The sequence below is a fragment of the Stegodyphus dumicola genome, chromosome 11 (genome assembly GCF_044657685.1).
Source record: "Stegodyphus dumicola isolate Sdum_Otavi_A_Nest chromosome 11, ASM4465768v1".
NCBI classification, from domain to species: Eukaryota; Metazoa; Arthropoda; class Arachnida; order Araneae; family Eresidae; genus Stegodyphus; species Stegodyphus dumicola.
In genome coordinates this window covers 121,268,429-121,379,162 of record NC_140778.1, presented here as the reverse complement: position 1 = coordinate 121,379,162, position 110,734 = coordinate 121,268,429, and the positions used below count along the sequence as shown (strand labels likewise).

The following is a 110,734-nucleotide window of genomic DNA, read 5'->3' as shown; positions in this document are numbered from 1 at the left end:
AAACGCAAAATATCTATATTAAAAATTACGAAGTAAATCTGAAACGCTTATTTCCTCGAAAAAATTCCAGAAAGGGTTAAGCATGATTTAAATAATAACTGAAGGCGTTATCTTTGTTGTTGCGAAGCTAAGTTTCTCTAGATTGGCAACAAATCCACTAGTCTCCTGTTTCAAATGTAAACATCAATGGCCGCGATTAAAAAAGGCTTAGCGGCAATTAAACAACTTTAAAATTGCTGATAATTCTAAAAATATTGCACACAGATTTACTAAAGGCATAAAATCCTTAACCGGAAGATAAAAACAACGTAATTCAATCATTTTTAAAGGAAAAAATGTACAATTTACCAACATATAAGAGTATAGAAACTGTGATCACTGAGCCGGGTAACAGAGTGGATATATATATAAATATATTTATATACGTTTGGTGCGGCCGATTGCAACCAAAATACGAGGTGCACATCTACATGTTATAGCAGTCCTATATACAAAATTGCAACGTTCTGAGGCTACTCGTTTTTGAGTTATGCGAGATACGTACGTACGCACGCACGTACGTACATACGTTCGTACAGACGCCACGAAAAATTCTCTTCAGAATTAATTTTAAAGCAGTTTTATAATTTTTTTGAAGGAAAAGAGTATTTTATTCTGTCCTTACGTACAGATATCAAGGAAAAACATCGTTAAATTGCATTCGATAGCGGTCAAAATGGATATTTTCGTTGAAATATGCTTCCTGAAACTTTTCGCGATTATAATACTTCCTTTTTACTTCGTACAAGGAAGTAAAAAAGCAAATAACGTAAATGAGAACAAGGAGCTGGGTGCACCTACCCACATTCTAATAACGGAAAAAAGCAAAGAAAAGAAAAAGAAAAAGAAAAGAAATTCCTAACGAAATAAACAAAAACGCCTGTGCCCTTTAATTCACAGGCGCACTTATAAAGAGCCGTGATTCCCAGTTTTTTTATACCAATATATCTATCAAAACCAAAATCACAAAACAGAAACTAATGCCAGTACATGAAGGTCAAATGCCGTATGAATCAACCCATGTGAAAACATTTGCCATTACTCCATCTACTGGCTTTTAAAAATTCAAATAAATCGTTCCGTTCAGTGGCGTATCTAGGGTGGGGCAAATGGGGACATCTGCCCCCGGGCGCAGCATCCAAGTGGCGCCAAATCGATGCTACGAAATTTTTTAATGAAATATTTCCCATTCTTATCACTCAGAAAGGGGCGCAAATTCTTCAGTTGTCTCCGAGCGCTGGAAACTCTAGCTACGCCCCTGGTTCCGTTTGAAAGTTATGTATACGCGACGCTGGGCTAGTAGGAGTAGAATCTTTGCGTCGCGTATATGGGACGCTGGGATGGTAGGAGTGGAATCGTTTCGCCTCGTATACGGGACGCTGGTCCTGAACGGGTTACGGTAAAGATGGATTCCATCTTCCATTGGTGAACTGGATTTTCTAGAAGCATTTCACATTCAAAAAATCTTTCTGTTCTAGTTAACGACCCTAATTCCAATCCATCTTTGCCTTCAGCCTTTAAAGAATTTATGTTTTAGTTCCGGTTTTCATCAAAAAGATGGCGCCAGTAAGTTATCTCCTGACCAGGCTTTCTTATCTTATCTAATCATTATATCTTATCTCGTTCATTTGCGTTTTTGCAGCTGAGGATAATGGTTTGGTAAAACCATCGAAACTAGTCTTGTGAAAATTTGAAAATATAACGCTGACTTTGGATGTTTGACTTCTAAATTAATATTTGTTAGGCATGTTAGTGTATCTTAATCACGGTTAACTAATTTTCATAGAGCACTTCACAAGCTAGAAACACTAAATATCAGTAATTATAATACTCGCTAGACCTATTTTGGCATTACACTTCTTAGTTCTCCGTCTATGCTACTACTTAGCAGACTTGGATCCTTTACCTAGCCGTTTTCCTAACATGCTTCGCTATGTTAAACTTTAATAACTACTTTAAAATATTACATGCTCGGGATAACTGAAATTTAAACCATAATTTAAAACCTAAGTCTTAATTCTAAAGTTTAAATAATTTATATCTATTAAATTAATCACCAATTTATTAACCCACTCTATATTCTCTACTTTAAAGTAACTATTAACCTTTCAGTTTTACTTAACGAATTTTCACAAATGACAAGCTATAGGATTTTAAATTAATTAGCTTAAATTAATTAAATCTTACTTTATTTGTCAAATGAGTAAGTAGCAAACTAACAACTGAACTTAAGAGCGACTGCAATCTCAGTTCCTCATGTGAATTTTACCTCTTAGTTTCCCTTTTCGTTCAACTGAATTTTAAAACCAATTTGGAGCCGTGTGAAATGTTTCCATAGTTACTCACCTCGTTCCAAGTACATATTCTGAAGTTCACTCCCTCGTCCTCCTCACCCGTCTTCTCCCTTCCCCGGTTGTTTCCATGGCTACACCCCAAGCTTTCCCGCGCCTCAGTAAACCTTCTTGCCCAGTGTCGCTCGCCAGCTGTCGCAGGAATCCTTAACCTTTCCTGAAGGGCAAGACAATAAATTATCCTACCATCAGCCACTATTAGCTATAAGTATGTATACGTATTCAGTTCCTTTTTAGCTCCCGATGATCTTTTCCAAATTCTTCAGCCAATGTTTATTATTAATTATACCATTTCTGTATTGCAGTGGCATGGAGATTATTGTGAGATTATTATTATAAAAAAGAAAAATATCCGAAATGTTTCATATTTTAAATTACGTCCAAAGGGGCGTTTTTTTAACGTATTGTGTGTTACCTTTATTTATTAAATATCACGTTCTTTGCATTTAAACCATAAAATTTAGTTCAATAGCAATGTCGCAAAATAATTTTAAAATGAGCATATCTTTAGAATTTCCGATACACAGTTGGACGCGATGGAGATAAAAAGGTTTCCCCCTTCCGTAGAGTGTTGCCATTGCTCGCTTTTAAATCGTTGAGTTATCTACTCAAAAATTAGTTAAAGTTTTACAAAATATGAAATCGATAATAAAACAAATTCCAAATTTCAAATTTGGGATTACAGATGCCCATATTCGCAGTAAGATTACGTCATTCAAAATTGAATGGCTCTAGATACCATTGTTTTATCATAATGCGAGAAATATACATACATTTATGCAGATTTTTCATTATTTAATTTCTTCAAATATAATGCAGGACTCTAACATTTTGTGGCAACAGTTTGAAAAGTGAACCGAGATTTATAGGAGTCCGACGCAAAATACCAAAACGAAAGTAATAGTCCTTTGGACTAAAAATATTCTGAAAGCCAGGGCTGAATTTCTAAAATTAGAAGTGCCGAAGTCCTATTTCCGTCAGGAAAAAGCACATAGAATAAATAAATAAAGTGACTAATAAAATCGTCAATAATTTAAAAATTAAATAATTAATTGTTAAAATAATTAAATAATAAATTTTTAAAGTACCTTAATTTCCGGAAGAAACGCCGCGGCGTTTACGTGTTTAAAACTTAAATTTTCAGCGGGTGCGGCGTTTCTACCCATGCGGCGTTTAGTTTTTACTAAAAATAAAATATTTCCTATGATGGTCATTGTACATTGTTTGGATGGCCTTGTCATTGTGCATAGACTGGTTCTGTTCTCACACAAAAGACCACTCAGTTGCTTTTTGCGAACGTTATTTTGTTTACATTCTTTCCCTTGAACGGACCTACATGCCTTATTCACCCTAAACGAGATCTCAGAACAATAACATTCTTCCCCCTTTCAAATCAACATTCTCATCAGTTTGAATGAAATACACCCATATGCGGTCAAGTCGTAAATTTAGAACCCCTTTTTTCCTGGGGGGGCTGAAAAGTAGGGGATAATCCTGCTCCTGCTCTTGACAAAATGTGGGGGTCGTTTAAACATCTAACTTCTCTACATTCGGTTTTATACAGAGGAAAATACAAATTGAATTCTTCGAATGAATGCAATTTTGTACAATGAAAATGTATTACTTAACGATAAACTGTAAGATAAATAACATTTTTTTTTAAAGCCATAGGTGTAGAAAGACAGATATTTGTTACACGAATGAATTTGTAGTAAATATTGAGTTTTTCATTTCGAATGCTATGTTCCATGTATGCGAAGTAGCTGAGTATGTGAGATAATAGTCATAACCGAATGGCTTTCAACCTTTTCACGGCTAAGGACTGTTTCTCAATTACATTGTGGTCGCTGCTTTTTGGTTAATTTTCTAATGACATATAAAGAATAACTGTTTTTATTTGAGACTTATGAATAAAATAACGCAAACTAGACTGCAGAAAATTCTTAAGATTGAAGTTAAATAATACTGAAAAATTTTGTGTTTTATGTGTAGTAGTATTAACTACTACTATAATCCTTAAATGGAATCCTTAAATTATATATATCTATGTATAGGTATATATAAATGGAATCAAATATAGAACAAGGTATAAAATATCTTTATTATACAATGTTTATTACCATACGTATATTTACGTAATATCAATATAAAGAGTAGTTAGGTTTCGTACATATATAATTTATATTTATATTTGTATTTTTTGTATTAGATTCAGTATTGTATAGGTATCTGAAGTTTAACTTGTTCTCTTTTTGGGTTACGACTTTAAGTGAGAAAGAATTGTTAGGGCCTTCATAGGGATTACATTATATACAATCAGTTAGGATCCGACTTTTCCTTTCTTTTAATCATTATATATATTGAAATACTACTTGATAAGTATACATAAAATATAGCAGTTTTTTAAGCTACTTATTTATATATCTATTGTTTGGTCTGGTTTGTTTGATTATAGCAAAGCATTCGACAGTTATTTGCCTAAGGGTAAGGGTGCCTCGTAGAGAACTTTCTAAGCAAAACTGACTCTTATACACGTTACACGTGGGGAAAACCTCGAAAACGCCAATACAGCCGATCCGGATTCGAACCCCGTATCGACCTGCCAGAGTTCAACGACTTTACAGCTCAGCCGCTAGTGAGCCCCCCCACACACATCCACACATATACATTAAATAGTATTTACATGTCGTTTATAAAGTATAATTGAGTGCAATTTAATCATAAAGAGTTAAAAAATATTCTACGGAATTACTTCACTTCGTAGAATTTTTTTTAAGCTTCACCATATTTCTTAAAGAGAATCTCAATGCTAGTTCCATTTCCAAGCTGTTTATGTACCTTATTTTTCATGCTTTGAATTATATTTAGAAAATTATTTCACTTGGTTATAGCTGAAAATGCAGTTTTTTTATTGAAGAATTTAAGGGTAAGAAGAGAATTATGTCCTTTTCTAATTATTCTTGAAGCATTTAAATTTTTTTTAAAAAAAGCGCACATTAATACGGATCACTGAACTAAAGTGCTCGATACAGGACAGATTAATTAGCTACTAAATTTTGATTTTCGTTGAGTAAAAATGAATTCATCTGCATTCTATAAGAAAGTAAATATTCAAAAAATGTTTTTTTTTTTCTATTCTCGCAGTCATAATATTATTCTTAAATATTCAGCTAATTCATATTCAAATATTCCAATCCATTACAATAAGTAATAAATCGATACAGTAAATAAATAATTAAAATCAATTAAATGGAATTTTAATTGATTTTAATTGCCATTTTCCCTCTGATAAACCCCTCTTTAGAGTTCAATAACAGTCGATCAGCTTTTGTTAGGGGTTCATTTTTCTTTATGGTATGCTTACGTTATATATGTATGTATTATGCATTGCTCATACTTGTCAATTGCAGCTTTTAATATCTTTTGGAAAAAAATCAATATGAGAATCCAGAAAATGATTCTTAGCGACGCTAAAACTATTATTACTAGGCACTCTCATGCCACAGTGTTTAAAAAAAAATCCCATTGTTTAAAGGTAGATTCTATGCTCATATTTTAGTCTAAAATTAAAAGCTACGAGTCAAAATTAAGGGGATTGCTCTTAGAAAGCCTCAATTAGAAGTAGTTATACGAAATGTTAATCAATACTTATAATCTTACGGATTAAACACTTATTCCCTATTTGATCACGTATATGGCAAACAGATATTCGTCATTCATAAAGAAAACAAAGGTGAATCAAAATGAGTTTTCAAGGCCTTTTGCATACATTAGCAATACTTATTCTCGTAATAACAGATACGTATGTGTTATTCTCTTCGTAATTTTCAGTACATATATTTATATTTATAATTAAGAAATCTTTTGAAAGCAGCGTCAAACAGCTGTCAAAATTATATTTTAAAATTGTTATTTAGAAATGCGCTTATAATGGTTTTCATATTTACGAAAGATACTTCCCGTTTACTCAGGCTCACTGTATTCAAGTCGATAGGACCAATTGAATGGAAAGATCGATTTCTTAATTTATTTCCAAGTTTCAAATTGGATGAATGGACTCGCGAATAAAATGGCACATTAAAATACGGTCACTGAACTACAGTGAGCTATGAAAATTTTAACAAAGGTTTCGTACTTTATCTTATGAAAACAAAATATCAGAATCTAATTAAATGTTTCACTTATTAGAAAAATAGAAAATAGAAATATTTGTGAATAAAAAGAAATTATTATCTTTAAAAAAATAAAATTTAAATGAAAAAAAATAAAAGAATTACAAAATATTGCAGAAATTACATAAAATAGCGAATAAACTTATTCGGCACAAGCTCGCTAAACATAAAACAGATTGTACAGTCAGAAAGCTCGCCTTGTCCCAGAAATATATTGTTCATCGGGTTTAAAGGTTATTCAGACTAACGTGCGAAGTTCAGTGAGTAACTTGTATTTTCCTTTGAATGTATAAACTAGCCAAAAAAATTGAGCACTTGACAATTAGATGCAAATTTAACAGATGGGAGCACTTGACAATTAGATGCAAATTTAACAGATGGATTGAAGGAACCCTACTGCAACGTACCACTTTGTGTAAGCATTTTCGTGGATTTCCTTAAGGTATATAAATATGAGCCCATTTTCCTTAGAAATTCTCCATGAAATCATACCTAGCCAACCCTCATATGTTTTGCCATATTCAACACAAAATCATTCTTAAGATGATTAATTAATTTTATGTTAGATGATACGAAGCTTTTCAAAAACTAGGATGCTTTCCGTAAACAATTAGTATTAATAAGGGCTGTTCAACTGGAATTGAGTTGGATTATTTGTTTATAGCAGTGCTTTTCAGTAGACTTACATGTACTTGTATGTATTGCTCAGAGGGGGGTGGAAGGAAATTCCTGAACGAAAACAATGTAATAATGAAATGTTAATAAACAAATAAATATAACTTTTCGTATCTTATGTAATTTGTCTCCATTCTGATACCATGTGCATCATTTATTTCTGATATACTGATACTGAATGAGACCTAAAAACAATTTTTGTTTTAAATATATCTCCCCTTATGATCCCTGACACTTTCCCCTTCCGTAATTAACGTCAGTCTCCTGCTCTTGACCGCATTTGCCATGCCACCGTTTGAATAGTCTCTCTCCTCTGCCATTCCACGAATCTTCCAGGACCCATCCTCTCCCACCCCTGCCTTTTCTGCAATTTTTTTTCAAAGGCGGACACGACTCCACCTGCCTCGCAATAACGAACTCTGACGTATTTCCCCTTCAGCATGAATGGATTTTTCTTGGCATTCTGCCAAATACAGATCCCATCAGTTTGAGTACAAGTACTTGTTGGATAGTTTTTAATTAGGGAGCGGAAAATTTTTGAAAATGTCTCTAAACGGCACAGAAGCTATACATTTCTTACCTTTAATTTATTTTTCAGTTATGGTTTTATTTCATGCATTTTTCTTAACTGGTATGTCATATATCAGGACTTAGGTTGAGTTTTTGCATTTATACGGCCCACGACGATGTCACGCGCAATTTAATCTATTGCGGCGTTTCTGTGTAATTTTAAATTTTTTTCCGCCATTTTTCTCGAGTGCGGCGTTTACTCTGATGCGGCCTTTCTTCCGGAAATTACGGTAATTAAATAAGTTAAATTAAAATTTAATAAAATATAAAATTTAATTAGTGATTTTTAATATAATTAGCACAGAAGGGCTATTAAAGGCATTTTACGCTGAATCACTTTAAATGTCTGAATCACTTTTCAAATTGTTTGCCACCAAATATTATATTTAAAGAAACTAAATTATGAAGAATCTACATTAATGTATGTAGGTTTCTTGTTTTCGTTTTCTTTTGTTTGTGAAAAAAACAACGGTACCTAGAATCATCAAATTTTGAATAACACAGTCCTCCACTCGAACATGGGCACTTGGAAGCCCAAATTTGGAATTTATTTTACTGTCTATTTCACAGTTTATAAAACTTTAACGAATTTTTAATTAAAAAGAACTCAACAATTGAAAAGCTAGCAGTGGCAACACAGTAGGGAATAAAACATTTATATATCCAGCGCGCGAGATTGTTTATCGGAAATTCTAAAGATATGCTGTTTTTAAATATTTTTAATACAATGTGACGTTAGCCCAAATGTTCTCGAAACGTGTATGTGTCTGTAAATTAATAAAAAATCCATTTGGAAGTAATAGGAAATCTGAAAGCTTTCAGATTTTTTTTAATTACTAAAAATAAAATTTTCGAGGTTGAATTTCTACTGAAATTTGTGTTAATTTACATAAAAAAAGTGCCGGACCCTACTTATTTAGGGCTTCGGTGCGCCCCGACTGGAATTATCATTTATTCCCAAAACTAAGAAGTATCGGAGCCGGCCTCCGGCGCAATTTAAGCTCTGCTGAAAACATAATGCCTTGTTCTGTTCTCCATGCAGGGCCATCTTAACCAATAGGTTCCCTGAGCATTTGTTGGGGGAGGGGGGTCTCATGAACTTAGAAACTCCATACCAATCCATTTACATTTCATTTCTATGAGTGGTTCTAGTATGGCTCCCAGCATTCTGATTTGACCGGCGGCACATAAATTAAACTTAAAACAAATTTCTTACACTGAAGAGCTTCAAAATATTTAAATAATTATATTAAGTAAAACTATTGTAACATTTGTTTCATTAGCTGATTAATATGAATCACTTACTTTAAATATTTCTGCATTTCCTAAATGCATTCTGCTGTTCCTTTAACAGTAAAATTTAAATGTAATACAGTTTACACAGTTTGACGTGCAAAAGCATAACAAATGTGCATGAATTAATAATTCCAGTTCATAAAACAATTATCGTTACTAAAGCTGAATTAATGAGAAATCAGTGTTCCTCGCTTCTGGGAATATAAGCTGTACTATAACCTTCATAGTAATGCTTAAATGCACTAGCTCCTACGATAAACTGAATAAAACTTAGCTGTTTGTACGACAAACTTCATATATTCTATATTTTAATCAACATATACGGGGAATGAATACTTATTGTAGACTGACGTGAATGATAGCAGTAATAATTAAAACGAAATTTGAAACTTATTATTAAGGATACGTTAAGAATGAAAGGGTTAGCTTAAGAAAAGTACCGGAGATGCATGTATTCTGTAGAAGTGCTAAAAAAATCAAGGAAGATGCAGGAATAAGAATTTAAAACGCAGTAAAATATTTAGGAGAAGCAATTATGAGATTAGTTTCAGATATTAAATCAGAAGGAATGGCTTTTATGCTGTGCAAGTGGACTTCCTTTAAAGTACTCATTTGATTTTCTTTGTTAAAATCAGAAATGGTTTCAAAGTGAGAAGCCCAGGTACTCAACGGATGCCACCATGACGTAATAGAACAATAAATGACGCAACGGGGCGCCTTTGATGTGCCGCCGCCATCTTGGATCGGTTGTACTCCAACTGCGCTAATGAAAATCCCCCTCGGGTCGAGCTATAGTCCAACTGCGCCAATCAAAATTTCTTCCCCCTGCTGCCTACAGGGTTACAATTTAACTTTTCGAAGCCAATTATAGCCAAGAGGAAAATAAAAATAAATAAATAGAATTATATATCACAAGAGCAAGTAAAAAATATCTAACAAGCAGGCTAATTACTTGAATAACAGTAATAAATGTGGGAGCTAACAAAGAAAATAAAAGGTATTGGTAAACATACATATTAGCATTACAAACATATTTCATTTATTATAATAATATCATAAATTAAATAATTATAAAGCATTCCATATCAAAGTGTGTTAAAGTGTGCTAAAAATATTTTTTGTTAATTAAAGTAATCATGTAAATGTTTGCAGAAATTAAATTTAGTTAAATTAAAAAAAAGCTTAGCATGAAATCTATTATAACAACATTACTATGCACTTGGAACACTGACGTATAAATTGTAAATAAATTTAAATTATTATGCTAAGAAGTTTTTCTAAAATTTATCTAGAAGAAAGGAATTAGATAAACAATACTGCAAATTAATATAATCAATCAGGCCTCTCAATAAATAAAAGTTTATTTTTTCAACCAAAAATTAAAAATTGGGATGCAAAAGTTTGAGTAATTTACTTGGAAATATCTGAACATATAATTAATTAGAAAAGTATAATTAAATTAATAACAAGCTAATTAACAGTAACGTTAAGCTTAATTTCATTCAATTTAAAACAAACAATCGATCAGAAGCTCCGCATAACTAAAGTTTTAATGCTATTTTACGTAGATTTGAGTATAAAATAAAAGTTGCACTTGTGAAACAAATGAATACTGTACTGATAGTCAACAGGAATTAAAATACAATGGTTAAAAATATAACTACTTGTCAGAAGGTATGCAAAGTTGCCATAGCTAGAGAAATTGAATGATTATAGAAAACTCATAAAGCGCTACAGTGTGAAAAGAAAATTCTGGAATAAACATGTTAAGAAAATTAGATGGAGAAATAATCCTTAATTTATTGATATCCATATAAATTCTATGCTTTTGGAAAAATGTTACATATAACTTGCACCGAGGTATCAATCATCGAAACCGAGTTAATTTTTTTCCTTATTTTTCCTTATTAGAGGGTTGTAAAAAGATATGCTAAGGTAAAGGTGAAAAATTTTGCAATATTTTTAAAGAATAAATTAAAAAATATTTTTACTTCACTAAATTTCAAGTAATTAATTTTACAAATAATTCAGCCTGAAACTAGGTTGGAAAATAAGCTACATGCTGAAGATTAAGCTTTGCCAAGGTGTTAGAAACATCTTCTGTTAACTACAGTTGTGATCCAAGAATTTGTAAAAATTATCATTTAAACATAAATTGGCATAAATACAATACAAAGTATATAAATTCTACATACATGAAAACTTGAGTGCAGTGCAACAATATGTGAAAAAGGAGGATTAAAAGACAACTGAAAATCCCAGGATATGAATATAAGGGAATTTGATTTTTTTTTTTTTTTTTTTTTTGTTTGTTAGTTATGATAATTCTGCTGACGCTCATAATTATTAATTTATTAATTAAATGTGTATTAGAAATTAAATGTATGCCAAAGTACATCAGGTGGAAAACAGAATAAATATTTAAACGTTTCTAGTATTAAAACATGGAATTTGTTACAAAATAACCTTAAAATAACTTCATTGATTAAAAATGGAAAGCTTAATACGGGAATATATTGCAATAATATTAGTGTGAATTTAGAACGACTTGAGAAGTCCAATTTTTATATTTAATAAAGAGAACTTTTTAAATTAAATTAGAACTGTTTACCTAAAATGATAAATTTAAAAGTTAGAATCATTCTGCTATCTAAGAAGATTTGTTAATATTTATCTAGACAAGAAACTTATTTAAGGTGACCTACAAATCCGATATTTGATACGTTGATTATGTATCAGTTTTGTGTATGTCATTAATCTATCAATTTTACTATTCAAAAGTGATATATATTTTAATTAAAGATTTTAATCGCTGATTTATATATATATATAAATCAGCGATTAAAATCTACAACTTGGAAAGTTTTTAATTCTTACTGAGAATAAAAGAGATCTGGCTCATCATTCCTTTAAGCATCATAAAACTTTAAAATGAGTGTAAAAGAAATTTATCTTTACTTACACGCCAGACTTTAAATTAATATTTGTTTTGCATGCACAATTTTTACAATATTGATAAACGAAAATGAAGGCTTGCAATGTCAATAGAATGTCCCATTAATGGCGATAAATGACTTTTTGTAGCACCCAATCTTCTTGAAATAGGGGACAGGAAACGTCGCGCAGTTCGTGGAATAGAAAACAGGGGGACGAGGATCTTTGATCAAATTTGGCGCAGTTCGTACCCTACCCTTGGATCACATGACAACCGTAAAAGACTTCGATGGATTGGATGACATAGTCGTGTTTTGAATGACGACATGCATAATTTGTTTTTATTGAGTGGCAGCGATTTTATGCTTTCAAGTTTTTATTTTTTATGGCAACTTCAATTTTTTTCTGTTTACTGTGGCAACGATTACATGAACCACATGCTTGAGATCACATCAATTTTAATTTATTATTTTCATTTATTTAATATGTAATTATTTTCCCTTATTATTTTAAATAATACTTTATTATTTTTTATTAGTATTTTAATTATTTTTAATTATTACCATAATTTATTTTTAACGAATTTAATACTATTTTCCCTGAATTAAAAAAAAAAAACCCACGGACGGGATTCGAACATTCCATCTCCTGCATAGGAGCCTGAGGTTTTAGCCACAAGGCTATGTTTTATATCTTGAATCCTGTTATTTGACACCCTCTTTGTCCATTTGATTTTGTGCAGAGGAAACCGGCATGATGGCACTAGGCTGAAGGATTGCGCATGCGCAAACCTTCTTTGAGATGAAAATCGCGTTACACATTTGTGTTTCACGACGCAGAACAAATACAATCTTGATGACCAATCAGATTCTTGCTAATAATATCCTTTTTGTAACCACCAATGAGCATGTTTGTTTCTTGTGACGGACTAGGATTTCTTTTGGTTTTCTAAATCATTACTCTGTTCTTTGCTGTTTAAAATGTAAGATTTTTCCCACAGTTTAATTTTTTTTGTTACGATATTTTTAATTGTTTTCTTTTTTCTTCTCATTCTTACTAAAGTTAATTTATTAATTTTTCATTCCCTTCTTTTTTTTCTTCCTTTTCCAAACATAAATTTTATTTTTATTTTTTTCAAATTGATGTTTATTTCTACAAAAGTGAATTTACACTTTCTTTTCAGTTGTTTATTTTGAAAAAGTTTTTTTTTCCCTAAATTTATTCTTTTTCGTATTTTTAATTTAATTTTTTTTACATTTAACATTTTTTTGGTTTTACAAAAATAATATTAATTTTTACAAATTTAATTTCCCTTTTTATTTTAATAAAGTTGTTAAAACATTTTTAACTTTATTTATTTTATAAAAATAATTATTCATAAGTTTAATTTTTTTCTTATATTTTCATAAGTTTAGTTTTTTTCAGCTTTATCTTTTCACATTTTTCTTTTTTATAAATGTAAATTTTTGTATTCTTTAAAATTTTTTCTTGTTACATTTTTATTTTACTCTTAAATTCTTTCCCTAGTTTTAAATATATATTGATGTTACATCTCCATTTCCCTCTGGAGGCTTTCATGGATAATATTTTCCGGAACTTTGAATCAATACGTACAGTGTCATTCTATACAGCTTAATTGGAAACTACTACTCAGAACTTTCTCTTCTAATGTATTGTACTAACTATAAATGACTGTAAAGATGTTTTTGGAAAACTATAATAAACATTACAAATTCGCTTTTACACATTTTACTTTTATTCAAAAGATTCATCAAACTGTGCCCGACAAATGTAAATTTTACACTTTCCATTTACACATTTCTCCTTATATTTAGCTTTTATCTTGCTTTTGAAACATATTCATGCTCCATTTCTAATTCATTTTCCACAAAACAAATACACACTTACACATGTTTTTTTACTGTAAGAACTACTACTGACTTTGAACAAATCTTATAAGGGAGTAATAAATTTTTATTTCATAAAGTTCATTCAAACCAATACATGGGTCTTTTCTACCCAGTTAAGTTAAGATACGTACCAACAGTACTTCATTTCTTCTTATTTTACTCTACAGACATTTATACATATATATTCAGAACACTCCCTTTTATTCAGTAAGATTCATTTATACTACTGACACAAATTTTGCTAACTCTTTGAAATATTTTACAAAAATATCTTGTACATTCTTGCACACATCCTACTTAAATCACCAAACATACACTGAACCTTGATTTTCCTTCATGTGAAAACGTCGCTCGGATTCTTAATATGATTCCACCATTTACCGCAGAACTTCATAAAAACTACTCTATTTGAACTTATCGCACCGTTACTCTCTTAACAAGGCGCAGGAGATCGAATTATTTTTAACTACAGAGAAGAATATCCCCATTGTAACGTATTATTTTTAATTTGAATTATAGTCACATTTGTGAAGGAGAACACAATGTCTATAATACATATGAAATTAATATTCGGGCATGAAAATGAAACTTTCTCGCCCTTTTCCCAATTTCGAATATAAAAATTGGTCAACTTGGAATATTTTTTTCAACCACTAAGTATGATCATTATTTTTTGCTGAGTCTCATAGCTTTTTAACGTATTCATTGCAACTTAACTGAAAGATACCCATATTTCACATTGATTATCCATATTTTATTTAGCACTGAACTCTTACAGCCTTTTGAGAACGAACTTTAATTTATCATACTTGACAAATAACTCCTACTTAGATATGATACATTACATGAAATATTGAGTAGAGTTCAAAATAATGCTCCTACATAGTAATTAACTTCAAAGATCTAACATAGACATTTTAAGAAAGAAATTTCAAATTGACATTGCTTAATAATGAACTCTTACAGTTTTTTTTTACTTTTAACTTCTCATAGATAGTAAATAATATTACACACAAATAAATATACATAATAGGTAATAATGACAAAAACTCCATATAATGATCTAACACAGTCAGCAACTTTAAAATTTTAACGCATTTTAGTATGACTTATCATAAGACCACACTGTCAAATACGCATTACACAATCCTGCGCACATGTATAACATTTTTATTTATAATGAGTATTCACATAATCAGTAAATAAAATATATTTCACAAAGTACGAAACACATTTCTTTTTTAACCGGCTGTATTCTTATGAAAAGATACAGTATGGAATGCTCAGAGCCACTCGATGCCACAGTTACTCATTTCTCCATGCATTGATCAAAAGAGATGTACTTTAAAATCCGTTAAACAAATTCAAATGCAGGTATTCAAATAGGAATACTTCACAAATTAGATAAAAGATAGGTACACAAGGAACTTGAGTGATAAATACAAAAAAGCATGTAAGGCCCACGGAAGAAATATATTCGGGGAGAACATTTTAAGATAAACTTGCTCTATTTTTGCGCATGGGCTGCATATTTTCGTTTCAGATAAAGCAAACATTCCTGTATAACTAATTAATTTATTCACACTAGTTGGTAATGTAATTTGTTAGAACAGTCGCAGACATATAAGAGAGGTATGCCATATCCATTAAAACATTTTTTTGCCAAGCTAAGCCGTAATAGTGAAATGTAAAATGGAACGAGAAAATGTCACATTTCCAACAAAATTAGTATTTGAGTATGCAAAACAGGAACAAGTAACGAATATTTTTTCTGAAAATATTTCGAATGTGATAAGTCAGGAATAAGAACCTTCACTAGTTTCATGAACAGTCCATGAAAAATAATTAAGTATTTTTAATTTTATTTTGTCTGTAGTACATTTATTTATACTAAAATCTTCCGTTTTGATGGCTGTATTCTACATTTAGGAACAAGTTGATGAATCAGAATGATTTTTTGTTTTAAAGCTACAAATTCAGAAATAATACAACTCAAAATCAAAAAGATTAGAACGATGAGTGAATATACCGTAAGCAAGCGAACATGATAAATGACTTTTTATCGCTGATTTTCCTAAATTCATATATTGGTAGAAAAGTTTTAATGCACTGTATATGAACCATCACTTTTTGAAATTTATTACGATCACTGTTTTCCATCTAAATAGACTTTAAGAAAACATTTCTTGTTAATTTACCGGAAATTTATCTACGTATTTACTTAATTTTTGAATTTTGTTTATAATTATAATACCGAAAGAATATAAGAGAACATTTTTTTTTCTTGAAAATGTCCATATTTTTTTCCAGACGTTATTTCTTTAATGTCTTTTAATTAACTTATTAAACACTAGATAATTTAGTAATAGTTTAGTAGATAATTTAACTAATATTTTATTGAGTACGCAGAACTTCTTACTGTGCTTTTGACGAAAATTGGCCGAATTTAGTTGTTCATTACTAATCTGGGAGCCTTTAACTATTCCTATTCGAAACAAACGCACTCAGAAATTATCATCAAGATATTCCAAGCAGATATATTTTTCTACTTTTCATGCCATTACATTTCCAATAAAATTCGATTCTTTGCCATATAGTTAAATGTTTGTTATTTTTTCACATTCGAATGCATTTCGTGTCTCACATATGCTCATTGCATATGATTTAACTAAATTACAAACAAGTTAGAAGTTAAGTTAATATTTCCTGAAATACTGTACATTTCATTTCGGAACGTTTACACGAGTATATTCATTTTGAATCCTTTAATGTTTCTTTTTCTTCATTCCAAGTAAATTTTTTAGAGTAAAATTTTCAGTTTTGACGGAAGTTTTTTGCGGATGGCTGTGATGTTATCGTGCTTTCATAAACCGTTTTTGTGAAGTACCTTATCGATAACCTTTTGAAAACTTTTGAATATAAACACTTTTTTAAACACATGTAATTACTGCCACTGTAAATCATTGAATTTTAAAATATTTTCCTATTTATCTTTCACAACGCCTTGTAAAGACTTGGAAACACATTTTTACTAAATAGTTATATTTTTTTATTTAATTATTCTGTTACACGTTTGGAAGATTTAATTTCAACAATGCTACCACGCTGAACCAAAAATTTAAGAAAAGAAATGGAATATTTATCTTAGCTTATTTATCTTATCTTTAATCTATGCCTTATACTATAGGGATAGATTAATTTTCTCTGGCTTTGATGTATTCGCATGTAGATGATGGAGAATTTTAGATATTTTCTCTAAGCCACCACGATCACTGACTTGCATTATCATAGATTTTCTCGTGAAGTCTATTTCTTTCTTAAAAGAAGTATGTAAACTTAAAAGAAGTTTATATACTAATTTCATTAGTATGTAATCATGTCTAGAAACATATCTAAAAAAATCTCATCTTCATAAGAAATATCAACGCTTTGATTTAAATTACTAGGAAAATAAGAACCATTGTTTTGTAAACATGGTTTCTCTCTGACTCAAAAATTTCTTATTTATCGTATTCGAAATGAGTAAGTAACCGTACGTACCTAATATATTGCATTGATGAACCAGGGTTATATTTTAACTAATTGTATTACATATCAACTGAATATATGAAGAGAGTCATGTTTTCCCCTAATTGCTCATTTTTCAAGTCGAATTTTACTAACGCACACATGTGTTTATATGCAATTTTTAATAAAATCTGAAAGACTGAAATGAGTGTTTCATTGCCAAATTTGTACTTTCTGACTTTATTCTACTGAAGCGAAAACATTCATAACTTATTACGAAGGAAAATTTGTTACATGTTATACTTTTGTTACACTTTTTGATTAAATTTCATACCACATGATTATCTTTGAAAATTTGTTTCTAGTCCAGTGCTAATGTTATATTACTACTTTTCTTTTTCAATGCATTTCGTATGTGACAAACAAAAAAAACAAAAAACAAAAAAACAAAAAAAAAAAAAAAAAAACTCAGTTTAGAACATTTAACTTACTTAACACCTTGCATTGCATTGCTGAACCGGGGTCATGCTTTCATTTTTATTACATATCATGCGAATATTTTTAAAAAGGTATACTTTTCCCTTCTGTTGGCAGAATTTTAACTCCTATTTTACTATTACAGAGACTTCTTTAGTGAAAACATAAAGGTTAAACTGAACGTGTCGTTACTAATTTTGAAGATTCTGGATATATTTTACTCAAATGTTCATAACTGATTAGAAAAATAATTTATATATGTACTTTGTTGCACGTTTGCTTAATTTAAATTGTTGTTCATCTATAACACTTGATTTCTAATGAAGTATCGAAATGATTATTAACTTTCTGCATTTCCAAAGAATTTCGTAGCCGCATATGTTCAGTATAGAAAATTTTCCTTACTTACCAATTCGGAATCATAATAGCCTTTGACACCTTAATGTGTTTTTCAGCGGACGCGTCGGGAAAAAGAGACAGAGCAGTGGAGCTACTAAAAAGGACTTATTCCAAAAGAATTTTTTCGGAAATAGTAATATACTTTTGTATAAAGTTTTTTTTCCCATTAACAAGAGCTTCAATGGTCTGTTTCGGCGAAACGCGTAATGGTCTTTAGCCTATTTCGTAGATCAGTTTTTTTCCCTTGAAAAGCCAACTGAGAGTGCGAGTGGGCTAATATACCATTTTTCCGCTATTTAATTATTGTTTTTGTAGCTAGTTTTTGATGCTTTTTGTGTCTTTTTATTATTTTTTTAATTTTGATTTTAATTTTTATGTATTGGCACATTATATATTGGCAATTTTAATTAATTTTTTTTTTTGTATGGGCATTATATATATTGATATTTATAATCCATGTTTTTGTAACTTCCTGATATATATATATATATTTTTCCGTCCATCTTTTTTTCATGTGAGTTAACTTTTCACATTACACAACGGTCAGATTAATTAATTATTTTCGTGCAATAGCAAGTCTTCCAGCACTAAAATTTGGCAATTTTATCGCGCTTATACAGTTTTTCCAGTTTTACCAGGCAAATTTCTTATTGTCTATGTAGTACTATGTTACAACATTTCGTGGAGCTACAGCTCCTGGTAACTTTTTAGCAAGGTTGCTGCAATGTTCCTACCTACTACTATTCTTTCAAATCTTTTTGCAGCATTATGCGCAAAAGTTTTTGAGACCAGATAGGTCTTTTGTCTAATTACCAGTTCGCTTTACATTTTCTTTTTTAATTATTATCAAAATATTTATATATTTGTTTCGTTACAAACATGTACATGAATACCCACATTAAATTATTTAATGTATATTTTCCTATAATAGAACGAAAATTTCCAGCGAAAATTTTTAAATAATGTCATGTTTCACAAAATTTGTGTATTTGTGATGTTGTTGCTTTTTCGTATACGTTTTGAGAGTACTCTCTCTGTAGTCCTTCAGACACTTCGAAACTGTTTTCTCCTTGCTATTGGTACAAGGTACATGGTTCTGGCGAAGAAAACATGCCACCAGTCTCCTGAGAACCTGATCTTTGCTCTTACAAAATTTTAATAGAACTGTAAATTCTACATAAGAACGAAGATCAAATGCCCACTTAGGATTTCAGAAATGGTTCTGGTGGCATGTTTCCTTCGCCAGAACCACGTACCGTGTACCAATAGCAAAGTAAAAACAGTAATTTAAATCAAAGCGTTGATATTTCTTATGAAGATGAGATACGTTTTTAGATATGTTTCTTATGAAATTAGTATATAAACTTCTTTTAAGAAAGAAATAGACTTCACGAGAAAAGTCTATGACAGTGCAAGTCAGTGATTCTTAGTGACTTCGAGAAAATATTCCAAGCCTGTATGAGCTGGGTTAAAAGTCTCTCTTATCTACATACGAATATGTCAATGTCGAGAAAATTAATCTATCTCTATAGAATACTAAGATAAAATATCCATTTCTTTTCTTAATTTCTGATTCAGCGTGGTAGTGTTGTTGAAGTTAAATCTTCCAAACATGTAATAAAATTACTAAATCAAATAATATAACTATTTAGTAAAAAACTGTTTCCAAGTCTTTACAACGCATTGTAAAAAATAAATAGGAAAATATTTTTAAATTCAATAATTTACAGTGGCAGTAATGTAGAAAAGTGGTAATATTCAAAAGTTTCCAAAAGGTTATCCATAAGGTACTTCACAAAAACGGTTTATGAAAACACGATAATATTACAGTTATCCACAAATAACTTCCGTCAAAACTCAACATTTTACTCTCAAAATTTACTTGGAATATAGAAAAAGAAACATTAAAGGATTCAAAATGAATATGCTCATGCAAACTTTCTGAAATGAAATTTACAGTATTTCAGGAAATATTAACTTAACTTCTAACTTGTTTGTAATTTGGTTAAATCATATGCAATGAGCATATGTGAGACACGAAATGCATTCGAATGCTAAAAAATAACAAACGTTTAACTATATAGCAATGAATCAAATTTTATTGGAAATGTAATGGCGTGAAAAGTAGAAAATATATCTGTTTGGAATATCTTGATGATAATTTCTGAGTGCGTTTGTTTCGAACAGAAATAGTTAAAGGCTCCTAGATTAGTAATGAACAACTAAATTCTGTCAATTTTCATCAAAAGCGCAGTAAGAAGTTCTGCGTACTGATAAAATATTACTTAAATTCTCTACACTTGTCACTTCCCTCAGGCATCGGCAATACTAACGGTTATCTGACCAAAACAAGATAACTATGTGTTTAATAGGTTACTTCAAAGATATTAAAGAAACAACGTCTGGGAAAAAATATGGACATTTTTAAGAAAAAAATGTTCTCTTATAATCTTTCGGTATTATAATTATAAACAAAATGCAAAAATTTAGTAAATACGTAGATAAATCTCAGAAAAACGGTAAATTAACACGAAAAGTTTTCTTAAAGTCTTTGTAAATCGAAAACAGTGATCGTAATAAAATTGGAAAAAGTCATCGTTCATATATAGTGCATTAAAATTTTTCTACCGAAATTATGAAATATGAAAATATGAATTTATGAAAATCAGCGATAAAATTTCATTTATTACGTTACTTACTTACGGTATATTTATTCGTTGTCCTAATCTTTTTGCTTTTAAGTTGTATTATTTCTGCATGTGTAGGTTTAAAACACAAAGTCCTTCTGATTCATCAACTTGTGTCTAAATGTAGAATACAGCCATCAAAACGCAAGATTTTAGTATAAGAAAATGTACTACAGGCAAAATAAAGTTAAAAATACTTAATTATTTTTCATGGCCTGTTCATGAAACTAGTTAAGGTTCTGATTCCTGACTTATTACACTCGGAATATTTTCAGAAAAAATATTCATTTCTTGTTCATGTTTTTCATACTTAAATACTAATTTTGTTGGAAATGTGACATGTTCTTATTCCATTTTAGATTTTACGATTACGTCTTAGCTCGGGGAAAAAAAAAAAAAAAAAAAAAAAAAAAAATTTAATGGATATGGCATACCTCTCTTATATGTCTGCGACTGTTCTAACAAATTACATTACCAACTAGTGTGAATAAATTAATTAGTTATACAGGAATGTTTGCTTTATCTGAAACGAAAATATGCAGCCCATGCGCAAAAATAGAGCAAGTTTATCTTAAAATGTTCTCCCCGAATATATTTCTTCCGTGGGCCTTACATGCTTTTTTGTATTTATCACTCAAGTTCCTTGTGTACCTATCTTTTATCTAATTTGTCGAGTATTCCTATTTGAATACGTGCATTTGAATTTGTTTAACTGATTTTAAAGTACATCTATTTTAATCAATGCATGAGGAAATGAGTAACTGGGGCACAGAGTGGCTCTGAGCATTCCATGCTGCATCTTTTGTTAAGAATACAGCCTGTTAAAAGAGAAATGTGTTTCGTACTTTGTGAAATATATTTTATTTACTGATTATGTGTAACGCTCATGATAAATAAAAATGTTATACATGTGCTCAGTATTGTGCAATTTTTTTTTTGTAGTCTTATGATAAGTCATACTAAAATGCGTTAAATTTTTTAAAGTTCCTGACTGTGTTAGATCGTTATATGGAGTTTCTGTCATTATTTTGATAAACAATAAAACGTAGCACAATTTAAGATTTTCAGACTTCATTAACAAGCTGGGTGCTTACGAACTGAACTTCGAAGATGCAGAGAGGAGACTTAAAGTTTCTCAACTTTAAGTGTAATGAAGAGAGTTCATAAGCAATTTTATCAACAGGACAATTGATTACTATTTTCATAGGCCTGTTATATTTGTGTTTAACAATGTGGTGTCAAACGAGTTGCAATTTAGGTAACTGCATAATAATCATCTATTGTTCCAGGCAGTGGTCTGAAACTGTCGGCCCACGGGATACATGCAGCTTCCGAAGCTATTTTATTTGACTGGGGAAGACATTTGAATTATGTATTTTTTGCAAAAATGCTGTTGCAAAATTTCAAGATTTTAGTTACTTGAAGTTTGAGTTTGTATTATTTTCATTTCCATTAAAAACAAATATGAATAATGTACCAGAAAATCTCTAAATGAAACTAATTAATTTACAGTGTGATAAAAATGTTATTCAAAGATTTAAAGATGCAGATTTTATTAACTTTCTCTACATACCTGTAAACATTAAATAAACTAATTTATGAATATTCGCATGAAGAATTGTTCATAAATGCAAATGTTATCAAAGGTGAACACCTTTTTTCACAGTTAAAAATTAATAAGGAGTTTTCTAGTAATTTTTCTCCAAGAGTATGAGCTTTATCAGAATCAAAACACCACCTAGTGTCGAGCTATAGTACGTTTATTGTTATTTACATACGAACATATGTGTTTTTTTTATTTAAGTATTTATCACTTTAAGAAGAATTTAATAAATAACAGAAAAGTTGGTATTATAATATATTCTCAGGTTTTGTCGTGCTTTTACTCAGAAAACTTAGGTGTTTTCATGGTTTTCCCCATGTATAACGGGTATACGAACCAGTTTCCCTTAGAAAGTCCTCCACGAAGGCATCCCTCCCCTTAGGCAGATAGCCCACGAGGCTTTGCCATAATCACACACACACCTCAGAAAACTCAGGAAGTTTTCATAATTTCTTTATTCTTAGTTTAAACTAAAGCAAGTTGTTTGATGATTAGTTAAACATGTAGAATTACTTGAAAGAAATGTCAGCCCGAGAATTTAATTTATTTAGCTGTTAATATATTTTAGTAACAAAGTGTAACCAATGAAAATGCTTTATAGTTACCAAACTTTTAGATTTGAAATAGAAAATAAATTTGAGTATTTTTCTTTCGTAATATTATTATTATTGTTTATGCATGTTTCGGTAAATATATAGCTAAGGAAATTTTAAATTACTTAATTTTTTAAAATTATTAATTTAATTAACTATTGAATTATTAATTTAGTTTATTGTGTGATAAATTTTTCTTTTTGTTAAAAAAATTATGGAAACTTTTTTTAATTTTGTGGGAAAAAAATGTGGACCGTTAGCATATAAGCAAAATGTACACTGCTAGGACAACAGCTTAAGTTTGGCCAATGACAATCCAGATAAGGGTCACCATTAACTCCGCCTACATGAGTGATGTCACATTTCTGACGTTTGTTTACATTCTGTTATTCGGCGTTACGAAGTGCGTTGTTTGAATGAAAAACATTTTTACTTTGCAACGTAAATTTGTTCTAGTGACACTATTTTTAAAATTTTGGTAAAAGCGCAGAATAGGCTGCATCAACAAAGTTCAGTATGAGAAGCTGCGTGACGTCATTAAATGGGTGGGACTAAGCTTATGACGTCACAATGTAGTCTCGCATTTACACTACGTGTACTTTCTATTTTCTCTTAAAAATAACAATAATAAATTGTTTATTATTGTAAATTAATATCAAATTCTTTACTTTTAATTTACATTTATAACATTTAAGTTTAGGCGTTACTGATAATAAGTATAATAAATCGTTTATAAAATTACCATGATACAGTGAGCGAATTCTACCAATTATTAAAACGATAAAAAACGTCGCAGTCTTTAATAGTTGTAGAGCTTCAATATTAAATTATTATTTTTTTTTATTAATTTTTTTTATTTATACAAATAAACTATTTTTTTTAATTTAAATTCATATTATGGAACATTTCAATTTTATCATTTTTACAAATTACCTTCTTTCTACGTAACGACATAATTCCTTACATACCAATAATTAGACAATTTTCATTATTTCTAAAAATTTTAAACTTTACGTTAATAAAAAAAGAATATTTTTTATTGCATATGAACATCATTACACAGCTTTCATATCAGTTTCTAAAATTCCTAAATCACGCTATATTCTGTGCAGGCATGCTAGAATTCTACGCATTAATAAATAAAAAAATCTAATTTCTCAGAATGAAAGAAAATAATATAATAAAATAAATACTACAAACTTGGAACGCTAAGCAATGCTTCACATACGCACACACATATTATTTGCAATTACGATACCAAACACTACGTATTAAAATATGAGGTAAACGTTACTTCAAGGGTTAAAGTTTACAGTTTTGCTACTGTTGAGTTGATCGTCGGACTATCCATATATATCGTAAATCGGAAAGCGTTATAAACATATCAAAAAACAAAAAATTAAAATTACAATTTAAATGAAAAATTATGTCTTAAATATAATTCACAACTAAAACAACAATACAAATTTAAAATACACAAACGATATGTTAAACATTGCACATAAATAAAGTCACATTACTCCTCGACATCACGCACAACCTCGTTTTCCCTTTTACACAAAGATCAGTATTCGCTCGAAAAACATTAAAGAATTCCAAAAACTCGGTGTCCTTGTGCTCATTTATCTATTTTCACTTAAAGAAAAATCAGACAATTGCTCAAACTCGGCATTGCGCACCACATTGGCTTTGCCCATGTGCACATCGATCTATTTTCACTTAAAAAAACATCCCAGAGTTGCACAAACTCGGCATTGCGCACCACATTGGCTTTTCCCATGTGCACATCGATCTATTTTCACTTAAAAAAAATCCCAGAGTTGCACAAACTCGGCTTTGCGCACCACATTGGCTTTGCCCATGTGCACATCGATCTATTTTCACTTAAAAAACATCCCAGAGTTGCACAAACTCGGCATTGCGCACCACATTGGATTTGCCCATGTACAAATCGACCTATTTTCACTTAAAAAAACATCCTAGAATTGCACAAATCGGCATCGCGCACCACATTGGCTTTGCCCATGTGCACATCGATCTATTTTCACTTAAAAAAACATCCCTGAATTGCACAAACTCGGCATTGGGCACCACATTGGCTTCTCCCATGTGCACATCGATCTACTTTCACTTAAAAAAACATCCCAGAATTGCACAAACTCGGCATCGCGCACAAACTCCGCATTGCGCACCACATTGGCTTTTCCCATGTGCACATCGATCTATTTTCACTTAAAAAAAATCCCACAGTTGCACAAACTCGGCATTGCGGACCACATTGGATTTGCCCATGTGCACATAGACCTATTTTCACTTAAAAAACAACCCAGAATTGCACAAACTCGGCATCGCACACCACATTCGCTCTGCCCATGTGCACATCGATCTATTTTCACTTAAAAAAACCTCCCAGAATTGCACAAACTCGGCATTGCGCACCACATTGGCTTTTCCCATGTGCACATTGATCTATTTTCACTTAAAAAAACATCCCAGAGTTGCACAAACTCGGCATTGCGCACCACATTGGATTTGCCCATGTGCACATCGACCTATTTTCACTTAAAAAAATCCTAGAATTGCACAAACTCGGCATCGCGCACCACATTGGCTTTGACAATGTGCACATCGATCTATTTTCACTTAAAAAAACATCCCAGAATTGCACAAACTCGGCATCGAGCACAAACTCGGCATTGCGCACCACATTGGCTTTTCCCATGTGCACATCGATCTATTTTCACTTAAAAAAACATCCCACAGTTGCACAAACTCGGCTTTGCGCACCACATTGGATTTGCACATGTGCACATCGACCTATTTTCACTTAAAAAACATCCCAGAATTGCACAAACTCGGCATTGCGCACCACATTGGCTTTGCCCATGTGCACATCGATCTATTTTCACTTAAAAAAACATCCCAGAGTTGCACAAACTCTGCATTGCGCACCACATGGCTTTGCCCATGTGCACATCGATCTATTTTCACTTAAAAAAACATCCCAGAATTGCACAAACTCGGCATAGCGCACCACATTGGCTTTGCCCATGTGCACATCAACCTATTTTCACTTAAAAAAACATCCCAGAATTGCACAAACTCGGCATTGCGCACCACATTTCTGGATCTTTAAAACTCAAGCTATGATTGACTTTCAGGTGCGCATACCCTTCGAACTCGAGACAGTCGTACGCTTTCCAACAATCGGATATAATAATCGATCCTGGTAGAACGTTCTCTTTAATGATTTCTAGCAATGTTTCGGACGCAAGACGCATTTATCTGTTCCTCTCTCAACCAAACCAAAAACCCATTTTCCTTCGACTCTTTTCCCTCTATGATACTTTTGCTTGCCAAACTTGCTTTCGTCGATTTCGACAATGACACCTTCCCCACCCAACTTGACATTCTCCTTCAAACATAACTCCATGCATACTTCTCTACAAAAACTTTTCCAATCTGTCACCGTATTTTTAGCAATACGTAATTCCGTTCGTATAAAATCATTCCCGCACTTACCCAACCACATATAGGTAACTCGCAAATCATCACACATGCTCAATTTACTCTTCGCAAACCAGGAGTTCTTTCGAATTGATCTTGAATTTCGATGCCTACATTCGCCTCCAGTAACTCTGCACATCCACTCAAAACCGTCTATACGGTTTTTTCGCTCTACTAGTTTCATATTTGTTCCACAAATCGGGCATTTATACGATATTGCAATCAAACCTTTCTCCATACACCACTCAATAACACATTTTTTATCTCTTCGCTCCAACTGATAAAAGAAATCCAGATTCAAATACTCATCCATTCTGCAGTAAGTACCGAATTAAACACACTCATGAATAATCAAAACATTCTTTAAGCAAAAGAATTCTTTTCTGTATTTTCAGAAGTTACGGTTATAATTTTTAATTCATGCATTCAATATTTTCAATCGTTTGCTAATGATCGTTTTCAAGCGTTTGGTATCTTAATAATACATTTGTGAGAGATAATTCGTTGCGTTAAATGCTAACAATACCACACAACACACAAAAGTAGATTTACAATTTAAAAAATCTCGCACAGAACATTATAAACCTACTATTTCAACTCAGTTAAAATATAATATAAGTTTTCTTTAAATACGAAGCTATAGCATACTTATAACTTGTTTTGAAGAAGAGGCGTAACCAATATTACGTCATAAAAAGGCGTGTCCAAGCATAAGAGAAGTAAACACAGCATCGACTAATGCAGCCTATTCTGCGATTTAGCCAAAATTTTCTTTAAAGTATTATTTCCTTACTGTTCCAGAAAGAATATAAATTTATGTCTCAAACATTACAAAATTTCTCACTATATGCGTGAGTGTGTATACACACGCATGCTCACATACATATATTTTCAATATATAATTAATCATATGTGAATTATATCTATCAATATGTGTGTGTTTTATGCATATAAATATGAGTGAGTGTGTGTGTATGCGTGTATTCATTTTTCAGAATGTCAGATTTCCTAGCAAATAGTCTACAAAGCTCTTTTCTCTTAATTTTTCCCATCTTCACATTCAGTTTTTTCTAAATAATTAAGATTAATGTATTCATATTTAATATTTCTGCACAACTTGATTTATCAATTAAAAATGAATTTATTTAATTTTCGATAAAGTGAGATGTTAATTCCAGTAGTATATGATTTTTAATAGTAGAATAATTTCTCTAAAGAAGCTTTTGTTTGTTTTTATTTTTTAATTCCTTTATAAGAAAATTACTTAATAATATTAGAAATAATTAATCTGTTACTCCTTACACATGTCTGATATATGTTAACAGAAAATTTTCATTCAATAGCTTTATAAATTTATTTTAAGCAGTATTTTAATTTATTTAATTTTCGATAAAGTGAGATGTTAATTCCAGTAGTATATGATTTTTAATAGTAGAATAATTTCTCTAAAGAAGCTTTTGTTTGTTTTTATTTTTTAATTCCTTTATAAGAAAATTACTTAATAATATTAGAAATAATTAATCTGTTACTCCTTACACATGTCTGATATATGTTAACAGAAAATTTTCATTCAATAGCTTTATAAATTTATTTTAAGCAGTATTTTAATTTAATAAGAACTACTGTTGATAAATGAATTTCCATTGCTTTCTTTATACATTTAGTTTAAAATTCAGTTTTCAGTGCATGTAATTATTTTCCTTCATGGCCCTCGAGCCCAACAGCGCGAGCGGTAAAGTCGCTGAAAATTGGTAATTCGGTCCGAGGTTTGAATCCCGTGAGTGGGCTGGCAGCATGGGCGTTTTTGTGGTTTTCCCCATGTGTAACATGTATACGAGCCAGTTTCCCTTAGAAAGTCCTCCACGAAGGCATCCCTCCCCTTTGGCAGTTAGCCTTCGAGGCTTTCCCGTAATTAAATAACCTAACCTTCATGGCCCTCCCCACACAGCCCAACAGCGGCTGAGTGGTAAAGTGACTGGAACGCTGATAGTTTGATCTGAGTTTGATTTCAGTTGGACAGGCTGGCTACATGAGCACTTACCTGGTTTTCCTATGCGTAACATGGATATGAGAGTTTTCCCTTAGAAAAATCCTCCACAAAGACATCCCTCCCACATAGACCTTGTATGCTTTCCATAATCAAACAAACTAAACCAACCCTCCAAGAAAAACAGCTCCTCAAAAGAAATTCTTCATATCTGTCAAGCAAATGACATTCGTTAATGTAATAAACTGTAATCATACATACTAAATTAAACTCGGAAGTTGTTATTAATTATGCTTACAAAGTACTTAATACCAGATTTTGTTGATTAATTTGCATTTTTAGAAATAGTTGAATAAATTTCTGACCTTTAAGAAATACAGTGAACCCTCTCTACGATGACCACCAGCAGTTCTACATGATTTTAATTTTGTGTAAATCTTGTCATTTCAAAAAGATGTTCAGTACCAGAATTTGTATATTGAGGAGAAGTAGTGTTTCAGAAGTGATCACAAAGAAAAAGTTTATTGTGTTAAAATGATAATCTGTTAATTAAGACACAATAATTGCACATTAAACACATTTTGTTAATAAACACATTTTGTTTTCCAAAATAAATATTACAAGCAAACTGAGGGATTAGCCATGGGAAGCCCCCTCAGTCCCATCCTGGCTGATATCTACATGCATTATTATGAATCAAAATTGTTTGAAACTTTAAACTTCCCGGCATGGTTTCGCTACGTAGACGATACTTTTACCCTGTTTGAAGGTAATAAAGATGATTTAAATAGAGTTCTTTCAACAATGAATTCTATTGATCCTGCTATTCAGTTCACTTTTGAACTTGAGACTCGCAATTCTCTTCCGTTTCTCGACATTCTGGTCACACGTAACACATCCAACTTCAGTACTACAGTTTACCGTAAACCTTCATCGGTTTGCCTTCCACCACACTTTAAATCATGTCATCCGACTAAACAAAAGTTAGCTTCATTTTATTCCTATGTTTTCCGTGCTCTTCAAGTTTGCTCCTCCAAACTAGCCCTTGACGAAGAACTAAATTATTTAAAAGCAATAGCTATTGACAGGGGCTTTTCACCCAACATTATTAATCAAGCAGTTAAAAAATTCTCATCTCAACACACTAAAAGCCACACTCTTATTTTAGGAGATTATAAAAATTCTGTTGTCATTCCCTTCTTTCCATCAATTAGCTATAAAGTTGCACATATTTTGCAGAAATTTAACTTTCGGGTTGTTTACTCTCCCATCAATAAAATTCCAACTTCTATACTCAAGGACCCCATTCCGGATATGAATTCCTGGGGTATTTATAGGATTCCTTGCCAGTGCAGTTTAATTTACATTGGCCAAACTAAGAGAGCCTTAAAATTTCGCGTCAAAGAACATGAGGCATATGTTAGAAAAAAGGAAACACAGAAGTCTTCTGTTGCTCAACATTGTTGGTCCGAAAATCACACTTTTAATTTTTCTGCTGCCAAAATTATTCAAAAAACATCTTCCATTGGAGAACTGGATTTTCTAGAGGCATTTCACATTCATAAAAATCTTTCTGTTCTAGTTAACGATCCTAATTCCAATCCAAATTTGCCTTCGGCTTTTAGAGAAATTATGTTTTAGTTCTGGTTTCGCCAACAGATGGCGCCACTTGCTTATTCTTGTCCAGGCTTTCGTATCTTATCTAAACATTATTTCCTATCTTGTTCATTTGCGGTTTTGCAGCTGAAGATGATGGTTCGGTAAAACCATCGAAACTAGTCCTGTGAAAATTTTGTAAATTAACGCTGATTTTTGTTGTTTGACTTCTGAATTGATAATCTGTTCCTAACTTTTTTCAGGGTTTGATTTGGTTTATGTGATTTATAGCAATTTATAGCTTGAGGGCTATCTGCCTAAGCAGAGGGATGCCTTCATGAAGGACTTTCTAAGGGAAACTGGCTTGTATACATGGGGAAAACCATGAAAACATCCATGCAGCCAGCCTGTTCGCGGGATTCGAACCTCAAACCGAACTACCAGTGTTCAGCGACTTAACCGCTTCACGCTGGTGGGCCCCATTTTCTGTAGGGAAGGAAGTGTAGGACATAACATATCTAAATAGTCCATGTTAAGATTTAATCGAGGAAATGAATAATGTTGAAGCTGAAATTAAAATTATATAAATTTGAATATCATGTAGTGTTAATTTCAAATTTCGTTTCCTGTGATGTGATTTTTTTTTAATGTAAAGATCAGGCTCTGGTTTATTGATATATATATATAAACTTTAAATATAGTATGAAGTCTTATATTTGAGTATAATACTGAAAAAGGTTCGACATATGAGAAAATAAATATATGTTTTCTTCACATGTTATGGAATATTCATCCTTGACTTAAGGGAACATGAAGTTACACAGTTTTAAATTAAAGTTTACAGAAAAATGTATGATAGTCACAAGTTTGACAAAAGATCCTTTGCTCAAATGATAAAAGGCTTTGGGAAACATAGATGCTAATTAGAAATGTGTGCTAAATATGAGGCAATTGGCATCCACAAAATTGCAGTGTATTAATTTTAATACTGTTTTAGGTTCTTACATTATCCCTTTGACCGGCCAAGTAGCATGATTTAGTGCCCTTGATTTAGTGATTTTTTTGCCCTCGGTTTAGTTTGGTTTATTTAATTATGCAAAGCACTCGAGTGCTATCTGCTTTTAACAGGAGGGATGCTTGTATGGAAGACTTTCAAAGGGAAACTGGCTCTTAAACACATTACACTTGAGGAAAACCATGAAAGCACCCATGCATTCGGCAAAATTGGAACCCTGAGCTAAATATCTAGTATTCAGTGACTTTACCACTCAGGTGCTGGTGGTCTGGCCTTGGTTCTATTAAACTAAAATTCATCTATATTTATAAACGGCTTATCAAAAAAATGCACACACTTTAATAATAAAAGAAAATTCGGTTAATCTTCGGATTATGGTAACTTGGTGAAAATTTGGTGACCAACTCTGCTACAGCAACCTGCTAGTTTTTTTTCGGGGGGGGACGCCATTTTGTTTTCAGAAAGTAAATGCTTTTTTTTTTTTTTTTTTTTTTTAAACTCAACATTTTTTTCCAACAATCTGCTAGCCGAATTACGCTTATGCTAGAACTTTTATGGAACAAAAGTGCTTAATCATGACGAAGATTAGGTGCGAAATTGGGAAAAAGTGCAGAATCGCTTGCCGCGTTTTTAAGAATTGCACATACACGGTGCCCATGTACACGTCGACCTATTTTCACTTAAAAAAACATCCCAGAATTACACAAAAATGGCATTGACTTTATCCATGTACACTGCTAAAGTCCTAGCTAGTAACATTTATCACCTTACCAAAATGTCGCCAAACTACTTGTTACCATATTCCAAAGATTAGCCAAAAATTCTTGTGCTTTAGTATTGAACTTAATTATAATTAAATCATACATATCAGAGGCTATGCTAGGTTTAATAAAAATATTTATGAATATGTACCTGTACAGTTACTTAGATTGCTCAGTCACAGCGGTAGCCATTAACAGCTAGAGTTATAGCACAATACTGAGCAGCTATTTGAACAATGTTTAGTCGATGTGCCTGAGGCGACTGCTGCACATTCTGCCATAATTTTCTGATGAAGGACCTCTAGCCTAACCGATTTCTTGTACTACACAACATCCCTCAGAGTCGTCCAAATCCATTTTGATTCACTGTCATGTATTACATATATGCGAGAGTACGAACACGTTAAGGAAATATCATACTACATATTATAAAGATAATTGAACTTAGAAACCAATATATAGATATCATCTATTAAAGTTTCTATTTATTTTTCTGACAGATCCTGTATGTGAAGTTGTACGTTTCATTAGTTTCACCTATTAATTAACTTAGGTATTTATTGTACGGAATATCTATGAAACTGAACTGATAAATTTTCATATCTGTTCATTTGTTTGCTTTTCATATATTTTTTAATAGTTTTATTTTTTATGTTGCTTTACATGACGTCAATTTAAACATAAGAAAGCAGAGAAGAAAAGAAATTCACACTGAAACTAAATTTAAAATTAGTCTGAAGATTACTGATGTAAAATGAATAGTGTCTAATTTATCAAAATTACATAAGAGGGCAAATAAATAATTAGCATATTCAGATATTTATTATAAGCAAAAATTTTATATTCTTAACAGTAAAAATGCACATATTACAATGCAATTAATTTATTACTTGCAACGACCTCAGTAGAACTCGTCAAATTTTTAAAATGTGCCAAACTCTAGCAACCATGCTCATAACAATCCTTTAATAGAACAATGTTGCCATTTTTGTATACATTCTTTGTGTTGTATTTCAAGTTTCAACATTTTTTATGAACAAATTGTGATATTTTTTGCCTTAATTTTAAAATATGCTCTTTGGAATTTATCAACAATGGAAAAAACTACAGTGGAAACTCTACAGGAATACAAAATTTCTAAAAGAAAGAAAAAGGAAATGCATTTGGTAGATAGCCGATGCTGCTGAAGTTTGTGTAATGCCGAGTCTCAGAAATTATTTAATTTCTGAGACTCGGCAATTTTTCCAAGCAAAAACAAACCGCTTGGGGAAAAGAATAGGGCAAACCAATTACAGAAAGATTTGGAGATGAACATGCTTTATTTCCTAATTTAATAATTAAAATTTATATTTCAAATTCTAAAGTATGTTTTCTTTTCATAATTTGATAATCTTAGCCAACTTATGATAAATATCAATAATTTGGGTATCTATTTAAGAAAAGTTGTGAAAACCATCAACTTGAACCCAATGAATAATTTTTACATTTTCATGTGTTAAATCCAAATTGAGCTAAGGTGGTTGTGTTAATCTGTAAGTATCATTAATTTTACAGGCAATACACTGTATTCTTTTATATACTGTAATATTTAGTTCGTGCTGAAATTATGTAGTGGCAATAATTTTACTTAAGAGAGAAATTTTTCAATATTACAAGTTTACATTTTGGTTAATTTTTTTATGTGATAAAAAGCAGCATGTTAAAAGTTGGAGTTCTTAAATTTTGTAATAGTACTAAGTATTATATTTTAAATTACTCGATGACTAATCCAGAAATAAATAATTTAATTCTGTATACTCAAAGAAAATCATTTCTGACTGGCATAAAAATCAGAATTTTGAAACAGTAGTAGAAAAATCATTAAAAATACTTAGTTTTAAAACTCGAATGCAATAAAAACAGGTTAGCATGAAATGTCTGAATAAAAGATAACTTGTTATCATTATGTATATGTTACCGTGAAATACCGAAATTGGAGAATGTCAACATTCACCAAATGCGTTGGTGAAAGATCAAATATTGCACTACATTCTTGTACTTTCAGACCCTCACCGGTGTGTGTCGACAATCACAGATATGCTCTGGTGTAGGTCAAAAAGAGAGGAGTATATGTACATGCTGTCATTGCAAAAGAAAGTGTTCCATAAATAAATGCAGTTGTAAAAGCAAGGACCTCTTGTGCAATTCAAAGGGTAATAATAGTTTATGTTGTTGCAATAAATAAGATTGGAATCACATAATTTATAAAGTTTTTAACTTCTATTATTTTCCTTTCTCATTTTGAATGTACTGTGTGTTTTAAGTTCTTATTTTAAGTCTCAAGTGCGTTTTTTCGAGACTGAATTACGGAAGAAAATATAATATTCTTATATGTTCAACATTCACCATTGGCACATGGTGAATGTCGACATTTACTGGTGTAAGTCAGAAATAAGAGTATTTGCAAAATATTTCGGACATACACCAAGCGACTATGTGAATGTTGACATTCTCCAGATTTCGGTGTTTCACCGTAACATATATACAGTCATTCTTATGTAAAATAAATGTTACACAATTTCTTAGACCCCTGCTTTTCAAACTTTATCTATTAATCTGAGAATTTGATTATTTCAGTGTAGTAAATAAATAAGTTTTAATAACTATGTTATAGATGTCAATATGTTTGTTTTTTGTAACATATACTTTGAACATTTTAATTAAATAATTTTTCATCAATAATGTGTGCATATATTTTACTTATGATGAAGAGAAATTAACATTTAAAAAAGGAATTATAGACTGAAAGTATTTTGTAAAAGAAAATATTGGAAAAGGAAATTATTGCAATTCATAGAACTTGTAAATGAATAAATGTAATAATTAGTATCATATTGTTCTTATTTATTAAGAATGGATATTAAATTATTGATAATAGAATGGAGTTATAAATGTGAAGCATTTATGCAAACAATAATACTAATTCATAACATTCTGATCTTGATTTCAGTACTTAATGTAAAGCATTATTGACAGCTTAGTGGAACTCATATTAAATAGTTACAGTGCAATCTTAAGTCCAATGTATTTATTACAAGATAATGAAATTATAGTCTGGATTTTAATTCAAAACTCTTTTCACAATCTTTAAAAGCCCAATTTTAACCGGTACTTTTCTGTTATCGGGACAGGATTCAGACATGTAATGTATGTATCCATGAGTGGTTTGGGTTTCATTTTAGTTTAGTATGGCAAAATACACTAGGTCTATCTGCCTGTGGGAAGGGATGCCTTTGTGGAGGACTTTCTAAAGGAAACTGGCTGGTATACACTTTACAAATGGAGAAAACCACGAAAACGCGCATGAAGCCAAAGAATTTGCCTGGATTTGAATTCAGCGTTCAAAGATTTTACCACTCTGCCACTGGTGAGCCTATGCACGTGTGTATAAGTGTGTGTGCATACACACACGTAACATGAATACATCCATCCATCCATACAAAATCTGGTTCCGAAAATAAAATAGTACCTTTTAACCATATATCTTACAGTTTTAATTAATTTTATGTACTGTCATCAATAATACATCTTATTAGATACATCAATGCATCTTATTATCATTAATTTCTTACTAGCAATTCAATTTCAATTGCCATGAGTTAATGCATGACTCATACATATATAATATATAAGTTGTTTCAATATCAAGATCACAATATAAGTTACATAGCATATTTACAATAATTATTTATTACTCATATATGTAATGTATAAAATCAGGCAATAAATTGTAAAAAAATACTTTTAATGAAATTGGAAATAAATGAAAATATAATAATTTGCATGTCATTACAATTTTTAAATGCACAAACTTCACAGTTAAAAATACATACTAATATAAGAAAATCAATATTAAATGCTTTTTCTCAAAAGAAAAAAAAAAAAATTTTGCCTGTTCAAGACATATTTTATCAAGTCCAACCATCAGTGGAAACCCAGGTAATCAGTCTTTAATATGACAAAATGTAAAATTTGAAATACAACTTTAAGTTATTTTTTTTAATCCATTCAGTTTTGGCTTATGTAAGTTTCACTGTATTTAACTAGATGTAAAGAACTGTAAACACACATTCACACAATTCACTTGAAGGTATGTTTCCAGGAAATAAAAGTATACTTATTGGAATCAATTCAACATTACACCTTAGAACACGTAATGATACCTCATTGTTAGGCATTTTCGATACTCTTGAAATAGCATAACATATCTTTCTAAATTCAGTTCTTGTTAAATTATGATCAGCATTATTTAGCATTTGCAGTTTTATAACTAAATTAGATTTCAGTAGGTCTATTACACTAAGCACTTACAGTTATTCACTATTATTTTCTTAACATTTCAACAAAACAATGAACTTCCTTTCTAAGAATGCATACTGAACAATGAAAATTCCAAATATTATATATGCTTTATCAGAACTATAATGTCAGTTAATAGTGATTTTTTTAAATTGAATTTGATTAATTCAAGCAATTCACTTGAAGGTATGTTTCCTGGAAATAAAAGTATACTTATTCAATTCAGCGTTACAACTTAGAACAGGTAATGATACCTCATTGTTAGGCATTTTCGATAGTCTTGAAATATCATTACTGGTAGTATATCTTACTAAATTTTGTTCAGCATCATTTAGCATTTGCAGTTTTATAGCTAAATTAGATTTCAGTAGGTCTATTACACTAAGCACTTACAGTTATTCAGTATTATTTTCTTTACATTTCAGAAAAACAATGAACTTCCTTTCTACGATTCCAAATATGATATATGCTTTACCAGAACCATAATTTGTCAGTTAATAGTGATTTAATCTTCATAGATAAGCATATCCAACAGTCTTGAAATATCAGAGCTGGTAGCATATCTTAAATATATTCAGTTCTTATTAAATAACATGTTCATCATTTAACTTCAGTAGTTTCACAGTTAAATTACATTCCAATATGTTCATTAGAGTGGACACACTTTTTCATCTTTTATACTCTCAACATTCTAATAATGAAATGAAGTTTATTTCTAAGAAAGCATATTGAATCCTGTAAAGCATATTGATTTCTTAATCAAAGCACAATTAATGTTGTAAATATTCAGATAGATATATGTGAAATGTATTTTAAGGATTTCTTGACCCACACTATGTCAATTCATTGCAATAGTTACTGGTGGCATTTTGATTCAAAATATTTACTGCATTAATTACTGACACAAAATAGCACTTGGATTCACTAACTTAACATTAACTTCACTTGGTTTAATTCCCGCAGGTACATTTTATATAGTAGATGATTTAAGTCATTATCACTTAAAAGTTTCTGATTATCAATATGCAGAATAATTTGTAAACCACACTTTACATGCATCTTCCAGCCATCAGTAACTTCTATCTGACTAGACCTAATTTTGTATTGGAACAGTAGAATAATCCGAACAAACATTAAATCGGTTATATACAAATATATACGCATATATATACACTTTTATTCCGAAAAACTAAATGTACATTAAAAACGCACTTCGTAACTCTGAACAGTAGAATGTAAACAAACGTCAGAAATATGACGTCACTCATGTGGGCGGAGTTAATGAAAACTTCATCTGGACTGTCATTGGCCAAATTCAAGCCGTTGTCCTAGCAGTGTACATTTTGCTTATATGCGGACCGTTACCTGTTTTTAGATTGTGGATTCGGCCTGCATGCAGTTTGAATTTGAGACCATTGGTTTCAGCGATAACCCTTAAAACATCTGAGTAAAATTTGCCAATAAATTTAGCTTTAGTATTTTTGCCAATTCGGGAGAGAATAATATCATGATAATAAAGTTGGGTTTTGGTAAGAATATTTAAGGTTTGGTATGCTTGCAGAATACTACAAAAATTTGCAGATAGAATTAGTCCATTAGATAATGTAATCTTCTCGGGAATAATCCCATCTCCAGTATTAGAAATACAGAGCATTTACAGTATGGCAGAGGCTCTTGTCTTAGTTTTCACGAATTAAGTCTATTAGGGGGTTTCTGGGCCGTGCCCATGAGTGAAATTATAGAAATTTTTGTTTGGGACAGCACACACAAGCGAAAGGCCAAATCTGGAGATTTTAATTTCGCTCTTAGTTTCAATGAAATAAAAATGAGACTGGGCCAAAAATACGAAACCCAAAGTTAAACGAATCAATGTTAAATAATTAAAAAAGATGTCCATTAAGTGTTAAAACGTAATATGTATGAATTAAAAACCATTTACACATATTAAAATTTTAATAATAATACTGAAAAAGCTTATAATAACTAAAGGTCATTAGGAAATTAAAGAAAAGTGCTTTGAAAGTAAAAAGAAACTGAAAATATTAACGTATGTTTCCCTGCAGCAACCAATTACGGAAAGTCAAATGTATATTTACTACAACAATAAAAAGGCTCAAAGAGGGCGCCACAGCAGTATGGAAAGTTGTCAAATGCATTTATCAATATGATCAGAAAAGCGAGAACAAAAAAGTTCTTGTACGCCAATATAAAGATTTTAAAATATGAAAATAAAGTTGAGTATCGTGCACTAAGAAACAAACGGCAGTATTTTAAACGTAGATAAAAGATAAATTTTAGAAATTTAAAATACATCCGACCGTAATAATATTAAACATTTTCCAGCATTCTTAGCGGGTGCAAAACAAGACATCTGTCTACTATCTGTCTGTCTGTCTAAACGTAATAACTGTAACTGCCGAAATTTTGTAAATATCATTTCTACCGCGCGATTTCAAACGCTAAAACAGTTGTGTTCGATTGTAATTATCTTACTTGAGTGTTATGCAACTTGGGTGTAACTTGCGTTCTACAGTTTGTAACTCGGATATTTGATAAAAATGAAACCAGTGTAAGTCAGTTTTTTCGTTTTGTTTAAAATAAGATGCAAGATAACTTTTGATATTTGTTCTGTATGTAAGGAGAGTTTTTAATAGCTACCAGCCCCCCAAATAATGCATTTTAGAAACAAATTACGTCATTTGTTCTCCTTAAAATATTTTACTGTAATGCCATATATATTTAATCAAACTTTTTTTTATTATTTAAGAATTAATATAAAATTTAATCAAATCGTAAATTATACGTTATATGAAGTAACTTTGCATTTAATAGGAGGACGGGACGTAAATTTTACCTTTCATATTGCTTTACAAAATTTTTAAAGGACAACTAAATTCAAAGTTTAAAACTGTTATGAAATTTTATTGTGATACAGTTTTCCATGTTTTAAGCAATTTACAGTATGGCTGAAAAGAAAGGGTACTATGCTGGTGAAGTAAACTCGTAATAAACTTTTTTTTTGCATTTGTGAACTAAATTTCAAGAAATATTTAATAGATTGCCCATTACTCCCAAAATATAACGTATGTGTATTTTCTGGTTGTATATAATAATATGTTTCAAAATACTAAGGAATGATTAAAATGAATTATGAGATTTTTGAGTTTTAATTTTTCTTTCTCTATTTTCTTTTCTTTTTCTGCCCCTCCCTTTTTTTAAAAAAGGAGATTGATTGTACACCATTGTTGCATGTATTATCTTAAAATACCTTGATGTGTATATTTTGGTCCTCTTCTGTTATTGGGACCGTAATCAGTAATGTATGTATGGATTGATGTGTTCATGTATGCATGTATATACATATGTGCATACATATTTGTGTGTATATACACACACACATATGCACATACATGCATACACACATCATACATACATTTCTGAATCCAGTCCCCCGATAACAGAAAAGTACCAATTTTTCTTTTTAAAATTTATCAACAGTTAGCAGTTTTCTTTTTTATTTTAAACAAAATAACAGAAATTGATGAAGTCTAAATTGTTTTTTATTGTAAGAAATGCAAAAGTACCTTCATTGTGTGTAGATAGAGTACTTATCCATTACTTTTATACACTTCCTATTCAGATATTGATATGAGATTTAATCCTAGTATATGGTACACACGGGATTTGGCAATATAATGAGCAGTAAACGAGTCATTTTTGTGTTGGCTTCAATTTTCAAAATTGTGCGAAGGCCGTACTGTATATTAGGATTTTATCTGATGTGATAGATCAATTTCATATTTTTAATAAAAATATCCCAGTATTTAAAATTTCAGTACTATTTCGTTTTGAGGACCTAAAAAAAACTGCAGCGAAAATGTATGCGCAAAAGCACCAAATCTAGCAAATGCGCCCATTTAACAGCACGCCAAATCTAGCGCACACACTGATTTGAAAGCGTGTAAGTTTAGATAGTTCTATATTTCTTAAGACACCATTGAAATACTAGTTTAATTTTTAAATCCTTGGAATATGGTAACAGGTGGTTTGGCGACATTTTGGTAAGGCAATAAAGGTTACTAGCTAGGACTTTAGCAGTGTACATGGATAAAGTCAAGAGTGTGCACAATGTCATTTTTGTGCAATTCTGGGATGTTTTTTTAAGTGAAAATAGGTTGACGTGTACATGGTTACCGTGTATGTGCAATTCTTAAAAACGCGGCAAGCAGTTTGCGATTCTGCACTTTCTCCCAATTTCATACCTAATTAGTCATGTTTAAGCACTTTTGTTCCATAAAAGTTCTAGCATAAGTGTAATTCAGCTAGCAGATTGTTGGAAAAAAATGTTGGGGGGGGGGGAAACCATGCCTTTACTTCATGAAAACAAAATTGAGTGCAAACAAAAACTGGCAGGTTGTTGTAGCAGTGTTGGTCGCCAAATTTTCGCCAAAAAATCGCAAAGTTACCATAATCCAAAGATGAACCAAATCCTTTTTTTGATATCCTATGGATTTAACAATTTGGGAATTCTCCATTACGAAAAGTCTGCAATAGAAGGATTTTAAAGAAAAGGCATCATTCATTATATAAAATTATGTTTGAACAACCAACGAGATTAAATTATGCTTTAGCAATAACTGGGTAGCGAAATAGCGATGCGGGAATCCATTCAGTTCTGTTTAGCCTTTTTTTTTTTTTTTTATATAAATTATAATAATGATCTGAAATAGTTATTTACTGTTATGCTTCCATTCAGTTATGTTCAGCCTTTTTTATTTAAATTATAATAATAAAAAGTATTATATAAAATTAACCTTTCATCTAAATTAAAACAATAATATTAGATAATTATTTACTATTGTACATCCTTTCTTGTGTTAGGGTTGCCGGAATTATTTATGGTAGCACTGGCATCAACAATAGTTTGGCAATTTTTTATGGTCCTCAAAATAGAATAGTACCAAAATTTCTCTATTAAAATTATAAATAGGAAATCTAACTTTCATGTAACTGAAAATTCTTTGCTTATTTGCAACTTGCAACCATCAATCTGTAGTTTTCAAAATTTAGCGAAGTATCAAAAGAAAAGAGAATGAAAATATGTCAGATTAAAAAAAAAAAAAAAAAAAGGCTAAGTTAATTATACTGTCTACCTTACGAGAAAGAAATTATTAAAATTTTGTTAAGTGATTTTGAACAATTTTTGTTTCATCTGTATACAGTGTACTGTTGATTATCCAGGTTATGGATAATTGAAAAACGTATATAATCCAAACTATCAATTTTCATGCTTATGGTACATTCTTATTTCTTAAAAAAAAAAAAAAAAAAAAAAAAAAAAAAAGTAATCTTTTATAAGAACATTTAAATATTTGTTGAATTTCATTGATGAATTTTCGAAGTGATGTTTGATCACGGTATTTGAAACTCTGTTGGTGAAGAAGTCCAGTTGAGTTTGAACATAAATCTTTATATTATCTTTTACTGGACTAATGCAATTCTCGGTATTTTCTTTGTTTGTACTTTCAAAACCACTCTGCCTCTTCTGTTCTTGTGACATATGAAACGATTAGTATTTGTTAATGTGATCTTTATTCCTTTTTAGCTCTAAAATGTTGATTCTATTTTTAAAATAATAAGAAGAGAATATGCATGAATATGTATATGAAACAAAACAATCCCAGTGATAAATTCAAACAATGCCTTTATGTATATGCAGAATGAACAGTACAAGGTAATCATTGAAACTGAACATAAAGGTATAATTCACTGGTTTTTAGAGCGTGCTCGGAATTACATGTGTTTGATTTTTTAGACTCTCTTGCATAGCTTTGAGTGTGTATGCGTGGGCACCGACAGGCTATGCTACAAACCGAATAATCCACACCTATATAATAAAAAATTACCACTATTAGAACTAAACCTGAATGTCATGAGAAAGTTGCAAATCCCGTGTGCATCGTATACTAGTATTAAGCCTTGGTAAGACTTTGACAATGTGTATTTAATATGTGATATTAGTTATCTTGTGGATCATTTTTTTTAAAGGAGTGTAGATGACATATTTAAGAATATTGTTTTTTAAATCTTCCAGACGTCCCAAGACTCCAAGAAAACCACTGACAAAGTTAAAATCTTCTGCAAAAGATCCTATAGAAGTGTATTGTAGAATCAGACCCTTAGACAATGAATATGATCAAATCTGTGTTCGAGCAAAAGATGAGAAAACTGTTGTTTTATTCCCACCTGATCTTTCTCAAACGTCTAGAATATTTAAAGAAGTAAGCATATGTTTGTAATTACTTGTGTTATTTTATTTAAAAAAAAAAAAAAAAAAAAAAAAAAAAAAAAAAAAAAAAAAAACTGTTGAATTTAAATTATTTAATTTTGGGATGTTTTAACCTGCTGAGGGGCACAGGATTTTAGATCTGTCATGAAGACTGGTATTTAAACAGCATTTATTGATTGAATTTGTTTAATTATTTATTTTAGTCTCTGTTTTCATAAACTTACATTCATTAAGATGATATTTATATTATTAAAGAAAGCAGAATATCTCAAATTATAAGCTAATATATGCCAAGTAAAACAACAAACATTTAACAAATGTAAAACATTATTAAAAATAAACATGATATTAATTTCAGACTTATTTGTCTTTTTCTCTGTTACACTTTAACACATTCAATGATAATTTGAGCCAATCAACAATTTGTCGAATTTTTTCATTTTTATCACTCATTTCTAAAACCATTAACCTTGTCGACTGCTACAGAGTAGTCAAGAAAATGGGAAAACTATTTTCTCATTTTTATATGTTTTAATATGATTGAAAAGTTGCTCTAAACATAATGAAGTAGAGCTTCATATAATGTTTTGATATCGTACGATTCAGAAATGAAACAGAGCCACTGGAAAATCAAATCTTCAGATCAAAAAAACAATACCAACCAGATTAACTTAATTGCCTCAAACTAATTTTAATTTTGAACACTTCCATCAAACTAAGAACCAGTCATTTTTATCACTGTCCAACAGTTGATGGCAACAATGCTGCGTTAAAATCATGTGCCTTCAGTTTTATGATCATTCTAGGCAATAACCGTTTGCAGCATGGATAATTATAAATAAAAAATTTCATGCTAGAATTGGGTAAAAGTATATTTTAGGGTACTCCTTGGCGATTTTTGGCGGTACATGGATACCGAGTTTGTGCAATGCTTTGACTTGTTATTTTGGCCTGTGTATCGGCGATTTTGGCGCTAAAAATTGCCGTTACACAAGCCAAAATAACAAGTCAAGGAATTGCACAAACTCAGTATCCATGTACACATCAACCTATTTTCACTTAAAAAAAAAATCCCCGAATTGCAAAAAAATAGCATTGTGTACTCCCTTGACTTTATCCATGTACACATCGACCTATTTTCACTTAAAAAAAAAAAAAAATCCCTGACTTGCACAAACTATGCTTTACGCATTCCCTTGAGTTTGTCCATGTACACATCAATATATTTTCACTTAAAAAGTCAAAGGAGCATCCAATTCTACAGTAGAGGCGAACAAAAAATACATAATCTCAATGAGCTACATTTTAAACCAAACAATAAAATAAAAAAAAAAAAAAAAAAAAGAAAACCTGTTATGTAATTTAGCACTACACAAAGCAAAATCCCCTTACCTTATTTAGAAATTCGTTCGTCTTCAGTCTGTGGCACACAAAATTTCTTAACAGCATCCAAAAACTTCCTAAAATTATCTGAACTACAATCTGTATATCAGCATTGCCACAGAAATTCACAAAAATAAAAGTCAGAAATATACTACGTAGTTCCGGACTATGGCTACTAAGTAAACCTTCATTTACACAATTAATTCACTTAATTAATGCACTTTTCCCCTTTCATTCCAAATCATACAGAAACTTCAAATTAATTTTACTACATTCAGCCATTGTACCGTCTAAACAATGAAACAAGCAATGTACTTCCTAAGCAACACACACCACAAAAGCCTTTGCAAAACATCCCATAATTCAAAATTTCCCAGAATAATGCAAATGATTATGTCATAATAAGGTTTCCATGATGTTCAACTACTCAGCATAAATGATACAACAACTTGGCGAAAAACAAAACAAAAACTTGGCGATAAATGAAACAACAACTTCGCGATAATACAAGGGGTACCTTAAAGTCAACTCTACCCTAGAACTAACTTGCTTCATATATCCTACATTGTTCGCTAATGATATACACATCATTCTTTGAAATAAAAAAAGTCAAATTAAATATAACTCATTTACTGCAAAACTGCCATATTTCTGATTCATTGGGTAATTTTCTGTACAATTACTCTTAAACTGCCTTTATAACTATTAGTAGTGAATGGAAAGGCCACTTATCTTTTTTCATTGTCAGTTTGTCAACATATGTGCTTATTAATAGTAAATCTTTATTTCTATGATTTAATCATTCATACAGTCTTGCTTTGGTATGCAAATTCAGGGTATAAATTTAGTTTAGATTAATAGTACTAATTATTAATAATAGACTGGTATTTATTTGTGCTATATATTTTCATATTTAATTATTATTTTACTGCAAAATATATGTACACTCCGATAATAAACATAAATCTGATGTATTTTAATTATTTTATGAAATGGAGTATGGAAATGGAGTATTGTTAATTCATATTATTGTAATCTTAAGCCATTGGCTTAAGTAATATACAATATTAGGTATTTGTTTTCTACAATAGACCTAGCGAGACTGTTGATTTGATGCATTTCTGCATTGGTGAGAAACAAACGGTTACCGATTCGGGTAAGTACCAAAAAAAAAAAAAAAAAAGGGGGGGTGTTAATGATTTGATTTTTTTTACCATTGACCATGATGATTAGGCACTAGGCAATTAGCCACTGTGGCATTTAACTCATAGTTGGCAGGTGCTCTAAAGCAATTTTGTAATAAGCACTGATTAGTGCCATCACAATGGCAAAAAAATTGTTGCTGTTTGAGCTGGTAAGAAATGGTGCAGTAATATGCAGAACTGAGAAAGTTGTTTTTCTATGTTCCGATCTAGTGACAAATGTAGACTTGAAATGATGAATAGTAATGAAATGGAAATTTAAAAATTAGCATAGGGAAATTTAAAAAATATAGTATGGTTCTTTTCCATACCTTGCCATTTCCGTTTCTCCATCGTAAATCTCGCCAAGCAGACTTTATTGCCAACAACATACAGTATACACATAAAAATTTTTAACAAATGTTAGTTCTAAAAATTTGTTTTATTTTGCAGGCATAAATATTTTAATATCGTTTAAAATTTTTTCGAATGAGTCCTATGTGTCTTTTCGCCACATAAATTCGGTGAGGTAACTTTCCAGATGATGACGTGCCGTTCCTCTATGTTTCTTATTCCGTCATTTGGCGCTACCCCATAGTCTTTCTATTTTTTGCGTGTACTTCTGCAAAATTATATGCGGATTATGTGCGGATCTGCAAAATTATATTTATGGTTCACTTTGAAATGTTTGAAACTTTCCTCTTCCAGTTTTTCAGTGAAGTATGATTTGCATGAATGGGAATACATCGTAGTTCCTTTTTCGATATTTTCCTTTATTGCCTCTAATATAATAGTCATGGACCGGTTTGGCATCTTCACACGAAAACATTCGTTTGCTTCATGACAAACTCCACCAAAGATCCACTGTTATGGTAAAATCCGTCCCGCTTTGTTTTTGCGCTTCGTGAATATACTTTCATCCACTTCAACGAGCATACCAGGTCCTCCTATTCTGTGTCGTTGACGTTTAAGTAAAGAATCCACACAAACCTCTCGCATGTAGTTATTCCAGTCTACAACTGTTCTGTGACTGATTTCCAACTGCTTTTTACACCATTTAACTGAAGTTAATTCTTAATTCCAACCATAAATAAATCTTACACACTTCAAAAAACTCAATCTCAATGATTCAAACCGTGTGCCTTTCCGTATGCTTCTTTTACTGCGGCAAGTTGAAAGGTTGCAGCTTCAAAATATAATTTCATTTCATGATTATTATCACAAAAAGCAATGTTAGGCAAAACACCTTTCGCTTGAAAGAATCTGACAGATTCTTTCTCTGTCCTGAGCAAATCCCAAATTTTCATTGGTTTTCATCCATTTTTAACATATTTGTAAAAAGACATTAATTTAAGAATTTACTATGCTTTCATGGACATCTCGATTCGCCGGTTCATATCATGTGATCCCAAATGATACCATCTCATGTAAACTAAGCTACAAATATCTAATTCTCTCAGAAATTATCTACATTAATTTCAAGTTAAATCTTAGTATGGAATTCGAGTTTTAATGCAAGAATTATTTAAATTTTATAATTAAAAAAATTCTATGTAACTGTATGCCAATATTGAAAGAAACGATCAATCTGATAAGAAATAGCAGCGACTTTTTGAAAAAGTGGCTGAAAGGTTATCAGCGAGGATATTCGGTTTGGCATTGGTTGTACCACTTTCGGCGACTTTATCGCTTGTGCCGGCCAAACGGAAAAGTACCAAACTTTGTTAGTTGAAATGTATTATTTTTAGAATATATGTAGCTATTTACATTATGTACATGAGCTAGTAAGCTGCATTGTGAAAAATCGTCCTTAGCCGCTTGTAGGATTGCAAAATCCGATGTGACAATGGATGATATCCAGGTGAAATGATGGGTGAAATATTACATAGCATGTTTTTAAGCATGGAATGCTATGCAGATTTTAGAAATCTTTGTGAAATTAGTCACTTTGATTTAAAAGAAAAAAAAAAAAAAAAAAAAAACTACTTCTTTGACTAAGTGCAAGGACAATAGATTTAAAAGCACTGTGGTATATGCTCAAAATTAACATAGTATTAAACGTTGAACTTGTATCCAAAGAAGAAAACATATTCTATTATGAATAATTCAATAGTCTCAGAAAAGCTGTCTGAGAAAATTCTTCAGTGATATAACAGTTTGAGCAGTTCAGGGTGTTAAATGTCCTATGGCCATTCTTTTATATTTTAAAAAATGAGTTAAGAGTTGATTAGTGGAAAAGGGAAAAACTTTATAGCTTGTTTTAATATAAATGATAACTGAAGGGAAAATAATCAACCTATCTAATAATACAGTCAAAAATCTTTAATCCGGACTCGTCGGGACTTCGGCGATTCCGGATTATAGATCATCAATTTAAATCTGGTAAGACGGCATGCAGAAATTATAAAATTAAAAATATAAAACCATAATTTATGAAATAAGGAGCAGTTATGATCTAAAAGGTATCAAAGTTTACCCCCCCCCCCCAAAAAAAAAAAAAAAAAAAACTTAATATTTATTTGTTTACTTTATTAAGCATTTCATTCAACATGCGCATGCGTAAAGCATACATTACGCACAGTCGAAATTAGAAAATTGCAACCAGAAAACTATTTGATGTGTATTCGTGATATATATAATGATGAGGAATTTGATTTAAAACATATCAAAGACTGAGTACATCGAGATGAAATATTACATTTAGTAAAGAATTATAAGCCGAATAAAATAAAAACATCTGCCCTGAAGATAAGGATAGTGCTGACAGAGAGCAGCGTGATGTTGATAAACAAATTTTGGAATGGTTAGAGAAACAAAGGATATGCCTTTATCCCTTTTTTGCAACAATTCCACTTTTTGTTTGATGGACATCGAAATATGCTTTCGCTTTGTAGATCCTTTGGCAGCTCCAGAATTGGAAATTCTTTTTGTCATAATCGAAAGTTCAAGCTTACTTTTATGAAATTGCTCTAACAGTCTGCAAAAAATAATAAGCCGGATCCAATTCGAAGATTAAGGAACAACGCAATCTGCAACATTAACTGAAATAGATAATTAGATAATTTTAGCTTAGCTTATACCATCCGTTATACGTTAAACATGCATGCATAAACGCATATTCGCATGAGTAAAGGTATTATGCACATGCGTAAACGCATTATGCGTTAACGCATGCGCAGAAAGTTTGTAGCTTTGAGATCTGGGTTATAGATAATTCCGGATTATGGACATCCGGATTAAAGACTTTTGACTGTAATATTAAAGAGAATCCCAGAAAAATTTTACAGCTTATAGAATTTCAATTCTGGAGTGGTCAACACCCCCGAAAATGAAAAATTTGGAACCAACATCCATATATAATCTTAATAATGTACTTATCTTAACATAATGGCCACTACAAATTTTTTGGCAATTATGATAGGCAAGTAGCATTTGTCATAAATTACAAATGTTAAAAATATTTCTTTCTAAATAAGTAAATAAAACTTTTCGAATTTCAATCTTAAACTATCAGTTGTTAGAGCATTTTTACCATCATCACGTGGGTAAATCTGCAGGACATAATTTTAACATCTTTAAGTAGTCTAAGAAGTTAATATGATACTAGCAATATTTATCAATTTGCATAGTTGTATGCTAAGATAAAATTATACAGTAGTTGAAAAATTGCCAAAACTCTGTGTTGAAATTGGGGAAAAAAAAAAAAGTATTACATTGTAATAATTTATCAGGCTTCTGTATAGGAATATTGGATGCAGATTTTTAGATTGCACGAGTTCTGCAGGCTGTATTCAAGTTAGACAATGATTTTTTCTTTAGACTGCTTTCGTGGGTAAATTTTAGTTCCTTGTTGTATCAATCATTCAATCAAACTGTTTTATTATTAGTATTAATTACTTGGGAATATAACTAATAATTTTATAAGAAAAGATGGAACACTCTTGCTTGGATGGGGGTTTATTTTGGGTAACTGTGTGTTTTGCATAGAGATGTGTTATGTTTTTACTAAGATTAAAATTTTTTTGCAGTAAGCTTTCTTGGTTTAATGTGGGCCAAATTCTGTCTAACGGCTTGGTTCTGTCTGAATAATTGTCTGATATTTTTTTTTTTTTTACTAACAGAAGAGTGAAAATAGTTACTCTACAGCAATTTTCTATGTAATTATATTGTCATAAAATAACATAATTTTTGAAAATTAGCAAGAATGCTGTGGAATGTATGAGAGACTAAAAAGTTTGTTATGAATTTTTTCATATAGTTATTCTGAGCAGTAATTTTTAGAGTTGAGAGAAAATATTTATACCATATTTAAAATTTTTGCTTTGATGTAACTATTATAAACTACTGTTTCAAATTTGTCTGTTGTTTTTAGAAAATGTATATATTAGAAATAAACCAATGTAATAATACTGAAATTTTTGTAGGTGCATTATTCATTTCAACGAGTATTTAATGAGAGAACAACACAAAAAGAATTGTTTGATCACGTGGCTTTGCCTTTAGTCAGTGATCTTCTGCAAGGTAACAATGGTAAGTAATTCTACTTTGAAACACATTTTCATTTTATAAGTTCAGTCATTTTTTATTTTAAGTATCATCTAGTCTAGTATACATTTTTAATCACTGTTGATCAGCGGAAATTAGAAATTATTTAATTTGAAATTGTAGTAATGTAAATTAAAATCTCAGTAATGTCTCCAAGTTTAAAATCTGTACATACTAAAGTATTTTAAATCTTGATAAATTTTTACTGCTGTTCTTATAGGAGAGAGTACACTTTTTACTAATTTTTATTGTCAAGATAGCTTAAAAAGCAATCTGACAATAGTGAGAAATTGAGGGAAAAAGTGCTGTCAGTGAATCGCAGGAGTTACCATAATTATAACATTTTGATTTTGTTTGTAACTTCAAATACATATAAATTTGACAGTTTTAGCATGCTTTATTAAGTTATTATTTTAGAAGTGCTTTTATATCCATAATTTTTTATCAGGAATATATTAGCTGGTTTTATGTAAAACTAAAAAAGCAAGTGTTTTTATGCCTGTCCAGGTTTGCTTCTGAATTTCATTTTCAATTAAAGCACCTCCTGGAAATTTTAAAAGCAGCATTTTGTGCAAAACTGATCTTTTTTTTATTAAAAAATATTAATATATTTTTAGTGTCTTTTTTGCTTGCTTAGGATTTAATTTCTGTAGCCAAATGTACTTATTAAAACCTTTTTTCTTTAGGTTTATTATTTACATATGGAATAACATCATCAGGTAAGACACACACTATGACTGGAAATCCTCAGGATGGGGGATTATTACCCAGAAGTCTTGATGTTGTATTTAACAGCATAAAAGATTTTCAAGCCACAAAATTTGTAAGTAATTTTTAATTATTAGTAATAATCACTGCTAGTAGAAATGATGGTACTTACAGAAAATCCCATCGACCACAAGAGACGGCACCACTCGTGCCAAAGAAAAGAGGGGGGAAAAAAAAAAAAAATTACTAAATACAAGAAAAAATGTTCTATTTTTATTTTCCTTTCAAATTTATTATTTTTCATTAAAAATTTCCATTATTTTTTATTAAGGAGATATGCTGTAAAAGCAATTATTTCTGCTAGGTTTTATTACCTAGGTTATTTCGCTAGGTTTAGCAATTATTTTTGCATTTGTTTTTTTTTTTTTTAAATCCGTGATACAGCAAAAAAAGGAGGCTTTACTCAAGAATAATAACTGACACGTGTAATCGAGGTTACACCAAACCCAGCGTGTTTGAAAACTTTTCCATTTTTGGCGAAAAATAGCATAGTTTGGCGTCTTTTCTTTAATAGGCTAAAATGGTCAACAAAATTTTACGTAAGTACTAAAATGAATATTTAATATTATTAGTTATTTTGGTTTTCCCATTAGGAGCACCTTTTCCGAAAAATATTTCTACCATTCCAAAGTAGAAATCTTGAAATGCTTCATTGAACGTTTGCAATAAAATCTATGATTGTATGATTTTGTTTTTTCTTTGGTATGGTGAACAATTTGAGCACATAATACTTGATTATATGTATTAATAATTTTATGCATAAGATTGATAACAGCTTAATTAGTGCTATCTGATTGCTGAAATAAATGCTGTTCAGACACTCCAATTAGATCAGTATAGTATGGACAAGTTTGAATATTAAGCTAATAATTTAATGAATGCAGCATTCATTCAGTAATAAAGATTGTGTGCTTTAAAAATGCAGAACATGATTTAAATACAGAGTGTTATATTTCTTATATTTTATTTTTTACTGAGATATAAACAAGTCTTAGTGTCAAGGAAGCTACATAAACAACTGCTATCGAACAAGTTATTGACACATTTTGGTGCCTTTGGGGCAAGATGTTATTAATAGAAAAACATTATCATAGTATTAATGGGATTAAACAATATTTACTAGAAAAATTGCATTACGTTATGTATGTATATATGTAATAAAAGCAGTGTGCTTAGAAGTCATGATGTTATAGAAATATTGACGTTGTAAGAATATTGCTTTTCATTGATGCTGAAGATGGTGATCCGTAATCAAAAGGAAACTGGGCAACCGAGGCGAATTAAATATTCATCTTTATTTCAGTAAACATGTTGCAGCAATAAACAGTTTGGCACTCTGAATCATCATCAATCTGTTTCAAAACATTTGTAATTTTCATAGCTTTTCAGTAAGGAGAGAAGCAGCAAGTAGCAATTGAGCGAGGCCAAAGTATAAAAAGCAAACAAATTATGTTCAGGATGAAATCTTAAATTGAAATGATATAGTTTTAGTTCTTGATGCATTTGATTGAATAATTAATATTGCAGTAAAATGATTATTGGCTGAGTTTTAGTTACATTTTATCACTAGCATTATGAGAAACGTATTACTATTTTTAGAATAATGAGGGAAAATATTCATTAAAGTTCATTAAAAGACTTTTGCCAATTTAAATTAAAAATTTTTTTTCTTGCATATACACATATATATATATTTTTTAGGTATTTAAACCTGATAGACTTAATGGTTTTGATATACAATCTACAGCTGAAGCTCTATTAGATCAGCAAAAAGAACTTGGCATTTTTAACAGAACTCCAAAACTCAAAAGGTATTTCTTATGCGAAAAATTTTTCTATAAACTTATTTTTACATGCCTCTGAAAATGAAATATTGTATATATCAAAAGTCTTAAGAATTTTCGGAAATATATTCATATATTTTAAAGTGATTCAGATAACTAACAATACATATTATATAAAATAATGTATGTTATTTATATTTTAAAAGTTAATTTTAAAAATAAGTATGATTTTAATAGTGTTAATTATTTCATCAATCTTGTAGTTCTGAAAAGATTGAAATAACCTTTTGCATTTTTTAACTTTAAACCATCCAAAAACAGTTTTATGACACTGTATGTATCGAATTTTATTTATATATTTTTTAATTACCATCAATAATTTCATGTTAAATTTAAAAGATATGACTAGAATAAAATTTTTAGTAATCAGTAAAAATTAATGTTTGTTATTCTAATATTTTTAATTATGAATTTTATTTATTATTAAATTCTTTTATTGATGAATAAAAGTTCATCCTGGTTCGTTATAGCAATGATCAATAAAATATAGTTTTTATCATTAATTGCTGTAAATGAAAATAGAATGAACTGTATGCATGATTTATTTTTCACATTTCAGTATTTAAAAAATTGTTAATAAACTTTAATTTTCAAATTTTGCATTTAGTTTTTTACTCTCTGATGTAGCCTGAAAATGCTATTTTATGTGCATTACTTAAATAAATTCAATGGCTGGTTGTTGCAGGAAAGAAACTATTGGAGATTGGTGTAACAGAGTTCCAGATCCAACAGTAGTAACTGAAATTTTGCCAGATATGAATTACGCAGTATTTGTATCCTATGTTGAAATATACAACAATTATATCTATGATCTATTAGAAGAATCTCCTATTGATGCTAAGAGAATTAAGTAAGTTATTTTGTGTCCAATACGTTGGTATTTTCAATCAATAGATGGAATTATTCATATCTGGTTTCACTGTATGAAATTAAATAATTTAATAATCAGAATGCAGAAAATCCTGTCATAGTAACCACCCTTATCATGATGACCATCACTAAAAGTAACCAATATTTTATGACAACATAATCAAATACCTATACAAATAATTATAATCTTCTTTTCTAAGGAGGTTATTTTTTTACCTAGCTGAGATCATCAGATAAATATATTCACAACTACCAAGATAACTGAATTTCAGTATCAGCCTAAAGTGGTTTGAGATATTATACAAATTAAGGAATTTATCTTTGACAGAAAACTTTTCTTTGAAATAAATTGATTTTTTAAAATACATTTCTGGAACATATGGCACTTTCTAAAATATTCTAGTTACTTGAGCTTTCTGGATTGTTGTGCTTTTATTTTATATATTTTATACTCTATTATTCTTTGTGATTCATGTGTAATTTATTTATATGGTTCGAGATCCGGACTTGTCGGGACTTTGGGATTTTTCTGGATATTAGATCATCAGTTTTAAATCTACTAAGATGGCATGTAGAAACTGTGAAATTAAAAATATGAAATCGTGATTTATGAAATAATGAAGCATTTATGATCTGAAGGGTATCAGAATTCCCCCCCCAAAAACTTAATATTTATTTGTTTACTTTATTTAAAATTTCTTTCAATGTAAGTTGTTTAAGTTGCTTTTTTTTTTTTTTTTTTTTTTTTGTGTGTGTGCTAATACTTTCTCTTTAATTCTATAGATAGATCTAATTTCTTGTTCATTTATAAAGTTCCATTGTTCAAATCTTTGTAATTGCTGTGGTGAGAATTTCAACTAACTTGTCAATAAAAATTTTTTCGTTTTCAATAATCTTTCTTCTTAATTTTCTTCACTGTCGGCAGCGGTATTTTCCAGATTTAGAACCATACTGCAGATTTTGCTGTTCGTTGATTGATGATAGAGGCATTGTCATCTCAGTGCAAAACTTCTGTTATATCATCTTCATTTATTACCACTTCTCCACATTTCTTTACAAAATCCATTCATTGGAAAATTTTGCTTTTAGTTTGTGATATCCCAAAACCTTCCAATTCATGGCTATCATCTTCATCAGCCTCACTATGTTAGCTGGCCATAAATTATACCGAGCATTTTTAAAAGTATCTGGTGACACATTCTCCCATGACCTTGCAATGCTCCATACATCAGATTTCATGCTAAAATATTTTAGAAATTCGTGAATAGTCTTGCCATTATTCAAGAAATTTAACATGGGCTTTAAATGCTACTTTATATTTGTATTTCAGCTCGTGATCTATTCCGATATCTATAGGCTGAATCATGGACATACAGTTTGGAGGAAAGAATAATGCAGATACATTATCTTTCATTAAAACTTTATGTGAAGTTTGAGTTGTACAGTTGTCCACAATCAGGGTAATTTTTGCATCATCAGGTAAACCAACTGAATTCAAATGTTGCCAAGCCTCAGGTATGAAATGATTTTCAAACCAATCATTCGTTAACGTTTCTGTCTCCCATGCTTTTTTATTTGCATGATATATAATGGGGAAAATATTCTTTAAATTCTTGATGTTGTGTATTTTTTTTCGATTACAAAAAGTTGGCACTTATGCATTTCTGCAGCATTTGCGCAATCTTATTATTAGTCTTGTTTTGGAATCTTTGACACTAGTTAGAACCTTTTCTGTAGAGTTTGCCAAGGTATTTTGTGGTACACATTGCCAGAAAAGACCAGTTTCATCAATGTTGTAAATTTGTAGAGATAACTTTTCATTGTTTGTGAGCTCCATAAATTCATCTGCAAATAGTTCAGCAGCTTTAATATTAACTATCATAAGATTGGCAACAAATGACAAGTTGTTTCGCTAAATTTTCACTTGCTTCTATTGTGCATTGGGACAATTAAGGCTGAATTGCATTATTATAGTTATTTATTATTCTTACATCTATTTCTTGCATATGCTTAAGGTTTATCTGTGTCGTGAATAAATAAAGGCTTATCGAGAGCCGGCGCTAGATATCTTACCACCTCTGTGCGTCCTAAATTCTGCTAACAATCACCTATGTTCTAAATTTTTGCTGCCCCTAAATTTTGCATTCCAGTGCTTTCCCTAAATTAAAAGATTTTGTCATCCCTTTATTTTGTTGCTCGGTGCTTCTGTAAATTTCAAAAATTTTAGCTTCCCTAAATTCCGCCGCCCAGTGCGTCCATATGAACTCTGGCGGCAGTTCTGGGTTTATGTGAATAATAAATCAGTTATTCTTAATTAAAATAGCACTGGCCTATGCGTATCATTAACAAAATCTATTTTTAGCATATGGAAAGAAATTTTTGTTAAATTTTCTCTCATCAACATTTTTTAGCACATTTAACTTTAAATCTGTAATCACCTGGCATTAATTAAAATACCTCGTTATTGAAGAAAAAATCATTTTAGCATAAATTTGTGTGATCAATAATTTATGCTAAAATGATTGTTTCTTCAATAACGAGGACATTACCCTTTCATTTCGCCAAGCGTAATGTCAACAGAAAAGTTTACCATGCTTTTTATTATTCAATTACTAATATATATATATATATATATATATAATGTTTAGGCATAACTTCATGAGTCATTACGCAAATTGTCATGTGCTGATACACATGCGGTGATGAAAGCCTAATATAATAAAAATAATGATTTGCTGGGTTGGCATCAGGGATATAAAATATTAGTTGGTGTAAAATCAACAATGTTTCTTTGTAGAATGTTTCAGTTGAGACGTATGCCAAGCAGATACACAGCTACGGAGTCAAATTATTGATCACACAAATTTATGCTAAAATGATTGTTTCTTCAATAACGAGGTATTTTAATTAATGCCAAAGTAAAATTAAGAATCGGGACTCTCCGCATGTTTTATTATGGGGGAAAAATAGCAAATGCCCATGCATAAAGCATACAAAAATACAAAAAAAAAAAAAAAAAAAAAAAAGAAAAGATTGGTGGTGGCTTTGAGATCATCCCAGATATTTTATAAAGCATTTCTCCCGCCTTCCTAGCGTGCCTTCGTGGTGTAGTGGTTCTGCATGCTGGGCCGGTATTCCAGAGGTCTGTGGTTCGATTCCCGCCGAAGGCGTTTGCTAATTTTTCATCTTGCCTGCTTCCAAAAAAATACCTAATGTCTCTACAGTTTGACATCCGGATCTCAGACTTTGTACTGTGTAACATTTTTAATAAGCCAATATGCCTTTTTCACTGTTTTCTTGAATGGACTCCAAGATCTTTCAATAGGCTAAATACATTATGCGAATTTTTAGTCATTATCACCTATACTCTTCATCTCTGAGATGACCATCTTCATAAAAGACTGAAACTCTCTAAAATATAGGTAATTATTTTAGACTGTCTCAATTATTCTATTTGGGGGCTATCCATGCATGGCAGTTCCTACACATGCATACTCTACACCAGAGGTGGGGGAACGTGCGGCCTCCTTGAGTTTCTAGTGCTGCCTCTAGCTCTTGTATTAATTAACATTTAACTATATAGATTACAACAATTTGAAAATTAATAGTATTAAATAACACACTGCCATATATTGAGCATAACATGGATTGGAATGCTGCAGTGTTGCAGTTCTAGCAGTCCTTCATACTCTGAAATTATTGCCATTCTGTCACACTTTTCAGTTTGTTAACGTCTAACAATAGAAATTCTGTTTTGTTCTTATGGCTCTTATGGTTTTGTTCTTATGGCCATGGCTCACCTCTACTTTAAATATGGTAACCCTATTGCTATAGCAAGCACGACTGATCAGACACCAGGATGAAGAGACAGACAGAACCTACTTTTCTCCCTTTGTCCCAAACCCCTCAGCATTCCCCTGTATTTTTTAGAGTTGGTGATTTGTAGTTAACTGTATGTGCTTGTAACAGTCTCATCTCGTATTGCTCTCAGCCATTGTCAAAATCTAGTTACTGTTTTACTTCAAAATCTAATTATTGTTTTTAGTAAGTATACGCTTTCTTAAAGACACTGTTTCATATTTGATTTTTTTCTTGTTAATGCATGCACACTGTTTACTTTCCTGCTTTGAAAAGTACTTACTGCTACGAGGCAACATTTTCTCTCATGACAAAAATTAAAACAACTTTAAGAATACAAATTGCAGATGCTCATTTAGGCAAGACACAAATGCAAATATCCTACTAAATTAAATTTTCCAATGAATTTTAAAATGATTTTGCATGCTGTTAAATATGCAGAAAATACTGTTGCTGTGTTGGTTTTTTAAAATTTAATATTATTATTTTTCTCTTGTTTTACTTTATAATATAATAAATTTATTGAAAAATACTTCTACTTTATTATTTTTATTTGAAATAGTATTTAAATATATGAAGTTGTTTATTAAAAATTTATTTAAGATTAATGTTATAAGTTATTAGGCTTATGTGAACACAAAACCATTATTGTAAATTTTTATTTTAATAAATTAATTAACGTTTTTTGGATTAATTTTATTTAATGCAGTAAAGTAATAAAACTATGATAATTTCATAAATGTCGCATTTACAAGAATATCAACTTATGCAGCCTCTTTTATCACTACCTAATTTAAATGGGGCCTTTCATTGTAAAAGGGTTCTCCACCTCTGCTATGTACTGTGTGTAAGAAACAAATACTCGTAATTTCAAGCATGCTCTAAAAAGAGCTGAATTGCATTTTTAGTTTTGATAATTTTAAGTTAGTCTTCAGCTTTCTTAATTTTTAGATTCCTTCTTATGACTCTTACTGAGAAAGATGGTGGTTTAATGAAGTTATATGGAGTAGCGAAAACTTGGCTGAAAATAAAATCAATAATATTGGTTTAATTTCGGAGAAAGATTCTTCCTAATATAGAAATTGAAGATTTATCTAATTGCGAAGAAATTGAGTTGATAACTGAAGCGGTATGCCAAAAAACTGAAAAAACAATATTCTTCGAAAATATCTATCAAGAAAACGTTAAGGAATATTTCAGTGGAGGTTCAACTGAGCTGAGCTTTCTAATGCTTGAGTGATATAGATATGATTTTAAATGTCACAAGAATACAAGAGGCCTAGTGTGATACTGAAAACATAAACACAGAACTTACTGACAGTTACTTCACTTCTGAGACAGCAATAATTTCTGTTGAAACTCTATTGGACTTCATTGACCAAAAGGAATTCAAATACAATGATAAAATAGCATTTCAAAAAATACACAGTGAAAATCAACACATCTTTTAACGTTCTCAAAAGCAAAGTAAAATTACTGACTTTCAAGAAACACATACAGTATGTATGAAAATTTATAGTTCGGATTATGCATAACCTGCTTCCTTTGCATTAGCCCGGATGATTGAGAGTACATTACATTCATATATTTAAATTGAAAATAAATTTCAAATTTTTTATATTCAGGATATTCTCAATGGTGTTCTTTGTCAAAATCATTAATTTAACTAAATAAAACCACATCACTCACGATTAATTTATATCATAGTAGTAGATAATGCTGATGATGCAGGTACTTATATTGTTACACTTCAACTAATAATGATTTCAATGTTTGGGAGCTGAAATTTAGTATTAACAAATCAAAACATCTGTTATACATCTGTCTGTATAGCAGTGTAGACATCTAAATAGTTACATACTTTTATATGATCTTCATTAATTGGAAAGCTTTAACAGATAATCTACTATTCAAAAATAATTTCTGTAATTTAAATTAAGGTTAGTTGCTTTTTATAAATGTATTCTTTAAAGTATTATTTATTAAAAAATATACAAATCAACAATAGATTATTACTTTTTAATCCTCTGAGCGTTATGGGTTTAACCTTGAAATTTCAAAGTTCCTCAAAATGTCGTGAGTAAGTGATATTTCCTTGATTTTAATTAAAAAATGATTCTTTCATTTTGTACCTTGATTCCTTTTCTTCCAATATACATCCAAATTTGAAATCAGATACATTAAAAGCTAGCAGAAATTTTCATGTATAATGAATGTGGAAGGCAATCTTCTGTACGGAATTTTCTGGCCTTAACGCTGAGAAGGTTAAAATGCAATAGTTTTTTTTTTATTTGGTATGTATGATAGCATATGTTTTTATTAGCAAGAATCAGAAGTTTTATATTTTCTAATAATAAAATATTGATATTTAATTTCTTGAAAAGGATTTACTCATCTACTGATCACTATATTAATAACTTGAAAATACTTTTGGGATGTTTGTAAAATTTATGGCATCATATTTGTATTACTCTTCACTATCATATTGTTACGTATTATGCCATTTATTATGTTGCATATTATGTTCTAATTATTTATTATCTTGTTTTTTTCATTCTATTTCTTCATGCGATTTAAAAGTTATAAGTTCTATTTCAGGAATTTTAACTCAAAAATGTTACGAGAAGATGCTTCTAAAAACATGTACGTTTTTGGTGTGGTTGAAAGTGAAGTAAAAACTGTTGAAGAAGCTCTTGAGCTATTTTATAAAGGCCAGCAAAGACGTAGAGTATCCCACACAGCGCTTAATACAGAGTCTAGTCGTAGCCACAGTGTTTTTACAATCCGTATTGCACAGGCCCCTCTTGATCCTCTAGGAGCAGAAATATTGCAGGTAATTTTTTTATACTAAATAAAGCTGTTGAAATGTGAAGTGTTGCATTCTCTTTAATTTCTTGAAGCAGTATTGTAAATCTGATATCATGTAAAATAGCTTTAGTATTGTAAAGTCATATTTGAGAGTTTTGTTTGTTTGAATATCTAACACATTCAGTGCTTTCTTAACTAGTGTCCCCATGAAAAATTTAACCCAAAGTTCTGATTATGGAGCAACAATATCTGAGGACTTGCCTGCTGAATGGTTCTTTTTTTTACTTCATTGCTGTTTTCTAATTATGCACAAATATCAGCTGCCCCATTACTTCTCCCCTCACATTTTGTATCAGCAATTTAGAAGATTATTACTCTGCTTCAGTTTCAACTCATCTGTATTTCATATCAACTTATTTTTCAACTCATATGAGAGCACCATTGAAGTGTTTCAAGAGCATGTCATTTTTATATGAACTTTGTTCAGGTGGATGTTTATTATTGTTAAGAAAACCACCTTATAGACTGTATAAAACACCTTATAAGGAAGGTTGTATTGCAGTTTTTTCTGAATTCATGTTTTGACAAGCGTAATAATCTCTGGAGCATTAAGTGGAATTGTTGGTTACAATTGACCAGAAAGGTCAGAAGTTTGGTGTCCAAAATTCAGTCTGAAAACCTTAAATAATGCATTGTTTTATTCATAGAGAAGCTTCCATATCAAATAGTTTATGGGATTGCCATGCTACCTGGAAAACTGGGAAAAGTCAATGAATTTAAATATTTAGTTAAAATCTAGAAATTCAGGGAATTTCATACTGCGATCTTTCCAACAAACTATTTTCGCGCCAATGTTGAAAGCAATCACTTTCTTGGCGAAACATTTATCACGGGAGCATCATTCGGACATCTGGCATAGAGCGAGTTTTTGCAGCACCAATCAAATTGTCTTTTAGAAGGGCAAAGCAAGTTTGCAGGATCTTTGGTTTCCAGTAACCTCAAGAATCCAGAGATTCACATGCGCATGTGCAGTGCATACTGAGTGAAAGTAAATTCTCCCCATTCTTGCATAAAACAAAATCTTTTAAACCTTTTTTCTTTCTTAAATGCCTTACTTGTCATTTGCTGTAAAATAAAAAAATAATAATCAGTCATCTAGGCTAATCACTTAATATATTTGCTCAAAAAAGTCGATTTTTTGTAATTCAGTTTTTAATCCTTAAGTAATTAATTTTATTTTAATATTATTCGTATCTTTTAATGTGTCTTCTTCCTTCTAAATCTATATATTATTAGTTAATAATACTTTCAAATTTCAGGCAATTTTGTGAAACTAATTCTACCAGTAATATGACATACCATCACAAAATTTAGTGAACATATTTTTTACTTATGTATGCTGGTAAATAAATATAAAATACTTAAATTCATTTTAAAATATCATTAAATAGATTTTTTTTTCTTTCTTTAGCTAAAAAATGTCTGCTAAAAAGACATTTTATTAAAATCTCAATTGGGCAGATTCTAATCTCAATCCTCAGTGGAGAAAACAACTCCTATTATAGTTATAAAAGTAATACTTTAAGGATTATACATATATAAAGTCATATGTCATTAGCAAACATTTTCGTGTTTTCAATTGGAGCCATAATTAATTTACCCTCAGCACAGCCAACGTGCACTATGTTCTGATATCCTGGAGTTTTCTTGAAATACTTGGAAAAGTCAGCGAATTCCAGGCTCCTGTTTGATTAGCAATCCTCATTACATATCACAGATCATCAATCATAATAAGAAGCCTTCAGCCTGCTGGCTTGTACTTCTGTATGTCACATATTAAAATGACCTCGAGAAGTATAGTTCGTGATTTCTGGTAAAATATGGATAGACTTTATTGTTAACTTCAATTACGGCAAGCAATTTCTTGAATAAGCAATTATAAAAAGCAGTATTTTAAATTAAGCAATAACACTGAATAGGCAGTCATCAGTGGAGATAAGGAAACAGAGAGATTGTATCTTTGAGATATCACAAGTCTGAAAATAAATTCTTTGTTAAATAGTTGGAAACAAGTATGATAAAAATACAAAAAGCACATAAAAATAATGTAAAACACTAGTAAGTAAAATGAATAAAATAAAATATGTACAAGTCCCAGTTATTTTTATCAAGTTTTGAATGGGGTCGAACTAACAATCTCTTTGCAAAAAACAAGTCCAGGGTTTATCTCGCTGGCCTACAGAATGCTAAGTTCTGAATAATGGTGAATAAACTTTTACATGAAGTACTGAAATGCTTTCAGAGCAAATTCAATTTTATCGCTGTTGTTATTTATGTTGCTAAATTTATTGTATAGATTTTTTAACTTAAAAATAAGATATTCAAATTCATCGGAAATTTCCAATGTTGGATATGTTAATCTTTTCTTGCTGGGAAGCATCTTTTTTAGAGTTTAATGCATCTGCATAAGTTTTAAGTGTTTTAGTTAGTGTCAGAATAGGTAGGTGTATATTCGGCAAGTTTAGGAAAATCATTTTTAAAGATAGGCTTCTGCTTGCTATTTTTTACTTTGTTGCTGAGGTCTTCAGGACAATCAGAACTGGTGACCGCATAGGAACCAGCGCATCTCACAGGAATATCTTTTTTCACTTTTACAGGGCATTCATAGGAATTAGGACTTTTAAGGCATCTTACGCATCTAAGGATATTAAAACATGCGTACTAAGCGTGTCCATATCGCTGGCATTGGAAACATTGCACTGGCCCAGGTCTACTCTTGTGGCCTACAACTTTAACTCTCATGTCTGCAATATGTGAGATGTGGAAAATATTTTTCTTTAGGAGTCTCGATGTAAAAGACCTGTAGTAAGGCCTATCTTTCATCCTTTGGAGTTGCTAGCGATTTAAGACAGGAATATTGTGATTTTAAATTTTAGGTTTAATTTCTTCAACTGGGATACCTGTCATTAAGTCTTTGATGATTGCTTTGAGATTTTTATCAGTAGAAAGGTGTGAGAAGGGATTTTTCTTTCTCTAAAGTATCTTGCACGAGGTAAAAATCTTCTGTGCTAAACAGTTGAATTTTAAGGTTGTAACCATCCAGTTTACTTTCTAGGTTAGAGATTGTTAAATTTTCTTTAATATCCTTATGAAAGTCATGTCAGTTAATATTTTTTTGTGGGGCAGGGGGTACTAGCAGGGGTATTTTTCTGCGCGGATCGTGTACATACTTATTTTTCTTAGATGTGGGTACTTCTGAATTATCAGTTTCCATTTCGTTATTTATGCATTCATTGTTATTGAGTATTTCATATTTTGAGCTAGTGGCAGCCCTGAGTTTATCTCTAGAATGAAAGTTCATACTTAATAACATAATAAAAGTGGTGAATGTAGTCAAAGTAGACCACTTCAATTGCATCTTTTCTTTTTTTCCTTTCCTCTCCTTTCTCTCTCTCTCTCTTTTTTTTTAAATGGATTAGATCATTAATTTATGTTATTTTGTACCTAAGCTTTTAGGCTGTCAAGAGTTGTGTCCAGAGTTCATGAATTAAAATAATTAGAAATATTTTTGGAGGATAACTCTGTGTATTCAGCTAATTTGGAAGACAATCCATGGTTGTATATAATGCCCTATTTAGCTGATATGTATGAATATCTAACTAAATCAAAAAAATTGCTTGAGAATATAGTGACTTGTACTGATAAAATTAGTGGATTTAAAAACAAAATTCCACTTTGATAAGATATGAGGGAAAATGGTTCCCTTGAAATGTTTAATTGGTATTAAATTCTAATTCTAAAGAATAACTACAAGGACTTGGGGACCAACGCTTCATGCCTACCTAACAAGATCTTGTAGACCTGTACATTCTTGAGATAAAGCTTTATTTTTCATTTGAATTAAAGATTGCAAAGAGAATTGGGTTTGAAATCCATTTTTATCTTCATTAGATTATATGGCATTTTATATATCAGTTAAATGAATAGAGGTTTGATTAAAAATAGTTATCTTACCCTTGCAGTTGAGTTTAAGATTGCAATCTCTGAATGGAAACTTTTCCTGCAGTTATCCATGATCTCGGTTCTGGAAAACCACACACACAAAATAAATAAATAAAAGTTATAAATTGTGAACAAAGTTTATGTTTTATGCCTATTATCAAGAATTTAAAGAGATCATTATTGAAAAGTCTCTATAATGAATTGTATGTAACTCTACTGACAATAGACCACACACATTTTCACAGAATATAATCTAAGTATCTCACTGAAATAAGAAGATAATATATATATATTAACTGTGACAAATAAGTTATGTATGTATTAATACTTAAAACATTTATTTTGGTATTAAATTAATATTTGAATAATGGCAAGCCTCTGATTCTTTAACAAATTGAGTAGTTGAACATGTTAAACATTTTTAAACATTTTAAAACATTTTTAAACATTTTTAAATCTGACTTTAAATTTTAAAATATTTAAAGGGAGGAGGATAGAGTTAGCCCATATGGGCTATTAGTCTCGAAACGGCATCTTGCGTCGGTTTATTATAAATGTCTGCTTCACTTTTCAGATTGTTGCCACCAAATATTAGAGCCCTGTATTATACTTAAAGAAATTAAATAATGAAGAATCTGCATAAATGTATGTTTCTTAATGTATGTTTTCACCTGAATATAAGCACCTGGAAGCCCAAATTTGGGATTTGTTTTATATCTATTTCATATTTTGTAAAACTTTAATGAATTTTTGATTACCAAACTCAACTATTTTAAAGTGAGCAATGGCAACATTGTATGGAAAAGAAAAATTTTTAAATTCAAAATTATTTTGCGATATTGCTGTTAAACTGAATTTTATGGTTTAAGTGCGAAGAAAATGATATTTAATAAATAAAGGTAACAGACAAAACATTAAAAAAAAAAAAAAAATGCCCCTTTGAGCGTAATGTAAAATCTGAAAGCTTTCAAATTTTTTTATTTAAAGATGCTTTCACGCTGAAATTTATTTGCATGTTCATTCTTATTTTTCTATAAACTGATTCTTGATTTTTTATATTAAATGAAGGTATGTCTTGTCACTGTAAGATCATTTAATTTTATAAGTATCATAGGAATTACTCATATTTGTGATTATTAATAAACTGCATCTTGCAAAATTGTGAAATTTTAACTCTCCATTTTAAAATTTTCTTTAAGTGGAAATAAATGTAGTATTTTTTAAATGTATTTTTTTTTAAAGGTGATTTCTTGACACAATTGTTGAGGTTATCGATAAATACCATCTATGGGCTAAAACAAAAAGCAATTAATTAAGTATAAAAAATAAGATGCATATTAAGAGCCAGCAACGTAACCATTTATTACTGCATGCTACAGTTGGGATACTACAGTAAACATAAGAGTTGAATTGTTGGCTTGTGTGACACAAAGTTGGGTTGTTACTACAATACTTCTCCACAAGCCACAACTTATTTAAGATTAAATTAACATTCATTAACAAGACTGTTAAATGAAAACAGTCCTAACAAGGTACACATCTCTTTGAACCTAACGTTAGGCAATGGTTTAGTCATGATGTCTGCTAATTGCATTTTACCAGGAACATGCTTGATGAATAGTTCACCATCAATGAATTTTTCTTGCACAAAGTGATTATGGGCATCTATGTGCTTGGACCATTTATGGTATTCAGGATTCTTGGCGAATTTCATGGCACTAGCATTATCTACCAGAAGAGAGGCAGTTTCGAAATTTGTTATGTCACTGAGCAGATGTTTCAGCCAAATTAGTTCTTTAGCGCTCTTACTCACAGCAACATATTCGGCCTCTGTAGTAGATAACATCACATTCTTCTGCTTTTGGTTCATCCACGAGAGGGCTCCACATGAAAATTTAGAGACCATTCCAGTTCTTGAGCATCTTGTTTTTAAATCACCTGCATAATCAGCATCGCTGTACACTTCAAGCTCATTGGGATGACACTTTGCTTGATATAACAAGCCAAAATCTACAGTTCCTCTTAGATATTTAAAGATTCGCTTTACAGCACACCAATCTGAGGTCCTGGGATTTTCAAGATTTTCAGAAACAATGCTTATAGCATAAGCTAAATCAGGTCTTGTAGTAGTTGCAAGGTACATCAGACTGCCAACCGCTTGGCGATAAGGGACTTCTTTCCCTATCAGTTTGTTTTCTGTCATCAAAAACAAAGCTTTTGTCACTTGGAGTTGACACTGGATTGGCAGATTCCATATGAAATTTTGAGAGAACTATTTTCAAATAGGCACACTGATTCACAAAAATTGAACCATCATTCAATCTTGTTATGTTCATACCTAGAAATTGGTTCAATGAACCCCTTGTGATCTGAAAAGAATGACGAAGTTGACTCATAAACTCCTCCACTTCAACTTTGTCCCAGCAGCAAGGCCATCATCTACATAGATACCAACAAAAAGTTTCTTGTCAGTTCTGGGTCTGATAAACAAGCAGGGATCAGCTGTAATAACTTCCAGTTCCTGGTCTTTCATAAAATTCACAAAATACTGATTCCAGCATCGGGGTGCTTGTTTGAGTCCATACAAATTTTTATGCTATTTACAGACTCTCCCACTATTATCATTGAAGCCTTCTGGTTGTGTCATAGACACTTCCTCCTTAAGGGTTCCATGCAAGAATGCAGTCTTTACATCAAACTGCTGCGAGTACAAATTTTCTTTTGCTGCCACAGCAAGAACAGCTTTCACAGTGTCATATCTTGCAACAGGGCTGAATGCCTTGTTGTAATCAAAGCATGCTTTTTGGGCATAACCCTTGGCTACAAGATGAGCTTTGTGTCGCTCTACAGTACCATCTGGATTAAATTTCTTCCTCAGCACCCATCGACAGTTGATAATTTTGGAACCTTTGGGTTTCTGAACAAGTTCCCATGTTTCATTTTCATGAAGGGCTTTTATTTCTTCTTTCATGGCTTCTAGCCACATGTCACTTTCACTTGACGAAAGAGCTTTAAAATATGTGGATGGATTTTCACTGTTTTCAAATTCTTCTACTGCAGCTATGTTTACCATCAAATATTCTCCGGATTTCATCCATGCAGGAAAGCTTCGGTTTCTTCCAGATTTTCTTACAGGCTCTTCTTCTTCCGATAGATTATGTTCTTCACTCCGAGTTTCTTCATACCTTTCATTTAAGTCTTCCTCCACCTCCACTGTCACAGGAGTGGTGCACAAGCGTTCTGGTTTGAAGTCAACATCTCGAGATTTTATGATTTTCTTCTGAGAGGGCAGATAGATCTTATAACCATCTTTCTTGTTTACATACCCCACAAAATGACCACGAACACTTTTATCTTCAAACTTATGTCTGCAGATCTTTGGTATATGTGCATAGTATTCGGTTCCAAATACTTTCAGGTGGTCAAGTATAGTTTTTGGCTCACCAGTCCAAAGCTCATGAGGACTTTTGCTTTCATCTGTGTATAAACCAGTGTCATTTAGCAGATACACTGCAATGTCACATGCGTTGGCCCAAAGTGACCGAGGCAATGCACTTGTTGCAAGCATAGAACAAGCCAGTTCAACAATTGTACGGTTTTCTCTCTCTGCTGTGCTATTTTGCTCTGGGAGTATGGTACACAGAAAGTTCGTGCTATACCTTTTTCAGCAAGTATCTTTTGAACTTCACCACAGTCAAATTCTCCTCCTCCATCACAACGGAAACTTTTCACAACATGGCCAAGATTAGTGGCTTCATTGAGAAACATACGTAGATAATAACTAACATCACTTCTTTTTTTTTTTTTTTTTTTTTTTCAGAAAGAAGATTTTACTATATTTGCCATAGTCATCTTTAAAGCAAACATAATATCTTGCACCACTAAAGGAGCCCACAGACATAGGGCCATTGACATCGGCAGTAATGATTTCACCAGTTGACATCGCGCTATAGGGATGCGACTTGAAGGGTTTTCGATGAACTTTTCCAAGAACACATCCATCACAAAATTCACTTGTCACTGCATGACGTACAGACATGCCCATATCAGTTAGCAGTTTTCGAACGTGCCGCTTATTTTGGTGACCAAGGTGTTCATGGCATGGCTGCAACAATTCAGTCTCTGCAGCAATACCTATCTCAGCTGGACTTGCTGAGATAACGACCCTCATAGACATAATTTATGTGCCATCTCTCCAGGATCCAACTGCAACAAGTTCTTCATTACGAAAAAATTCAGCATACCTTTCAATCATTTTTACTTCAACCCGTACTTGGTAGCCTGTTGTACAGAGAAGAGATGCCATTTCACATCAGGGACATACCAGACATTTTTCATGTGTGCATTATACCATTTACCTTGGATATAAACTTTAATGTTTATTCTGCCAGATTCATATGCATAGAGTTTGTTATTATCAGCAAGTGATACCTCAATGGGCACAGGAAAATGTTTGTATGAAATACTGTTTGTTAGCAGTCATGTGGTGTGAAGCACCAGAATCACAGATACAAACATCAGGGTGTATACTGTTTGCACTAGCGGCAAATGCACCTTTATTATGCACTGAGACGTTTAACTTTCTCTTAGGGCAGTCCTTACAAAGATGTGTATTCGAACCACACTTAAAACAGATTTTTTTTTGCTTGAAATTACTAGATTTATTATCTACAGGAGTACTTTCAGGAAGTATTTCCCCGTTTTTTCACAGTTTTTTGCTTAAAACCAGGCACACGAGCTGCAAATGCACCATAATCCACAGCAGCATTAGATTTAACACGTTGTTCAATTGTACGCAATTTTTCAACAAGATTCTTGGTTGTTCGTTTATCAGAGTCTAGAGACTCCCAAACATTGTTGAATTCATGGATTCTGGACCCACAGTAAGCAATATTTTGCCATGCAATAATTCTTCTAGAATATTACTTAATCCAATACGATTTAATTCATCATTCATATCCGTATAGATTCTTTCAACTTTAGCTGCATGTACCAAACATTGTCATTAGGATCTCTACCGACTTGAAAAAATTGTGTCATCAATAAATTAAGTCTCTGAATACTGCTTTGCTCAAAAACATTAATTAATTTGTCCCAAATGTCCTTTGCATTCAAGTACTTCATCACTAAATCGGCTACAGAAGCGCTCAATGTACTTGCAATAAGCACAGCTGCCTTAGTGTTGTCACGCCGCCATTCAGCCACCTTCTTCACATGCTCATCCGCAATAACGTCACCGTTTACAGCGACCGGACAAATTTTAGTTCCATCAATAATTGACGTGAGAGCATATTGTTCAAAGTGTATTTTCATTTGCTACTTCCACTTGCTCCAATTTTCTGCACCTTCTAGTTTGTCGATTTGTACTTTCAAATCCATAGCATCTTGCTGTTAGGTCTAGCACGCGGTTCACTTTGCTTTTCAAAAATTTTAGCAGATATTAAATACACGCAGATTTGAAACATGCCAAGCCTGTAACCTGTTGAGGTTATCGATAAACTGTGTGACTCTGAGATTTTGCTAGGATAGTATTTGAATGTTAAAATCAAGAAGTAAATTGCATTTAATGTATAGAATGGAAAAGTAACTGCTTTAATTAGAAAAGTATAGGATGTTTTATCAAATTATAATTAACATATTTGTTTTGAATAAATATATGAGAAGAATAAATGTTTTACTTCTTTGGTTCTACCTTCTTATTTAATCTAGTATTTTTTCTCCCTTTACTTCAGGATAAAGATCAAGTAGTTGTCAGCCAGTTATCACTTGTTGATCTTGCAGGCAGTGAACGCCCACTGAGAACTAGGAATACAGGACAAAAACTACGTGAAGCAGGTCTTGTATGATGTTAATGAGTAGCAGAGTTAATCTTAGATCACATTTGTTTTTCTTATACAGTCAAAAGTCTTTAATTCGGACGTCCATAATCCGGAATGATCTATAATCTGGACCTCAAGGCTACAAACTTTCTGCACATGCGTAAGCGAATAATGTGTTTACGCATGCGCGAAATACCTTTACACATATGAGTTTGCGCATGTGCATAATACATTTATGCATGCGCATTTAATGTATAACAGATGGTATAAGCCAAGCTAAAATTATCTATTTCAGTTAATGTTGCAGATTGCGTTGTTCCTTAATCTTCGAATTGGATCCGGCTTATTATTTTTTGCAGACTGTTAGAGCAATTTTATAAAAAGTAAGCTTGAACTTTCGATTATGTCAAAAAGAGTTTCCGATTCTGGAGCTGCCAAAGGATCTACAGGAAAGCATGTTTCGATGTCCATTAAAAAAAAATGGAACTGCTGTAAAAGATAGATAAAGGCATGAAGAACGTGACAGAGAGGTGATTTGTTTTCCTAATCATTCTGAAATCTGTTTATCAATTTCACGCTGCTTTGGGGGGGGGACATCGTGATACGCAATGAAGTGGAAGTTGATTTATCAGCACTATCCTCATCTTCAGGGCAGATGTTTTTATTTTATTCGGCTTATAATTCCTCACTAAATGTAGTGTTTCATCTCGATCTACTCCAATATAATTTAAATCAATTTCCTCGTCATTATAAATATCACGAATACACATCAAATAGTTTTCTGGTTGCAATTTTCTAATTTCGACTATGCGTAATGTATGCTTTACGCTTGCGTGCGTTGAAAGAAATGTTTAATAAAGTAAACAAATAAATATTAAGCTTTTTTTTATAAATTTTGATACCCTTTAGATCATAATTGCTCTTTATTTCATAAATTACGGTTTCATATTTTTAATTTTATAATTTCTACATGCCATCTTACCAGATTTAAATTGATGATCTATAATCCGGAAAAATCGATAATACGGAATCGAAGTCCCGACGAGTCCGGATTAAAGACTTTTGACTGTATAACTGTTATTCTAGTTTTTATGTTAAAATTTCTATATTTAAGTTTTCCTGCTTGTTGTAATTATGCTGTTCTTAGTTACTTTTTATGAATCTTAAAGGAATGAATAAAAATATTGTGAAAAACCCAGAAATGAACTGAAACTAACAGTTTATTTTTAAATATTTCAAATAGCTAAAAATGCTAAACTTTTCTTGTTTGGCAACTATAAGGGGAAAAATAAGCAGTTTTTCATCTGTTGGAAATCCTCTTCATCATGTGCATGGAATATTTAGAAACAGGAGAAAATCCAAGTTTTAGCTGCTGTTTAAGACCTGCTGGCAACAATATTTACCTCTTATTTGTTTAGTTGGTTTTTACTTAAGTTCATTTAATTACAGCAAAGCACACAAGGGCTATCTACCTAAGGGGAGGGATCCATGTTGCACATGGAAAAAAACATAAATTCGCATATATAACCAGCCCGTTCACCGGGATTTGAACCCTGGGCCAAGCTACCAGTGTTTAGTGACTTTACCGCTCTACTACTGGTGGGTCATTTTTGTTTAGTTGGAAACGTTTGGTAGAAATTTAAGTTTTGCTTCTATTCAAGACCATTTGTTGTAGCCTATTATTTTCTGGTTTGCTTTGTGCATTTTTTTAATGTTTTTATTCAATATGATGAAGGCAGATAATTTTAACTTAACTGCTTTTATGAATATAGCAATTTTCCCACTTCTGGCATCTATATTTTTTGTTCTGTATTTCAGTTGAAATTTATTTTGAAATTTTTGATCATATGAAGAACAGTTTTTTGAAAACGGTATCAGTTTTATTTTAAAAATAGTAATGATAGTTAAAAAATAAAAAGGAATGTCGGACATTTTACATTATAGGGCAACATATGTCAAATAATTTTGTCTAAAAATGCATGTGCCATTTTCATACTATTTCATAATAAGGAAACACTTTTGTCATTATCTCATTTCAGGTGTCTTTAAAGGCTTAGTTATTTCAATAAACAAAAAGCAGAATTGAATGACACTCTTTTATAATTTGTAATGAATAGTAATATCTAAGTTAGTTACCTAAAAGAAGCAAAAAGACGGGGGAACAGAAAAAAAAAAAAAAAAAAAAAGAGTTCCCTGTTTAAGCAAAACTGGAAGTTTCTTTTTATATTAGAAAATAGATAAAAAGAATGAGTCATTGCCATAAAGATATCACAGCTGATTTATTGCAAAAAATTGTAGCAGTCAAAATGGCAGCTCAGAATAATCTTTAAGTTGTAAGATGAGTCAAAAATCATTATTTTTAGTACCCATTTATGTGGGAATTATTTGAAGCATAATGTCAAGTTCATTCTTTTAAATAAAAATATATGCATTTTGATGTCAACTTCTAAATACTGTAATTTATTTAAAAATACTGGACTTTTAAAAATCCGCTTTTTCAGAGTTGAAATTCGTATCAAAAATTTCTTTTCAAATTTTAAGTACTCCTTTAAGTAGCTTCCTCCTTTTGAATTGAATATATGGGAGTGATTGATTCTGTTACTAGAACTGGTGAGCAGTTAACTTGACCAAGACCATGTTGCATTTATATCAAAATAGCATTCACTCATGATGTAAAACAAAATTAACATTATTGCTTTGGCGGTCTGGAACCTGTTTTCAGTAGGTGGGATCCTGAAACTTATCACATGCAGAGAATGCTTCTGTGTTTGAATCTTCCAAATTTTTTTAATGCACAGTTAAGAAAAAGCATTGTTCAAGGAATTCTGTGCATGGGAAGGACCATTTTTCTCATAGTTGATGAATGGAAATGAAGAGTTTGGAAATTAACAAGTGAATGATATCTGACTGTACTTGAGACTTAATTCTAGGATTATCTTGCAGAGTTTATTGGACTCATAAGTGAAGGTGGATTGTGCTTATATTAATTTGATTGAGAAGCTCAGAATAAGCATGTTTTGATCAGTTCTATATTTTTGAGTTAAGATTTTAGAAACTGCTAATAATTACAAGATTTCTTTTTAAAATTAAATCCCATTTTTGAAAATTCATTTTTATGGCCTTAAAGTGGTATAAACTTCAATTAAATTATGACTTTTTCAAAGCATTAGTCTTCACCTGAAGAATGATCTGTCTGTCATTATTAGTAGTGCCATATAATTTATTAAGATTGAGTTGTTCAATTTTTTTATATCTCCCAAAATTTTGCATGTATGTAATATAGTGAAATAGTAAAGACTGATATTCTGAATTGAGACTTTTGATTCCCATTAGCAAAATTTGCCTATCATTAAGGTAAATTGCCTGCTGTTTAATTCTTGGCCTAAAAGCAGGCTGCATAGAGTTTTTAGAGTTTTCCTTCTTATGCAGCCTGGTTCTCATAAGAAAGTTTTGCATGATTTTATCCATCCTAAAGCAGATAGCCTGCATTAGTTTTGTTTAGTCAGTTACTCAATTAACCTTCCATAAATTGGCACTTTTCCTGCTAAGCATCTCGAAGAGTGAGTTTTTTCTGTGTAGATACTCACTTTATATTATATTTAACATTTTAGACATATTTTTTCTTGATATATTGATTAACAAACTAACATCTTTATTGTAAATATTTTTTCATTTTACATCTATTCTGTTCAGACAATAGTTAATAATTTATTAAACCACACAAATTCAAAATGTTTTATTCATTAAGTTGGTTACAATCAGTTTATAAACATTTTTGCATTGAACATTTTTTAATACCATTTTATGATAATTATATGAAAAAAATATGTGGCTTGTGTTGCAGGGAATATAAATGCTTCATTGATGGCTTTGAGAACTTGCATTGAAGCTTTAAGAGAATCACAAACTCAAGGAGCATCAAAGGTGATATTTTCTTTAGATTCACATTGCTATTTTTTTTTTTTTTTTAAATATTCTGCAGATACTCATATATTGCTTTCATTTTTAGATGGTTCCGTATCGAGAGAGTAAACTTACTCATTTATTCAAAACATTTTTTGAAGGTGAAGGAAGAATAAGAATGATTGTCTGTATAAATCCTCGAGCTGATGATTATGATGAAACAACAGTAAGTTTACAGTAAAAGTTGATATCATAAAAACCGTTAGTATGTATGGGTGAAAGGTACTTGCATTTTGTAGTTGAAAAATAGTTTTATTACTATGTTAAAATCCATATTATTTGAATTATCACGTTAAAAATATATTGGTAACCAGACCACATAATTTAAGATTGTCAATAATTATAAAACTTAAGTTAATGATTAAACTCATTGTTTGATTAACCAATCTGAATTCTTATCATCCTAAGCTAAGTTCTGAATAGTATGTGTGGTATATCGGGAACTATCGATGTGGTATATCATAATCAGACTAAAAGCTGGCACAGCACACGCAGTAATAAGGAAAAGGACTGGAATGCGAGTATCTGTAGATATAAGTGTGTATACGAGTGATGATATATTTTGTATATATAATAAAAGTAGCATGCAGTTTAAAAGAGTGTGTCTTGTGAAATAATTACCCACAAAAGGATACATGGTAGCTGGTGACGAGAATGGGTGATTTAAAAAAAAAATGTGCCTAATGCAATCTCAATAAGGATTTAAGGGATTTCCCGAAGACTGCTCAAGGTAAAACTTTTATAATCATTTTTCCATCGGAAGATCATGGAGCAGCTTGTAACTGAGTTAATAGTGCAGAATAGAGCTCTAATGGAGAGACTTACTTCAGTTATTACTCCACAAATGGATAATTCGAAACTTTCAGTTCAGTTTGAAAAATATAATGAACACGAAGAACTGTTTGATTCGTTTCTAGAGAGATTCGAAAATTATTTAGATATACAAAATGTTTCACAGGATAACGTGGGAAAGTACTGAGTTTTAGTTTGTCCGGAAAAATGTATAGTCTCTTGAAAAACTTGCTGGCTCCTGATAATCCTTCTGATAAAGATTATGATGTGTTACAAACAACATTAAGAAAACATTTAAATCCTAAGCCACTCATAATTCCTAGCAGACATATATTTTTAAATCGAAAGCAGCACGAGGGGGAAACAATTAGTATGTATATGGTAGAGTTAAGGTCACTTGCCACACCGTGTGCTTACGATCAGAACGTGTTAATTACGATGTTGCGGGATGTATTTGTTAGTGGGCTTAGAGATAGGGCTATTCTGGATAGAATTTTTGAGCAGGATAATATCAGTTTAGATGACACTTTAAAAATAGCTTTGGAAAAAGTGTTAAAAGGTGCAAATGAAATAATTGGGAAACCAGTGGAAATTAAGGAATTTTGTGCCAGGAATAAAGATAAATCTAAATTAGTTGCTCCAAAACAAAAATTTGAAAAACAAAGCTTTGCAGCTAAGAGTGCTAAAAGAAAATTGTGTTCGCGACGTACGGGGACTGACCATGATAGAAATTCTTCTAAATTTAAGACAAGTATCTGCAGATTTTGTAAGAAAATCGGGCACATTGAAAGGGCATGCTACAATGCTAAAAAACGCTGAAAGAATGAAAGCGAAACAAAAACAGTTAGATGTAGGAAATGAAAACACAGTTTCTGTAAACAGCATACATTCCAGCGAGGTGAAAAATAGGAAAACGCCCATAATGGTCAAAGTGAACATAGAAGGAAAACCGGTAGCTATGGAACTGGATACAGGGGGTGCAGTAGTGCAGTATCGGTAATGAGTTTAAAAAATTTCTGGCAAACTTCGGAAAAGAAAATTAAAAATACAAATCTGTTATTTAAAACATATACTGGAGAAAAACTGATAACTTTAGAACTTACTACAGTTAAGGTAGAATATAAAGGTCAAAATAAAAACTTAAATCTTTACATTGCTGAAGAAAACCTGGATACAATATTTGGTAGCGGCTTTCAGAAATAAATTTAGATTGGTTCTCAATAGAAACAATTTCTGTCTCTCAAAAGAGTAGTTTAAATAAATTATTGGAACAATATAAAGAGATTTTTGACGGAAAATTAGGAGAGATAAAAAATTATCAGGTTCAACTGGAATTCAAGCCAAATGTTTCACCAAAATTTTGCAGAGCTAGACAAGTACCATTTGCATTAAAGGGCCAGATTAGATGAAGAAATTGATCGCTTGGGAAAAGAGGGTATAATCGAAAAGGTTGAAACGTCGAAATGGGCAACTCCGGTAGTACCAGTAGTTCAGCCGGTCGGTTCTATGCTGACTACTTTGACAGTAAACCCAAATATTGTTACGCATCAGCACCCTTGGCCGACTATAGAGGAAATATTTTCATGTTTGAGTGGGGGAAAGCATTTTTCGAAAATTGATTTTAAACATGCTTATTTGCAAATGAAAGTACATCACGAGACTCAAAAATTGCTAACAATAAACATACAGAAGGGATTATATAAGTATAAGAGATTAATGTACGAGCTAAATGCAACACTGGCAATCTGGCAATGTTATGTAGATGGACTATTCCATGGAATAGAAGGGTGTAAGATCTTCTTGGATGATGCGCGGACGATGACGCATATTTAAATACTTTAAAAAAATTTCTTTGAGAAATGTAAAACTCATGGACTGAAATTAAATTTAGAGAAAAGTAAATTTTTTCAGGATGAGATAAGTAAATTTTTTCAGGATTAGGGCATATAATTGATGCTAATGGTTTACATAAGACTGATGAAAAAATATCAGCGATTGCAAAAGCCCCAAGACCCAGAAATGTCCAGGAAATTCAAAGCTTTTTGGGATTGGTTAATTTTAACAAAATAAGTTAACAAAATTTTAATTAGATAGTTCATGCATCAGAAGTCAGTAATTTTATATGTTAGTTTCAAAGTTTGGCTACAGAACCTTCTTCTTCAGCTGCAGGAGTACAGTACAAAGTCCGTAATCCAGACATCCATTATCTGGAATAATCTATAATCCGGACCTCAAAGCCACAAACGTTTTCTTTTGTATGCTTTATGCATGCGCGTAAAGAATGCGGGGCGCGCAATGAACTGGAAGTTGATCTGTCAGCACTATCCTCATCTTCAGGGCAGATGTTTTTATTTTATTCGGCTTATAATTCCTTACTAAATGCAGTATTTCATCTCGATGTACTCTGATATGATTTAAATCAATTTCATCGTCATTATAAATATCACGAATACACATCAAATAGTTTTCTGGTTGCAATTTTCTAATTTCGACTATGTGTAATGTATGCTTTACGCATGCGCGCGTTGAAAGAAATGTTTAATAAAGTAAACAAATAAATACGAAGCATTTTTTTTGTAAAATTTGATACCCTTTAGATCATAATTGCTCTTTATGTCATAAATTACGGTTTCATATTTTTAATTGTATAATTTCTGCATGCCATCTTACCAGATTTAAATTGATGATCTATAATTCGGAAAAAACCCTAATCCGGAATCGCCGAAGTCCCGACGAGTCTGGATTACGGACTTTGTACTGTGCATAAAAACTAGTGATGATTCCTGTTGTTTGAATTCTCTAATACTTCTGCTTGGCATGTTATTTTTACTGTAAAATTTTAATTTTTTATAATTAGTTAATTTGAATTACACTTCAAATATCGCAATAGTTTAATTATACACTACCTCAGTAGTTTAATTCTTTAATGATTTAAAATTCTGATCAAATAGAATATTGTTTTTTTCCCCCCTAGCTTTTTTTCCTACCTCTCGAGTAACATTCCATACAATAGCTATTTGCTACAGCATTGTTTCATCTCTCTTTAGAGGTTTGTTGTAATACAAGCTAGCTACGTATTTTAAAGATAAGAAAATAAAACCATATTTTTTGTACTATCTGTAATTAGTAATTAATCAAATTATATTTATAAAAGTCGTTTTGATTTCTTTTACATACAGTTTATTTTTTTAACTTTTGTGTTATACACAAAATATTCCATGTTTTTCCCTTAATCACTGATGCTACTGAAATTCTGGCTATTGAGAACAGCATGTTTCATTTAGATAACTTTCAAGAGATAAACTGTAGTTTCTCTTCTCTTTTTTCTCTTCTCTGTAACTCTTCTCTTTTTTTTATATTAAATGTAATTATCTGTAAATATTATATTTTGAAATCACATGACACTCTAGTGTAATGCATACTAACATTCAAATACTTTACAGCATGTTATGAGATTTGCTGAAATGACTCAAGATGTATTGATTACAAGACCAACTCCAGTATCAACTCCAACCCTATTGGGCTTAAAATCGGGAAGAGGCAATATTTATCGGGAAGCTATCAAACGTGCTAAAGAACAAGGAGGTAAAACTAATCCTATGTGTACCATAAAAAGAACCAAAATTAACATGAATAGTCTTACAAGTAGTCTCATCATTTTAAAACAATCTGGGTTGTAATGTTATAATTGATATGCATGTGACATTTAAATATTTTAGAAGTATATTCAAAATTAAATATGAAGATTAAAATAAGAAATTAGAAGAATAATTTGCCATTATGCATGCCTTATGTAAATATGAGGAAACGAGCAAAATACATATCGAATAATAATATGATACAGTAGTATAAGGGCTTCTATTAAAAGTAGCTCTTTATCTTTTAAATGCAACATTTACCTTTTATGCTGCAGGTTGTCAGTCTGTAATTGAATTGGCTTATATTTTCTGATTTTTTTCATCACAATCAAATATATTCTGACTAAGCGTTAAATGTAGAATTTATGGTAGTAAAATGTGATGCTGCTATTAAGTATGTAATCACACAGTCACATGTATTATTGAACTAAGTACATTGAATAAAGTGTGGGCTTAAGATAAAGCTAACTGAGTTTATGTGATTTCAAATTTCTCATCAAATGAATGTAATAGCTAATTGCGAAAATGTGTGATATAGGAATACATTGTATTTCTCCTAATTGCGTCATATTTTAGAATATCTCAATACTTTAAATTTATCAAATTATGTGCTACAGTCATAATTAATTGTCCATTTAAGTATCCTTCAAGTGTTTTCAGTATTTTACTAAAGCCAACTAACTCGAAATTTCAAATGTTGTATGTTTCATTTAAAATTTTTGATTTATCTGTGAATAAATATGGGACTCTTAGCAATATGTCACCTCCTTAGAATTTTGATCTAAATATTTGTGTTGCTTAGAATTTATTGTAGAACAATTTTTAATTTCCATCTTTCAGTGTCTTGCTTGGACGCAGGTACTTTCTATTTTTTGTACATATTTATGAATTATAGTTATAAAGAAAGCAAATATTATAGGTTTTTTTTTTTTTTTTTTTTTTTTTTTTTTTTTTAAGTGTAAAAGTAGCATTTCAAAGACAAACAGCACAACATTTTTTTTTCTCTCCCCCCTTTTTTTTTTTGAAGTTTACCTTTTTATATAAATTACTTTAAGTAAAAAGATATTTTTACTTAAACTTATATAAACTATTATGCTTTATAGTTTATTAAGTTATAGATATTACTTTTTAAGTTTATCTTTTTACTTAAATTTAATTACATATTCTTTTTTTCTGTCTCTCTCTCTCTCTGCATATATATAAACATAGAAAAATATTAATTGTGACTATCAGCTTTGAAATCAAGCTAATATAATTGTAATATAAACTGCATTCCAGTTCCAGTATCTGAGGTTTTGGCACCAGCAGTTTACAGTTTGGGTCCAGAATTTCCCCAGCTTATTGTAAGTCTATATTTTAATAAAGTATAATAATCACTATATTTTACATGATTTGAAAGGTGGTATAAACTTCTTAAGAATTGTTATTTAAATATCATTTTAATTCTTAGAAAACCATTAAGAACTTCATTTAGAATTGGGTCCAGTTCAAATGAATTTTTAATACTTAAATTATTCAACTTAAATCATCCATCCTCTTGGATGATTAAAAGTATCCATCCTCTTGGAGCTTTAAAGCCCAAACAAAGTTAGGTCAGGGAATTTACTGCTTGTCAAAATACATGAGCTGCATGTAGAATATGATACTTATATGTGATTACAGCCCACATCATTATTGCATTTAAAATTGTATTTAATTTTTTTACTCCAAAAATATTCATTAAAAATATGAATATGTTTTCAACATAAATGCAAATAATATGTTAAAGATGATCTGAAATTTTTATTTTATTTTTGGTATGTTCAAAAGTATGAAAATACATCAAATCCATTTAATTTTCTTAACATTGTGTGTATGATTGCAATTTATATGTTCCATATGCAAGCAATTTTTGCCACTTATTTGTATTTGCCCAGACAGTATCAGAATGATATGAATTATTGATCTTAAAAAATAATGTGATTTTTTTAAGCTGTGAAACATTTATTAAATGCTATTTATCATTGCATGATCATGCTGTTTTTAAGATGTTATAAATCTCTGGTTTGTATAATTTCATAAACTAATTTAAACAAACGCAAACCGTGAACATATTGCTCATATGGAATCTCAGTTGATGTGTAATTTGTAATAAGCTGTGAAGGAAGTACTGTCTAAAGAGAATTACCACCTTGTATATTATACTGCATTAAAAAAAAATTCAAATGTTTTTATTTCTTTTAACTTCTTGCTTTTGTTTTCTAAATCAAAAATATTTTTCTCTAGGTTCATACTTCTGATGATGAATCAATTTATATAAATTTGATTGAATTTCTCACGAATAGAATGGCACGTAGAAATTCCTTTGCTCAAGACTTGATTAGAAGGCGTAAGAATTTCATATTTTGTAAATATGTTTTCATAATGAATAGAAACTAAAAACAGAAATTTGTTCAAAATTGATTTTCCCTTTCTTTGTTAGAGGAAGATTTCAGAAAAAATTTAATGGATGTAGATAAAGAAAATGTTCAACTAAAACAGGTAGGTATTTAAACTTTATTATTAGAATCAGTTTTATATGCATGTTATAGTCAGTTAAATATAAAACTGACATACTTTTATATAGATTTGTATGTACATCATCATTCATGAATTTTTATAGGAAAAAACTATTTTACAAATGGATTTGGATGCTCGTGAACAACAAGTTAGATCTTTGGAAAGAAAACTTTCTGCATCAGAACAGAGTGTAGAAATTTTACAGAAACAATTATCAGATGCCAAGAATGAAGTAGAAGCTGCAAAATTTCAGGTTTTAAAACTATTTTGGTTTTTCTAATAACATTCTCAAGTTGGTGATTTTATAATCATTTCATGTACTATTCCTTAATCTTAATATTTACAATTTGTGCTTTTTAATAGTTTTAAACTTGAAATGTAATTTTAAATTAGTCTGTCAGAAAGTAAAAAAGGAAGTATATTCTTAACAGATCTGTGATGAAATTTTTCAAATATATGTAATAAAAGCATTTACTTATAATTGTGTACTTTGTGAAAGGTGAGATAAAGTGTTTAATTATTCTATTAATTTAATTAATGCATGTGAATGCACATAATATTTCAGTAAAATGAGTATTCATAATTAATTTCTTACAAAATATAAATTTGACTATTTTCTGAACACAGAAGTGTTTTACAAATTTCATTAAATTATTTCTTTAATGCTTTTATTGTATTAAAAATTTTGAAATTATTTCTTTGCAGATGAGCACCAAAGATAAAATCCTCTCAGAGCAGGAAAAAGAAGTTCAACATGTTAAATTGAAAATGCAAGAAAAACTAGCTTTAGAAAAAGATCGCATGAGAAGAATGATGGTATTATATGCTTTAAATTTAAGTTTTGTGTTTTGTTTAATGTAAAAAAACTTTACTACATGGAGAATTATATTACCGTAGTCAATATTTTCATAAATAGCTTCTAGATGGTATAGTCTTGTCCTCCAAATCTCAGTTCTTTTATCTCAATCTTCATTGCAGTAAGGATGCACAGTTACACAGACAGATAGGTAGGCAGACAATTAGCTGCCCATTTATATGAACAGACTAAAGAATAAATAAATAGATAAAGAGTTACATAGATCAAGAAATAGGCAGGTAGGTATGTTGTTGATGCTACTAAAAAAAGAGACATTGTTTGGCATTAATTAATTATTTACAACATTTGTCTCTCATACTACTAGAAATTTCCTATACATTTTCTTTGTAGCTGTTACTTCTCATACATTCACTTTTCAAAACCCAACTTTTGAATTTCTCTTTAAAGTTGCCAAAACTAAGTATTAAATACCATGTTGCCAACAGATCCATTGTCGTTCAAATGGTATAGTGGTTAGGGAAGCCTATTACGGTACCAAAGGGCCCGGGTTCGAATCCCGGAGAAGACATGAATGTTTGTAAATGTATAGTGTCGGTGTGGCATGACGACACTCTAAATATGCAGCGAGCCAAAAGTCCTCTCGTGTGGATTGGAGGGAGTGGAGAGAGGTGGGAGATCTTCGATTTCCCCCGTGGTGCTCTTCCTCAAAATGGGGGTGGAAAATACTGTCTACGGCAAGAACAGTCCCACCATGGTGTTTGGCTGGTGGCAGTCGCTATAGCAACAGGGCTTTCAAATAGGGACGAACCAAGGATTGCTTTATTGTTAATTTGGTTTTGGCGATTGTTGGCTGAGGGGAAAAGAGTTTATCATTCGTCTTCTCAGTTTCATTCTCACTGCATGCATCTTTTCTTAAACCTTATATTATTACTTTTAGCTATTTTTATTCTTGTTATATCTTTTGTACTGGTATTTGTTAAAATTTGCTTCTATTTAGCTTCATTTTTGTAGTGCTTTGTTAATTGCCAATTTTTTAAAATGCTCTTCCAGTTTAAGAAAGGTCAACCTTTAAAGTCTCAGGGATGTCAAATCGTGTACAATGTTGCAGAATTTTGCACTTCTGAAGCTTCGGCGAACTCTTTAGTAGTTCCTCTTCCTCAAGTTTTGAAGAGAGCATCGCAAGCTAATGGAATATTGGAGTATACAATTTAAAAAATTATTCTCGAACTATCAACAATGCATGAAAATAAACTTCTAAATACGCATGGAAAGAAAAGCCCTGCTAATCATAAGTGCGAAATTGACAATTTTGACAAATACAGCAGACAATACAAGACATTTACATCAAAGAAAAGAAAGTGCCATCTGTGTAGAAATTACTGCCTGTCTTGAGGAAAAAAAAAAAAAAAAAAAGACTTCCCGTTGCATTCAATGAATTTTCACTGGAAGAAATGCATTAACAAAAGAAACATTCTTATCAAAGTACCTCACATTATATTTTGGAGGAACAATTATTTACACGAAATGAGGAAACTTGGGGCAAGTGAACGTAACATCGTTTACATCGATGAAACTTGGATCGACAGCAATTTAACTTTTAAGAAATGTTGGCAGCATGATACAGTTTTGGGCGCACAGATAAATGTCAGTTCAAAAAATAGACTGATTGTTGCTCATGCTGGCTTCTTCCGCAGGATTTGTTCCAGGTGCTCAACTTGTATATAAAGCATCAGCTCAAAGTGGGGATTACCATAGACAAATGAACTATGGGAATTTTGAAAAATGGGTGTTGGAAAAGCTTCTTCCAATGTTACAACCCCAAAGTGTGGTATGCATGGATAATGCCCTATATCACAGAAAAACTGAAAATCCGACACCCACGAAATGTGCTACAAAGCAAACAATGGCAAACTGGCTGATGAAGAAGACGATATGCTGTGATCCCAAAATACGAAAAGCCGAGCTGTTAACGTAATAGAATGCAATCGTCCTAAAAAAGTAATCTATAAAATTGACAACATCATAAAAGAAAATGGGCATCATGTTGTGCGTCTCCCTCCTTACCACTGTGATCTAAACACTATTGAATATGTTTGGTCATCAGTTAAAAGACTGAACAGGGAAAGAAATGTGACTGGGGGCTTAAGCTTAGAAAATTTGAAAAATTTAACACAAAAAGCTTTGGATGAAGTCAGTTCTCAAGAATGGCAGTCGCACTGCAGCCACGCATAAAAGCTTGGATATTCTTGTTGGGACAAGGACAAGCTTCTAGTAGAGATAGTGGATGAATTAATAATTCAAACTGGCAGCAGTAATTTCGATTCTGATTCAGAAGAAACAGAATCTTGCGACAGTGATTCAGACGACTTTTCAGATGTTATACCTCTATAAAAGTCTTCCACGAAAGCATCCTTCTTCTTCATCTGATAACTCTCTAAAGTTATGAGGATATTTCTAGGTTCAATATTTTCTTTGCCACTATATAAATGAAAGACTACCAAAAGTGGGCAACAACGAGCCTTCGGCAGAGGCAAAACCCCCTTTTGGATAATAAAGAATAGTGCATGGTTGCTTCATTTCCCATTACTGTGTTCTTGGGGACCCACAAGCCATGGTATAATTTGCTTAAAAAATAATTTTTTAATCTTTAATAAAAATTAAATAAGTTTCATTTTATTATGAAAATATTAATAAAAAATTATGTTAATGCAACAAAGCTCACTGCAGTTATAAAAGCCAAATTTTGTATAATTATATAAATTTCGTATAATTTTAAATATAAACTAGGTAACCGAATAATTTAAGAGACCTTAATTTTGTTCTGATTTTAGCATTTATGTTACTAGCTTATCAGTATCTATAAAAAACAGCTTAATATATAAATGGGCGCTGGTAATTAAGAGGTGCACAACGGCTGATCGGTAAAGTCATTGAACACTGGTAGTTCAGTTTGAGGTTTGAATCCTGTGAACGGGCTGGCTGCATGGGCGTTTTCGTAGTTTTCCCCATATTTAACATGTATATGAGCCAGTTTCCCTTAGGAAGCCCTCCACAAGGCATCCCTCCTCTTAGGCATTTAACCCTGGAGGCTTTCCGTAATCATATAAACCAACCCAAGTCACTAGTAATTAAGGTAAAAGCAGTTTGATTTTAATTCACCTTCGCTTCCTTTCGCCATTAAATTGACCAGCTTTTGGTTTAGTTTGAAGGTATGGGAAAAGAAGAAATGTTCGCAAAAAGTATTTATTGAGAGCATAGGCATGTAAATAAACACTTTTACTTTCAGATGATTACATATACATTTAATGATGAAATTTTTAGTAAAGCAAAAGCAATATATTAACAGAGAATTTTGAAATAAAAACATAGCAGAACGTCATTTAAAGACTGAAAAAATTGCTTTGAATGTTCACAGTAGATTAGCTAGAAGGGAGAACTATAAAAATTTAATTTATTGTACATTTATGAAGTGCGTCTATACTATATTACAGAGAATGGGGCAATCAAGTAGATTTCTAAGATGTCATCTGTGATTTCGCAAGCATACAAATAAACAATAAAGAAGCAAAATAATAGCATAATTTTTTTTAATGTAAAAATTAAAATCTTTCTTCAAAAATAAGCACGGATTTTAAAATTTTATTTCCCTACAAGTTATTTTGATATATTTTTACTCATTGTACATCTAGAGAGGTGGCAAATTCAGCGACTTGTACCTCACACAGCAAAATCAAAGACAGTTTCTTAACTGCAAAAGCTTTATCTATGCCATCGAATTTTCATTTTCGGAAATTGGATGTTGGGGTCGACGCAAAGGGTCAACGAGCATTTTACTTGAAACTAAAACAAAATGTGAATATCGCCAAATCACGCGCCAAGATGGCAAACTGAGAAGTAAATCTTGAAGACATCCCTACGAAAAATGGGTCAGGGCTCGTTTATACAGCAATAGACAGCTGCAGACAAACTGGCGAGAGCTGTTCTTGCCATAGACAGACAGTAGAAGTCCAACCTCTCTTCGGAGTAGGCTCTAGCATCCATTGTTTAATGTAATATGGACAAGACAACAACAACAACAAATCCATTTTCCTTATAAAAATTATTAAATTGGTACACAACTTGCATTTATATATATATATAATATAAATAACATTTAAATGATAAGAATTATCTGATAACAAATTGTGTAAAATATAAGTAGACTTTTACTCCAGTTTTTTTTTTTTTTCAATTGCTACATCACTTCTTCCTACAGCTCTCTCATGAAGGAAATGTTCTTGAATGAGGTTTTGTTAAGTGGAACTTTACAGATATATTTTAGCAGTTTGAAAATGAGCCTAATTATATGAATTAAAGATGATACTGCTGTCAGTCAGTTGTTAAAAACTGAATATGTGTTTCTTCAAAAATGTCTCCAATCACAGCTGTTGTCATTTGGCATTTAACTTGTTATATAACATGAATAATGCTGCACATGTGTTATGCTGTCTTGGGAAAAGAGTGAAATAAAGTTAAAAATGAGATAAAATGTTTCTATGTTGACACAATAAAACTACTTTTAAATTTCAGAAAATGTAAAAGCTTTTGCAGATGACCCATCAGCTGGAACTGGTCATCTGCAAAAGTTCCTACTTATTAACTGAATTTATGTGATTTTCCCTCTATTCTTTGTTGCTGTTAACAGCAAACTGCAAGTCAGAGATTCTATCCAAAAATATACAATAAAGAATGTTTTAAATTCTTTTGGGTATTCCCAGTGGATAAAGATATCATCAATATATCTCTTCCACAGAGTCCATCAATGGCCAATTAGTGAAGTCACTGAATACTGGTAGTTCGTTCCAGGGTTTGAATCCCAGCTGAACTGCCATTAGAAAGTTCTCCACGAAGATATCCCTCCCCTTAGGCAGGTAACCCTAGAGTGCTTTGCCATAATCAAATAAACTAAAACAAACCGAATCTCTTTCACAGAACAGGGTTATTGGGATAGTTATTAAAAACATAATTTTGAATGTGTATATTTCTGCTATGAAGATATCACAGCTCCCCAAAAGAATTTTTTTTGCAGTTTATGCATATGTTCATCGCCACAGATACTGAAATTCAAATTAAGCAGGAGGTTTAATAGATACTGGTAAAAAACATTTTATGTAACTTTAAGCTGTTTAATGAGAATTATCAGTAAAAGCATTTGGGATTCAAACAAAGGAACTCCAGGGGGGGGAAAACTGCTTCAGTTGTAAATACATTAGGTTTAATTACCTTAGAAAGTTGCACATGAAACTGATCTATAGAATTACTACTAAATATTGTTGTTAATAAATGTTGAACAGAATTTAACAAATTTCTTGTCATTAGCCTCTGAAGGGCTATACTGCAGTTGAATATGAGAATACAAGATTGTTAAACCAAAACATTCAAATGCAGCACAAACATATTTTAAATTCTGAAGGCTACTGACAGTACCATCAGTGGCAAACCCACTAATGGTGGTAGATTCAAAGTGTGTTAGATCAGAGAGTTGCTAGATTATAGAGCATCAGATTACAAAGCTACTATTTGTACTGCACCACTTTGCTATTCTGCTTTTTATATTTTATTTCAGTAGTAGTGTTAAAAATGTTGATTTGATTAAGCAATAATATAATTTTTAGAAGAGGAAGTTCACAAGAAGGAACATAAAATTTTTACTGTGATGGTGGAAAGATTATATATCTAAAGAATCTGATGACATAAACTACAAATTTAGCTAAAAGAAACTGGACCTTCTTTGTCCAGTTAATCAAAGCATATAAAGCAAAATTTGGATCCATTTTCTTGAATTAGTAAATTTGATTATGACTTCAATGTTCATGTTCTTTGCCATAATCAGTTGCATAAAGCATGTTTAAAAATATTCCTAAAAATTCAACTTTACCCCTAAGGTCTTTCTATTTTATTTCCTTAGCTAGTATAGTATTTTCTCAATGCAAGTAAAACAGTAAAGCATGAAAGTACTATGATAATAATATGGGTAGACCATTAGAAGAAAATTTTTTTGTCATTTTCATGTTTAAAATCTTATATATTTCTGTATTTTAAAGGAGAAGAGATTAGCTGCTAAACAAGCAGAATTGGAAAGGAAAATGTGTATCACTGATGAAAAATTTCGTCAGTTGCGAGAAATTCTTAATGCTGATGATTGGGAATATTATGGAGACCTATGGGGTGGTGCTGCTGCTGCTGCCCCAACACCATCTAGTGTGACTTCAACTTCAACTTATGAATCAACTAAGCCTGAGACAAGATCCTATAAGAGGCGTAAATCTTCCCTTGAAGAACCTTCAGTACCAGAAACAAGATTTCCTAAAGCAAAATCAGCTGTTGGTGAGAATCATTAATATGTGTTATTGTGCTATGCTATTAGAATAAATATGGTTTTTAGAAGGAAAATCTGGAGATTGAATTAAATATTGCTGAAATTTCCTATTGCCATTAAATATATTCATGCACATTTTAATTTTAATAATTCTCTCTAGAAATAAAAGCCAGATTTTCAAATAATTTTTTAAAAGGGAAGTGAAAGCTATTTTGGCACTATATTTGCATGCAGTAAAAGACAAGACAATTTTTTTTTTTCTAACTGGAATTATAAACTTGCAAAATCTGTTCAATTGTCTTTCAACAAATATTTTAAGAAGTTGTTACTATATAGCATAGCATGAAATAAATAACAAATATAATTTTAACTTTTGCTATTTGTAATTATATACTGCATAAATTTATTTTTCAAATATCTTCTGAGATGTTTTGAAGGATATATCGAAAGATCTGGGATGCATTTGAATTATTTTTATTGATTCTCTAAAGTAAATTCATTTTTCATAAATAAAAGGTAAACTATTTGCATATAATGGAGTCAGCCATTGTTGCAGAAGGCTGTAAATATTAATATCACAAACAAATAAGTGTATGTCTCTGTACAATAAGTTCTTGGTTTGATATGTTTGTTTAATAGCAAATTAAAAAATTAAATACAAAACTTAACAAAAGAGATGCTAGAATTCTCTCTAGAACTGAAAATGTATGTAACTTCCAAACTTTTTGTTAATATGAAAGATGTAGGGCAAATTGTGTTACTTTATGTAAATGTGCAATCATTTTTTTTTTTTTTTAATCCAACGACCAAACAGTTACTCATTAAGCATTCACTGAGAATGGCTAACTCTGTTGATCATTTAGTTCTCATCATTAAGAACATTGCACAGGGGTGGCTAATATTACATATACAAGGGAGGGCAGATAGGCAACCATAACATCCTGGAGTTCAAAGTTGGGCCTATTGGTCACAACAGCCAGGATAATTATAATTAAAATATAAGAAAAAAATTATTTTTGCTTATCATAAGTGGAATCATTAACTTGAAAAAACTTTGTTCAATTAAATTTCAACACAAATCATTAAGAAAATCAGAAATAATCAACAGTCAGATATAATTTGTATAGTGTAATATGAAACAAGTAATAAATATTTTTTGTTATCTTCATTACTATGTTGAATTTGCTTTTAAAATATATTTTAAAATGTTAAAATCATCTTAAAATAGTTAAAATCTTAAAATTTAACTAATTTTATCAATTACTTAAAAATGTTGAGGTATCTTAAAAGATCAGGAATTCACTATAATCATTTTCTTTTACTGCTTAATGCAAATTCATAAGCAATAAATAAAAGCAGAGTTCATTTGATATTATGCGGTCATTCTATATTGTGGAAGACTGTATTTCTTTTATTAAATGTGCAAAGCTTAATTTATATTAAAGAAAACAGTTTCTCTTCAAGTTTTTGGAAATAATCTTGAAAATTTCTTGATTTTGTTTTCATAAACAGTGGAGGAACTGTGATATTCTAGATAAAAGTAATTAAGATTTTTATTGATTGTTTAAAGATTTCATGTCATGAATTTTTTTCTTTTCTCTTTATATTGCAAAAATCTAACAATCATTAAAATGCCTGGTCCACTAGCAATCAAGTCACAGGAAAACTAGAATGTAGCCATAGTGTAAATCATTAAAAAAGAAAAGAAAAAATATTTCTTATGGATTTATGTACATTTGCAATTTTAAAAGCAGTATTTATACTTAAACTGAGCAAGTTTACTTAGTAAGTCAAGTCTTTAATTTTAAACAATTAATGATTACTTCTAAATATTTAGATTTTGTGTCTGGAGTTGGCAAACAGAGTGCTTCTACTTTTCAAGTAGATACTGATTATACACATGGAAAAGAAAATAAACCACCGAGTACATCTCAGAAAGTAAGTTTAAATGCTTTTCTTTCTGTGCTTGTTTTCTGATAAAATTAATTTTACAAGCAATAGTTTTTTATAAATAAATTGCGCATTTAATAAAAGTAAACATTAATTAACATGTGACAATGCAATAAGTTAAGACCTCTTTGACAATATACAGAGAAAGATGTTCACTGGCAGAAATGAAAAGTTTGTTTCAGTGTCGATTTAAAACCATAAAATACAGAGTATTGAATGAAATATATGCAAATTTTCAACATTTAAAATTGGTTATTTATTAGAAAATATTTAAAGAACCGTAGTACATTAATTTCAGGAATATGACATAGCAATGTAATAATGAATAATAATTTCCAGGACAAATTTTTGAGATATGGTAGATTTTGTCTAAATTATCATTGCTAAAAATTATTGCTTTGCAGATAATTCACAAAAGCACATGTTTTTGATTTTATTAAAAAAAAGTAGTTCAATTTTTTTTTAAATTTCTGTAATTAGTTATCCTTTATACTTAGCCAAACTTTATAGAATTTTAAACCTTGTTTATTATTATTATTACTCTAATTTATCAAAAAAGGAAAAATAATGGGGAATAGGAGCATATATTTATGCATTTTGTATAGCATTAGATTATTTATTATTTATTAGTTTTAAGGAAAACTAATATGATATTCATCAGGATTTTAAGTTTTAACGATTTATTCCAGATTAGATGAAAATTAATAACGTGTTTTAATCATTTATATTCTTGATTTTTTAAGATTGCTTTGATTTTTATTTGCAGAGAATGATAAATATCAACATTCCCACCTTAAAAAAAAGAAAAGAAAAAATTCAAAACCAAATTTGAGAGCTCTTTATAAATCTCATATTAAAACATATCTTTAATATGCTGAATATTATATTTTGTGAGAACTATCTTTATACTTCTTATATATTGGCTTCCGAAAATTAATATTGCAATGGTAATGTTAAAAAAGAAAAGAAAAGTAAAACTTTGATTAACACCAAATTGCATGTGAGCATAGGAGATGTGTTTATACATAAAAGAAAACATTCTGTACAAAGATGAAAACAGTATTTAATATATGTAAATTATATAATGCCAAATGAATCATTAAAAAATAATGTTCAAAGCTAATAAAAACAAATAAAACATACATTAATAAGGTATGTGACCATCCTGGACTTTCATAACAATTTTGCAATTGGCCATTCTTTCAATAAGGTGTGTAACTATTGCAAATATTAGCAATGACTATGTAGTTGAATTGTTATTACTAATGCCCTTGGGCAGGAAAACCTGCACCAAGTCCAAGAGACCTTGCCACACGAGTGACTCGCTGACATCATCCTGCTTACGGACAGCTGTCCAAAAGAGACACTTATACAGTCCAGTAAGTGAGCGGGAGAGGCAGGGAGGGAATAGATACACGAAGGAAAGGTCCTTCCCTCTCACTGAATTTCATGCATCGAAGATGTCCGCTTCTGAATCTGGCCATGGCCATTTGAAGAGCTAGTTCTCTTACTCTGTAGTGACAGGCCTGGCTGCTCAGCAATGTACCAATGGTGAGAAGGAGAAAGTTTCCACTCCATGTTTGTTTTATTTTTGTCTTGGAAATGTATTTCAGATGGTCTTGAATCAGTGAAAGTGGGCATAGAAAAATCACAACCTTTCCTTGCAAGATCATCAGCTATTTCAGTACCTTACACCGCAGCATAGGACGGTATCCACTGGAGATATATTGATTTATGTTGTCCAAGCTCAAAAAGTTTAGTTATGCTATTCTGACCAGTCTTACCCAAGATCTTAGGTTAGTTTTTAAGGTAGTGAATGGACTACTGTCTGTCAGAATCCACATAACGTCCCTAGTCGAACAAAGACCATAATCAAGTGTTTTGCTGATGGCGATAAGTTACGATCTGAAGATGGAAGAGTGTTCAACATTTCTGATGCTGCATCTGATATCTCAGAAGTGTTACTATAAATACTCCTCCATGCTCTACCCTTATCTGATTTACTTCCATCTGTATGTATCACAAAGGCCTGGGCAGGACTATCATTTATGATTTCGAGAGCCATTTGCCTCAGGAGTTCCTTATGATGGTTGTCCTTGACAATATTAGTCGACAATTCCTCACAGATGTTAACATGATTAAATGAAGTAGCTGGAGCATAATGGCTAAAAGGTAAAGATGTTTCAACATTAAAATTGATAAAATTTGAATTCCACACTTAGCTTAGTAGACTGTCTCACTTTAGGCATTTATTGCTTATCAAATTTTAAATTAAGGCTGAGGTCTGATAAGGACCGAAACTCTTGAGCTCATTAAAGTACTTGTAGGAGTTCACCTTAAAACACATTGGCAAAAGCTGGATGCCCACCTTATAGCAAACCACATCACTTGGGTAACTATTTCCAAGGCCAGTGATAATTCTTGCCGCATTGAGCTGTGATCTCTCCAGATTTCTCAGGTTAGTAGTAGAGGTTGATAGATTTGGTGAACATATTGAAGTGCAGGGTGGACTAGGGTGATGTAGGTTATTCTGAGGGTAGAGGCATCGGAACCCCAGTCCCTACCTGAGATATACTTCATGATCAAGTTTTTTTCTTGCTTTATCAGCCAATTTCTCAATATATTTACTGCAGTTTACTTCGGGAACCAAGGTGAGTATGAGATAAGTAGGGTGTTTATTACAGTCCAAGCACACTCCATTCAGAGAAATATCAGGAGAGTAATTATAAAAATGTCTGTTTGTAGTAAAGGGGCAGCTGGAGGATTAGGATGCATTAAAATTAAGTTTGTGGATGTCTGCAAACTCTTGAACTGCTACTAGACATTTATTCATCTGAAGTTCCAATTTATTAATATCAGAACCACTGCTCTACATTATATCAGCAAAAAGTGCGACTTTGCAAAGATAGATGCTTTTTCCAGTCCCTGAAATAAACAACAATAGAATGATAGGGCTCAGTACAGAGCCTTGGGGAATTTCCTGATGCATTTTGAAAAATTTTCTTGTAATTTGACACAGAATGTACGATGATTCAAAAAGTTTGAGATCCAGGGCAATGCCCTACCTCTAATGTCAAAATATTGATAGCACTTATTTAAGAGCTTATATTTCCAAATCCTGTTGAAAGCTTTAGACCAGCGGCTCTCAACCTTTTGACTAATGCATACCATCTAAACAAAAACTGAAAACCTTTAGTACCACCACCACAAAGCACTGCTACACTACCACTCTTAACAAAGCTCAGATCGCATTTATTTACGAGTGTTAGAGAAAAACTCAATCAGGATGTTGGGGTTTTAATTTTTGAATTTACTAGTTAAAAATACTTTGCTTCTTTCCATATCACCTATTTTTCTCTTGCATACCACCAGTTGTGAACCCCTGCTTTAGACAGATTTAGGAAAGCCGCCACAGTGTGTTTAGTTGGCCTGTGATTCTGGGCATCTCTGATGCATTGTGCAAAGTGCAATATTTGATCAATAGTACTGTGGTCCCTTCTGAAAGCAAATTGCTTGGGCGATAGCAGTTTTTTGTTAATAAGTGATGAATCAATCTACTCAGAATAATATTTTCGATCAGCTTGCATGTGGTACAGGTATGAGCGATTGGTCAATAACTTTCTGTAGAACTGGCCTGCTTGCTTAATTTGCATGTAGGGATAATGATGGCCGATTTGCATTGCCTCAGAAGTTTACCTGTTTTCCAAGACAAGTTAAATATGTACAAAAGTTTCTCTCTGTACCAAGATGGCACAGAAAATGTCCGTGGATACCGTCTGGTGCAGATGATTTAGAGGGGTCCAAATTCTGAAGGGCATACAATAATTCAGAGAAGGCGAAATCTCCATTGAAAAGCCGACTGGCTGCTGGCAAGTCACGACAAGATTTGATTCAATTTCTTGTGATCTGGCTAAAATTTTATCAAGTTTGTTAAAGTTGAGCCTACTAACTTTGGCATAGTGCTTCACTAGTGCAACTGCCCCTTCTCGATCATTGACTGTGGCATGGCTATTATCATCAATGATGACATTAATATTTTAATTTCCAGGCTTCAACATCTGCTCCAATTAGATATATTCTCCACAAATGAATTAGATATATTATCTGCACAAATGAATTAAATATATTATAAGCCACGGGAACTAAATATATCAAAATCTGCATTAATTACAGATGCATTATTAAATTTATAAATCTATAAATAATTAAGAAGTATTTGTATTGCTGCTAAATTACTAAAGCCCTGTATTTAATTTGAAAAGTCTTTAAAAATCTTAAGTGGCAGCACATCTAAGATTAAACAGCTTGCTATGTGGATAATAAAGATTTTATGTCTTGTCGAATGACAACAGTCACGAGTCTACAGATGTATGATAAATGCCTTGAACAGTATCAAAGGGAAATTGAAAACTAAACTGTAGATCTTGCTAATGCTAAAATATTTCAAATAGTTACAGTTTTCATTGACAATAGAATTAAGACAATGGCTTGAATTTTCATCTTTCTAGACTTATTATTTGGACTTTTTTCAAGTTTGATTGTTACAGAGCTTTTATGATACATTGTTTATTTTCAGAGTGTAGCTATTGCAAATCCCCGGCACAGGAGGTCTCAGTCCACTTCTGGTGATGTATGGATAGAACACAAACCTGTAGGAAATCTTGAACTAAGTATGGTTTAATCCCTTATTTTCCTTTAAAATTATATAACCTAAAAGTGCTTTAAAATATTTAGACTTTAAGTTAAAGATTGTTTTGTTATTGAAAGTTAAATTACCTTTTGTATCTTAAAATACCTTTATTTGTGATGGTTACATATGAAATTTATTTGTGCCTTGTACACATATTAAACTTATTCCGTTTTTTTGGGGGGGGGAACTCATAAGATCAGAAATTCTACTTAAAAAAACTAATTAGGTACTTAAGATATTAAAAACTTATTTAATTTATTCCCAATAATATATACAATGGGTTTTCATCAATTCAAGCTTATAGGGTTCAGTGAGACTATTTAAATTATCAAAAATATTCTGGAAATCATTTCTTCTTAACTGAAATCTTGAATTTAATAAAAACTACTGTGTATTTATTACTGTATATTTATTTGTATGTACATACAATATCACATGTGCAAACTCCTGAGAGAGTGGTTTCTCAAAGAAGAATCAAGTGGTTAAATCCTGTGCAGTCCTAGGCAATTCAAATAGCTTTTTAACAGTTAATAGCTTCAATAATTAACAGTTTTGGCAATTCAAATAGCTGACACATGGCAAGATCCTTTTTGCCTCATCTTAAAGGGAATTGTTAACTTGTTTATCAACATAATTTTAATATTTGTATCGAGCAGTCACACGATTAGCATCAACATATTCAAACAGAACTAGTGGGCTGCAGCTAAAGCAAAATTTATAAGTTCTATGTACTTCTGAAAAGAAAATGTATAAGAAATCATTTCAATATGAAGTTTTTCAGCTTTATTTTCACTTGATTAACAATTTCCGGCCATACAAAATAGGGTTGTACCAATGTTGTCATGCAGACATTCTGTAACTATAAAGCTGCTACTCTGTGCACTGTTGTCCAACTCATCATGATGAAAGAAAATTACATTTTTCATCGGTTCCAAGTTAAGATTTAAAGTACTGATATTTGTGAGACCAACACCTCTTGCATGTATTACATTATCTCTGTTTGGAGGAATGCTATCTGCACTCTTTAAACAACTGCAACTTCATATTCTTTTAGAGTTTTGTAACATCCTCTGTGCTTCCCTTTAACAATACTTACGCCCTTCGTGTACATATGGATAGCAACAGCAGTTAAGCACCTTGCTCTCATAGAGTTCCTTCTTGAAATTTTTTCAAATGTTGTAGGCTTCTGCAATGTGGATTCTCAATCCTGAAAACTACTTACGATTGTGTCAGCAATCCAGCATTCAGACCAACATTTCCAAATATATTCATTCTTTGCCCAAGGGTTTGATCAGGATGAGGTGAATGAAGGTGGTTTGCTCAATGATACATGACACCTTGAATTCTAAAATAATAGGGACCTGAACCTGTAGGCATTTCTGTATTGGCACCCAAGGAAGCAAAACTAAGACAATTATAAGTACTTGTATGTTTGTTAGCAAACAAGTGTTAAGAAAATTAGTGATTCTCATTCATTAAATTATGCCATTCTTCTGGATATATTTTAGCTTCTACAATTTTTTCATTGTGGAAGCAGTGTACATATCTTTCTCCTAGAAAGAAGAGTTCACTGCAGAGATTACAGCAAGCTCCCATTGAACTGACTGTGTTCTTCAATGTAAATGTCGAGTCCACATCTTCCTACATTTTGAGACGTGCTATATGAATCTTGTGCTGTATTTATGCAAAGCCTATTTTTTCTTCAAATCGGACTTGTCTGTTACGTGAAGCGTCTTGCATTACTCGTTTAGGGGCATCCATTCTAACTCTTCCACTCAAATTTGACGATGGTGCTGGGAAGTCGTGTACGTACTTCATCTACTTGTAACTTTTTCTGTCTTCATCATGCATATTCTGTTGACATTCACTTGTCTGGTGATTCTTTTACTCGTTTCTGTTTTAGTTCTCGAGCACGGAGTTTTTTTTTTTTATTTATTTATTTATTTATTTATTTTTTATTGTCTGCTTAGTCTTCTACTCATTTCTGCTTAAGATTCTTGAGCACGCAATGTTTCTTGAATTTCTGCTTCTTGGATGATCCTCCTATTGGTTTCTTCTTCAGTTTGAGTGCATAAGTTTTCTTGTTGATGTGCTTGCCTGCTGAGTCTCTTGATTTTTTTTTTCAATTTATTGAAGTAGTAAGTGTTCTTGTCGTTGTGCTTACCGGTGAGTCTCCTAGTTGTTTCTTCTTCAGTTTCTTAAGGACGGAAATTTTCTTGTCGTACTCGCCTGCTGAATCTCCTAGTGGTACTTCTTCATTTTCTGTAGTTTGCCATAACTTTGTATTTCAGCTCTTTGTCTTCTTATTGCATTTCCCAAAATGCCTCTTTTGCATTTTGGCATTTTAACAAATTGAGATACAAATAGCACTGCACTAAAATAATAATTTAACTAAATTACATTAAATACCTAGAAAAGTTTAAACTGTACTCATAAAGTAAATATGCAGTAAAAGAAATTGAATACTTTTAAATAAAATTATGAAAATGCACTGAAACACTGAAAATAAAATGAACTGTTAATTTAATTACTGTACATAAAGTTGCTAGCTGCAGCCAAAACAAAATTTTAAGCTCTATGTATACCTGAAAAAAAAAAATGCATAAAAAATTTCAACATGAATGAAATCAGTTTATTCCTTCGAAACAAAAACCATTTCGTAATTTTTTTTCCAAACCAGAAAACAAAAGCATTTTAGATCATGTATGATATCACTATTTTAATTTAATACAGTCTTTTTTAATATCGATAAAAGAATTAATGTGTCAATAACATATTGTGTAACCTGAAGAAAAAAGTTGCCAACAGCAGCTAGTTATTTAAAATGCTTGCATTAACGAAAAATTTTCAACATACAATGACGTCACATGCAATTCCATGCTTTTTTCAATGTCAGAATATCACCTTATATAATAATAGTAATACATGGCAGTGCTGTTTTTATTTCATATTTTGGAAAACATACAAATTTTTTATTAACAAACTCTACAATTTGAAAAAGCGATCAGTGACAACACTTTTAGATATATAACAGATTTTTATCTCCAGCATGCATGATTGCAAAACCATGGATAATGGTTGGTAGTTGGGAATAAACTGAGAGAGTACTGTAAATTTCAAGATTTTAAAAGTAATTTGATTGGTTTAATCAGTTTTTTATTTACATACATAAAAATTTGAATTTAACAAATATTCTCTATTCATATAAAGCAAATATAATTTAAATTTAATTAAGAAATTTAAATTGCAAAGAAATAAAATAACTATTGTTATTAAAAAAAATACTGCAAGTTAAAATTTTAAATAAAGTAAAAAAAAAAAAAAAAAAAAAAAAAATAGTTAAGCGTAAAATTTTTTTAAAGGAAACCAAACTGTTTGAACTAAGTTACATTTGAAAAAGTTAAATCAAACAAGGTAATTAGTGCTAAAAGCTGCTAAGTACTAACAAACTTGTTTCACTATAAAATTGTAAAGTTAAATTAAATTTAAGTAATTCTCTTGTGCCATTGCTGCAGGGAATGAAATTTGATATATATATATATATATATATATATATATATATATATATATAAAACTGCTCTTATATTCTTAAATGATGCAATAAAACTTCATCACTATTAACAAAAGCTATTTGCATACAACTATTTATATTAAAAATGTATTTTTATTTTAATTGTGTATTTATATCACAACAGGATTCTAGTTATGCTAAATGCAAAAACCTACCTGTAATTTTTCATTGCTGTTATTTTGATAATAGATAAACAAAAATTGTTAAACATATCTGATAAGTTTTAATGTTTTTAATTCCTCACATAAATACATAATTAAGTCCTGTTTTCTTCAGAATCAGAATTTAAGTAATTTGTTTTTTTGTTTTAGACACTGTTTTACAACCTACTATGAGAAAAAAGAAATCTGTTAGTAAATTAGAAGTAAAAGATGTTGTCAAATCTGACGTCTCAAAATATGTCCTTGAGCATCAAGAGCAGGATTCACAGGGAGAAGTGGAAACACAGCTGTATAAGGTATAAACTTGTACTAAACTTGTCTATCATTTTTTTAAAAATATGTTTAATAAACATGAATTTTTCTTAGCCTTCTATTAAAAAAAAAACTGCCACATTTAGTATAAGAAATTGAGGTTTATTTTTATCTTGTATGTACTTTTTCCTAAACATCGCATTAATTGGTGTACTATAATCAGATAGTTTGAATACAAGTGTGTGTTGCAGTGGTAAGATATGTACCTACTAGCTGTTACATAGAGAAGTAATTCTTATTTATTTGCTTTTCCTTATGTGACCACCAAATTAATTTTTTTAAATAAAAATTTTTTAATCTGGTTCACACTCACACAAATAAATAAAGTAACTCTTGTCATTTCCTTGTATCTTAGCAGCTTTTAGTTAATTTTCATTTTTAATTATTTTTATACAAGTATTAAAAACTTAAACAGAAATGAAGTAGTACAGACTTAGACCATATTATGATTAACTTGCAGTGCAGAGTCATTTTGATGATGGCTGTTTGATGGTCGCTGCTGCAAGCATATAATTCAAAGTATTTGCTAGCCATAAAAGTTATATCAGTGTCTACTGTCACAAAAGCATATTTATCAAATTTGGAAGAAGATGCTTTTATTGGTATATCAAACCAATGCTACCTGCATTTTAAATACAGAGAGGTTTTAGAAATGATTTTACATTGCTGTGATGAAAATATACCATACACAATGTAGTAAAAATGTTGTATGGCATGTCAGATGCAACTATGAGTCCTTGCATTCCATTGGACCCAGGAATGTATGCCATTTGAAGTTCTCGGTCAGGAGCATGCTTGGCAAATAACTGTTGATCAATTAGTACACCTTATGAACTAATAAATTAACACATTGCATTCCGTATAAAAGTCTCTAAGACATACGCCAGGAACTGCACATTATTCAGGTCATCATAATGCACTTTAGGTGTTGTTTTTCAACAAACTTTTAAACAATTAAAGTTTCTAGTACTTTTTTAATGCATAGTGCCACATAAAACATTTTCCTCTATGGAGAGGGACTAAACAAACTTTGTGTAAGTATCTAGATTTGCTCCCTTTTCCATGAACACCATAAACTGCAGGCTCTGGTACGAAAGTTTTTCTTTCCACTTGCTGGAATACACGTACGTAGGTTCATGCTGCTTCATATCATCTGAAAACCTCTATATAGCATCTTTATGAGATGCTCTTCTTGCGGCACCAAGTGAAGGGCTGGATATTTTTGTCTCTGGTTCTGGAAAACCTTCATTATTGCCATCCATTATCCAATCTCTTGCCATCAATAACAGAAGCTGTTTATACTTCATTTTTGCTTGTGGATTGAAAATGCTGTACACTCTAAAATGAACTGAAGAGTTCACGGTTTATAAGGTACAATGCTACCTTTTTTTTGGTTCATTTCATCGTTTTCCTTAGAATGGAGCAGCACAAAAGAAATGGATCTGCATAGTCAATGCCTTTCATTTGGGCACTGTTATTCCTTGATGGAGGTAGGTTTCACAATATTCTCTCCCATTCTACTATTTCTTTTTCCTCTTGTTGAGAGAGGAAAAAGTGCCATGGATCATTGATATCATTCTGAGAACCTACTTGTCTTTCCATGCTAGAAGAAGAATATTGCCTTTTCTGGAGAACATTATGTCATGTTTCTTCATTCTTTGTTTTCATTTTGTCATAGAAATTACACTTGGCATAGAAATAGCAGTTTTAAAATTCAAAATGTAAGCAGGAGATTAACTTTATTTGAATGATTTAGGTATTTATGATTAATTTTAGTAATTTAATTAGCCTAAAAAATCAAGAATTACATATATAATTTTGCTCCTTAGCTACATATATAGTTTTGTTGCTTAAAACTCAGAAGTTTTTATTAGACAGTACAGTTTTCAAGTATACTTATTTTGAATAAACTTTTGCATTACGAATTTCTTTATTTTTCTCATCTGAACTATAAATATTTATCTGCAGGCTGATGTAATACCATCTGCTGGAGGTGGAGTTCAAGTCATTTTCAATGATGTTGAGAAATTACGACAAGTGTCACCACCATCAACATATAATTTAAGGTTAGTTCCTTATTTTTTTACTTCGTGGTAGAAAGTAAGGGAAGTATTGTAATTGCGAAACATTTCAGGTATCACATTTCAAAGAAAATATCCATTTTGGCCACTCTCGAATCCATTTAAATGATTTGTGAGTGTGTGTGTGAGAGTGAGAGATTTGTAAGAATGGCAGAATAAAGGACTAATTTTTCCAAAATGTATTCAGAAGAAATTTTTTTTGTGACATCTGTACGTATATATCTTGCATAACTAAAAAAAATTAGCCATAGAACATTGAAATTTTGTATATGGGACTGCTATAATATGCAGTTATGTGCTTCCCATTTTTACTGCAATCGGCTGCACCAAACATGTGCATGTATATAAAACCACTCTCATACCCGGCTCTATAAGCTCTGGTTTTATTCTTATATGGTGGTAGAATGAATTTTTTGCTTTAAAAGTGATTGAATTATGTCGTTCTTATGCTCCAGTTAAGGTTTTTATGCCTTTAATTAATCTGCATGCAATAGTTTAGATATCAACAATTTAAAAGTTATTTAATTGCTACTAAGCCTAACAAAGCTTCTCTTTGTTTACATTTTAAACTCTTAGTAGAATAGTGAATTAAATCAGTTTGTTCACCAATTTGATTGTCTTTTTCCCCAATTGTGACCAAACATTAACTTTTAGTTTTATGCAGTGAAATGCACAATGTCAAATTGATTAAAATTATTGTAATTAAGTTACTGAATTAAAAAAAACATATCATAACACTATTTCTGTTTCAAATAACAATCATGGTTCAAAAATAAGACTTGATTGTTACACCACGAGCTACATATAAGGGGCCATAGTTTACCATGCTTCGTCTTATATGACACTATAATGTATGTAGCATTTGCAGTGATCTCAGGTCCACTAAAATTAACTGTGTAGCAATGGGCTAGTGTGTTGTTCTGAGAACACACACTAGTATAAGTATCAATTGAGTTTGTAGTCAGATTATAGAGTCAATTCATCTTGCACAAAAGGGATAAACATATCACCAGAATAGTATGTAGAAAGGGAATGTTATAGGGATGGTGGTATGGATGGCATAATGGTTTATATATGGAGAGAGTTACAGATGCTAGACAATGGTATCACTGACAGGCAACTACTATAAAGGGCTTGTTGATTATCCTGTTTATTTGTTCCATGAAATATTGGTGAAGCACTTTTTTTAATGGATCAAAATGCCAAATTCCGTCAAATGACGGTAGTAGAGAAACTCCCAGAGTGAATATACCCATTGGGAATGGGAAGATATACTGCAGTTTAAAATCCTTTACTATAAGGGAAAAAAAAAAAAAAAAAAAAAAAAAAAAAGAGGCTATAAATACCTATGCTGTAAAGTGTGTAAGAATCTGCTCCAGCATTTACCATTCTTGCTAAATCACTTCATAACAAGAATGCTATGGCATTACAGTGTCATATTTCAATATGGACATATTTTCTAATCTAAGCAATAAAACTGTCTGAATAGTAGTAAGTTCTTTTCATTCTTTCATTACTTATGTCCAATTCTTTTGTATAATTTTTGCATGTACAGAAATATTGCTCTTCTCTTAAGTATTTATACTGGCAAAAGGTTAAAAATGCACTTCAACTAATAATAAGTTTAATTTTATTTCAGTCTGGGAAAAGAAAAAGTTTCCAGTTATGTGAAGTCTAGATAGTTAAAATTTTATAACACTTTAATTGGTGCTGTTTTTTGGGTGTTGTGTTTATATTCTGTTTTAATTATGCATTTTTTCATTATTTATGAAAATTAAGACATCATCTGGCATTGCAAAAGGAATTTTGCTAACCATAAAGTATATAAAAATGCTTGTTGTATTGTGACATAAATATTAAAATATCTTTCTTGATTTTTCGTAACTGATACCCAGTTAAATTTTTTCATATTTGCAATATTTAATTCAAAGCCATGATTATTTACATACCGTCAAAGCTCAGGGTGAATTTGACAGGCCGTACCTTTTTCTAATAGATAAACAATGTTTCAATGTGATTACAGTCATAATTTTCATAACTCTTTTCGGACATGTGCTGGTCAGTATTCCCTAGTGAAATAAGTAGAAGTTTCATCTCAGCATGTATTATTTGGTTTTGGTGACTTTATTATAAAGAATTTTAGAATGTTCTTGGGTGGCCTTTGAAGATTACTTGGGTTTATCAAATTAAAGCAAACAATATAATTAAATTTTGGTAAGTGAATCCTGGTATATTTAGAACAAATGTTTTTTTAACCATTGTGTGTTAGTTTTAATTTCAAAATATTTTATCATCTGAAACATTTTACTTACCCAAAAGATAATTTTGCAGGAAAAGAAGTGGAGACAATTTACCTCTTCGAGATGTTGAGGATAGAGTAAGTGAAATAATATTTTTTTTTTTAAGATTTTGCAAAAATCATGTCTATCTTCCTTGCAATACAATGTTTTTCATTTGATGGTTGTATGGAAAGCATTTAAAGTTTACTATTGACAAGATGGTGAATTAAGACAGCCTGTGGCTATTCTCAATCCTAGAATTATTATCGAACGTTTGAATCGGTTTGAAAACTTTGAAGCCTAAAAAAATGTCAGTTTGATAAGAAATTTTTGTAAAAATAACTGTATTTGACTTTGCTTCCTTTAACAATAAAATGTAAAGAGAGTGTAAATTTTTCTTTAATTAAAAAGGAATATGAAAGTATTCACTAAAACTGGCGATATAATGAAGTTTGTTCAGAAGACTCATCAAAAGTCGTGTAAAAATAACTGTATTTGATTTTGCTTCCTTTAACAACAAAATGTAAAGAAAGTGTAAATTTTTCTTTAAATTAAAAATGAATATGAAAGTATTCACTAAAATTGGCGATATAATGAAGTTTGTTCGGAAGACTCATCAAAAGTCATGAGACTATTTCTGTAAAAGATCCTGTTCTATTTGTCCCTAAAGAATATAGATGTCAAAAACTATTTCAGTTTTGTAAATTGCATGACCAAAATGATGTGAAAATTAATGAAAATAAATATCTACTTTAGCAATGAAACAGAGTGAAGGAATATGGAAATAGACAGCAATAGAAATATGAAAAACTGAAAATTTATACCTCAAAATCATAGCATTTTTGTTTCTTATGTGACATGCAGTATGTTGTAAATGGCCAAGTATTCGTAGAATGTATTATTATTGTATTGAGATAGGAATTTCTGCCATAGTTTTTCATAATATGGTTCATTGCTACTGGACGATCTTTGAACAAACAGAACTGAAAATGTTTTTTTTCTTGGCAAAACAATGTTTGATGAAAGAAAATCTGGTTAACTGTAAAAAATATATCATTAAAAAAACGTTAAATAACTTCCATGTAGTCTGTAGTTTAATCCTTGTGATCATTCCATATGAAGATATGTTAACCCCATCTTGATCGGATTTTTTCCCCCAAATTTCTCATAACTCAAAAAAGCATTTTTTTTATTGCTGAAATTTAATATATGTTCTATCTTAAATTCGAAAATGCAAAATATGTCTGACAATAAGCAGTAGTACCTATAGGTAGTCAAATATGTGATATTTCGTCCACTGATCACCAGTTTTCCCTGCAATGCACCCATGTTTTAAATTTAAAAAAAATTTGATGTGATACTATATTTATTAACTTTATTGTTTTGATGTGTTTAATATAAATATCTACAATTACATAAAAAATTACATAAAAAATGTAACTTTACCATTAATTTTCCTACTTTACCATTAAAACAGCTATACAATTTGCCTTGGACATCAGGGCCTAAAAACTACATTTAACACAAAACCAAAATCATTTATTTAATCAAAAAAATTTTTTTCTTTGCTTACTTTATAAAAAAAATGGCTATGAATATCAAAAATATCTTGAATGTTTTTTTTTTTTTAATTGAAATTCCAACAGATATCACACGGATATTCAAGACGGGAAATCTCACTGCGAAAACTGTGAAGAAACTAGGATTAGTGTGCTGTCTCTTAGAAATATTCAGAAATACAAAAATAATCATGGAATTTAAAGCACCGATGAGTAGCAATGAATTCAGTTTCGATGACTGAACTTTTTACTTTGTCATATGGAATGCGATGCCAACCTTGAAGGGGTTAAAGAGCAGAGTATGCTTTGCTTTGCTATGCTATTATATTATAATAGCTGGAAGCAAACATTTCAAAACTGTTTTCCTTGAAGTTCATTTATTAGCCCAAAAGGGCTTTAATTTTGTTTTGGCATTTTGCATTGAAAACTTTAAATGTTGATTCACTTTTCAAATTGTTGCCACCAAATATTATCACCCTATGTTATATTTAAAGAAATTAAATAATGAAGAATCTGCATAAATGTATGTATGTTTCTTGCATTGCGATAAAACAATGGTACCTAGAAGCCATCAAATTTTGAATAATGTAATCTTCCGCTGAATATGGACATCTGAAAACCCTAATTTGGAATTTTAAATATCTTTTATCATCAATTTCATATTTTGTAACACTTCAATGAATTTTTGATTAACAAACTCAGTGATTTCAATGCGAGCAATGACAAAACTGTGGGGGGGGGATATCTCTAGAGACTGTGTATCGGAAATTCAAAAGATATGCTCATTTTAAAATTATTTTGCAATATTGCTGTTGAATTGAATTTTATGGTTTAAGTTCACAGAACATTTAATAAATAAAGGTAACACACAAAAGGTTAGAAAAAAAGTCCCTTTTGGCATAATAATGTAAAATCTGAAATCTTTCAGATTTTTTTTTTTAATTTTTTATTTTTATTTTATTTTATTTTTATTTTTTTTTATTATTTAGATCAAATCAGGTGTTTCTCAGCTAATTAGTTTTTTACTTCCTGTCATATTATTTGAAGCATCCTATATTTTATTTATAAGGTATAATATATTACTTATAATGTTATATTTTTTATTTTCATTAAGTATAATTTTTCCCTATTTGTTATTTTAAGAATTTTGTTTCAATTTTAATTATTTCGTTACACATTAATTACAATTCAAATAATATGATTATTATTTTACAGTGCACTGTATCAGTCGAATGCCATGGGCTTCCATCAAAAATGTAAGTTTTTTTTTTTTTTTTTCACCTTATCTGAATCAAATCATATTTTCAGCTTTAGAATGTAAGATATGTAAACATTTAATTGCTTTAAATTTATATGAAATGTACTAGTCAGAGTACCTAAAAAATTTAATTTTTAGTGATTCTATATTATGTACAGTAAGACCCATTCAGTATACATGCTGTTAATTATTATTATGACCATTATTATTATTCTTTGACACAGTTCTATGACATACAAATCATATATTATCTGAAAAATATTTATGAATTATGTTGTAATTTTAATGTGATCATTTAATGATGATAAAGCTATTCCAGTTATTGTGAGGGAAAGGTTTAATAATATAAAATGCAACTAACCAATGGCCTTGAGGTACAGTTTTTGATTTAAAAAAAAAAGGACCAATTTATAAAAAAGATGTGCATTGCTGCAATTGTGTAATAATAATATTTCAATGACTATTCAAAAAGTAAAAGCTAGATTCTCTTCCAAGATACAATACAAAGTCCATAATCCGGACGTCCATTATCTGGAATGATCTATAATCCGGACCTCGAAGCCACACACTTACGCATGGGCGTTTGAGGCGCGTGTCCGCTACACATGCGCATAAAGCCAGTAAAACTTTTACTCATGCGCGCTTTCGATAGTGAAGAAATTTAACAGAGAATGTAATTGAAAACGAAAAAATTTCGATTAACAAGTTAGTCGGTATTCTCGACACAGCAATTACAGGACTCGAACAGTGGAACTTTGTAACTGAACAAGAAATTATGTCTGTTTATAGAATTAAAGAGAAAGTATTAGCACAAAAAGCGAAGCAACTTAAACAACTTACATTGATAGAAATGTTTTTTTGTAAATTTTGATACCCTTTAGATAATAATTGCTCTTTATTTCATAAATTATGGTTTCATATTTTTAATTGTACAATTTCTGCATGCCATCTTACCAGATTTAAATTAATGATCTATAATTCCGAAAAACCCCTAATCCAGAATCGCCGAAGTGGTGTCTACTTCACAAAAGGGAGGACTTATTCTGATTGAAGGATTTAAAAAATAATAATCATTGATTAAAATCAGAAGTTTTCCTATTTTTTTAAATTATGAGAAATATTAAAATCAAAGATTAAGATAATCTGTACTTTTAAAGAGATTTTAATTACTGAATTCAACAACAACAACAAAAAAAAAAAAAAAAAAAAAAAAAAAAAAAAAAAAAAAAAAGGTTTTTAAGAAGTAAAATTGTTTAAAATATTTTAGACAAGCCATGTTTATACAACATTAAAAAGATGTAAATTCCATGTTCATCTACTCTTGATTGTAAATCTGATGCATATACTAATCCAAAACAAATGGTATATGATCTAAGAATATGTAGTATACCAGCTTCTCAAAAATTTTAAATACATCTTTAAGTAGATAATTTTTTTTTTCTTCAAATGTATCATTTCATGTTGTAGAAAACTCTAATTTCATGAAATTAATGAAGATGTTGTATCCTGCATATTAGCCTCCATTTAAAAGGTTAGGTTAGATTATTTAATTATGGCAAAGCCTCGAGGGCTATCTGCCTAAGGGAAGGGATGCCTTTGTGGAGGACTTTCTAAGGGTAACTGGCTCGTATACACGTTACACATGGGGAAAACCTCGAAAAAACCCATGCAACCAGCCCGTTCACGGGATTCGAACCTCGGACCGAACTACCAGTGTTCAGCGATTTTACTACTCGGTTGCTGGTGGGTTCCATTTAAAAGTGTCTTATATAGTAAATTATTCAATGATAAATATGAAAAAGTAGATACATTTTGAATATTTTAGTTAATCAAACAGTATACACGATGTTACTGTTGATCTAATATCCACAACCAACCAATAATCTACATAATGGATAGAATTGTATATTCAGTGGAAATTAATACATCATTAATACCCACATGCAAGTAAAAATTTACTTACCCTTTCTGTGTTACCAATGGAAGTATGTGACTCACTTGAAAGCTATATAAAGAACTGACCAATTCTCATGAAAACTGCAAAAGAGAATCATAATGCAATAGACAAAAATATTTAAACAAAATTCCATATTATAGTAATAAATGAAATGTAGATCTTACTTTGTTTTTTGCCGATTTCAGTCACTTTTTATAAAATCCAAAAGGATTATTACTGAAGCTGCTCAATTATTAAAAGATCTTGAAATCTGCTCAAAAAATCAATATTTTTAAGTTGTTTTCAAAATCTTGAGTCTTGTGTAATAATTTCAGATGTTCAATATTATATAAAATTATTGAACAAGCGTTATCATCAACTAACTGCAATTAAGTACATATATCAAGAAGGTATAAAGCTGAAGTCTTACTAGTAAGTGGAAAGCAAGAGCTATTGAATAAAATCTAAGAGAAAATACGTAGACACTGTTTGACAATTATATTAAAATTTAAAATTCGGGCTTCGCCTTTCTATGAAACTTTTTCTGAAAGTGGATGAGAGGTGGAAATCAATAGCTCTCATGAAAGAATACATAGCTGAAAAAGAGATGATATCATCGAAATGTTTAGCACAGCAAGAGCTTCAGCTGCATGTATTGAAAAAAATGTTTTCTTCTTTTGAAATAGTATGCAACAAATTGAGAAATCAAAAAGACGTTAAAAAAACAAATCTGTCTGCCTTTTTTTTTAAGCACTGAATGCATAAAGCAATAATGCAGGTATAATGTGATAAACTGTTTTTGAAAGAGTTGCTTAGATTGCAGATGTAAGTGCCATTGTGGTGATATTTACTGATTGTTTATTTGTATTTATATAAAAGATACAACTAGAAGAGATGTTTTGTTTTATTTGTTTGTGAGTGTGTGCATCTGTATATGAATTTATATAAGTGATAAGAGTGACTTCAAAAGTTACTAATGTTCCAACATAACTATCAAGATAACTAACTATCGAGATATTTTATTTTTTATGCTACTAATAAAATTATATGTAATTTATAGTCTGATTACTAATGTTTGAATTTACATGTAAAAATATGTATTATTCTTCCTACTATCATTTAATTAGAAGTTTAATTACATAAAAATTTAGTAAATTAATGCATAAAAAATTTTTTAAAACTTTTTTTTTTTTTACACCCTTGTATCAAAAGATTTTTTGCACCCCCAATGGCTGATACAAATTTGCTAAGAAGTGTCAAATGTTCCTAGACACCAGCATACTAGGAAATTACATATAAATCAAAGTTAAATTTTTTAATGGCAAAATTTCTTAAATATTAGGTTTATAAAAATCTTTCTTTAAAATTAGGAAATAGTGCTTAAATGAGAAACATTCTATGAAAAATATTTTAGTTCATGTGCTTACAAAAATCTAATACATTAAATTTCTTGATTATCCATGCTAATTTATTGTACTGGTATGCAAATATAATTCGAAATGACCCTGTGTACTATAAAAAATGAACACATCAAAAGTTTTAAAGTTACGACCTGCAGTATTAAAATAATAACACGTGATGAATTTTCAACCCTGACCCCAAGCTATGTTCTGTTTGGATGGGAAAGCATGCCAGTTTTTTTCAGTCATTTTTGTAAATGCGGTATATAGTTTCATTAAATTATGACTCCTTAACTTGAGTCTAAAATGTTGTTCAGATTCTAGTGGCCATCCTTCGTTCTTCCAGCCCCTTTGAAATACGCCCCAGACAGAGATATTTAGAATGTTGTAGTGTAATAAACTGTTACGAGCTCCTCGGTTATTTTATATCTGTAACCACTCTTACATGTTTTGTCACTTCATTTTAAAAGTTTTAATCATCAGAAACCATAAAAGGCATAATACTGTTATTCTTTATCAGTAGAACATTCTTCTTTTACAAGAGCAGGGATCAGAATATTTTCCCCCCGACATGTATTATGCTAACCTTCCAATCTTATTTTGTATTTTAGGCAATAAAATTCATAGCACCAAAAATCATGTTTCATTCAACAATCTTAAGTTTTTTAGCTTCTTAAAATTCTTCTTTCAAAATCGTTAAAAAAGAAGTGGGTTAGGAAAAAAACCAACAAATACATAATCTGTAAATAAATTAGCCAGAGTTCAGTATATTTTAAGAATTTATTTTTGAAAGTATAAACTGCTGCTTGATAAAGTTATCAATTTTTAGGATAAGAAATAAATTCTTACATATGTAATAATTATAAATGTTCATTTAGAAGTTAACTAAAGCAATTTGTTTTTTCTTTGAAACTAACATATTACATTCTTTAAGCAAGCATGTTCTAAAGTTTTTTTTTATTTCATTTTACTTAGGAAGAAGTGATTTTATTTTTAAATGCAATACTGTGTTTCCAGTAGCTTTTTGGCTAATTTTGAGTGACAGATTTGAGAATGGTGTGAGTATCCAACTTTGTATGTAGAAGGGAAAAAAGAAATGTTTTTATAAAGAAGAAATCCTAATCAAACTTTTCAAGAACATCCAAATATATGATATATTTCACTGCTCTTATACTGCTCTAATGTACATGAAATTGTTTTAGAAGCTAGATTAGAATATGTTGTGTAATATTATTTCTTCGGCCTATTAATGACTATAAATTTTATCTTTTGACTATGTAAACTTGTATTTTAGAAAATGATCATTTGTTCTTTTAATATAAACATTTAGGTTTGCATAGTTTTTGTAACTAATTATGTAAATACTTAGTTTTATTTCTTCCACATTCCAAAATTTTGTAAATAAAAATATTTAACTTGAAAAAAGTTGCACATTGTTTAATTATATAAAGTTTATTTGAAGTGGCCCGTTGACGCCGTAGCTAGTGTGTTGCGTAGCAGCACCCCAGGTCCAAGGTTCGATCCCCAGGCTGGGCATGGTTAACTCAGCAAAGTCATACTGTCACCTGTATAGTGCTCAAGGCCAATGACAGGCGCAATCGTGCAGTCTTTGCCACAATGAATTTTGAGGGCTAAGTTTTTTTTTTT

At 30.9% G+C, this 110,734-nt stretch overlaps 1 protein-coding gene across 1 annotated transcript; it reads left to right on the top strand.

Annotated features, from left to right (window-relative positions):
* Positions 1-38,826: 38,826 nt before the first annotated feature.
* LOC118192678 (kinesin-like protein KIF23) lies at positions 38,827-110,458 on the top strand. Its single transcript, XM_035363674.2, has 24 exons — positions 38,827-38,986; positions 42,512-42,698; positions 49,695-49,800; positions 50,502-50,638; positions 52,285-52,394; positions 53,113-53,277; positions 59,754-59,988; positions 69,698-69,800; positions 73,629-73,708; positions 73,794-73,913; positions 77,983-78,124; positions 79,456-79,520; positions 80,443-80,545; positions 80,639-80,697; positions 80,819-80,968; positions 81,421-81,531; positions 87,616-87,898; positions 89,728-89,828; positions 94,417-94,510; positions 98,413-98,558; positions 100,543-100,640; positions 102,987-103,032; positions 105,709-105,749; positions 110,063-110,458. The coding sequence occupies exons 1-24, from the start codon at positions 38,976-38,978 to the stop codon at positions 110,070-110,072; spliced, it is 2,703 nt and encodes a 900-aa protein (XP_035219565.2). The 5' UTR covers positions 38,827-38,975; the 3' UTR covers positions 110,073-110,458.
* The last annotated feature ends 276 nt before the right edge of the window (positions 110,459-110,734 follow it).

Coding starts and splice junctions, on each gene's coding strand:
- LOC118192678 (XM_035363674.2), top strand. Junction 53,278..59,753: donor ATTGATGCTAAGAGAATTAA/GTAAGTTATTTT, acceptor GTTCTATTTCAG/GAATTTTAACTCAAAAATGT. Junction 103,033..105,708: donor TTCGAGATGTTGAGGATAGA/GTAAGTGAAATA, acceptor ATTATTTTACAG/TGCACTGTATCAGTCGAATG.